The 144,179-nt window shown below is 40.8% G+C and overlaps 1 protein-coding gene across 5 annotated transcripts; it reads left to right on the forward strand.

Annotated features, from left to right (window-relative positions):
• Positions 1 to 6,153: 6,153 nt before the first annotated feature.
• LOC125451284 (ELAV-like protein 2) lies at positions 6,154 to 114,999 on the forward strand. Of its 5 annotated transcripts, none has more exons than XM_048528247.2 (8): positions 6,154 to 6,631; positions 29,338 to 29,428; positions 33,091 to 33,346; positions 50,924 to 51,027; positions 82,980 to 83,133; positions 95,266 to 95,491; positions 111,542 to 111,580; positions 112,334 to 114,999. In XM_048528247.2, the coding sequence occupies exons 2-8, from the start codon at positions 29,357 to 29,359 to the stop codon at positions 112,659 to 112,661; spliced, it is 1,179 nt and encodes a 392-aa protein (XP_048384204.1). In that variant the 5' UTR covers positions 6,154 to 6,631; positions 29,338 to 29,356; the 3' UTR covers positions 112,662 to 114,999. The 5 variants fall into 5 exon arrangements, with proteins under 5 accessions (XP_048384204.1, XP_048384207.1, XP_048384208.1 ...); XM_048528250.2 differs by having other exon boundaries at positions 33,094 to 33,346; XM_059642816.1 differs by lacking the exon at positions 6,154 to 6,631 and adding an exon at positions 7,098 to 7,116.
• The last annotated feature ends 29,180 nt before the right edge of the window (positions 115,000 to 144,179 follow it).

Consider the following 144,179-nt stretch of genomic DNA (forward strand, 5'->3'; position numbering starts at 1 on the left):
CTGGATGTTATAGCCAGGGTCAAGCAGCAGAGGCATAAAATCCCACTGATCCGCAAGTACAAGTGCTAAAGTGCCTATACTAAATCTCCAATGCAAGGCTTCTTAGCTATTGATCGTGGTCTTGAATACTAATCACATTTGAAAACCTACAAATTCTTCACAGCGCACGTCCCGAATGTGAGATTTATGTCTGAGCCTCTACGTTCTTTAGAAAAAACAGGTTCAGTACAGAAACATTAGTTAGAAAGTATGGTAATAGACTCAAGCATCTTCATGTGCTTTAACACAATACATAATAACTTACTTTTAAAACGCTCAGGTACCTTTTGGAAGAAACATCAATATTTTGATAATAACCAGAGAGGGGAAAAATATACAATGTTCTGTTAAGGCGGTACGTTAACTGAAATGACAGTCAATGGATCATATTAACGTTGCTAACTCTTGGCTAGTGTTTAGATAACAATCATTGTTATGACTGCAATGCACAGGGCCAGACTGGCTATCTATCCAAAATGAAATAGCTTGCCTTCCTATGCTGCCGCCATTTTGTACTTCAGCTGTAAGTGACTTGAAAAGAGATCACAAAAGCTGCACAGAACCAGCCAATTGAAAGCTATTGACCTTGACAATTCGTTGTACATTTAGTTCTCAGTTTCAGCTATTAGCTTGATCGTATTGAGAACAGGTGGTGAACATATTTTTTTCACTCGCAATGTGTATTTAAACTATTGCCTTGAAAAGAGACAAAAATTATAAAATACTAGACGTGCCTTAACATTTTCTCATAATAGCCACACGAACCTTGTTTAGTTCTGTAACTTCTAAAATCTCCCGCAATCGGTCAGCCTGATGCCAATTAAATCCGTAAATAAATTGCAAACTCCGATTTTTGAAAAAAATCGCTTACGAGCACAGCACGCAATAAATCGGATGATTAAAACCTTGTAATAAACCGAAATCTTTGTAAAGCGGGATAGAATAGTATAAAGAAGGAACTGCTCCCGTAAATGTAAGTACAACTTCTCTACATGCTTTTTTTGCTCAAAGTGAGACACAAATAATTTGTCAATGCTCTAATGAATACAGAATTAAATCGAAATCAATTGATAATGTTCAGTCAGCAAGGGGTCCACATGGTGCTCGTTAATCGTAAAGTGAATGCGATTTTAAGTTGTTGTGGTTAACATACTTGTTACGCTAATCTGTACCTTAAATCATTGGCACACACGGTAGACTGTTACCTTTTGCAGCTTATATGTTATGTCGTTCTACGCGTTTCCCCTATGTTCTTTAAGCTATACGACTTCCGCTTACTACCCAAAGTGAAACAAAACCACTTTATGAAGAGAAAAATGAATATGACATTAAAGGGAACAACAGCTAAAGAGTTTGCAAGGTTTGTGCCTAAGCTAATAATTTCAACCGCTTTTCTACATTTGATAAATAATAAAACGCTTTGGAAATCTCTCCTCGCTGCATAACTTGAATGTCTTCATATTAATTTTAAGAACTAACGCATTTTCCTGTGTTGCATTTGGCACGGGATTGAATTATAACAATAAAACAAGACGCATTTGTGCGTACATGTTAACTCCAGTACTGGACGCTTAACGTTGAACTGGGAAACGTAAACAATATTCTACAACTTCAGATACCCCACTAAAACGAATTTGTTTCACATACGCACTTCAAGTCGTTGCGCAGAATTGCTCAGCTTAGACGGCCTAGACACCACGAAAAGAGCAGTAATGTCAGAGGACCGAATAAAGATGAATAGTACAGAATGCATGTACCACGTGCTTAATCCTTATTGTAAAGGGGATGTGTGAAATTGAGTCCCTGCAACTAAATTAGAAAGAGCGTGTTTGCACTGAATTCATATTTGTGGAAGTAATCCAAGTTTCAGAGTTTCTACTTCAAACTAAGGGCAGAAACCTTCATTTGAGAAGAAACAACTGCTCTGAATGGGGTTAAGGGACTTGAACTGTTTTTTATTGTAGAGCTCTGGTTCGTCATGAGGTCTAGACATGAGATGTTGTATCCAATTATTGGTTGGTAAATGTCAGACAAAAGCGGGTTGCCCTCTATGAGGCTGCTTCAAAATGCACCCAACCTTTCCTGAAGTGGTTAGGTCTATTTAGCGTAAACATAGGTAGAAGTTCAAAAATTGAAATTCCTTAAAGAAATCGGTGTACTTAAATGAATTGAATTTGCACATTTGTTGATAAACCTTTCGTCCTTAATTTGGAGATCAGTTCCTACCAACATGGCACCTGCCAACACGTTAAAGGCGTTCTTGATGCTTTATGCGAACCATTGATAGTTTACGCAAAAATTGTTTAAAATTGGTGTTCCCAAGCAGAAAATACCAGAAACGATGAGCAAATGGTTTTCACTGATTTGAATCAATAGTGGATTGCAAATACTATGGAATTTTTTTTTTGTTCTGTTTCGTAAAGCCCTATTTGGATGTAAATTAGACATTTTCATCACCCTTATCCTGGACTTTGAGAATGTCATTTGTTCATTTCTCCAGCTCCTATACATACATAAATGAACACCCATTTGTTTAGAATGCTACTGTTCAACCCAAGATAAAATGAGCCGTTACAACTGTCCGTCTCCTTACGTGTATTGTTTCGTTCAAGCTGTTGTTAATCATAGTCTTACGTACTTTTCATCAACATTATTTCAATTATTGACAAAAGAGGTGGCCTAGAACAGTTTCCGAGCAGATGCAATACATTAGCGTTTTTGCTCAATGTCAGGTTTTGTTCGTTTCCTCATTACAGTATGATGTTATTCCGTCCTAATATTACAGGAATGGCCATATCCCCGCTGTGATATCACCAGCAGTTAACCAGAAGCCCTTTTCATACCTGTCATGATTTGATGGGATTTCTTTGAGATGATCTAACGTACCGTAAACGCAGCAGGCGAACGTTGCCGTGCACTATCAATTAAGAGGTGAAATTGTGCGCTGCCGCGGTCCAGCTTTAACACCAATGTTAATATAAATTGCCGCTTTTGTTTGCGGATTCGTAGGGGGAAAAAAACAGTTACGTGAATACATATTGAGCGTGCAATGTTGTCATCTTCAAAATGACAAATACGCTGTACATTTTGTATTTGAGACCGCTCCGACCAATGTCTCTTTCGCCTCTTAGAGAGACGAAGTGTTCCAAAATGTGATTTGTCACCCTCCGTGAAAGAACAACTGAGCCCAATGCTTTCTCGCGGCAAAGGGGATTCCAGTATTGAAAGATGACTCGGCAGATGGGGAAATTGGTGTTGATGGCAGGAAATAAACCAGCATCTCCCACCCACCCCCGCCAACCTTCTCGTTCTCATTGTTTCATTAAGAAAACAGGCGCTGTCCTCACCACACTGCTAACTACGTACAATACCCACACACAAGAAGAAAGAATCACGGTCTTAATCATTAAACAAACGCTTTGCACTTTTTTGTGGCTTTGTATATTGACCACAAGTCAACCGAAACAGAGCACTAGTGACCCTGGCAGGGTCAAAAATAACAGCAGTAACTTACCAACAGTAAATACAGTAAGGCATGTTCCATTACAAAGATTTAGCTGAAGCGTATGAAGTTAATATTTTGACGCAGCAAATTTTAAAATGATTGACTCGACTGGGTACTTAAAACAATAAAGCGGTCCTTCTGGGGGAGGGGATGTGTGGGAGCGACCGTAAATGCACAATTCATTCCCCCCCATATATCCGCTCTTGTGTATTCAATGAGAATGCAGTACGGGGTGGGGGGGAATTGGAGGAAGGGATGAGGATGAGGAGAATCTGCAGTCGTCTGCCAGCTCTCCCACCCCACCCTCTCCGGTCCTTCAAACCCCCCCGCCCTCCCCCCGCGCTTATTCAAAGAGAAACGCCAGGTTTCCGCTCGACCCCGGCAAACAGTCTGGAGAGAGTCGGGGGTCGGGGATCCTCCCGTGAGCTCGAGTCCCCTTCGCAACCCAGCCTGGCCTCTCTCTCTATGTGACAGGCTGGTTCCCCGTACACGGTGGGTATTGGAGTGGTGTGGGGTGGAACCGGGACAGTCACCGGAGAGACAGGCCCCCTTCCCTATACATCCCTGGTATCCACCACCCCTGCATTTCACCCTCTTTCCCCCCCCCCCCCCCCATACCTACCCACACTTCCTTCTTTACCGCTATCCCCTATAAATCTCCTTTCTTCTCACCGTATACCCCTTCATCTACGCACATCTCACTGGCCTCCCCTCCCCCAAAACATATCCACTCTCCCTTCAACCTCTCTCTCCCACAAAGCATATCCACCCATCCCACAACCCCTATCCACCCACACCGCAAAACCCCTCCCCAATCACATAGACACCCCCTGCAAAACTTCTCCCCAACACATATCCACCCACCCTGTGACACCTCCGCCAACACATATGCACTCACCCTGCAATCCCTCTTTCCCCCAAAGTGTATCCATACTCCGAAACCCCTCACTCCTCAACGTGTATCCACCCACCCTGCGACCCCTCTCCCCCAATGCGTATCCACCTACCCTACGACCCCGCTCCCCCAATGCGTATCCACCCACCCTATGACCCCTCTCCCCCTCAATGCGTATCCACCCACCCTACGACACCTCCGCCCTCAATGCGTATCCACCCACCCTGCGACCCCTCTCCCCCTCAATGCATATCCACTCACCCTACGACCCCGCTCCCCCAATGCATATCCACCCACCCTACGACCCTGCTCCCCCCAATGCGTATCCACCCACCCGGCGAACCCTCCTCCCCAATGCATACCCACCCACCCTGCAACCCCTCCCCCTCAATGCGTATCCACCCACCCTACGACTCCTCTCCCCAACACGTTTCCACACTCCCTGCGACACTTCTTCCTCCCCCAATGCGCATCCACCCACCTGAGACCCCTCTTCTCCTCTAACATGTATCCATGCTACCTGCTACCCCCTTCCTCCCCCCAATGTGTATCCACCCACCCTAAGAACCCTCTCGTCCCTATGCATGCCCATCCTCCCTGCGACCCTCTTCCTCCCCCAATGCGTATCCACCCACCCTGAGACCCCTCTCCTCCCAATGTGTATCCATCCTCCCTGTGATCCCCCTCCCCCCCATGCGTATCCGCACTCCCTGCGACCCCTCTCCCCCAACGCGTATCCACCCACGTGGCGACGCCTCTTCCCCCCCAATGCGTGCCCATGCTCCCTGTGATCCCCCTCCCCCAACGCGTGCCCACCCTCCCTGTGATCCCCCTTCCCCCAACGCGTGCCCACCCTCCCTGTGATCCCCCTCCTCCCAACGCGTGCCCACCCTCCCTGTGATTCCCCCTCCCCCCAACTCGTGCCCACCCTCCCTGTGATTCCCCCTCCCCCCAACTCGTGCCCACCCTCCCTGTGATTCCCCCTCCCCCCAACTCGTGCCCACCCTCCCTGTGATCCCCCTCCCCCAATGCGTATCCAACCTCCCTGCAACCCCGCTCCCCGAATGCGTATCCACATATGAGGCAATGCCTCTCCCCCCAACGCGTACCCACCCTCCCTCCCTCCCTGCGACCCCTCTTTCCCCCTCAACGCGTATCCACCCTCCCTGCGACCGCTTTCCCCCCCCAACGCGTGCCCACCCTCCCTGTGATCCACCTTCCCTGCGTTCTCCCCTCAATACATATTCATCCCCTCTGCGTTCCCCTCTCTCTCCCCAAAATCCCTCCACATGTATATCCCTGGTATAACTCCGTCTCCCCCATTCGTTTTGACACCCTCCCCATCCCCCACAAGCGCCGAGGCGGCCGCGCGCGTGCGGACACACGGTATCCGTCCGCCGCGCGTGTTTGTGTGTGTGTGTGTATGTGCGCGCGCGCGCGCGAGAGAGAGAAGCGGCCCGCGCGCTCCCTCCCTTCGCCTCGCCGCCGACCCACCCCCACCCGTGCGAATGTGCGCGTGTCCGCCTCCCGCGCTCCTTATTACGTGCGCGCGCGGGTTGGTGGGACCGGTCCTTTTGCCTCTCCCCGTGCGCGTGCGCGGTCGGCGGGGCGCTCGGTGAGTGGCGGATGTGGCGTGGCGCGGCGCGGAGGTGCGGTGTTGTTCGGCTCTATAAAAGAGTGCGCGAAGCCGCCTCCCAGTGACAGAAAAAGCGCCTTCTTTATTTGCCGCGTGCGTCAGAGCTCCTGAGCAGGGCGATGCTGTAGTCGCTCTTTCTGTTATAGAGGGGGGTACAAACCGCTCTCACAAGTCCCCTCTCCCTCTCTCTTTTTACATATAACACACATACACACATACATCATCTCGTCTTGTGTGTTTTCACTTAACCTCCCCCTTTTTTTTGTTTTAAACACCCATTGAATTAACTAGACCTTGTCTTCCCTACCCCACCCCAATTTCTTTTTATACATTAAAGTTTATTTTGTGCATTTTTCTTCACCCCCCACCCCACCCCGCTTTACTGTCTTGAGTGTATATAATTGTTTCTGCTCTACCCAGTATCAATCCAGACTGCTTTCACTTCAGGGGTCTGCTGTATTTTGAACTATTTAATATACCCTTTGCGCCACATCATCTTTCTTTGGTAGAAGGACTACACTTAACTTACCTGCTTTTTTAAAAAAAAAACCAAAAGGTAAGTGAATTCTCTGCTTGTCTTGCTTTGCATTTAACTGTATTTGCTTGCTTTCTCTCTCTCTCTCTCGTCGTTTAGTGCAGGGATTTGGTTTTGTAAGGAAGGACTATCTGAATGCAGTAGGAAAGTGGATTTTCAGCAATTAACTATAGGTTTTTTTCTTCAAAATGCGTCTCTTTGAAATAAGTCGGTATATGAACGTTGGCTGTTTCTCGAGTCATGCCTCTTTCAAACGCAGTAGCGGTTATAGAAATGGCTAGTTAAGGGATTGGGGAGACACTTGGAAGGTTTGGGATGTGAAGCCCACCTTCAAATACAGTTCTCTCAACAATCTTGGATGTTGCAGGTACATTAGCTGGTACACGATTGCATTAGCGGTAGGGTTTTGACAGTGCATTTCAGAGGTGTCTCATTCTTGGATGTGTTCGTATCTTCTGCTTGAGAGCTGAGAAATATCCATCACAAAGCAACTGATGTCTAGCTAGGTGAAGTCTTTTTTAAAACCCCTCTCTTTCTGCTTACCTCCTTTCGTATCAGATTGTTGTCTAAATGCAGTTGTTTGTACACCAGGCTTTCTCTTTTTTGTCTTTTTTTAAATACCCCTAGCCACTGAATCTTCTGATTTTAATTGGCTTTTTAAGAAAAATGTGGTTTTTAACGTTGGGAAATCCGCGATGGCTCGATAGTTCCTAAGGAATAAATGGAGTTTGGTGTACGTCTTTTCGGAAGTGTTTGCAAGGAAGGATCAAACAAAAAAAACGGTGAAACCCAGGATAAATTTTTAAAATTATAGTAACTTCACAGGCACAGCGATTGACACGGGTAACTTTGCATCGACAAAGGCATGCTTTGGAATTTCTCTCTTTTAAATACAAAAACCATCCTGATTGTGCTCTGGAACTTGGATCTGTCGACCTGCTAGTGGCCATTTGGTCGTAGTTTGGCACGTGCCGACGATAAGATTATTTTCCCCCAAATCCGTTCCTTCGAGGCCATGCTTAAAAATCAAAAGGGGGTAAACAAGTGTGTGTTGACTATAGTAGAAAGTAATGTCAATTCCCAATATCTCCTATCTTGGTGTAATATTTAGTCATCTGTGTTCAATTGGAGATTCATAACCTGTCCGTATCTGCTGTAGGAAGGCTTTGAAGAAATGCACACGCCGCATTTTATTTTCCAATCTTGCACTCACTTGAGAATGGATGTGCTAGCGGACGGACCAGTTCGTTCTTTTTGTTTAATCGCATGACCGAATTGTTGCAAATATTAAGATCTTCAAGGCTGGATCAAGGGGTTGCACGGTTTCTACCGTTTCTTCTTTCTTGCGCCCCCCCCCCCCCCGAAAAAAACAGGGTTCATACCAAATGCCGTAGCAACTCGATGCATTGAGATCCAGGTGCTGGAAAAGGCGAGGATTGTGGTGGGGATGAATTGGGTCTTGCACCCTCTTTGGGTTTTTTTAAAAAACCCAATGTGAGGTCCTCCAGCAGGTTGATGCTTGCACTTGCTTTTTGTTGATGAGCATTTTATGCATTTACGCGCAAGTTGCAATAATTAGACGCGAGCTGGATTTTATTCGCCCACTCCATTCGATTTTGAGTAACGAGCTTCCCACCTCCCCAGAAGAAAGCATTACCAGTGCAGCTTTGGGTTGGGGGCCCTAGGTAGGGTTTGCTCCCAAGTTGTCTATTTTGAAATCGGTGTAAGAGACGAATCTTTTGGTTCAGGTTGCATCGGGTGTTCTGCAGGGGCGCCGATTTTCAACACTGCGGAGATCAGGATATCTATTTTTGTTTTGTTTCCCGCCAAACTTGAAGGTCTGTGGATAATTGGTAACAAAACAAAAAAATATGAAACAGGGGGAGGGAAAGGGGGTTTCACTTTGCAGTGTGCGGCAGGGAAATTGAATTGAATGAAATTGGAACCGAACCATCTTCCCTGTGTGTGTGTGTGTGTGTGTGTTTGGTGGGGGGGGGGGAAAAGCTTGTATCTTTAACCATCTTCCCCCCCCCCCCCCCCCCCCGGTTGAAAGCTGGGTGGACTGGCAGATACGCGCTCATGTCTCCATCCTTCGCCCTGTGGCGCCAGAGGAGTCGGATCACCCCAGAATAGCATTTACTTCCCAGTTTGTAACAGTGCGGGGTATCTGTCTGTCTGTCTGCCTGCTGCAGTGGGACTCGTTTGGATGAACACGTGCAAGTTGTTAATAACAGATCATTTTAATACCGCACCGGTGTCTTAAGTTTTCGTCGATGGGTCAGGATTAGAAAGCTGCAGTCGCTCCTGACGTTACGAACGCAAGTGTTATTCTTTTATTCTTGTAAGTAGCTTAGACTTTCTAACCCGGGTCAGTATATTTCTGTTTTTTTCAAATGTGTGCAGACATTGTGATCTCACTGTAGCCTATTCGGTGCTTCGAAGTGAAGATCAAAACCGACTTTAATCTAAAACTTTGCATCATTTGTTGAGTTGTTTTCCTGAAGTATATTTTACTTTAATTTCGAAGAATCCTTTTACCTTTATGACTAAATCTTAGACAGATATCTGGACTCTGAGATGCAAGTCATTGTTCAGACAGACTTCCCTCTGTCAACAGGACTCAATACTACGGGCGACTATAGTTTAGAAAGTAGACTCAACATTTTTCTTTTGAAATGACAATTTGCACTCGTATACAGTTATGTTGGATTCTGCGTAGTAAGCATTTGTTCAAGGTGCACACCTGAGCAGAATTGGAGTGCACTCAGGTTAGAAAGCCCTTAAGAATCACATCTTTGTAGAATTGAGTCTGCACTTCTCCTTATCTGACAGTGTAGCTCCACTGAGGGACATAGTGGAATGAATTAGCATGCCTTTTATTTGTATGATGTATAAATAACCTTGAATGAAATAATTGGAATTAACCAGATTAAGGATGGTGAAAACAAATGAGGCTGAGAGACTTGTATTATGTTTCATCTTAGTTAATTACACACGGAAATGTGACTTTCATTCAGTGGTGTCATGTCTTGGTTAATATTTGAGTTACTTGTGAGTACTTGCTACTGTATAAAATAGTGCAGACAGACTATCATGTTGAGAGAAGCTCTCTTTCAAAAATCTATCTTCTGGTAGAGAAGAATCTCAAATTGATCTTTGTGTGGAGTCTATAATAGTGTGTGTTGTATGTTTAACATTAAATACCCTATATCATGGCATCAAAATTTAGTTTGTACTTCTAGGATGTATTGAGGTGGTATAATTTTAACATGAGCATTCAGTTGTTTGTGATGAAGATGTTAACTTATTTTCATGCTTTGGAAGGGATTGTGAAATACGCTACTAGGGCTGTACTCCATGAAATGTGTCTCATGGATCCAAATACATGAAATATTGAGATTGCATATCTATTCCATTTGTTCTTTTGCCTGAATGCAGAAAAACATGTTTTATATAACCAACTGTGCATATCGCCAAGTTGCTGAAACGTGGAATAAAATGTTTTCCTAGAACTCTTTGGTTACAGAAATTCAACATAAATACCATTTAAGATCTTAAACTGGCACTCCCTCTTGATTTGCTTGCTGAATATCTTAGTGTGGCTCTTAATTTGAGTGAGAATCTGCTTTTATGGGGAAGTACTTTGTATGATAATTCTGAAATTCTAGAACACAAATGTCAAATGCCAATAATTTGATATCATTACTTAATGACTTAGCAAAGATGAATCTTGTCACTTTTTTCCTAGATAAACTTGAGTCAAACAGGCTGCATAATTAATTGGTATTGTAACTTTAAGTTAGTCAACAAAATGAAAAAAGTTAACCCTGCATGATCAGCACTCCAAGCATTTGCATTATACAAAAGCTTCAGAAATAAATCTCAAATTGAATTTTGACGATTAACTGCAGATGCAGTTTCTTGCAATATATAAGAAAATAATCCAAATTATGCCCATTGGTATTTATAAAATTCAAAATGTTTAAGGCACAACTGTAGTTTAAGTATTCTTTGAGCTCTACAAATGCCTTTGACTGGAACTGCCCTGAGTATTTAGGGTGTAGTTTGACCTAGCAATGTACAGCTTAATTACTTGGTACACTACAGTGTTTAAGCTATATTAGCTCTTGGTTTACTTTGCTTTTCTGCAGTATTTGGATTCTAAACTGGAGTTTACTCTCCGTGGAATGTTCATGCATTATTAATATAGTTCAAAGAAAAAGTGAACTCTGTACACAGTTAGGATTGATATTAAATTTTCATGTGTGCTCTGGTAATCTAGCCCAGATTGTTGGTTGATTGAGTTGCATCTATCTTTCCGACTTTGTCTACTCACCCAGTCCCTAGTTCTTAGCCTGGGAGTTTAGTGGTTGGAATAAAACGTACGTTGTTGAACCTTGTGGGTTTGCAGTTGATGCAGTTTCTCTGGTTTTGCTGTAGTATGATAAGATGTACTGCCTTTAACATAACAGCAAAAGCCAAAAGAAATGGTTCGGTCAAATTTAACAAGGCACAGTTGCTTGGGACCACTTCTCCAATCTTTTTCCACATCCCTAAATGTTTTTCTAAACTGTTTTATCAAGTTGTCTTTTCTAAAGCCATCAAATCTACACTTGCCTTATTTGGGCAGTAAGTTCCCAATCCTTGTCGCTAATTTTAAGAACACACCCTGTTTCCTATAAAATCACTTGCAGTCTGTTCTCTTGTTAGTGAACTTCCATCCACCATTTGAAAATGGTTTAATTTTTATCTAAATGCTTGGTGATTTTTAAACGTTTTTTCAAATTTCCTTTTTCCCCTCTTTTTGCAGGGAAGCAACACTAGTTTCTTTTGTCTACGTAACAGGAATTTTTGTGCTGCTTCTCGTGAAGAGGCACCCTGGAATGTGTGTACATCTAATTTACCTGGTGCATCATTGTAAATTCAAATATCATAATTCAAATTATATTTAATGTGCTCTTGGAAAAATATGTATTTCAGCAGTCTGTCCAGAGGTAGTGCAGATGGGTTGGTTTAATTTGATTTGCTCCTACTTGCAGAGAGGGAGAGCACTGCATATTTTAATTTGTGCGACTAATCTAATTTGAATTATTAAAGGGAGTAATGAAGTCTTTTCAGCTCTGTATGGTGATCGCAGACGTAGACATTACACTGAAGGACTAAATCTTTCATTTCTATCTTTGCTTTATTTCTGTGTAGAATTAGAAGTAATACAGATCCTACTGGAGAGGTTTGTCGTTGGCCAGTATCTGATTTTAGCTAGGTTATTGATTTGATTTGAAAAGAAATTTGACTTGTAGAATATTTTATTCTGGAATTCAGGCAATTCGGCAAATATGGAAATATAACCTCTTGTTGCAATGTCGAACTTTGAGCAGATGTTCAAGTGTGGCACTTTCATTTTATATCATGACTATTCACATGAAGGAGAACCAGACATAATTTGTACATGTCTTTTGTTGTTGCTATCTCAAAGTTATTTGAATATTAAATAATTGGTCTCTTATTAGTTTGAAATAGCTGAGTAATGTTGAAATAACTTAATTTGTTTGTGACTTTTAAAATCCCTGTTTTTTTCTCAGACTTTTTAAAAAAGTCTTCGGAATAAAGCTGTGTAGAGTTGACAACTTCTGCATGATTGTAAGAAATGGTAATTAGGATTTGTGCAGGCAAAACTGTTTTAGTAAAATTTCAAGCCTAGTATACCTGTGTAGAAGCATAGTCTGTCCTCTAGTGCTATTATTTGACAATCTCTGTTTTGTGGTTTGCTTTTTTAATGATGCTTGTCACTTGGATTGTAATCTAACCACCAAGAAGTAATCATAATATAGAAGTACAATGGTTTAGATTCATTGCCATAATTCATCTGTTAACATTTTTATTTTTGGAAAGAAGCAAAACGCAAAATAGTTTGGAATGGAGTGATGGACAGGACAGTGGAATTGTGCACGTCTAAATGTTAGGTAGACTATTAATGTTGTGCAGGGTATTAGCAAGTAAATGGAAAGCGAGTTGCAGTTAATGTGTCGTCAAAGGAACAAAATGAGAAGTATGGTTTTCAGTAGCTATTTAAAACTGCTTGAGTCCTACCCCTCTTTATAATTTGAATCTTGTACATAGCTGTTTCATAGGGTTATTTACAACTTGCATTTATATGGTGCATTTGAGTTTAAACTATCAAAAGTGAAACTTGGGCTGATCAAAAGCTCAAACATCGGTTTGTGAGAGTATTTTGGGTGGAATGGAGATTAGTTCTTGCCATCATGGAGATGTGATTACAAGGAGATCAAAGCTTTGTCATAGATAGGGATTTGTGACAATTTAGGATTAGAAGGAATGGATGCTGGTGTAGCTTCGTTAGTCAGAAGGAATAAGTGTAATAGCAAAAAAAAGTTGGATCAAAAGATATAGAATCCATAAGGGTGGAGGTAAGAAACAACAAAGGGAGGTGAACACAATTGTCAGTAGCCTTTAGTCCTCCTAACAAATTCTGTCTTGTAGCTACTCCCATGAGATAGGGACTTTTATTTTCTTTGGAGGGGAGTTAAGGAAGTACATTACTCATGGGTGACTTAATCTTTTTGTTGACTTGGAACATCGAATTGATAGAGATAGCCAAGAGGAGAAAAGTTCTGGAGTGTATTTGGGACTGTTTCCTCAAACAGCGTTGTGGAGCCAATAGAGTAAAATGCCTCCTAGGTCACAGTGACTGCTATGTTAGAATCTAGCAGTTGATTTTGAGGTGGAGAAGCTTGGCCTGGAAGCAACCGTGTTAAGCTTAATGAGGGTAATCTGAGTTTAGGGCAGCCTTAGCTGGAGTGGACTGGGATAAGGTGTGATGAGCATTGGCAGACTTCTTTATAAAATAAATCATGACTCAAGATAAGTGTGGAGCTGGATGAACACAGCAGGCCACAGAATCCAGCTCCACACTCTAACCTTGGATTCTCCAGCATCTGCAATTCCCATTATCTCATGACTCAAGATATATCTAATGAAGGGGTGGGGGGGGGAGGGAGGGGAAACTAACCATGGTTAACCCAAGGAAGTTGATTTCAAATTTTGAGAAGAAAAACACAGCAGTGATTAGCGGTAGGACAGAGGATTGGAAAAATTTTTAATATCAACAAAAATTTCTTAACAGATTGAAAGTGGAGAAATAAAGCATTTTGAGCTGAACTGGCAGCTGATGTCAAAACAGGCAGGAGGATTAAATTTAAACAAAATGTGGCTCAAGTGAGTGTAAACCCCTTTTGTAGCTGGTGATTTTTTTTTAAAAAGAGAAACCAGGTATTCGCAGAGGAATTGTTGAATACTTTGCCTTGTCTTAGTGATAAAACACTCTCATAGTGTGCCAAAAATCCCAAGTCCAGGGGCAAGAGTGGAGACAAATGTAACTAATAACGAGTTTTTCTCCAATGAAATTTAAAACCTGACAAGTCCCCAGAAATGAGTTTCACTTTTGGATATGAAAAGAAGTAGCTGCAGAGTGTATAGATGCACTGATTATTTTCTTTTAAGAGAAAAGTGACAGTTTTCCTGTCTCCTGGCAATGTAACACCTTAAAGGAAAGAGACGAAAGGTTAACAATCAGCTGTTTTTTGCTTAACATTGGAGAATGTTGAGTTCATTGTGAAGGATGTAATAGAGCATTTAGACATAGCTAGTGTAATCGAGCAGAGTCAGCATGGTTTCATGAAGGGGACTCATGCCTAACACGTATATCAGAATCCATTTTTGAGGGGATGCCAAGAAGAATGATAATAGGAAAGCTGTAGTTATAATATATTTGGATTTCCAAGAGGAGTTTGGTAAGCTACTTCAGGTTACTTGGGTGTTAAGGTAGTGTTTTGGCTAACTAATAGACATTTGGAATGGGGTTGCGTTTTTTAGGGTGGTAACATGTAACTATTGTATCCCTGCTGGAGATGCAGTTAACTAAGATATATGTTAATGATTTGAATGATGGAAGTGAATATGCTGTTCTCAAGTTTGCAGATGAGATGCAGTGGTGAGGAAGCCAGAGGGAGATACAGTGACTTGGCAAAAAAAAACTTGGTAGATGGTACACTATATATGAAGAAATGAGATTCTGCATTTTGGTAGGAAGAACAAGGGAGCTAAATATTTAAAGGTTACATCAGAGTTTGGGAGAGTTTGGGAGTCTTTGTGCATGGGTTACAAGCTTGCACCCAAATTCAGTGGGGGATAGGAAAGGCAAAGGGAATTTTTTTTAAAAAGTCTTGCTGAAACTATACGAGGCACTGGCCAGATCACAGCTGGAATATTGTGAACAGTTTTGGACCCTTAGCTAATAAAAGATGATATATACTAACATTGGGGACAATAGAGAAAGTTTGAAGTTGATCCTGAGTACAGAAATATTGCCCTATAAGGAGAAGTTGAGTTAGCTTTGCTTGAACTCGATGGAATTAAGCTTGGGGTAATCTTCTTGAACCATACAAGATTATTGAGGGCCTGACAAGATAGGTGTAGAGATGATATTTGCCCTTGTGGGAGTGTCTCAGATTAGGAAACAATCTCTGAATAAGACACTTAAAACAGATCTGGATTTTTTTTCTAGGTTGTGACTCTGAGGTTCTCTACCTGACACAGCTGTCAAAACTGGATGTATTAAAAACCTCAGCCCTGAATATATTTAAATTGTTAGGGTCTTTTAGGATACGGGGAAGAGGCTGGAAAGTAGAGTTGCAAATTCTTGGATAACAAGGTGAAGAGCTGGATGAACGCAGCATCAGAGGAGCAAGAAAGCTGGCATTGTGGGCCTAGACCCTCCTTCAGATTTGCAAATTCTCAGATCAGTTGTTATCTCATTGAATTGCAGTGTGGTTTGGATAATGAGATCTGAAATTTAGGACCTCAGCAGCTGATAATTCAGTTGTGAATAAAAGGCAAGATTAGAGAAGCCAGAAGTGGAGAAATGCAAACATGTGAAAATGTTATTGGCTGTGAGGCAGCTATGCAGACAGGAATGGATGAGATGAATGAAGAGTATGCAAATAAAAGGGAGTAAATAAAAGTGAGCATTAAATGGTGGTGCTGTACCATTCCAAGATGAAATCAGATTTTGTTCATTCATTTTTGTGGCATTCATTAGTGTGGGATTTAGAGATAACACAATTGCAGATTAAGGGGCAGTGGTTAGATGGTCTCTTATTAGTGATGGTCACAGCCTGGCATTTGTGACGTGGATGTTACTTCTCAGTCTTTCACACTGAATCAAGTCCTAAGATAACTTTAGCAGGAACTGATTTGACAAATTTTTTCCCTTGATGCTATCAGGCTGAATTTGTGTTGTGTACTTGGATTGAGGTATTCTGTCTGATAATATCATTTCAAACAAGCGAAGTAACTGTAAGAATGGCCCTGACCCAAAACGTCAGCTTTTCTGCTCCTCTGCTGCCTGTTCGTAGAGTCAACACTGTTATCCGACTCCAGAAACGACGCTACTTACAAATTTTACAGTTACTCTATTTAATTTTATCGAACCAAGTAAAGTCATCCTACTCAAGCTGACCAATTACAAATTAGATGTGAAGGTTGGTGCTTGTCTAATGACCCTCTTGTCCCCTTAAAGCAAGGTTAAAGGTAGCATTCCAACTTTGCCATTCTGTTGAGAATTATAATGTCTTACTGATCTCACTAGCACAGTACTAATTTTTGTACATTTCATTAGTCGCCTTCTACTTTGAAGACTCTATTCTGCTGATTCAGTGACTTATTTGCTAGAAGACTGAGTTTGAATTTCTTTAGAAAGACAATATATAGGATTGTGGTGCAGCTTGGTTGACCTAAACTTTTTTTGCATTCATAATTGCTCTCAATGAGAAATTGGTATGCTGTATCCAGGGACAGTTGATACTTCAGGTATGGATTTTTTGTGCTGATTGTGGAAACACTGGCAAATGCCTGTTGTACCTGTCACTTGAACTATAACTTTTTAAGTGCTTTTCAGGAATTTTGATGTTTCAAAGTATTAATGTTTTGATCGTGATGAAAACAACTTAATTTAGAATTTCAATTACTTTTTGCACTACTAAGTTTTTAAGACTTTTCACAGGTCACTTCACTCCCAGCCTGATGTGAAATGAGGCTATTCCATCCCTTGAGACTGCTTCCTTTTCAGTAAGGTTGAGATCAATCTTCTGCCCACTGTCCCCATGGCTGCACTATGCCCATGTTTTCTTAATTTTGTTTTTTATATCTCATCTATGGACCCTTCTCCTCCCTCTTGTATGTACTCCATAAAGGTAAGTGCTGGGTTTTGTGGCATGATAGCATTCTTTACTTATAAACAGCACAAGGGGTTCAAGCCCAGGCTACTCTCTAGGGAGGGAATTCTAAGCAACTTGAGCTATCTGGTGAATGGAATTTTGAAAGCTCTCAATGCTTTTGAGTGAAGAAATTATTTCTCCTCTTGAACCTTCTTAAATTGTGATCTTTCCTGGTTTTAACCTCCCCAGTCAGGGAGATGTTCTTGCAACATCAAGCTGGCCAAATAGCCAATGATACAGCATGGAAACAGAACTTGGTCCAACCAATGTCTTAATTTTCTTGGAATAAGATAACACCTAAATTAAGAATGGACATTGAATGTTGGCCTAGCCCGCCACACCTGCATCGTGTGTAGAATTTTTAAAAATTAAGAAGCATAATTTACTCTATCTAACCACTCGTTTCTTGCTTTCTCTGAATTTTAAAATCCATCCTGTCCTTGGGCTTGCCTCCCTTTCGTGATGTCATCATCTTTCTTTGGCTTTTAACTTTTGTTGGTGAATATGGCCTTTCCATCGCTGTTTTACTTTTATTGTAATATAATCAATGATTTTGAGGGGCAGTGTGTCAATGAAATTTCACCATCTTAGCTCTCATAACTCCTGTAGTTTGCTTTGTTCAAATGAGATGTTAAAATCAGATTGCTGTATTACCCTTGTAATGAGCACCTTTTAAGTTTCCTGGTATTAGAGCTACTGTTAGATGAGAAACTTACAGGGTTCCCTGTGTTGTGCTCTTTTGGTTCTCGGCTCCAGTCCAATTAGTGTAATTTATTCATGGAATGAAAGTAGTGTTGGTTAGGCCAGCATATATTACCCATTCCTTAACTGTCAGAAGTTAACAGTGAACAAAAGTTCTGTGGGTCTGGAGTCACTGGAGGAGAGACCAGGTAAGGATGGCAATTTCCTTTCCCAAAGGGCCTTAGTGAGCTAAACAATGGCTAATTCACCTATAAGATTTTGCAGCTTTGTTTCTTTGTCATTCTTCTTTATTGTAGCATCCTTTTATAGTAAGACCTTAACACCACTTACCTCCCTCAAATTTATTCCTGTAAGTGCATTATCCTGGAATACTTAATTCCCAACTTCTTCCCTGTAACATGCCTGCAGTGACTAATGCGTCAAACACGTTGTTCGGTAAAATAGCTTATTCTGCTACAGGTATGTCAATTTAGTGTTTAGATTTTTGGATATTTATCTCAACCTCTTCGACTTGGGTTAATGAGTTTTTAAACATAGTTTCATCTGCGTTGGAATATACAAAGTATTCATCTAATGTGGATGACTGCCATTTTACTAGCAGCTGACCAGTTTGACCAACTATTTGCTTGTGGTAGTAATTGGTTTAAAACTAATTTTTTTGTGTAGAATTGAGTTCTGACTACTTAATTTGTTTCAGAGCAGGTTAATCAGTCAGCCTCGTTACTTGAAGTATAGCCCCAGATAGTGGTGTTAATTGTTCAACACCAGTAACATTCTACTTTCAGGTTTTTAGTTGGAGTTAAAGAACATTGTGAGTGATAAAGAATCATTTGAACTTCAGTTCACTTTTGGGATGTGAGCATCATTCTCAAAGCTGCTGTAGTTGGAGAATTTGGTGGTGTAATGTCACTGAATGGGTTAGGGAGATGGTTAGATTTATTGAAATGGTCAGTCCCACTTAACCTGAGCACCATTCTTTGCCTGCAAGCACAGAAGTGCTTAATCATCTGGGAAATTTTGTGCTGGGGTTAATACCTTAATAGTTATCTCACCTGACCTAATGTGATGGGTGGTCATTAGAGCAGCTGAAATTCATTAAACCTAGGATGCTGCTTGAGGGCTATTGTAGCCAGGCCACAGTTGAGGCATATCTCTAAGTATGACTATCTTGTATGATTACAGGTACTTGAAGGGTTTCCTTCCTGTTCTCCATATTAACTGCTGTTTCACTGGATTAAAAATTGAATTGACTATCTTTAAATCAAGAGCAGCAACTCTTGAAGCCTGAAATACAACATTACGTGTTTAGACCAAGGTGAGACTGGAATTGTGGCCCTGTCATAAACTAGAAAGAAAGTCACCAGTACAAGTGACAGTTGAAGAACACTACTTAGGACTACTCTGTTACTTGCTGATGCAGTGTGTGGTAAAGTGCTGAGATTTGCCAGGATAGATTTGTCCTGTTTGTCATCAGGATGTGCTGGGCAATTTTCCAAACTTGTGTAAATTTCAGTTTAATGGAACAATTAGACTCAGCTGTTCTAGTGTATAATTACTCCTGGCAATTGTTGGGATGTCTAGCTTTCATGGCCAATGTGTGGTATATTTCCTAATACTGTTATGTTGAGGTTGTTTGAAATATGGTAAAGAATCGAAGTACAGCATCCCAGTGAAGGGCGACTGGGGTCAGTGCAATGGTAGTGGATTCAGTTTGAGTCTTGTTTTTGGACTAGGAACACCTCATTAGATTAATGTACTGTTCACCTAAGGCAAGTTATTGAACTGACCGTCCTTGCTTCTGTGTTTTAAGTTGTTTTAAAAAATGTGGTGACTTGGGCGGTTACCATCTCGATTTTTGAAAGTACATTGATAGCAAAAAAAGACTAAAATTTAGCTTTCGTCTCTTTAAGGAAATTGGTTCCTTTTTGTTAGGCTTCCATACTATATGCACTGCATCAGAAGAATACATTTAATTTGGGCTTTGTAGGGTACTTTACTTTGACCAGCCACATTGCTATGGGGGGGTTTATTCTGTAGTTGCTGTCTTAAATCAGAACTGTGCTGGAGCAGTTCAATAGGAAGAAGCTGCTAACATAAACATCACGTTTTTTGTGTATTTCAATCATTCTGACATGGATAGTGGCTACAGAATCCTAGAAATGTCAAGAATATGCTGGACCCTTTAACAGACCTAAATGCTGGAGAAACCTCTGCCTAGTGACAGACAGAGTTAACAGTTTATGCGTTAGACTGTTTGTTTGTTTGTTTTCCAGTTTTTTAGATTTCCAACATGTAACTTCATTTTTTTTGTTATTTGACCAAAAACTTCTCTCCATTCAAGTAACTTGTCTAATCATCTTATCTATCTTGTGTCTCACGCCTGTCATTTTTCTGATATGACTGTGGGGCCAGATATGATTGTATTAAAATAGACTTTTTGTATTGAAAGCTTGTGCTAGACCAAATAAACATGGTTTGATACTGTAACATTTAAAATATTCCCTTAGTTTATTATCAATTTGACAGCTTTAACTGTGGGTTTACTGCACTTAGCATTTTGACTTTTTGCATTATCCGGCCCATTTGAGCAAACTTGCCTTGCATTGGTTTAATTCTTGAAATATGTTTAGTGTATTTTTGGATGCCTTATTATAACTGAAAGTAAGCAAAATTTGATTAGCATAAGCATGCATTTCCAATTTTATTTCAGTCATAGTAAACTGAACACTTAGAGATAATATCCATTTTCGTTTATTTGGAATTCTACTGTTTTTGCCTTAAGTTGAAAGCAAGGGTTGGTGCTCAATGTTGACTCAAGTTGTTTTTCTTTTGCTTTGCTTTTTCTTGACCATCTGCTGCTGTTGTGGCTCGGCTTCTAAATTTGAAGCTGGTCAAAAGAAGTTGCATTTCTCTCTTCCATCCTTTGCACTGCTCTAAGTGAAATACTTAGATCTGTATTCTTTGACAAAAGTAACTACAGTGAAGTTTCAAGATGGGGGTGATAAAAGTATTTACTTTTACATCAGTAAAATAACTGAGTAACGGATATATTATGACTAGTTATCATGGATATTTCTTTAGTAAAGATCAGTCCTGTTCTCGCCAGGATTTAAATTTTATGGCTGTAGGCACAATGCAATTGATGCCAAAGTTGAATTCAAATTTGCCTGAATGTGAGCCAGCTAGTGTCAAAAGCCAACGAAGTTGCTTGCTTTGAATAAAGTTGAATTTGTACAAATAAGAACCTTGTCCTTATTTAGATTACTGAATTGTCTTGCCAGACTTGCCAGATAATTTTGATTAACTGGCATAGATCGTGTGTAATCAAGTGCCACTTAATTTGTGGACGTATCTCCATTGTAAGCCTGTACACGTTCCGGTTTTAAGAGAAACTTGCATTGTTGAATCCAAGATTAGTGCCATCAGGGTATGGCATGATATGTTTTGTGGTGGAGGGTGGACTCTTGTCTGTCAAGGCCAGTACCTCCTTTCTCAACAAACTTGTATAGTGGCTTAATTTGTCTACGTGTATTGCATTGATTTTTTTTCAAGAAATTGGTGTTTTTTGTGCAACCTGTGTTGTATCAATCATTTTCCTTTTTTGAAGGAAATTTGAGAAGGTTTCTTGTTACTTCTAATCACTGTTTTTCAGTGTGAGTGCTTTGAAATTGTATGAGTTGTAAAGTTGCTTTTGTTAACATTTTAAATTGCATAATCTATACCTGAAGTATGGAATTTTTGGCATTATTGATTTAAATCTAGGCAGAACTGGCCGTTTTAGTTCTTGACACTGCGCAGCATCTGAACTAGAATGTTCTGCACAGTCTAAAATGAGTTATTGGTTATAGGCACAGTTTGTAGCTCTGGTTCAAAGTCCTCCACATTTTGACTTTTATTCATTGCAATTGATGCTGACGTTGCACTGAAATTATTCATTGCTAATATTATAGCGGTTTGTTTCCTTGGAGCCTTTATGTGCTAATTGAAAGGGTCACAACCGTCATACTGGTTTTGGAATAATGGGCATCCTTTTATACAGAATTGTGACTGAGGTATTCAGCTAAGACTGCATAGCTGTCCATAAAAGACTTGAGTTTGAGAAGGAGGGGAGTTGTGGCACATGGTACATTCAGAGCAAAGTACTTTTGTCTTGACAACCTTTTTTGGGTTGGTTGCAGCAGACTTCAAGAACATAACAGCACAGTACAGGCCCGTCGACCTGTCATACCGATCTCAAGCCCATCTAACCTACACTATATTCCATGTACGTCCATATGCTTATCCAATGACAACTTGAATGTACCTAAAGGTGGCAAATCTACTACTGTTGCAGGCAAAGTGTTCCATTCCCTTCTTACTGAGTAAAGATGATTTAGATGACTTGTTTTTTGTTTTCTTGAAATAAGGGAGTAGAAGTGTGGTTTCTGAAATTCTATTGCAACTGTAACAGTGCAAAACAGCTGCTTGCAGTCTTCTCCCTCTCCCCCCCCCCCCCCCCCCCTCTTGTGCAACATTACAGCTAAATGAGAGAGGTGGTTTTGGGGAGGAGAGAGCTGACATGGCTCAGTATGCTTTTTATAACGGGAGCAATCTCTCATTTCGGCTTTTAAAGGAGTGGAGCCAAGAAACTGCATTGGGTAGGAAGGAAGAGGTGTACGTGTCTGTGTGTGAGAGAGAGAGAGAGGTCTGAAGGACATCACAATATGTGGTGACCAGGAATAAGATTTCAGATGTTTATGGTGCCAAACACTGAAAATTGTCGTGACTAGAGGTGGATTAATTTGATCACAATAAGGGGAAAGTAAAACTCTTGAGTACAAGCATGTCTTCTACTATTTGAGATTCTGCAGTATTGTCCAGAAATCGCAAGCAAAGTACTCCAACAAATTACAGACAAGTCAATTGTTCCTAATTGCATTAATGATTACTTAATTGCATGGCAAGATGGTGAGACTAAAGCAGGATATGGGTGTAGTGGTGTGCTTCAAATTCACCAGTCAGGTGTTTAACACCTGCTGTACAATATTTTCTTTCTAATGTTGGGGCATGTAGTTAAAATAGTGTCTCTGTAGCTGTCTTAATGAGGAAATTGTTCTGGATGGGTAATTGGGAGATTGACAAGGATGTTATTTGGATTTTTCTACCCTATTCCTGAAGATCCTTAGATTCCTCAAGCCAAGTCTCCTTTTTTTCAGCTCTAGCCAGGAACATAAATGTTTAATGGACCCTGAGCAGCATTTTTAAGTGCATTTTCATGCATGCATTATTGTGAATGTAATGGACAAGAATTTTCTTAATTCACTAAATAATTCACTTCAGGGCTAGCAGTCTAACTTATCAATTGTGCATCAATATCATGGCCATTGAACAATTGTGAATTGCTAGAATTGATTAAACCCTGCAGGCAAATGTAATGCTGGTAACTTTTTAGGACTAATAACCCCTCAACTGAAATCAGTGGTTAGTGGAGCAAAAGCTGAATAACTCCTGTGCAGATCATGTGGAGAAAGGCTTCCTGCTGTGTGTGGAAAATAAATTGCATTACAAGTTTTTAGCTTTTGGAAATCCAGTGGTGCTGACATCTAATCAATAAAATTATCAACCTGTAGAATTTATTTACTGGCACTTCAGGATGGATAATTAAATCAAACTCTGAGTTGAATTAGCCTGGTGTTTGTTCTGTATGACTGTTGCATTCATGTCCACCTGTCCATCTGTGGCATTATTTAAAGTGTGGCAATGGTCATCATGGGTTATAAATCACTAATAAATTTGTAATTGTCAATTTTTAATATTGGCTGAATATTCCAATCCAAAATTCTCCCTCTTTAGGAGTTCTTATTGTCTTTTTCTCATTATTTTTCAAAATTGCTTTCTCACTCCATTTCTCTCTCCCCCCCCCCCCCCCCCCCCGGCCCAACCTAATAAAGTTTGTTTCCCTGACTTTGGTATCAAGATTTTCATCTGGCGTTTGTTCTCACCCCGCTCCCAAAAAAAGCTTGATGCATGCAATTGGGTGGGGCTCGTGATCATATTTCTCCTTGGTTGAATCTTCTGGAGTAGAACTTCATAGTCAAGAGTGCCAAAAGAATTTGAGATTCTCCTTAGCTGTGGGTGCAATGCTATAGTAGCTGTGTGGGTGGGAGTAGAGAGGGATTAAAACCTTGCTACTGATTTTATGCAATGCATGTAGCTGTTGATTCTCAGCTGGATGAATGTTATGAGCTGCACTGCAGTCAATCCAAAGTTTGTATTTTGTCCTATGGTAAGCTTTTCATGTAACTAACTTAGGAATAATTTAAATGGGCAGAAACAAATGGTTTACAAATTGTGCAGCTGGATGAACACAGGCCAAGCAGCATCTTAGGAGCACAAGTTGATGTTTCGGGCCTAGACCCTTCTTCAAAATTGATTTTGTTATGAGATTTAATCTGATCTAACAAATTGATCATCTGCAGATATGGGGTTTTAAACATGTTAATCTTTAAATAGATGGAATTAGTTCAAAAGTTCAGTTTAAATAAAATGTGTACTTTTGGAAGGTGAACTGGAATCGTACAAAATTATCATTTTGTAGGGGAATCAGTGTCCAGTTTGGAGATAGAAATAAGTTTGGCATCTTGAAATTATGGCAAAGTCAGGAGCTTTAATCTCCCATTTAATTCCCCGTTTCTGAAGAAGGGTCCTGACCCAAAACGTTAAGCTTTTTGGCTTGGCCTGTTGTGTTCATCCAGCTTCAGTGTTACTGCAGATTCTCCAGCATCAGCAGTTCCTACTATCTCTAACAGCTTTAATCTCTTATCAGATTGCATATTAATGTTTGACATTACTTGCGCAGGTTGCAAATTCCAATGAATGATCTTGATACAAGCAGTTATATAAAGGTAATTCAGCCCCTATACTAGGCTGTTTGGTCACTTGGCTAAGACGTTGTGATTGATCTGATTGTGGCCTCAACTTTACTTTCCTGCCCTTCTGGGCTATAACCCTTGATTCACTTAACAGAAATCTAACTCTGCTTTGAAACAGTGTAACTCTCCTTCCACTGTATTTGCAGAGTGAGGGTTTCCAAAGATTCAGGACCCCTGGGAAATTATCCAATTATCAGCTACAGATCTTCTATACTGAAACTGTTCCCTGTGTCTAGATTTCTTCAGTGTAGACTGTCAAGCTTGACAATCTTGTTTAAACAGTATAGCCTTTTCATTCCTGTAAACTCCAATGACCCAGTCTCTTCAGTTTTCTTAAGGTGACCCCTTTCATTTCAGGAATCAACATTCTCTGAACTGCTTCCTTGTATTGTCCTGAAGGAAGAAGACAACTATATTCGTGAATCTGCACAATATTCTCATTTCTTGTAGAGTCGTAGTAAGACTTTGCTCATACTCCACTTTTCACTTCCATTTGGCTTCCTCACTGCTTGCTGTACCTGCATGTTAACTTAATAATTGTACATGCAAGGACAGAGATCCCTCTGAACTGTAAAGTTCTCTTATCTGTTCTAAATCTATATTTATTCTTCCTGCTGAATTTTTTGACCACTCACTTGGGTTTGAAAACACACAGTATAATTTGGTTGCATCCAAGTCGGGTATCCTTTTTGTATTTTCATACTTCAATCCCTTTGCCAGATGAACTGAAGTTTGCTTTGAAATTTGTACTTTGTGGATGTTTCCAAAATTGGAATTTGCCAACTGCTCAAATGCTTTCTACATAACATCAGGTAAACCTTGAAATTTCCCTCCTTGGGCTAAACAGTCTGAAGTGAGTTTTTTTTGTCATAGAACATAGAACAGTACAGCACAGTGCCTGCCCTTTGGCCCACAATGTTGTGCTGACCTATATTCCGACTCTCTAAGATCAACCTACCCTGTGTACCCTACATTTTACTGTCCTCCATGTGCTTTTCCAATAGTCACGTGAATGTCCCTAAAGTATCTGACCCCCACTACCACTGTTGGCAGCAAATCCACACACCCGCAACTCTGTAAAGAGCCTACATTGTGACATTTCTATACCCCCCCCTCCTTAAAATTTGCCCACGTGTAAGATTCATTTCCCTCCTGGGGAGTAAAGTTTCTGACTAGCTGCTCTATCTATGCCTCTCTCATCTTGTAAACCTCTCACCCTTTTTGCTCTTAAAGAGAAATGTCCTAGCTTCCTCAACCTTTCTTCATGAGACCTGCCTTCCAGTCCAAGCAGCATCCTAGTAAATCTTCCTTGTACCCTTTCTAAAGCTTCCACATCTTTCCTGTAATGAGGTGATCAGAACTGACTACAATATTACAAGTTTATGGTCTAACCAGAGTATTTTAGAGCAGCAGCATAACCTCACTACTTGAACTCAATTCCTCTGTCAATGAAAGCCAACACACTCCTTTACAACCCTATTGACTTGGGTAGCAACTTTGAGGGATCTATGGACATGGACCCCAAGATCCTGCTGTTCCTCCACCACTGCCGAGAATCTGGCTATTAACTCTGTATTCTGCATTCAAATTTGACCTTCCAAAATGAACCACTACACACTTTTCTGGGTAGAATTCCATCTGCCATTCTGCATCCTATCAACATCCCGTTGCAACCTACAACAGCCCTCCACACAGTCCACAACTGCTCCAACCTTCGTGTCATTGTCCAACTTACTAATCTGCCCTTTTACTTCCTCATCCAAGCCATTTATCAAGATCACAAAGAGCAGAGCTCCCAGAACAGATCCCTGCAGGACTCCACTGGTCACCAAGCTTCAGGCTGAATACTTTCCATCTGCTACCACCCTCTGGTCTTCTAGTGACAGCCAAATTTCCCTGAATCCCATGCCTCATTCTTTTCTGAATGAGCCTACCATGTGGAACCTTATCAAATGCTTTGTTAAAGTCCATACACACCACATCCACTACTCTGCCTTCATGGATATGTTTTGTCACATCCCCAAAGAATTCAGTAAGGCTTGAGACATGACTTGCCCTTAAAGCCATGCTGACAATTTCGAATCAAACTGCCTTCCAAATAATCCTAAATACTATCTCTCAGAAGCCCCTCTAGTAATTTGCCCACCACAAGAAAGACTGACCAGTCTGTAATTTCCAGGATTATCCCTGTTTCTTTCTTTGAACAAGGAAATGGCGTGTGCCACCCTCTGATCATCTGGTACTACTACAGTGGACAGTGAGGATGCAAAGATCACTGAAAGGGGCAGTAATCTCTTCCCTCACTTCCCATAGCAACCTTGGGTATATACCATCTGACCCAGGGGACTTGTCTATCCTCATGTTTTCCAAAATTTCTAGCACATCCTCCTTAATATCAACCTGTTCAAGCATATCTGCTTGTTTCATGCTGTCCTCACAAACGTCAAGCTCTGTCTCACCAGTGAATACTGAAATAAAGTATTCATTTAAGGATATGAGCTACTTCAATAGCTCAATATTAAGGCTACCCTGACTCTGCGCACACGTTCCCTCCACTGTCTCTGATTGGCCCTACCCTCACTCTGGCCATCCTTTTATTCCTCACATAAGCATAGAGCCTTGAGGTTTTCCTTGATCCTACCTGCCAAGGTTTTCTCATCCCCCTTTGTAGCTTTCCAAAGTCCATTCTGCAATTCCTTCCTGGCTACTTTGTAGACCTCTGGAGCCCTGTCTGATCCTTGCTTCCTTAACCTTAAGCTTCCTTTTTCCTCTTGACTAGGTGTTCCACATGCCATCCAAGGCTCCTTCACTTTACCATGCTTTCCTTGCCTAAGTGGGACAAACTATCCAGTTTCTGTAGCAACTGCTCCCTAAACAACCTCCACACTTCTATTGTGCAATTCCCTGAGAACATCTGATCCCAACTGGTGCTCTAGTTCTTGCTGAATAGCATTGTAATTCCCCCTCCCCCAATTAGCTACTTTTCCATACCATCTGCTCCTCTCCCCCTCCATGACTATAGTAAAGGTCAGGGAGTTATGATCACTCTCACCGAAATGTGTTCCGACTTGAGAGTTCTGACACTTGGCCTGGTTCGTTGCCAAGCACCAAATCTAATATAGCCTCGCTTCTCGTCATTCTATCTATATTTTGAGTTGGAAATCCTACCTGGACACCTGATGACAAAATCTGCTCTGTCTAAACTATTTGCCCTTAGATTCCAGTCTATATTGTCCTTGGTTTGTCTTGAAGTTTTCAGAGCAACACTGAACTGTGCATGATGCAATCTGTTCTAAATTATACATCCTGGGATAAAATGATTATGGGTGAAAATAAGCTTTCAGTTGTTAGACAAGTGAAGCTTAAAGCCTGTAGAGCTGTTCAACCTCCCCCAAAAAAGCAGCTCTGTGGAAACTGTACGTTATTATGTCTTTAAGTTATTTTTACTTATTTCAGGAATGTGAGAAGCACGTGCTCATCTGGGTTTCTGAGCATTGACTTTGTTTCAGAAGAAACCCTTTCCTGTACATTATGCCTTAGTATTGAGCTACTTTGTAATCTTAAATGTTAGATAGTTTATTATCCTAAGCTAGGTTGTATGTGGGGAAAATGTGGGTTCTGCTCAGTTGTGTTGAATCAAGTAGACCAAACCATTGTAATTGACTATTTTTAGGCACCCATTGCTTGGTCTCTTGTAATTGAGTGTCCAAAATTGTTCGTTCATAACTTGTCCAGTAATCGTGTTTTCCTAAACTTGTTGGTAGATGAGCTGAACTCTGGAATGTTTGTTTGTGTTTTTGGAAAATACACCTGTGCTTTGTGAAAATGTTAAATCTTTTATTGCCTTTTCAATGCAGTGAAGAGTATGACCACTTATTTGGGATAATGCAAAGTTGCCTTTTAACTCTGAATTTCTAAAACAATTTGCGGTTTTATTGAAGTTAATGGGCTGTTTTGAACTATTGCTAATAGCACTCCGATGAATTTGAAATTCTGAACCAATTCGAAATGTTTAGTATGTTACACTGAACTGAACTCTTAGTTGTGAATTTCTGATGTTAAGGTGTAGTCTGGACTTTAAAGCAATGGTCTCTGAAATTTTCTGGAAGGTTATGAAAAGTAGTGGTTGGTATTTAATATGACAATGAAATGAGAATAGTTTGTACCACAAATTAGCTCAACTTTAATTTGGTCTTTGTCCCTCACATACGACAGCATATTTAGTGTCTAGTTGCTATGTGAGGAGAGCTCCTGCATTGTGGCTGAGTTCCAGTTTTTGATCCATGTGCATGTGAAACATCTCTAGATTCAAACAAAAATGGTCTTGTGCATGATTAAAAAGCTTGAGAGCCCTTTTATAATCTAGGGGGAAAAGTCTACTTGAGTTCAACTTGAACTAAAACTTTTTCAGCATGTGTAAAAATCTTTGCACTAAGACTTCTGATATAGAGATGGCTGAAATCTGCTGCTGCATTACTAAGCTGGTTTGTCTGAGTGGAAGTAGAATATTGGGCTTACTATTTTATATGTAGTTCTCAATATATCGATTTCAAAAATTGCAGAGCCTGTCTGCAATTTTTGTCAGTCCTCCACATCTGACAATACCCTTTACTTCCAATAGCCAAATCATGGCACTAACTTTTTTATGCATGGAAAATTGTCACCAATATCTATTTAGAACAAGATTAGATTGGAATTGCCTCATTGTTGAGCCCAAACTGCATGGACATGCTCTGAATATACATAAGGCATTGTAAACTGATTTGTTGCATTATATTGTTAATCTAACATACGGTACTCTTTTGTGTCCATATTGCAGACGGCAACTCCAAACTAACATGGCAGTCAGACTGTGTGATGTGGCTACTCTGCTTAGAAGTGGTTCGTGGGCTGCAGAGCCTTGGACTGGGGTCTGTGGGACTTTTCTTTAAATTCAGTAGTGACTTAAGTTTTCTCTTTGAGGCCATACCAAAAACACACTATATACATATTGTCATAGGTCCTGTACTCTAGTAAAAATGAAATTGGTTCGGAAATACTTAGTTCTTTTGGAACAGCAAGTCTTTTTATCTACAAAAACTAACTTAAAGTGAAGCCAATGCAATTATTTTTGGTATGGTCTAATAAAACTTGTATAATAGTATTTGCTGAAAGTGGATTTGTTGTATTATTTCTGCTGTAGTGGTGCACGTGTTTTAACCGCTATTAACCTTTGCAAATGGCGTCTGAGTGGAAATTTTCATCCTAACACCAATTGCTCCACCCTGTTGCCCCTCCTATCCACTAAATCTGAATTGTTTAAGATTCAGTGCATGTGGTGACTTGGTTGCAAATTTACTTGCATGAAGTGTAGTGATCCCCAGCATATTAAGAAAATAGCCTATTGGATAGAAAGTTATTGCTCTGCAAAGTGCATAAGTGAATGCAAGTGTTCACTGGAATTCTGACCTAATGTGCAAAGTAAGTTGTGTATAACCTGTCACTACAGATATCTTACAATTCTTGAACAAAAGCTAGGCATTTCCTGCAAAGTTGCTCCTTTCTTGCAAGTGCTGTACACTTGTCTTGACTGTTCGTTTTCTTTTTGTAATTCTGAGACAGCAAACATTTCGAATTATAATCGCTAAACCCAAAATAGCTGCTGGTTTTGCATTAATTTTGTTTTTCCAATTTGTTTGAATGCCACATCTCAAAACAGGTCTCTTGTGCAATATGGGAATACTCATTGAATGGAATTTTCATTATTTGCTCAAATACTAACTTGGCTGCTGTGCTGTGAACTTGGCATTTGTACTTGAATGGAATAAATTGACATAACTATTTCACATTGATAGTTCCAAGCAAGTAAATTTTTAGATTATTTCTCTGCCTGCTTCCCATAATCTTAGTTCCAGCATCATTTGTACCCTTACTAGGATTGACCTATTTTTTTTTTAAAAGACCAACTTTATTCTGAACTCAGTACTTTGACTACCATACCGCCACTCCTGTTTTTGTTTAGGGGTTTATTAGAACATGTAGCAGGTGCTCTGTTTTGGTCGTATATTTTGCTGTTTGCTTCAAGACTACCCTTAGTGTTCAGTATTGATCCTGCATTTTGCAGATCATTCCAGTGCAATGATACAACTGGCATAAACGCCTGTTCTTTTGAGAATAAATGGAAGAATGGTGAAGATTAGATGGTGTATGCATTTAGCATCTGAAATACACAACTTGATTTCTGAATGTTGGTTTGGAGTGCTGTTTAAAGACACCTTTCCACAGTGGATGGTAGCTCAGATGCAAGTTGGACAAATTTAAGCACTTGAAGTCGACAAGCTGCATTTATTAGAAAAGGCAAATAATCACTTCCAATTTTTGCAGTTGGGTGAATTATGCAATTATGTGCAGAGCTTGCTGTTCAAGTACAGACAGTTGGCTATTTCCCTGTAACTGAAACATTAAGTCTACGTCTAGCTAGTCGGAAAAGTATGAATTTGGATGGGAGGCAATGAGGGGTCAGTGATCCCGAACTTCCCATCTGTTTGTGTATTTAACAGAGTATTCCCACCAACCTGAACCACTGCTCCTCTGCTGCTTGGTCTGCAGTGTTCATCCAGCTCTACACCTTGTTATCTTGGTTTCTCCAGCATCTGCAGTTCCTATTATCTCCTATCCCCCTCTGTCTCATTCCACCTACATCCCCATCAATATAAAATTTCTTCAGTTAAAAAATATATAACACCCTGGTCTGTATCAAATGTGGAAGATGAGTTTACATTCATGTAACTTGTGTAGTGTGGCAGTAAGGATGGAGCATTTTAAGGATGTAGTCACAATCTGGCTCAAAATACCTCTGAGTGAGGCGAGGCTAGGTGCTGAAGGAGAGGGGGAAGAGATGTTGCCAGACCTGATGTAAACAGGTAAATTTACCATGTTTTCTGCTCAGACCAGAGTTAGACCACTAGATATGGTGGATGAGGATAACTACTAAAAGGTACCAAATGTAATGAATTTAGGTTTGTGCTTTGAGATGTTTCCAAATTGAAAGTGGGCTAATTGCTTTTGTTCCAATAAAAGGAAGGGGTGGGTGGAAATAAAGGGAAATTGAAATTATCTGGTTTACCTTAGAGCTCTGGTGCACATTAGAAGCAATTTTTTTTTTAGTTTAGCTTGTGTGCAGTATGCTGGATTAGTTATGACTTCAAAATATGACACATGACTTGCAAGTGGTATTATGACCAACATGCACATTCCAGTTAGTAACTATAGTTTTGCTGAAAACCAAGATATTTAAGTTATTTATGGCACAGTTTGTCATCAAAGTCCTATTTTATAGGCTGTAATAAAGCAAGCAGCAGTACTTCACCACCAGATGGCGCTGGTCTAGTAGCTGCGGATGTGCATGACGACTAGTTTGTGATCCTGCAGTGCAGTTGAAGAATCACTCAAAACTAATTTTCAATATCTGAAGATTTGAAGCTTCAGCTGGCAAGCTGTTTTGAACAGTGAAATAATAGCTGTAGGATACTGAAGTTTCTTCCTAGTCAACAAATTAGACTTGGTAACACCTGTAGTAAATTCCAGTTGGAATTGTGAAGTTAAATTGTTACATTCTTATGAATATGTAACTGAACATTTTGCTTGTTGCATTCTTGTATTGTGCGTATTGCTTTCAACATGTCACAAGTTCTAATTATAATAATGTTAAAGTTCCATACTGACTTACAGGTTAATTGATCATAAATGCATGCTTAAAGACCTGATTGCAAGACATTTGATGTAATTTGACATAACTATGTTAGAACTATTCATCAAGGAGCAATTTTTAAAAAATGAATTGGCTTATTCAGACCTGCAAACACTTTGTGCAGTGAGATGGCATATCTTGTTACCTTGAGATAAAGTTGTTTTTTTAATTTTTGGACTTTCAGTACCTGGTCACCAACTTTGCTTTTTCTTAGAATGGACATTCAAATATTTTGCTCCACATTAGTTATTTCTCACCAGTGACAAAATTCTGTTTTATGTAGAATGAGAAGCATTGATTCATGAAGTTGTTTTTTTGCCTTTCACTTTATTTGACTTGTTTCTTTTATAACTATTTGTACTTATCTGCACATTCAGCTTGTCGTCTTGCTTGGTCATCTGTATCCTGGATGTCCAAATGTGCATACTTAAGGCCCCAGTATAGATATTTGGAGAATACCATTCACTGAATCCCATCAGTTGTTATCACCTTTTTTCCTACTCTTGCTTGCAATGGTGATTGAAATTTAAGTATGAACTTCTGAAAGCCTATCTGTTTGTACACTGGTATAGTAAGGGAATGATTTGTCATCTATGGCTACAACCAATTTTCATATGTGCATCAGGTTGGAAATAAATGTCACCTCTCTGCCCTCTTCAGCAAAAGCTGTATATTAACCTGCAAGTCATAAAGATGGGGCTTAAATTGTAGCTTTCCTAAAACTCTTAAATGTCATATTGCCATTTCTGGGGTGTGGGGGGAGCTTAATTAAGTCTTGTGGCTGTGTTAAATGACTCTTAAATGAATTCAAAAAGGTAACACTTGATTTCTGTCTCTTCATAGCAGGTAATTGCTGCAATGGAAACACAACTGTCAAATGGTCCAACTTGTAATAATACTACAAATGGTCCTTCAAACACCAACACTGGTACAAACAACTGCTCATCTCCTGTTGACAGTAACACCATGCCAGAGGACAGCAAAACCAATTTGATAGTCAACTACTTGCCTCAAAACATGACACAAGAAGAACTCAAAAGCCTGTTTGGCAGCATTGGTGAAATAGAATCCTGCAAACTAGTACGGGACAAAATAACAGGTATCTTCGCACTTGAGTTGTATGTTCTGTTTGGTTTAGTGTTGTAGCCACTTGTTAACAACAATATAAGTATAGAATAATTGTGGGCAGTTTTCTGTATTTCCCTTATTTGGATGCTCTCTAGTCTGCAGCTCTTTTCTACTTGCCAATTGTATCAGAATTGCAGTACAGAAGAGATCCTTAGCCCGTGGAAATGGTTTTTCCATCTTAAAAACAAGTTTACTTTCATGTTGCTTGTTTTAAATTTATTCTAACAAGCTGAGTCCTACAGCAATGGGTACAATAAGAATCTGTTCAAAGGAGCTATCTAGTTAATTAATTCAACTATCCTTTCTGTAAAACCCTGAAATTGGCAAAATTAGTCCTTTTGGAAAACTACTTTCCTTTTTTTAAAAGTTCATTCTGGTTCCTATCTGCATGCAGCTTTTTTTCCTCATCTAGCAAGATATTTGGTTCTGGATGTAAGTTTGCTTGCTGAGCTGGAAGGTTCATTTTCAGACGTTTCATCACCATTCTAGGTAACATCGGTGAGCCTCCGGTGAAGCGCTGGTGTTAGTCCCGCTTTCTATTTATGTTTCCTTAAGTTGATGTCATTTCCTGTTCTTTTTCTGAGGAACAGGAAATGACATCACCAATGCAGGAAATGACATCACCAACCCAAGGAAACCTATTCAGATAAATAGAAAGCGGGACATAACACCAGCGCTTCACCAGAGGTTCACTGATGTTACTTAAAATGGTGACGAAATGCCTGAAAACGAACCTTCCAGCTCAGCAAGCAAATTTACGTCTGGAACCTCAACCCGAGCTACAGAGCTTCTCAATATTTGGTTGTTTTTGTCACTTAGCCTAATTTTTTTGGATCATTCAGCTACAGCCTGTATGCCACTAGAAAACATTTTTCCACTGGTCCCTGTCTAAACCCTCTAAGTTTGAGTCTCGTATTAAGTTTTCCTATTGCCATCTCTCCTCTGAAGAGAATATTGCTTTGCATAAAAAAAGCCACGTAGAAGTAGACCATCAGGTCTCTGGTGTTTTATGACATACGTGTGCTGCTTCCAGTATTTACTTGATTGCACTCCAGCACCCTGCCAGTATCATCCCCTCTCCCATTGTAAAGGAAGGAAAATAAAGACCTTACCAGTCTAATCACAGGTGGTTAATTTTGTGACAGCAAGTCCAATATTCTGGCAAATGTTTCCAATGCATTGATCATTTGATTTATTACTGATTGTTATATTTGTTGGTCAAAGTTTTGATCTTCAAATAGAAATTCATTCTTCATCTACATTATCAATCTTTTAATTTTAAAGGTTTCTAACAAGTATCCCTTCATTGTCTTTTGTGGCGATGACAGTGCAGCCGTTTCAAAAAATTTAAATTCTGTTGTTACTGGGAGAAAGGAATGGAAGTAATTCAGTTATGATACTCATTTTTGCCTGTCAGCAATTGTGAACAAGCTGTGGATATTAACATTAGGGCCATCTGGATTTGTAGATTATGCAGTGTCCCTTAAGCAAGAAAGCTGGGTGTTTAACAACAGAACAGTCCCATTTATTACAATCAGGGCTAATCTTTGTCTTCAACTTTCACTTTGATTAAAACTGACTTTTTACTGTTAAGATTTCCTCTCTTTCAGCATTTTCTCAACTGCTGCAAGTCTACTTCTCTTCCTTTCTTTAATATGATTTACATGCTTGCACACAGCTGGAACTATTCTCGAACACTAGTATAAAATACTAGAATTTAGGATATGGAGCTAAATGATTTTAGGCTATTCAGTTTCTCTAGTACTTCCCTTAATTGCATTAATTTGCACACTCATAGCCCCCAGGTTACGCACTCCAGTATTTAACTTCTGTTGTGAACAAATTGTTTGCCCTATGCCTCTGTCCGTCTGCCTCAAAAGGACCAATGTTTACCTTTTTTATGTGAGCAGGCTTTTGGGTTACAATTGTGGCACAGCAGTTTGAACCACTTGAGTGTTTTGGCTTCCTCAGTAAGTGAGAATATTGGGATGAAGATCTAGGGCCAAAAACTCAAATAGCTGAAATCTCTCATCCTTGGTACTAGTCTAGTAAAACTCCACTGCACCCTTTTTTCCAAAACCATGGAGCCTATATTTGAACGCATTATTCTAGCAGTTTTCTAACCAGTGAATTTTAAGACAAAATCTGATTTTTATACTCATTCAGACTTTGTCTTGTCAACGTAGTGATGTGGAACAAGTTCCTGCTAACTTGTAAGACCTTGCTGCTGTTACTGTTCGTTATTTGTCCCTGGAGGACTTAGAATACAAGTGGTCGCATCTCCAGGACCTGATTGAGGGTATCCCAAGACTTTGGGGTGTTTGAGTGCCCCTTACATAAATATTTGATTCATCTAAAATATGGATGGGTACTAAATGATAGGGTGTCTAATGTGCCTTTTTAAGAATGGATATAAGGAGAAGCCTGGGAACACTACACCCGAGTCTGACTTTGGGCAAGTTGTTGGAAGTGATTCTGAAAGATATGATTTACATGCGTTAGGAGAAGCACACATTTCAAGACAAGGGGACATGTCTTTAAATCTCTTCTCACCTTTTAAAAAAGGCGTTTTTAGTGGTTTGTACGTGGAATGAATTCAAGGAAGTGGTGGACGTGGCTACAGTTAGTGTTTAAAAGATGTTTAGATAAGTACCTGAATAGAAAATATTTGGAGTGATGTGAGCCAAGTTGCAGGTAGGTGGGACTAGCTCAGTTTGGGATTATGGTTGGCAATGATTAAGACTGAAATGCTTGTTTGTGTTGTATGACTCTAAAGAAAGGCATCATTTCATGCTGTTAAATTACACCTGCCAGATTCTGAGCTTTATCTGTTCCTGAAATCTTGGCATCCTTGATTTCTAAACCATAATTTATAATGCACAAAGACAATCTTAAAAAGTAAGTGTGCAAATTTGTGTTTGGATGACTCATTTAAATGTGGTTTCAGTCAGACCTACTGCAGAGAAAATGATCTTTGTGGTCCAACTTGTCCATGCCAACAAGGTAACCTAGATAAATCTCTAGCCCCACTTGCCAGCATTTGGCCTATATCCTTCTAAATCTTCCTATTCACGTACCTATCCAGATGCCTTTTTAAATGTTGTAATTGTACAAGCCGCCTCCACGTCCTCTGGCAGCTCATTCCATATGTAAACCACCCTCTGCATTTTAAAACATATAACCAAATTTCAATCCCTCTGGGTCCCTTTTTTAAATCTTTGCTTCTCAGCTTAAACTAATTGCCCGTAGTTAGGGACTCTGAAACCTGGGGGAAAAATACCTTGTCTGTTCACCCTGTCCATGCGCCTCATGATTTTATAAACCTCTATATAAGGTCACCCCTCAACCTCTGAAGCCCCAGGCTATTCAGCCTCTCCCGATAGCTGAAACCCTGATTTTTGGCAACATCCTCAAATCTATTGTGAAGCTAGAAAGGGTCCACAGCATCCTTCCTACAGCAGTGCACCCAGAATTGCATGCAATAGTGGCCTAACCAATGTCCTGTACAGCTGGAACATGACCTCCCAACCCCATACTCAATGCACTAACCAATAAAGACAAGTGTACCAAACCCTGCCTTCACTATCCTAGTCACCTGTGACTCCACTTCTGAAGGAACTATGCACCTGCACTCCAAGATCTCGACAAATGGAGGCAGCAGGCCTGATTGCTTTGAACTGTTAGTATGCTTGTGTTGCTCAATCTTTACAATGCTGACCATTTTAAGTGAATTTTAGATGACATACAGTTCAGATTTAAATTTAATCTGTGCTTCTTTGACATAAACCATCCTATACCTGACGGGTCTGCATTGTAACCCAGTATTATTTCTGTACAGCTGAAACAAGAATACCCCTATGATACAGTTTCCTGCCTCCATTATTTTGTCCTGCTTGTTTTCCCTGTGTATTTTTTCCATGGGGGGGGGGTCTTGGGGAAATCGTGTCATCTTCTAAAAGGCATTACTCGCAGAGAATTACCTCCAATTAACTATCCCTGATTGCTGCTATTCATGGCTCAATTTGCGCATTGCTTTTGCCGTATTTCATTCCCTTGCCTTTGGCAACATCTGGTAATCCATATCTGACACTGATTTCCTATTTTGTAATTGATTTTGCACCATTTGTCTACAAACATGACCACAAATGAGCCCATAGCTTCCATCACCTCTTCAGCTGAGTTGATACAGGCTGTGTTTGAACTTCCACAGTATTGATTGCATTCAAAGAATGTGTACATTCTAAGAGGAAGCAATTCACTACTTTGGAGCAATTCGGAATTGATCTCACTATTCATAATTTTTAAGTTTTACATAAACTTTCTCAGTTCCTCATTATAAAATTTGATATCTGCTGGATTCTGGTTAGTGACTACTCTTAGCTTCTGCCATTGAAACCGCAAAGATGTCACACTTTTGTACATGCATTGTGCAAATGTCTGGTTCTCTAGCTTCACAAGTAGAGGTTATTGGTGCCCTGGGCTTCCTTTTTTTTCATTTGCTGAAAAAGTTAGCTCCTTTTTTTGAGGAATATCTAAACTAAAAGTACGTTTTCTTTGAACTTTATGTACATGCTGCAAATTATGCTTTTCATGTAACTTTTCCTTCTAGGCTTGTGGAAGCAGGCCATTTATCCTTCTGAGCGACCCACCCAGAAGCACCCTATCCCTGTAACCCTCCGTTTCTCATCGCTAATCCATTTAGCCTGTGCATCCCTGGACGGTATGGGCAATTTAGCATGGCCAATCCACCTAACCTGCACATCTTTAGACTCTGGGAGGCAACCCACATGGACACAGGGAGAATGTCTGTTTGGAGTTTGCACTGTCACCTGAGGGTTGAATCGAATATGGGTCTATGGCACTGAAGCAATGACGAACAGTCACCGTGATGCCTAATAAGTGACATTGAATATTTGCTTGAAGCTGTGAAGGAGCAGGAGTGAGAATTTTCTTGATAAAGATTAAAATTTAATCAACCCCCTACAATGAATTGCTTGGAAACCAGATAATAGTTAACTCACTAGTAAGGCCTCAGAGTCTAAGGGTATTAGAACACTCAACTGTCCGATCTAGGGTTGGATGTGCTCCTGTCGTGTCCAAGCCCAACCATTTCTTCATTAGAACAACTAAAGCAGGTTAAAATTGATTTTGTTACTTGCGCTGCCCCCCCCCCCCCCCCCCCACCCCACCAATACCTTGAGTGAAGACATGGAGTTTTGGGGTTTAACGGTTAGGTTCACATTTAACAAACTGTATTGACTGATACCTAATGTTAAATGTTCATTTTGTAACAATTCCAAAACTGTGTATAAATGGAACAGTGCTGAGACCTCTAATTCTTGGCTTGGACAAAGAGACTGAATGTGGAGGTGAGTCAATAACGTCACTAAGATGGATTGGAAAGTCATAAGGAGGGCATAGCCTTAGTCTGAGCAATATGATTAGGTTGTGATTGCAGGTAAAAATTCTCCATTCCCAGAGGATTGGGAAAACTGCCAATGCAACATTCCTTAAATAACAAGGGAAGAAAAAGAATGGGCAACTATATAGAACTATAGCTTAAGGTTTGTGAAAAATCTATAAACTAGAAAAATGATGTGGGAGAACATCTAAAAGTAATATCAAGCAGAGTCAGTGTGGCTTCATGAAGGGGAAATTGTGCCTGATAAATCTCTATTAGAATTCTCTAGGTAGTTAACAAGCAGGATAGATGGAGGGGAAGAATTGAAAGAAATCTTGTTTGAATGTACCACACATTCAGTTACATGAGACCCCATGATGTTGGTGCTGGTACATAACATGGACAGAAGATTGAGTCAATAATAGACAGTAGGAATAAGGGGGTGTTTTCAGGATTGCTATCCATAAGGTGCCACAGGGATTGTTTTGGTGACAGTTTTAATTAAAAAATGATTTGGATGACAAATGTGAAATCAAGTTTGTAGATGACACAGTGGGAAGAAACTGCTGAGGGTGCTGGTTAGAAAAGGTTACAGACCAGTCAAGTGAGTGGGCAGAACCTTGGCAGATGGTGCATATAGGGTGGGGGTGTGGGGGGTGGCGGGGTGGTGGCAGGAAACCTGAAGTTGAACACTTCAGGAAGAAGAGACACTGCTGGCTTTCATATTTAAAGGGCTTGAGTATAACGTGGCAGACATTATGATGCAACTATACAAAACCCTAGTTAGACCTCATGTTACTACTTACTGAAAGCGGATCTGGGCACCACTCCTTAGAATATTTTGGCTAGCAGGAATTCAGCACTGGTTTACAAAGATGATAGCCAGATTATTTGCTAGAATTTAGCAGCTTAAGCAGCGATCTAGTTGAGGCCTTCATGGTATTAACAGGAAAAGGTAGGATAAGGACCAGCATTTTCCTCTGGTCAAGAAATTCTAAAATCTGCATATAGACTGAGAATTAGGGCCAGACCATTAGGGAGAGATGCCAGAAAACACTTCTCCATGTTAAGGGTAGTGGAGATTTTGAACACGCTTGAAATGGTGGTCAACACTGTCAATTGTTTAAATTTAAATTTGAAATAGATTGATAAACATGAATGGATATGTGCCTGAGGCAAGCATATGGAGTTAGGATCATGGCTGATCTGTAGCCTATCAAATAGTGGAGCAGGTTCAAGGGGTTGAATGGCTTGTACCTTTTTTCCTATGATCCTAGCTGAATTCTAATTAAATGAAGCAAAACTACAGAATGGCACAGGAGAGATTTGGGCACTCTGATATCAAAAAAAACTAGAATCCACAAAGTAAATGGAATGTTGGTCTTTATTTCAAAGTGAACAGAATACAAAAATTAGCAGGTCTTGCTGGAACTATACAAGCTGGACCACAACTAGAATATTGTGATCACAGCAAGAAAGAGATGACTACCTTCCTGAAATATATACAGTTCTTAGTGGATTTGACAGCGTGAAAAAGTAGTTTTTCCCCCTTTTGAGAAGGTATAAGACCAAAAGGCACACTCTCAGAATAATGGGTTGCATATTTCAGGCAGAGAATTTGAGGGTTGTGAATCTAATTCTTATACAGTGAATGTACTGAGGGTATTTAAAGGCTGAGATTTGTCAGTCAGGGAATTAAGGGCTATTGGGATAAGGCTGGGAAGTGAACGTAAGAATTATTCATATCATTTCAAATCTCATTGAATGTCAGAGGAGACTTGATAGTCTGAATCTTATGCCTTATACTCATGCTCCAGGACTCTGAATGTCCCCTGGTAGAAAAAAGAGCAAAGCAGCATAATTCAAGAACATTACAGTTTGCCTTTCATAGTACCTGGAAAGTATGTGGCCTGGTATGAGTCGTGAGCTCTTATGTTGGTACAGCAGCTGATTATGAAGGGAAATTGAATATTATTACTAATTTATGAAGTAAAGGGAAGTTTTTCTGTACTTTAGGCAAGACATTGAAACAACATTTGCAATACTGAGTTTTTACTTAATGAGATTTAATTGTATTAGAAGCAATGCAGAGAAAATGATTCATTACTGAGATGAAGGGCTCATCCTATGAGGAAAGGTTGCAGTTTAGATGTTAAATGGTGCATTCCTCCTCCTAACTTGTGTTTTGCCTGGGTAAGAAAATCTTTTGGTGGTGAAAAGTCAAATGCTTAGGTTTATCAGCCACTTCTAGCAGTTTTCGTATAACTAAAAAATAACCTGGTAAAGTGTGCTGTGACAAAGGATTAGGAATACTTGTTTCTGATAAGTTGTAGTAAATCACTTATCTTTTCCTTTAAGTAGTTTCAGCTTTGTCATTGTCCGTGGACATACTGAAAAGTTGAAAATTGTAGCAAGAGAGACTCCAATACACTTGTCAAATCTATGATTCTAAGTAGTAAGAGGATTTCATGATTGGCGGTGAGATTTATTTTTGGTAATTGTGTGGAATGAACTTCCAGAGGAGGTAATGGGTGCACATACAGTGATAACATTGAAGACATTTTTGGCTAAAACAAATGTTTGGCAGGGTCTGAGCCAAGCGCAGGCAGATGGGACTAGTTTAGTTTGGGATTATGGTTGGCATAATCCCATAAACTCTGGCCCTAGTAGTTCAAAAGATATAGTTTGAAATGTTCAAATGAGTAATTGTGGGGGGGGGGGGCAGAAACAATAAACCAGCATCCTAAACTGGGATACTCGGTAATAAAATAGTGCTGAATCTGGGGTGGTGTATGATTTGAAACTAAAATGGTGTTTAGTTGTGTCTAAAAATTGGCCCAGTTGAGCACATGCTGAAAGCATGCTTTTGTACAGACTTAACCAATGATCAAATCCATGAGAAACTTTTGTATACTTGGAATTGCTGCAAAATGGAAAGTATTGTCTCTATTTTTTAGGTTGGAACCTACAGGTATCCTGTGCAGAAGTAGTTTGTCTATTTTTTGGGGGGGAATGTAGGAGTGCATAGTTGGCAAGTTAGAAACAAATGGTATTTGTCCAATGTCTTTTACCTGCCTGGGATACAGTTTTGTATACTTTAGAAGTGGCAGTTACAAATAGTTCAACTACATAGCAAGGCCCCACAAACAGTTAATGGGGCTACTCCGTTCTAAATTGAAGAATTTTGTGCTTGCAGAACATTGTATTTAAGCAGGACACTGGAATGTGCCTTAGCACCTCATCCAAAAGACAGCATTTCAATGATGTAGTATTGTCTGAGTGTGAACATAAGAGCATAGAACATTACAGCACAGTACAGGCCCTTCGGCCCTCTGTGCCGACCTACCGTACCAATCTGAAGCCCATCTAACCTACACTATTCCGTGTACATCCATATGCTTGTCCAACGACGACTTAAATGTACTTAAAGTTGGCGAATCTACTACCGCTGCAGGCAAAGTGTTCCATTCTCTTACTACTGAGTAAAGAAACTACCTCTGACATCTGTCCTATATCTTTCATCCCTCAGTTTAAAGCTATGCCCCCTCGTGCTCGCCGTCACCATCCTAGGAAAAAGGCTCTCCCTATCTAACCCTCTGATTATATTATGTCTCAATTAAGTCACCACTCAACTTTCTTTCTAACAAAAACAGCCTCAAGTCCCTCAGCCTTTCCTCATTAGACCTTCCCTCCATACCAGGCAACATCCTAGTAAACCTCCTCTGCACCCTTTCCAAAGTTTCCATGTCCTCCTTATAATGCAGTGACCAGAACCGTACACAATACTCCAAGTGCGGCTGCACCAGAGTTTTGTACAGCTGCAGCATAACCTCTTGGTTCCGGAACTCGATCCCTCTATTAGTAAAAGCTAAAACACTGTATACTGCCTTAACAGCCCTGTCGACCTGGGTGGCAACTTTCAAGGATCTGTCTACATGGACACAGAGATCTCTCTGCTCATCTACACTACTAAGAATCTTACCATTAGCCCAGTACTTTGCATTCCGATTACTCCTACCAAAGTGCATCACCTCACACTTGTCCACATTAAACTCCATTTGCCACCTCTCAGCCCAGCTCTGCAGCTTATCTATGTCTCTCTGTAACCTACAGCATCCTTTGTCACTATCCACAACTCCACTGACCTTGGTGTTGTCTGCAAATTTACTAACCATCCTTCTATGCCCTCATCCAGGTCATTTATAAAAACGACAAACAGCAGTGGACCCAACACCGACCCTTGCGGTACACCACTAGTAACTGGTCTCCAGGATGAACATGTCCCATCAACTACCACCTTCTGTCGTCTTTCAGCAAGCCAATTTATGATCCAAACTGCTACATCTCCCACAATTCCATCCCTCCGCATTTTGTGCAATAGCCTTCTGTGGGGAACCTTATCGAACGCCTTGCTGAAATCCATATACACTACATCAACCGGTTTACTCTCATCTACCTGTTTGGTCACCTTCTCAAAGAACTCAAGGTTTGTGAGGCACGACCTACCCTTCACAAATCCGTGCTGACTGTCCCTAATCAAATTATTCTCTTTTCTATATGATTTTAAATCCTATCTCTCATAACCTTTTCCAACACTTTTACCAACAACTGAAGTAAGGCTCACTGGTCAATAATTACCAGGGTTGTCTCTACTCCCCTTCTTGAACAGGGGAACCACATTTGCTATCGTCCAGTCATCTGGCACTATTCCTGTAGACAATGACGAGTTCAAGATCAACGCCAAAGGCTTGGCATGCACTAATATCATTTAATCTGTGAATTGATAACTATCATGTGGCTATCAATTCAGCCAAACTGGAAAGGGTTTAAGAAGCAAAGACTAAGGAGAATGGGCAATACCAGCTTAATTCATTTTAATTTGGCATCAGTATTGTAATTCACTCCTCAACTGACTGGTTTTGCACCTTGAGGAAAAACTGCTTCTTGTAGTCTCTGCAATTTTCTTTGGGTAAAATGCTTGAAACTGCAAGCTGTTTGGAGTGACTTACCGCTCTTCTAATAACTCCAGGAAGCTGGATGAAGTAAATGAAATAACAAGGTGTAGAGCTCGATGAACACAGCAGGTCGAGGAGCAGGAGCTGACATTTCTGGTCTAGATCCTTTTTTTCCTGAAGAAGGGTCTAGACCTGAAAAGTCAGTTTTCCTGCTGTGTTCAGCCAGCTCTACACCTTGTTATCTCCGATTCTCCAGCATCTGCAGTTCCTACTATCTCTCTGAAGTAAGTGAAAGCTTTGAAGGTCTTAGCAAAAGTTTGTAGCTTGCGTCGTGGATGCAGTTGCTTGTTAGCTTGCCAAGCTGGCGGTTCTGTGATGTGCAGATGTTTCGTTAGCTTCTAGATAACATAATTAGTGTGACCTCTGAATCATGTGGTGTTCTTCTTCCTTCCAGATTTGGGATTCTCTGGTGTGATGGTCTTGCTTCTGGTTCTGTTTCTTTAGCAGCGGTCTGTATATGGGGTCTTTTTTCTCTTTGTTAATGGAGTCTGGTGTTGAGAACCAGGCTTCCAGAAGTTCCCTTGCAAGCCTGGTGTTTGTTTGTCCCAGTAAAAAGTAAAAACTTGATACCAGTATTACACACAAACAGTGACCAGACTGGGACAAGTGAACATCAGACATGCAAGGGAATTTCTGGAAGCCTGGTTTTCAACACAGGACTCCATATAACAAACACATAGTAGCCTGCATCGTAATCCATAAGATCCCTACAGTGTGGAAACAGGCCCTTTTGGCCCAACAAGTCCACACCAACCCTCAAAGCATTCCACCGCCACCACCACCACACCCCCCCCCCCCCCCCCCCAATAATCCACGTAATCTACACACACCCAGACACTGCAGGCAATTTAGCATGGCTAATCCACCTAACCTGCACATCTTTGGACTGGGCACAAGATAATTATTTCTAAAACAAGAGAATCAGAAGTGACAAGATCATTTAAATCCAGAATGGAGCAGAGCACCAGTGCTTAGATTTGATGTTGCCTAAAAGCATAACGAAATGTCTGCACACCACAGATCAATTGGCTCAGCAAGCTTAAAAAAAATTGAAAGCTTATCCCAAAACACATTCTGAGCAGTGACCTGATCCCTTAATTTACTTGCTGAGGATGGGCTGTTTTGGGATTTCTTTGTTTCCAATCCATTTCTCCTTTTGAGTTTCATTTTAAGCTTGGTTTTGAGAAGTTCTAACTCAACTTGTGTTCATGTGCCCAGACTGCACGCTTGAGTTTTTGGTTTGATGTGGCTTGCAGTAACACTTCTCTCCAGTTGGGGTGAGAGTGGTTTTAAGGAAGGATCCTTGCTCTGAGCACTTTTTAGTCAAATGGTTTGCAGTTGCATAATCTTGACATAGTTTAGGTGTCCTCAATGTTAGTATATCTAATTTGAATTCTATGACGACTCCAACCTATGCCTTGAAAATAATTCAAATTTAAGTATCAAGTAGTGTTACTTTATAAATCAGGTCCGACACTGGAGAAAATAGGATTAGGTTTGGCTGCGTTTCACATCTAAAATATGCAAATTTGAAACTTTCAGCCAGAAGGATTACTGCTTCAAGTCAGTTTTGCTGTCGTACTCGTAGTGACATTTCTTTTTTTAAAGAACCTATATTGTTACACATGTATGCGATGCAAGGCATCTCTGTTTTAAGATGGAAAATCTTCAATATGAAGAGATGTTCTCTTGTCTTAACTTAAAAACATTCCTGCAATGAATAACCAGGTTAATTTCAGTCCAGCATGTTTTGAGGTCTGATTTTAACTAGATTCCAAACTAGCTGGGCATGTCAGCTATTGACATCAAGGAGCTTAGTTTTAACCATCCTGATGTTTGGGTTAGTTGGTGTTTCTCTGGAAATCCATATTTGGTGCCCAAGGTTTGTGGGAGAACTTTTTGTACAGGCAAGTTGCCTGTTTTAGCAATTGAGACACTAACCAAAAAAACTCTGCTGTAAAGTTAGTATTAAAAACAAAAAAAAAGAAATATTACTTGATGCAGTTGAACTCTGTTTGGTCACTACTGTTTGAAATTTGGCTTTTTCTGAATTAAGACCAGGATTGGCACTTCAGGCATCTGTTTCAAGATTTTAGTTTAGTTTTGGCCTTGTTTCTTCCAGAGGGTAGGAAGTTCAATGGCCCCTGTGTGTTGGCCCAAAGTAAACACGCACTATTACACTATATTTGCTTATGCCTTGCTGAAAGTACACATTTTCAGCATGCCTTACATGGTATTTTGAAATGGCTTTACCTCTAATTGAAAAACCATCTAAGCAAATCCTGTTATGAGATACAGAGACAACTTCAAATTTGAATTTTCAGTGCTAAAAGAACATTTTGCTACCATGTAGCAAATGACAAAAGCTCTTGACTTAAAACACAAGTGACCTAGAAAAGGAGAATTCCTAGAGAAAGGAACATTCCTTATTTGCTATATACCATGCTATGCACTGAATTACAGCCCTAAAAAAGACACTCAACCCCACAATAACTTCTGTAATCCTGCCCTGGTGAGCGGTGACTTTGACCATTGTAATTCATGTTTTCATTGAGTCCCCTCGGCTCCTGCACCAGCAGCGATGCCTGTTCTGATTGTGCTTACTCTGGCCATGCCAGAATAACTTTGCTGGAATCTGTAGAAGCCCACATGATATCACACTTCAGAGCTGTTATCTTTAACATCTGGCTTGTATCTTCCAAAACTAAATAGTTTTTCCTCTGCTGACTAATTGCTTTCCATTTGCGTTCATTGACTTTTTTAAAATGTCAAAATGACATTCTCTCCTTTCATGTTGTGTAGCATGTGCACCTTTTCACCTAGATTGAAATTCTGATCAGCTCTCCTTGATGCCCACACTCTTCTTTCCCTTTTGTGGCATGGTATGTCTGTTTATTCTGTTGATCTGGTACCTCCAACATCTTTTGTGACCTGGGGGTTTGTAACCTGCAAAATGAGTTTTTCTTGGTCTTTCTGTTGTGTCCATGCACACTGCTGCCTAACTGAAATAATCCAAGTCTTTCCCTTTGTCTGATAAACAAAACATCCCAGGCCTATAGTCAGACTGCAGAACAGATCACCTGACCTTTCATTTACCTGAACTTAACCTAGTGTTGAGGTTGTGATTTAATGTACCTTGCTGAATTGCCAGTATTTTGACAATTTTTAGCTTGGAACTAGAACAGAAACTGTTTCCATGCTGTTCCAATTTTGCTGTGCCACGAAATTATGTAGAAATTACAGCAAGAACAGCCTTGTTCATGCTTGTTTTGTGTCACAAGTGTTCTTCATTACTCCATGTACGAGTTCTTTCTGCTGTACCATCTCTCACTGTTTCACTGTTTTGCACTTTGGATAGTACTAAAGTAGAATAGTAATTCCAGCATTTGCTGTTTTTGAGGTGCAGAATTTTCCCTGCTTTAACTTTTTAATGGCATTCCCTGGTCAAGAACACATTGACCATTCCCAAATTTACCAATAAGTTCTTTTTGACACAGTAACATTGTGTGCACAATGGAATTTTTCAGCAGTTCAAAATCACGTTTCATGGTGTACTTGTATTTAACTACTATTTTCGGTTGTTACGGCTCTCTGTGGGATATAGCTGAAGTTGTATGGGCCTCTGGTATGCTTGGTTTTCTCCTCTGAACTGCTGTGCTGTATTAACAACATGTGGAGCTGGATGACCACAGCAGGCCAAGCAGCGTCTTAGCTCATAAAATGCTACTTGGTCTGCTGTGTTCATCCAGCTCCACACTTGGTTATCTCGGATTCTCCAGCATCCTCAATTCCCATAGTATCTGCTGTGCTGTGTCCTTGCTTTTCCTTATCTGTGTTTTTGCTGATCTGTGACTTTGCAAAAATACACACTAGACAAGAGTCTGCAATTTCATCTGTAAAGATCTGCATTCTAACGTTGATCCTAGCCTAGATTATCTGTTGGTACCAGGGTAACATTTTAAAATACGTGGGCTGCTAAATCCATGTCAAGCTTTTTACATCTGCTCTGAAGGAGGGCTAAATATTGTGATTTACTCCAAGTAATATAACTTTTTCATAAAAAACAAACTTAATTGAATTTTGGTGACATTTGACAAGTGTATGATTACGAGCAGTGCACTCAGAATATCGTACCCTTGGAAGTTCTGTTCTGCAAATTTACTAGGATGTCTGCAGGTTCACTGGTTTAGGTTAAATGTTTGCATAACCTAGACTTCTGTTATATGGCATATATATCAAGCCGTCCCTTAATATTGCATTTAAGATTTTAAAAATGACTGAGTAGATGATAACCTTTTCTGGGGTCCATTGTAATGGCTATTACAATTAAGCCATTGAGGAGGAAAACGTTGGGAAATATTCCTTCACAAAATGAAAGGCTACACCCCTCAGCCTCCGATGCTCCAAAAAAAAAATGGCCCGGCCTATTCAGCCTCTCCCTGTAGCTCAAACCCTCCAACCCTGGCAGCATCCTGAAATCTTTTCTGAACCCTCTTCAAGTAACACATTTTCTGTCTAGCTGAGACACCTGAAGTTACTGAATCAGCTTTATTGGAACAACTTCTCTGCCCATTGAAATTGTCTGGGAAATGTTGCCTTGGCCTTCCCTGTTGAGTTCCCTTTCAAATATGCACAGGAATTAAATACAAGAACAAGATGGCTTGTTATATTGGCACAGGACATTGGTGAGATTGCACCTCTAGTATTGTTTACACTTTGACAGACTGTCTGAGGAAGGATGACTTGGTTAATGGTGGCAGTGCCACAAAGCTTTACCAGACTAACTGCTGTGATGACAGGGCTGATTAATTCATGGGCTTAGAATGGAGATTTTTTAATGTATGTTTTTGGAGAGGACAGAGGGTGTGAAATCTCTCCAAATTTTATAGACTGCTAACAGAGCAGCAAGGACTAAATGCAGGAAGGTTGTTCAAGGGACCCCAGGATCAGATGTCCTATTTGGATAAAAATATCAGTGGTATGATGGTGAGGAAATGTTGTCAGAATAATCAGGATATAAATCAGTTGGAAAGCTAGGTGGAGAAATGGCAGATGGTGTTTGAGCCAAGCAAGAGAGGTAATGCAATTTAAAAGGCCAAATGCAAGAGCTAAGTATACAGTAAATGGAGGACTCTTAGCACTGATGTACAGAAGGGTCTTCAGGTGCAAGCCCATAGCACCCCTGAAAGTTGCAACCAAGTGGATAAGGTGGTAGAGAAAGTGCACAGCATGCTTGTTTTCTTCTGTCAGGGTGTTTGAATTGAAAAAGGATGGCAAGTCTTTGTGTAACAATAAATCACTTATAGTTAGGCCATGCTTAGAGTATTGTGCTGTTCTGGTTGAGTTTGATCAGCCATATCATATTGAAATGGTGGCACAGGCTTTCAGGGCTGAATGGCCTACTCCTGTTTTGTGTAGCACTGGGTGTGTCTGCCCTCTGCAGTGGCCCAAGATGGTACCTCAGCACCACCTTAGATTTGAGCTGGCTGTGCCAATGATGCTGACATCTCTGACAGGAGTTTAAAAATAAGTGCTTTTTTGTTTTGCCGTAATATTTTCTGTTTTCAGTATTCTAAATGCCAAATAGAGCTCAGGTTATCCCTTTTCAGTGTTTGATTGAGAACAAAATTGGCTTCTGAAAACCTGGCTCACTTCTGCCACATGGCTGCATGTTTAAGCCAGAAGGTGAATTGCAAGAATTCTACTTGTTCTAAGCATGTATGCTTTGACACTTCATGTAATTCAGGAAGGAGTACATTTAATTTGCTTTGGATAACTACTAAGGTTAGGGATGGTATTAATTTGTATTTATTTAAGAACTTGCTAGAGTCATTAATGCAGAGTGTGAATTGATGTTCAGTGATCTGTTATAACTGCAGCATTCTGCAATGCTTTTGAAGCTTAAATATCACATTTTGGTCTGTCTATCGTACCAAAGTTCACTCCAGTGAAGTGGTAGTGTCTCTAGCCCTGGACTGGGAGGCCCGATTCAAGTTCTACCTGCTCCAGAGGTGTGCGATCACATCTGAGCAGGTTGATTTAGAAAAATTGGATAAAATTGCAATGGGAAAAGGCTCAAATGAAAGACTGCAGGCTTTGTTTAGAATTGCACCTGGGAACTGTTATCATTAGACTTTTTGGTGGGGCGGGGGAGGAGGGAAGAGAGAGAGAGAGAAAGAATTTAGTGTGTAGTTGAAGAACATGCCTGTCCTTGGGGATAGGAGTGAACAGAAATAAATACTACAGTTGGACAAGTTCAAGATTTAATTGGGGTTGTGCATTGAGATTGCTGCTAAGTTCAGTGGTTAAGTCCTTTGTTCTCTCCAGCTTCTCTGAAGGTAGTGACAGCATGGAGTTTGTTTGTATCCCTCACTTTACTAAACCAGCAAGCTAAGGGATTAATCTAGCTCTGTGGGAATATGCTAGAAACCAGCATAGCTTAAAAATAAGTAGACCAGCTGTTGAAGCTGCAGTAAAGGGCCTATGGTACTCTAGCAGTGGGTGATACAACTATTCTGCAACCAACAGATCAGGTCCAAGCTCTCTCAGCCCTGAAGCATCTATTCGTGAAAGCGATTGAACATTTGACCAGTTCACCTGGAGGCATAGCCTCAATGAACGAATATCCCCATCAGTTCCAGTATTACCAAGTGAACTGCAGTGGTTCAGTGGCTCCTCGTCACCTTTCTCAGGAACATTTGAGGATGGACAATAAACGCTAGTCTAGCAAGTATAATTGACACCCCATGACTCTGATCTGCCCAGCTTTTCTTTGAATACAGCCACCTTCCTATAGGTCAGAAGCAGGACACAAGTCAGATTAGTGGAGGAATATCAGTTGTGTTTATAAATATCACTTGTTTTAACCTGTTCAATTTTTCTTACCATTCAACAATTTTAGAGTTGTTCATTAACCATGTTTCTTTGCATTTTGACCAATCAAGTTGTAAAACTGACTTCAGTTGAATGTACACAATTTGTATTGTGGTGGTGCCTTTGTTCTGTTGTAGAATTGAATTTAGTTTGAGAATTGCAGAATTGAGCAGTGATTTGACAGGCCACTTTCTATAGTATTAAGTGTTTCATACTCACTTGTATACTAAATATAGTCCTTTGCTTTGCTTTACTTCAGGTCAAAGCCTTGGTTATGGATTTGTAAACTATGTGGACCCGAAGGATGCTGAAAAAGCCATCAACACATTAAATGGTCTCAGACTTCAGACCAAGACAATAAAGGTAAACACAAGTTTGGCTGTGACATTTTATACTAGCACCCTGAATTTAATTTTTTTCACTTCCACTATAGGGTAGATTTGAGGTAATCATAGTACCTGATCTGTATGTTGTTGCAAATTGGTGGCCAAAATAGATTGCTAATAATCATACTATTTTTGATTCTGAAGCTGGGCACCAAGTTGAACAGTTTCAAACAACTTCTCAGCTGAAGGGCTGACTAATATCGGCCAGCTAATAAGTATGCATGACTACAGTTGTATGAGATCTGCACATTGGATCCAGTTTCCCACAATTTTAAATGTAGATTGGCAGTCTTGAGACTAAATACAAGTTCTCAAGTAAGGGATTTGTTTCCCCAAGTTGTTTTTGGCTTTGTCCAGAGAAGTTACTTGAATGTTACAGCTGTTCAACCAGGGATATCCTGGAAGTTGATTGCAAACCAGACATTGGCAGAATGTAAAGGGATGTCAACAGTTGGGTTTCAGTTCCCTCACTGGCTGAGATTGCCACTCATCAACCTCTTCCCCTCACCTGACGTGTGGTGTGCTTCCAGTTAAACCATCTTCAGAGTATGGTCTAGTTGGATTGTGGTGACTTCGCACTGCATAAGACAGAACAATTTTCCCCATGTCTCTTGCAATGAAGATACTGCACCCACTTGTTACTTTAAAGTAACTGCTTCTGTGCTCTGGGGATTCATATGTATCAGGGTGGTCTGTAAAATCCAGAATGCAAGATTTTTCTAACTTTGTCCAGGCAATTGTCCAGACGTGACCTCGGTGTGGTCTCTGGCCTGAGTGAACACTGTAATACAGTGGCCTTTGAACTCCTTAAATTTTTAGGGAGAAAGATAAGATAAAATGTTAGCTGTGATTTTGAGAATTTAATACTCTAGATACCTATTGAGAATTCTTTATTTTTGTTTCCCTCTTAACCTTCCCTGTCTGCACATCTAATGATCTAGCCCTGCACTACCTATGATTTTTTTTGGTGCATTGGGAAATTAAATAAAAGGAAATTTATCCTTTTCCAAAGAAAATTGTCTAAGCAGTGTTGCTTTTCCTGAAAACATCCTTTTTTCAGGAAAAGCCATTTGGCTTTGTATTTCTGAAAAACATGATCCAGAATAAATTAGTGATAATGGGAACTGCAGATGCTGGAGAATCCAAGATAACAGTGTAGAGCTGGATGAACACAGCAGTCCAAGCAGCATCTCGGGAGCACAAAAGCCAGCATTTTGGGCCTAGGGTCTAGGCCCGAAACGCCAGCTTTTGTGCTCCTGAGATGCTGCTTGGCCTGCTATGGTTATCCAGAATAAATTAGTTCCCCTAACCCCCAACCAGTGCTCCAAGAACAGGAAATTGCCTTGTCTCTAAACTCAGTTGGTTGGGTTTTATTCCTCCTGAAATTTTCCTTCTCCACTTTGTTCTTAGCTGTGCTCCTTTTCACTGAAATCTTAGGCACTTTTTTGCTTTTTATTTTCAAATCAATCTGTCCTGCAGTAAGGGATGTGATTGTAGCTTTCTTAAATAGTGATTATTTGACAGATTAAAATTTAAGATTTGTGCAGGGTGAAGCCTTTGTGCTGTTCATTTTAAACAATGACTAACTTTGAAAAACCAAACACATGGATGATCGTCTGGCTTGCTTGCTTTCATTTTTGGTGCCCTGTTTCCTGTCTAATCTCTGAATGTAGTTTCACCTGCAGTTAGTTTAGCAAATAAAGTAATCTGTCAAGTTAGAGGAGTCTTCAATTTCTTTGCCCAGTTTTTCCCTCATGATGGCATTTGAATGGATATTAAAAGCATTGTGTTCATGGCTTCATGCTTTATTGATTGGTCACCATTAAATGCCTAAATTTATGCCAAATCTAAGGCACCCAGTCCTCCTCTGGGAAAACATCTCAGCTCACCAAGTGAAACGTGATGGTCTGCTACCATTCTGCATTCCTTTTTACAAATTTTCAGATGTTGAAAGCTTGTAGTTTAGTTTTCTAATTGGTGTCACAATCCATCCGCACTAATGTTGACCCAGCTGGATCACACCAAGGGTCCCAACCCTCAACGAGCCATCATTTTGCATCAAAGCAAAAGTTAGCTATTGCACTTTTCGTGCACCAGAAGTAAATGTCCTCTTTCAGAAAGGACAATTATCTTTGGGTGAGGTCAGAAGTATCAGCTTTCGATGCAGAGAGTTGGAATATTTACCATCCACTGGCAATATGGTAGTTTTTAGCTCAATGTACTTGTATTATTTTGCCTCTAAATTGAACTGCATGTGAATGAGCTGAGGGCAATTTTAGATCTTAAATGCCTAAAGTATTGAAGTATTGTTTATTAGATATCTGCTTGTTGTCCCTGATGTATTTGCTGTATGAACAGTTTTTGCTGTACTTTTGAGTTTAAAAAAAGAACTGCAAGTGTAAATGATACATATCAGGAGAACCGAGGAATTGTGGCTTTTTGAATATTACCACCCATACAGCATGCACTGTAATGAAACAATCTAATTATTCAGTTCAATTACTACCTGCCACTTGTTTTAGAGTTGACCCTAAAACTTGTACCCATTTGAATAACATTTTTTATTTTGAAATTTTAAAAATCACTGAGCTGCTATTCCCACTACCGGGGGGAGTCCTTCTTTTAACCTGAGGACTTGTAATGACTTCTCTCAATTAAATGTGTGATAGTGTAGCATAATTGTTTCTGATCAACACTTTTCAAAGTAAAACACATCAGTATGCCCAGGAGAAGATGCTGTTTTTTCAGAAGCTTAAAATACAAGCTGTGACCCTCCAATACAATGTTTGCTTGAAATTTCATCAGTTATGCTGAAGACATGAAGATAGTAGGATGAAGGGTGTCTTTGGGATGGTGTATTTTCAGCAACCTTGATTACTTCACTGTAGCAATTACAGGAGAGAAATTACTTAAAGTACTAGGAATTCGAAAAGCAATGGCTGATTCTGTACAGCAAATGGTAATGTGGGTGTGCTTTTGGAAATGGAAGAATAGAAATTACACATCAAGCAGAAATCACATGTCCTGAGCATTGCTGTTGCATCTGTGGTTTCATATTGTAAGGAATGTAACTTGCATAGTCGCTTGTAGTAATGTACCTTTTTAATAGAATTATTTGGCTGAATTGTTACATTAAGGTCATAATCAGATTAGAGCCATTTCAAATGTTGTTTTGGTTCCCCGGTATTTCCTCCTTCAGGATAACTACTGAGTTTTTTCTTTTTAAAAACTTGGTGTTCCCCTTATAACAAAGTGTGAAGCTGGATGAACACAGCAGGCCAAGCAGTATCTTAGGAGCTAAGATGCTGCTTGACCTACTGTGTTCATCCAGCTCCACACTTTATCTTGGATTCTCCAGCACCTGCAGTTCCCATTGTCTGTGTTCCCTTTTTTTCTCAGTTTTAAATTAGCTTCAACGATCTGTGCATTTCTCCTGTTTAACTTGTTCGCCCTGTCCAATGCAATGTGCAGACATGGTTTACACTGAATTTTGTAACCCATGGTCTAAGGTTGGTAGGTTTGGCAGCACACTTTATTGAAAAACATGGCTGGGAGAAGTTGGGATTTTAAATTTTAAAAGCATCTATATAGAGATTTGCATCCAGGAGGCATGTGGGGCAAAGTGCAAACACCTCATGTATTGCTTGCTTATTCTGACTTTTTTGCCAGACTGGTAAATAATTGAACTTTGAAATTACTTTAGCCAATTTTCTCAACTTGAAGTTAAATGCATGTTTATCAATTCACAAGAGAATGAAGAAAGCGAGTTTTGAGAAGATTTGTAGCTCAGGTCAAGGTTCTGGATGTGAGTTTGCTCGCTGAGCTGGAAGGTTAGTTTTCAGACGTTTCGTCACCATTCTAGGTAACATCAGTGAGCCTCCGAAGCGCTGGTGTTACGTCCCGCTTTCTATTTATCTGGTTAGGTTTCCTTGGGTTGGTGATGTCACCGTGGCAGATGGAATTGGAGTTCAAAAAAGTCTGGAATTAAGAATCTACTGCTCATCATCATGAAATCATTGCCGATTGTTGGAAAAACGCATCTGGTTTGCTAATGCCCTTCAGGGGAGGAAATCTGTACACTCATCTGGTCTGTCCTACATGTGACTCCAAACCCACAGCAATGTGAATCTCAACTACGCTCAAATGTCCGAGCGAGCCACTTGATTGTACCAATTGGTACAAAGACTCAAATGAAACTGGATTGATCACCTGGCATCGACCTAGGCACCAGAGAAGACAACAGCAGAAGCAGCGCTGTTGACCTTGCAGAGTCCTCCTCTCCAAAATTGGGAGAGCTGTCTCTGACTAGACAAGCAACAGCCTGACATTTGTACTCACAATCGTACCTTACAAACAATGTCTCAGACACCGCCATCACTGGATATGTCCTGACTCACCTGCAGGGTGGCACTGTGTTAGACCATCAGGAGGGAGATGCTCTTGGTGTCCTCAACATTGACTCCAGACCCCATGAAGTCTCATAGCTTCATGTTAAACATTGGCAATGAAATCTCCTCCTGATTACCACATCCTGTCCTTGCTCATCTGATGAATCAGTACTCCCATGTTGAACAACACGAGGAGGAAGCACTGAAGATGTCAAGGGAACAAAATGTCCTGGGTGGGGGATTTCAGTGTCTACCAAGTGACTTGGCAGCAGTACTTAGATTGAGCTGGTTGGGTCCTACAGGACACAGCTGCTAGACTGGTTCTGCAGCAGGTGGTGAGGGAACCAACGAGGGGAAAAACATACAGGCCCTCATCCTTTTAGTTTGACAGGTGCAGTTGCATCTGTCCATAACAGTATTGGTAAAAGTGACAATAACAGTCTGCGCAGAGACAAACTCCTGCCTTCACACTGAGAACATCCTCCATGTGTTTTGTGGCACTCACTATGCTCGTAGGCCAGACTTCACAGATCCAGCAACTCAAGACTGAGCACCAAGGAGGTGCTACAGGCCATCAGCAGCAGAACTGTACTCCAACACAATCTGTAACCTCATGGTCCAGCATATTTCTCTTACACCACCGCTGCTGCCGTGCCCCCCCCCCAATTACGATCAAACCAGGGGATCAACTCTAGTTTAATGAGTGCAGGAGGACATGCCAGGAGCAGGATGACATTTCAACCTGGTGAAGCCACCAAACAGGATTACTTGCACACTGAACAGCGAGAGTAGCCAGTGATAAACAGGGCAAAGCAATCCCACACCTAATGGATCAGATCTGAGCGGTGCAGTCCTGCCACATCTAGTTGTGAATAATGGTGAACAATTAAACAACTCACTGGAGTAGGAGGTTCCACAAATATCCCATCCTCAATGATGGAAGAGCCCAGCACATCAATGCAAAAGATTAGGCTGAAGCATTTGCAGCAGTCTTCAGCTGGAAGTGCTGAGAGGCGGCCAAGATGGGTTGTCCTCCAGTGGTCCCCAGCATTACGGATTCTGGTCTTCACCCTATTTGATTTCATTCCATGTGATAGCAAGAAACGGTTGGAGACTGGATACTAAAAGGCTATTGACCCTGACAATTTCCGGCAATAGTACTGAAGACTTGTGCTCCAGAACTTGCTGCTCCCTAAATCAAGCTGTTCCAGTAGTTCCAAGATTGTTGGGTAGATGCCAATGTGGAAGATTGCCCAAGTATGGCTTGTACACAGCAGGACCAATCAAACCTGGCCAAATAATGCCCCATTAGTCTCCTCTTGATAATCAGTAAAGTGGTGTCATCAGCAGTGCTATCAAGCAGCAGCTGATCAATGATGTCCAGTTTGGGTTCTGCCAGGGCCAGTCAGCTCATTATCTTGCTATCGACTTGGTTTAAGCATGGACAAGTGAGTTGAATTCCAGAGGAGAGGAGTGACTGCCTTGCAGTGAGGCTGCATTTGACTGAGTGACATCAAGGACCTGTAGCAAAACCGGAATCAATGGGTATTGGGGGCAAATACTCTGGTGGTTGGAGTCATGCCTGACGCACAAGATGGCCATGGTTGTGGGATGTCAGTCATCTCAGTTCCAGGACATAACTACAGGAGATCCTGAGGGTAGTGTCCTAGGCCCAACCATCTTCAGCTGCTTCATCAATTACCTTCCCTCCATCATAGGGTCAGAAGTGGGGATGTTCATGATTTGATATCATGCGTGCGGGGTGTGGGGAGGAAGCGGGAAAGAGGGTGAACAGACAAGGTCTATCTGTGCCCCGAATGATTTTTGAAACCCCTAAAGTTACCCCCCTCAGTTTTTGATTCTCCATGGAGAATTACCCCAGCCTATGTAGCCTCTCCCATAGCTCAAGCCCTATAACCCTGGCAACATCCTTGTAAAACTTTTTCTGAACCCTTCCTAGTTTCGCAATAACCTTCCTATAGGAGGGAGACTTAGAATTGCACGCAGAATTCCAATGATTAGGCTACTAATGCCCTGTACAACTGCAACACGACTTCCCAACCCCTCTACTCAATACCCTGACCAATAAAGGCAAGCATAGCTAATGCTGCCTTCATTATCCTGTCTACTTGCAACTCTCCTTTCAAGGAACTATGAACTTGTGGTCCAAGATCACTTTGTACATTTAATCAGAAGCTGCATAGCATGTGGTCCATGCAATGCAAGTGGCCTTCGTGGAGCTGTATTCCTTCCCCATCAGATACATTCCAAAAACACCCCTTAAAGATAAATCCTTATGAACTGCAAAAGACCTGTAGGATATAATGCTGCATCCAGAATCCCAGTGTGACAGTACTTTCTGCTGGCAAAACAGAAGCTACCAGATTAATTAGAAATCTGTTTCAAATATAACATTTGTCCTATCACACTGATTTACTTTTTTTCCCTGTTGAAATGAAGTGTCTGGTTCAGTTCATAAAGTCCAGTTGAGTTCCAATAAGACAAGGCAGGTGAAATTTTGCATAGAAATACTTGCTTCTCATGCAGATGATGGACATGCAACTTGTCATGTGACGCAATCATGATTTAGCAGATTTTCCTCTTAAAATGCAGATTTTTTTTAACATAATCTGATTTCCAGTTCCTTCGAAGTCTGCTTTACTTCCAACACATGCTAAAGGATTAGTGATAACAAGGTGTAGAGCTGGATGAACACAGGCCAAGCAGCATCCGAGGAGCAGGAAAGCTGACGTTTCAGGCCTAGACCCTCCTTCCCCTCCCCCATTTCTGAAGGGGATTCTGAAATAAACAGGGATAGAGGGAGAAGCGGATAGAAGATGGATAAAGAAGATTGGTCAAGAGGACACAGATCAGAGGTGGGGGTGGAGCCAGTAGAGGTGTGTAGGTGGGGAGTTAGGAAGGTCAAGGGGGTAGGATGAGCCTAGTAGGTAGGTGAGGGTGGGGCGATAGGTGGGAGGAAGGACAGGTGAGGGAGGAGGGGACAAAGTGGGCTGGTTTTGGGATGCATTTGGAGGAGGGGAGATTTTGAAGCTTGTGAAGTCCACATCGATACCATTGGGCTGCAGGGTTCCCAAGTGGAATATGCATTGCTGTTCGTGCAACCTACAGGTGGCATCATTGTGGTACTGCAGGAAGCCCAGGATGGACATGTCATCGAAGCAATGGAAGGGGGAGTTGAAATGGATCACGACTGGGAGGTGCAGTTGTTTGTTGCGAACTGAGCGTAGGGGCTCTGCAAAGCAGACCCCAAGTCTCTGCTTGGTTTCCCCAATATGGAGGAGGCTACATCTGGAACAGCGCATTAGTGTTCCTTCAGAAGTCAAGTACAGAAACCATCCTAACAATGACTCAGTTGTTTACCAAAACATCCGTACCCTGGGTCAAGATCAAAATTTCAGTCTGTCTAGCAAACTTGTCTGCTGTGCTTGGTACTGCTAAAGCTTTGGTATCTTGAAGTTCCAGTCTTTAAAATGTTTCCAAATAGTTGAGCAAGTCATCTAGGGCTTCCCTGATTTTTTTTTTGTGATTAGAAACAGGCAACCCTTGGATGTATGAAAAAGCCATGGCACAAGCTGGGTGGCGATGGTATTGCTAGACTATTAATCCAGAGGACTGGGCTATGTTCTGGGATCTGGGTTCGAATCCTGCCATGGCAGATGGCAAAATTTGGAATCCAGAGTCTAATATGGTGAAATAATTCTTGATTTGTTGGAAAAACCCATCCAATTGTCTCTATTTTAAGAAAGGAAACTGCCTAGCCTGCATGTGTCTTTATCCCAGTCAATGATTAATCTTAAAACTACCAACTCCAATGCAGCTCTGCTCATGATGGCAGTCTAAAATTTCTGCACTGCACTGTGTAAGCAATAACTTAAGGGTTTGAATGTTACAGAAATTGATACATGGTTCCCAACCTACTATAAATTGCTGAAGCAACCAAACACGATAGCTTAAACACTCAACTGACTGAAAATTGCTGTTCGCTTAGCTGGAAGCTGTGCTTAAGAACTGTCAGTTAAATCCACAAGCTTTCCTTCCTATCGAACTGTGTTTTGGTTGTTTGGTGTTTTATCATTTGCTGTTGCAGTGTTAACATTCTGTTCAGTTTAGCAGCTTTCCTTTTTTAATGTTGCCCCTTGTCTCTGGTAAGGGGGTCCTGTTTTAGATTTGTCAATTCTGATTTTACTTTTGGAACATAGGCTAGTCAGTGGTACAAACAGTTTGTCTTAGTCTGAATTTTGGACACAAATCAACACCAACACCTTTTTTCTGTAGCGAATTCCGTTGGAATTCTTGTCAGTATTTATCAATGGAGGAAGAACCTTGATGTGCATTGTTTAAGTGCAGACCTCTGGCTAATGATGCCTCTTACCTAGATTGTTGGCCACTAGATGGTGCAAGTATGAAATGCAGGAATTTGTTTTTTCACCCCCGCCCCCACCAAAAAATCCCTCTGTATAATCTACAGTAGCTTTTCTGTGGGCCAAACTGCCTTGGTTTTTTTTAGGGTTTCTTGGAATCTACCTTTAAGGGAAAGAGTACAGCTTCAGTAAGGCCACCAATTCTTGCAGTATGTGTGCAGCATATGCTAGCATGCATCTGATTTTAAATTTATTGTGTAGGTCTGTCCTTTTTTGGGAATAACTCAGATCAAGTGTGTGATTTCTGCCTCGTCTTTGGCCTGAATAGATTTGTTCAGTACTGGGGAGAAAAAGAAATGAATCACTAATGGGTACTTGTTGCAAAACTGGTACGATTTACTTTAACTTTCACCACTATCCAACTATGAAAGCTCATTACCTAGGAGTTCTGTATCTTTGAATTATATTCTTGCATTTATAAGTCTACCAGTTTTTTTTGTACATGAGTGATTTTGGCATTCAGGCTCACTGGAATCAAGTTGGTGTTCTGTCTCTCCTTCCAATATTTGGCTTTCCAGTAACTGTATAGACTCTTAACAGCTTGTCCAACTTAAATGGCCCTTGGTTCCTTGGAACATGAAAAGAAACAAGTAGGCCTTACAGTTTAGAATCTAGTCACTCAATCAGAATGACCGCACTTGGTCTTCTGCTTCAACTGTTTTCTTTACATCAACCTGACTGTTCCTTTTACTGTCCAAAATGCTGTTATGTTTTAATGAGATTACCTCTGTACACAAATTTTAGACATCACCTTGATAGTCCCAAAGAGAATTTTCATTTAGTGAGCCTTCCTCTTCAACTTTGGGAATGTTGCACCAAAAGTACAATGAATACAACTAGCATGCTGCAATTGATCTCCCCTTCCCCCACCGCATCCCAAAACCAGCCCAGTTCGTCCCCTCCCCCACTGCACCACACAACCAGCCCAGCTGTTCCCCTCCACCGACTGCATCCCAAAACCAGCCCAGCCTGTCTCTGCCTCCCTAACCTGTTCTTCCTCTCACCCATCCCTTCCTCCCACCCCAAGCCGCACCTCCATCTCCTACCTACTAACCTCATCCCACCTCCTTGACCTGTCCATCTTCCCTGGACTGACCTATCCCCTCCCTACCTCCCCACCAATACTCTCCTCCACCTATCTTCTTTTCTTTCCATCTTCGGTCTGCCTCCCCGCTCTCCCTATTTATTCCAGAACCCTCTCCCCATCCCCATCTCTGAAGGGTCTAGGCCCGAAACGTCAGCTTTTGTGCTCCTGAGATGCTGCTGGGCCTGCTGTGTTCATCCAGCCCCACACTTTGTTAGCTATGCTGCAGTTGAACTCTTTTTTTTCTCCTTTTCCCTTAACTCTCTTTTGGCACCTTGCTTGCTCAAAATTTAATGAAACTTTTTTGACTTCATTTATTTGTCTGTCTTTAACATTTAATTTTGTATTACTGCAAGTAAGGGCATGTTTACTATCCTCCTTGTAAATTGCTGACACATTTGTAAACAGCTGAGACTGAAGTGCTGATCTCTTTTGTCCTCCAATCTATTCTTGCTCTTCTGTCCACTAATCAAATCTAATTACTCTTAGTCCCATGAGCCTTGTTCTTTTGACATTTATCTAAAGTTTTTAAGACCTGTTCACCCAGCTGGTTACACAATATCGACATTTTCCATTTGGTGCAGCTATGTTGACCTTGTGTGTCATGATGTCATGTCCCCCAGAGATTGTTTCCTGACTACAAAGGCAACTTAGCTCAGTGGTTTTTTTGTTTCCTCTCGCACTCCCTCTCCCCATAACCCCAACAGTTTAAGCAGAACATTTTCTGCCTCTGATCTAAAGGAGCCAACACCTTTTCAATATGATGTAGCGATGTTGCCATCACAAATCTGATTGGGGGGAAGGGTTGGACTGGCAACTTAACATTTTAGGCGATAGGATCTTTAGGTGAGACAAAGGGTGGTGGTGGTGTGATGCTGTTACAAAATCAATTACTGCAATAAGAACAGGTGACACCTTAGAAAGCTGTAACAAGATTTTGTGGGTAGAATGTAGTAATGCGAAGAGAGCACCTACTTTAATGGGAGTGACCCAAAGAGTCAGCAAGGAAGTAGTAAAGCAAATATGTAGACAGTTTAGAGGTGTGGAAGAGTAATAACCAGATAATTATGCTAGAGGATTTCAACTTTCCCAATTCACATTTGCGTAATCAGTGAGGGTTTAGCGAGGTAGATTTTTTTGAAACATCTGGGAGAGTCTTTTGATTCAAAATGGACATGGCCCAACAAAGACTAGCTGGTACTGAATCTCTGGGGCAAAAAAGCCAGCAAATGGTAGATATTGCCGTGTGGGAGCATTGTTGCGATCACTATCACTTAAGTGTATGGTTAAAATTCCTTCTGGACAATGGAAAAAGATGGCCTGAAAAATATGGTCTTGGATTGGGGGAAGGCAGGTTTTATTAGAATAAATTAGGATCTTGCCAAGTTGACTTAGATCAGCTCCTTGCAGATCGGTCTACAACAGAGCAGTGGGAAGTACTCTGGAGCTGGGGAGAATACAGGTCCAATATCTACCCTTTGCCAGGGAAATGTAGGAACAATAAGTTGAAAAACTATTGGATGTCTAGGACATTTCAGGGCTGGATGTGGAAGAGGAGTTGGGCTCTTAAAGTCCAAAGAGAGCACTTCAGCTACAGCCCTAGAGGAATATTAGTAGTACAAGGGGAAATTTTTAGCAGTTAGAGCAAAATGGGGTATGAAGAAGGACTTGTGAACAGAATAGTCTTTTTTTAAATACATTAGATGGCAGAGTAGGGGCCGAGGCGCAACCTGTGTTGTAGCATATTAAGGTGTTAAGTGAATACTTCTGTTTGGTTTTCACTCGGGGGAGGGGGGCAAAAAGAATAAAGATATGAAATTCAGGGAGAGGAACTGAGGAACTTGCATGGTTTGACAAAGGAAATGGGGAACTACTGGAGACTGTCAGGCTTTTTAAAAATACATCTCCTGGCCTAGATGAATTGCATCCCAGGCTGCTGTGGAAGTTGAGGCAGGAAATTGCAGGGGCTCTGTCACACACTTTCACTCTGGACACAAGAGCTGAAGGATGGCTGTGATTTCACTTAAAGATTAGTAATGATGATCCTGGAACTTACAGACCTGTGACTCAGTGGTAGGGAAAATATTAGAAAATTCTGAATGAACAAGTTAATACCCACTTGAAAAGGCATATAGGTTAATCAGGGATGGTCAAAAAAGGCTTTGTCAGAGGGTGGTCAGGCCTAAATTTGTTGGAAGTGTGATTGTGTGTGGATGACGGTAGTTCTATTTGATCCAGCTTACAGATCTTAGCAAAGCTTTTGACAGCCCTCTGTAGGGGACCAAGAAGGTTAAAGCATATGGAATTCAGGGAAACTTGGCACAATGGATCAGAAAATGGATTAGTAATAGGACACAAACTGTAGTGGTAGAAGGCTGTTTGTGACTGGAGGCCAGTGTCCAGCAGTGTATCTCAAGGATCAGTACTAGTTATCTACATCAATGATACTCAGATGTGGGGGGAGTTTTGTGAATGTGCAGGTGCTAGCAAGATTGGTGGAGTGGTCATAAGATCTAGATGGATTGATCAGATGGGCAGAGCTCTGGCAGATGCTATTTAATCTTGATTAAGTGCACTGTAGAGAAGAAGCAACAAAATCTATTTAAAGAATGACCTGACTGTAGCTTATCCAAAGAAGGATCCAGGGGTGGTAATTCAGAGATCCCTGAAGTCAGTATGTCAATAGGATAGTTGAGGCGTACAGACATGTTTGTCTGTCGTGGTATAGAGTATAAGAGCAGGGATGTTGTTGGAGTTAATGTGTTGGTCAGGCCACAGATGGAATAGTGTGCAGTTCTGGCCACCTTGCTACAGAAAGGATGTGACAGGACTATAGGAAGTACAAGAGATTCACCAGGAATGGCAACATTTGAGCTAGAAGGGGAGACTGGATGGGCTTGGATTGTTTTCTTTACAAAAGGCTGAGGTGGGCGGAAGGGGTTGTGCAGTACATGTTTGAGGGGGTTATAGTCAGTGTGATAAGAGTAGCTGTTACCCCTGGTTGAGAGATCAGTCATGAGAGGGCTAGTTTTAAGGGCCAGGGCCAGGGAATTTGGGGGGACATCTTTTTCACTTGGTGGAAATCTGGAATGCACTGCCTGGGAAGGTAGTGAAGGCCAGAAACCTTAAGCCTTTAAAATATCATAACATTGACTGGACAAGTGTAGGAAATTGAGATCAGTGCACTTGGGTTGATAGTTACTATTGGTGCAGACTTAATGGACCAAAGGGCCTTTTCTGCACTGTGTGAATCTGAACTTAGGAATCTTTTGCCATCCCGGCAACTACCTTTTTTTTCCAAACTTGGGGATGTAGAGCAGTAGATGCAAGTGAAGTTTTTCATTCCACTTACTTACTACTTTGATCCTTTGGTTTCCACATACGTTTTTTCTTTCTTTGACTGAAGGTGGTATTAATTTGTTTGACCTATTTGTCCTATCATAACTTTATTTCTGCTGTCTGTCTCCAAGGGACCCATTACTTTTGCTAATCTTTGCATATTTGCTCTTGCTAACTTTTTTAAGTTTGCTTTTCACAACTTTTCTTAGTACCAAATTCTTGATGGTTACCTGATTTCAAATAACCTTCCCAGCCCATCATTTATTTTTTTTGGGACTGTCAAATTTTCCTTTTCAAAGTTCTTAACCAGTTGGCTGCTATCTAGTCATTTTCTGTACAAATGTTTGTTCAGATCGGAGCTTTTTTGATCTAATTTTAAGCATGTTTTCCATGCCTTTGACTTTGACTTTAACATTGCTAAAGGGAGACAAGAAGTTGTAGATTTTGTTCTTGTAATCATCAGGACCAGTGCAAAAAACACTATGCAGGAAGACAGCAATTCATGTAGCATGTCTGCAGGTTAGCTTAGATTATCTGGAAACAGGCCCTTCGGCCCAACAAGTCCACACCGCCTCTTGAAGAATCCAGACCCATCCCCTTATAACCCACACACCCCGAACACTACAGACAATTTAGCACGGCCGATCCAGCTAGCCTGCACATCTTTACACTGGGAGGAAACCGGAGCACCCGGAGGAAACCCATGCAGACACTGGGAGAATGTGCAAACTCCACACAGTCGCCCGAGGCTGGAATCTAACCTGGGTCCCAGGAGCTGTGGGGCTGCAGTGTTAACCACTGAGACACTGTGCCACCCAATTAGCTTGGCAATTCAACATGAACAGTTAACTGGTAATCCTGGCACTCCAACTTTGCTCACAATGTTGCTGTGGAAATTCAATGGCGATGAAGTCTGACCACATTCCCCTCTTGCCCACATAAAACAGGAGCCCTGTGTTGTCTTTAAAGCTTTCAGCATTCGCAAATATATCGTGATTCTGAAATTGGTTTTGTGTAATTCTTCACACAGTATTGGGGTGTTTAATGTCCAGTAGCAGAATAGTATCTGAATATTAGATGTAGTGCTTTTGAGGCTTGTGTAAACAGGCTGGTTGAGTATGGTTAGCATACTGCTGTCTTCCAGATTAGATTGACAGATTGGACCCCACTTCGGTCCCAAATGTGGTGGAGATGCACCCTTTTGAGTTTGTACTGTATGCAATGAGTAATGATCTAAGTTTAGCTCACTGTCACCGTGGATTGATATGCCCTATCACAGCATCAAGCTTACATAGTAAATGACTGTTGTGAGGTTGTCACTAGGATTAATCTTACACTTTGTGGAATGCTAGTAGGATTTTCTAGCCTGTACACCGACCAGTGAACTTTTGCTTTTGAGAGATTTTTAATAGAGGTCTCATTGTCAGGTTTCTCGGAGCATGCTCACAGTAGGTGTTACGGGGTTGGGGAGCTTACATCAAATGGACCTGAATTGTTTAATGTGGCAGCCATCTATAAACTTGAGGACAGCTGATGGGCGAAAATGCTGTCCCAATGAAAGGATCGAGGAACTTGAATATTTTAAAAATAATTTTGAGGAAAGGGTTCTTATTTGCTCTACTTTGGTAAATTGAAGTGCAGCATGACATATAATCTACAGCTGTTTATGTATGTCACCTAGTGTTAAATGTAGATGGTTAGCAGCAACCTCCATAAACGAGCCCCAGTCATCTGTTCTACATGATAAGCCATATCAAAACTCAGTGTGAAATTCAAATTGTGCATTGTATACAACTTCAGTTTGTGAAAGGGCCTGTTTTCATAGACAGTCTTGCCCCTGATCAATGACCAATCTGCAGGATAGAGAATTTTGCAGCAAACCCATGAATAGTTTGCTCCGTGAACAGGATGCTGCTGTCAAATGAAAAATGCTTTGCCAGCCTTGCGAAGATGGAATTTTTCTTTTCATGCTGCTGTGATACCAGCTATTTCGGCTAATCAAATGGTCCATCTTGTTGACTGTTTGCATCAGGCAGCAGATCAATCACACTCGATTAGCCAGTGTCTTCAAGCCTCAGGGTACCTTGTCTAATATTGATGTGATTGTGCTATTGGACCAGTTGTTAAAAACCTAGATGTTTCTGCTATGTGAAGAGTTTCCATCTGAAATTGACAGCTTGCAGCATGATACATTTTTTTGTGCATGCCCCATTCTGTGTAGGAATTGCTTAGGAACAGCAACTCATATTCCACTTGGGAACCTTGCAGCCCAATGGTATCAATGTGGACTTCACCAGCTTCAAAATCTCCCCTTTCCCCACCGCATCCCCAAACCAGCCCAGTTTGTCCCCTCTCTTTTCCCCCCCCCCCCCCACCACTGCACCACACAACCAGCCCAGCTCTTCCCCTCCACCCACTGCATCCCAAAACCAGCCCAACCTGTCTCTGCCTCCCTAACCTGTTCTTCCTCTCACCCATCCCTTCCTCCCACCTCAAGCCGCACCTCCATCTCCTACCTACTAACCTCATCCCACCTCCTTGACCTGTCTGTCTTCCCTGGACTGACCTATCCCCCCTCCACCTATCATCTTTTCTCTCCATCTTCGATCCGCCTCCCCCCCTCTCCCTATTTATTCCAGAACCCTCACCCCATCCCCCTCTCTGATGAAGGGTCTAGGCCCGAAACGTCAGCTTTTGTGCTCCTGAGAGGCTGCTGGGCCTGCTGTGTTCATCCAGCTTCACACTTTATTATCTTGGATTCTCCAGCATCTGCAGTTCCCATTATCTGTGTAGAAATCGGATCTTTTTCATTTCAAAGAGTTGGGGGAAGGAGATGCAAGTTTAAAAAAAGCTACCAACCTCTGCATTTCCAGAGCAATGCTAACCAGTCAGAATCTGTCTCCTTGGTCTGAGAATTAAGATGGGCCGTTAACTGTTCCTACTGCATCTCAATGCTAGTGTTGGTCCAAGCAATGAGCGCCATCTTTGCATGCAGTTTTAAAATTCTCTCTTCCATCACCATTCTCCCCCTGTCAAAATGCCAGCTTCAATGCTAGTTCCGTGTATAAGATAAAGCTTCAACTGCTTATTTTGTTCCAGCAATTATTCCTAAGTAATTGGATCACTTTTCAAAAATAAATTTAGTAACTTTGTTTTGGGGATGTGGTTAAGCCAATCAACATGAAAAGAACCAGCAGGTTTAAATTCAAACCAAGAAGAGGTTGACCTGTATGCTGAATGGAAAAGTGGTAGCTGCCAGCTTTGCACCCTGTGGCGAATGTCATGTTGTAAGCCCCTTTTGTCTTTTCAAACACAGTTGTATTGTGCGGTGCTAGAAGTTTTTTGTATTGTTGTCTTGTTTCCCAGTTAGTGTGTAAAGAGGCTAACCACTGATTCATGTATAGGTTTTGTGGCTGAGAAAGGAGTTGACTTGTGATAATCTGAAAAAGTTAACCCTGTCACACAATGTAGTAATAGATTTTAAAGTAGTCTGTTTCCCCAGTTGATTTTTGATCTAGAAAACTGTTGCATGAGGAGTTGACCTGCAGCCTACTTTTGATTTTATTGTCACATTACTAAAATGAAAAGTTGTTTTGTGATCAATACAGGCAGATCATGCAAGGAAGTACAGATCAACGGGTGTTTAGAGAGGTATACACGGTTATGCCTGTGGAAGAGGTGCACAAAAACAAAATCTAAATTAGATTTGAAATCACAGGTCTGCTCAGCAGTTAAGAGCAGGGAAGAAGTTGTTAGTGTTTATTTAATCTCCATCTTTTTCCTGATGGAGGAGTATCACCTGGGTTTGAAGGGGCCTTTGCTGCAGAAGTGCTGAGAGTGAGAAGTGTGGTTGGAGTCCATAGAAGGGAGGTTGGGTAGTGTAATGGTCTGGGCTGCATACACCACTTTCAGCAGTTTTTTATGGTCCTGGGCAGAGCATTTGCCATTATGTACCCAGATAGAATGCTTTCTATGGTGAATCTGTAAAAGTTGGTGAGTGTCCTGTATGAACACGCTGAATTTCCTTAGCCTCCTGAGTATGAAGAGGTGGCATTGTGCCACCTTGATTGTTATGTCTGTGTGGGAGATCCACAACAGTGGCTGTCAGAGTCCTAGGAGCTAGAAGCTCCTAACCCCGTCCACCTCGTCCCCATTGAGGGACACTGGTTGTGTAGTTTACATGATCAAACCTTTTTGTGGATCCAGTTTACCAGTTAAACTGTATGGCCACTAATTATGCACTGGTGTTTTGGTCTTGCTGTTTCATTATTTGGCCCCTAATTATTCAGCTTTTTAAAATCTCCATATCTAATTTCTTGCTCTGTCTTATTTTATCTTTTTTTGTTTAGGACTACCTTCTCTTTTGCTGAGCTTCTTTTCAACAATGCAAATTCTGCAATGTTGAGGCCGAAGCCTTTTGTATCCATGTTCGTAAACATTTTATAGCTATATTACACTACTAGATCAAGCCCATTTTATGCCATTTAGTTTTTTAGTGTAAAATTTTCTCTTCAGTCAGGATTGACTGTTCTAACTTAAAACCATTCCTTCTATTGCATCCTCAAGTCTTGCTGTCACTGTGGGAAATGTACTTTGCTTAAAACCCAGATTTGTCTTTAGATATCTGGTCTGCCTTACCTCTTGGTAAAACTCTCAAATTTTCCAGATTGTCAATTCAGCAGACCACTGGTCCCAACCTAGTTAAGATCCATCTTGGTTAAGGATGATGAGAACTGCCAATGCTCGAGTCAGGTAAGTGCAGAGCTGGAGGAACACAGCAGGTCAAGCAGCATTAGAGGAGCAGGAAAGTTGACGTTTCGGGTTGGGACCCTTCCAAAATAGGGGAAGGGAGCTTGGAAATAGGAGGAGTGGGGCTTGGGAGGTTTGGTGGGATGGTGATAGGTGAGTGCAGGTAGGGAGTGGTAGGGAATGGTTGGTGAGATTGGAGGAGCAGATAAGATGGGAGAGACTGATGGACAAGTTGTCACGTCTGGGAGGCGGGGATGAGAGGGAAGTTTTGGTCAGAGGATGAGGCTGTGGGTGGGGAGATTTTGAAATTGGTAAAGACCACATTTAGGCCATTGGGTTGAAGGTCCCAAAGCAGCATGTCCCTTTTTTGTTCTTGCTTTCCCCTAAATCAAAACAGCTGCCTTGATTTTCAAGTCAGCGTATTTAATATTCAAATTGGAACACTTATTTTTAAACTGGGTACCTTGGTCTCATGGTAATTCTGATTAAACCTGAGATTATATTTTGATCCCAGCTCTTGTCTGTCTGCAGGACCTCACCACTAGTCACAGTTGTCGTTAATTTCTTTGCAAGCCAGAACAGTGGAACCTTGAACCATAAGGTGTCTTTAAAATATTGACCTGACTTCAGGTAGATTGCACTGCCATTAAGAATACACTGTTCGTGTATCTCCCCAAGTCTGCCGCATCCCTTCTTGCAATTGTCAATTTAAATGCCTTTCTTTTTCAGTGTGAAATTTAATTTACCCATCTTGGTCGTTACTTTGTCTGACAGGGAAGGTAATTGTTAAAATGGCAAACCATAGCTGGCTGTGGCTATGTGTAACTCCAGTCTCATACAAAATGTGGAAGTTCTTGAATGATCATTAAGCTTAAATTTTTGACCTGAATAATCTCTAAGGAATCCAGTGCAGATGGTACTTTGCCTGTGACTTTTCCAGCTGCTTAATTGAATTCTTAAGGCAAAAGAATGTTGTACTGGAGGTAGCCTCTACTTGACCAAGTAACATCCTGTTCTCCTGACTGGTAATCAAATTAAACCAAAACTTACCCTGAGGGGTATAGTGTTTCTGGGTTAGAGTATCCAAATTTTGCACCTCTGTATCCCAAGTATCTCAACTGAATTTTCTGGAGTCAGGGATGAGATCGCCTGGCCTCTTGCTGCGCCCTCAAACACTTGCATAACATTAGCTGTTCCTACACTTACCCCATCGAGCCCATTTGTTGAATAAACTAATTTGGGGCAGCACAGTGGCTCATTGGTTAGCACTCATGCCTCACAGCACTAGGGACTCCAGTTCAGTTCCAGCCTGTGCTGACTCTGCGTGGTGTTTGCACATTCTCCCTGTGTCTGCATGGGTTTCCTCCGGGTGCTCTGGTTTCTTCCTGCAGTCCAAAGATATGCAGTTTGGGTGGATTGGCCATGATAAATTGCCCATAGCGCCCAGAGATATACAGGCTAGGTAGATTAGCCATCGTAAATTCCAGGGTTCAGGGTGAGGGATGGGGTGCAATCCTGTTTGGAGGGTTGCTGTGGACTCACTGGGCCAAGTGGCCTAGTTCTGCATTTTAGGGATTTTTTTGATCTAGAATTTGGTTTCCAAACAGTTGTCTGAATTTAAGTCCTAGAGGTTTTGCACTATTGTGCAGTCTTGAAGTTCTGTTTTTGTAAGCAAGCCCCACTGTTCAGTAGATTCTCCAAGTCTGAACAGGTGGCTCACTGCAGGCATAGTAATCAGTGTGTTTTAAATTGCCTCTTTCAACATCTTTGATTTTCTCACATTTAAAGAATGGATCAGCAAAGGGGGATGACGTTTGACGTGTCAAATCTAAGCTGGCTCTCTAAAAGCAGTTTAGCTAGCTCCACATCCTTGTCCTTAACTGTGGCCTTACAAATTCTCTTGAAGGGCTTTACAAAATTTCATTTTTAAATCATTGATTCTGCCTTCGCCTCCTTAAGCTGACTTGTGTTGCCCTGCACACACTGATTTGTCGTAACAATTGTGGTACAGGATCATTTTCTCTGCAGGGTCTTAAAATTTTCATCCTATATTGTTCAAAGAATAATGGCTAATCTTGTGTAATTGAATATTTTTAACATTTAAAAATTGCAACTATGAAGGCAGGCATTTATTGGGGGCAGACCGTTGTAAGTGAATTGCTCTGGTTGCTAAAGCAGCTTCATTAAGTGCAAAAATAATTCAGATGGGAGGACAAAAGACTAATTGTAGCCTTGAAAATCAATACAGAATGTATTAGGGTCAGCTATCATCTTCTGGGATTGCGTAGGCTCTAAACTTATTGCAGTGTAGATTTCTGTCGTGACTTCCTTCCCACTGCAGGACCCATTTTAAAAGTTGGCTTCATTTGTGTGCTGGCATACAGCTGTCAAAGATCTCTTATGTTCTTGAACTTGGTCAGTTTAACTGAACTTTATTTAGCTGAACATAGTCCTCCTTCCTCTATCTCTATTTCCTTTTCCCCCCTGTTTAATGAGTAGTGACAATCACCACTTAATTTAAAATAAACCATAACTTCCCAAAGTGGCAGATTTCACAACTTGTGTAAATGCTTTCAAATTTGAAAGCTAACAGATCTTGTATTGAGCTCTACGTGGAAGAGGTGAAGATATTTCTTGATATACCTGACAATAAGGATGATACCAATTGACTTTAATGGCACATGGGCTAGCCAAAGGACTTGGTGGCTAGAGTTCATTATAAAAATGAGTATTTTGGTAAAAGAGATAATGTGGTAGACCACCTAGCAAAGTTGTAATGTTTGCAAGGATTTGATTCTTGGGGAAACGTGCAAAGTTCAGGTGCTGCAATCTTTTGAAGATAGAATGGTGCTTTGAGTAAACAGTGAGCACAATGCATGCAACTTTGGACTTCGTAAATAAATGACACTGCGTGCAGAAGGAAAATGATTGAACTATTGAAACTCTGGGTTACAACTATTGTGTATGCTTCTAGTTACTGTGCTTAAAGGATGTTGGGCACCTTAAGCTGTTGCCAAGGTGACTTGGCCTTCATGTAGGCATTTATTTTCTGCACCTTGCTAATTGCTGTCAATAGGTGATGAACTTCAGCCCATGTGTGGGGATTTCCAGCTGTTAAGTAAAGCAGTGATTATGGTTTCAGGTGAGGATGACGTATGGGTAGGAGAGTACTCTCTCGTTGCACTGTTCCAATGCATCTGCTGACCTTGTCCTTCTCGATGCTAGTGGTTGTGGTTTTGAAAGTTGCTGCAGTGCATCTTGTAAATGGTGCGCACTGTGCATTGCTGAGGGGTGTGATGGATGGTGTGCTTATCTAGCAGGCTACTCGACCCTGGCTCATGATGAACTGCTTGTGTTAGTTATATTCTGGCTGACTCTGCCTTGGTGAGCAAGTGTTTTTTGCCTATGCACCACAAAACACCTTGTACCACTTAACTCACTGAGATTGAAAAGCTGGGGCAGTTGATGGTTGGGTTGGATTTGTTCTGCTTTCTGTGGACAGTATCTACTCTGGTAATCGTCCACATTTTTGCTGGGTCGGATCCACTGTTTCTCCTTGAACAGTTTTGATTCATGGGCAAAGTTCTGGAGCATAGTTTTCAGTAGTATTACAAAAACCAACATTATTGCCCCAGTTTGTACTGTGTTCCTGCCTTCAGTTTTTTTTATTAGTGTAGTGAATGAAATTGTTGAAGACTGGTATCAAATGCTGGAGATCTAGAGAGGACTCTGAAATGAATCTATTCAACACATTGGCCTGAAGATAGTTATAAATGTTTCAGTCTTGTCATCAATGATCAATGAAAGAGACATGGCTATTTGTAGAGTCAACTTTTGTAGTTTTGTTAATTGAGCTCCACCATTCACAGTTGGCTGTTTCAAAAAGATTAAGGCAAATGTAGTTTAGTGACAAAATTAGTTTGCAGAAACTAAATTTCTTTTTGGTGCAAAGGAGATAGAGAAGATTTTAATGTGTGCGCGAATTTGACAGATGTCATTACGGGTAAATGAAAGCCTATTTATTTGGTACAAGAACTAGACCTTGCTGGGGGGGTTTTAAAAAGTTTGTGGCCGAGATAAAAGTTAAGTGAGAGGTAGGATTCAAGTGGAGTGGTAATGAACTGGAACTTCTTGATAATACGGTTGGAAGTGGAGATGGGAAATGATTTCACAGGAAAATTGGATGGGCACTTGAGGGGAAATAAGCTTGCAGAATGTCAGGGATGAAGTAGGAATACCTGGATTGCTGCTGGGAGCCGCATGGACTTGGACTGATTTGTTATGTTCCTTTTTCAGAGACCCTCACAGACTTGATGAAGAGCAAGCCACTGACCTGGTTACAAAAACAGTCCTTTATTATTAAGCAACTACAAGTTGCAGAGGATTGCTCTAAGCAACCCAGCACAGCGCTGAGTATCGTGAGCCATTCTCCCCGAAAAGGGGACACTCCCTGCTTTTGTACCCTTGTAATTGGCAGATACATAAACAATTATACACCTGAGAACAGGATACAGTTTTGATCATCACAAAGTGTATAATAACGACAGGATGCAATTTGAAGTGGTGACATCTGCCTGGCTTGATCAAAGGCCACTGACCTGACCTAGCCATCTCAGCAGAAACAGGGGTAGGCAGCAGTGTGGGTAGAGCCATTAACAAACTAAGAAACTTACAGCACAGGAACAGGCCTGTCGGTCCTCCAAGCCTGCGCCGATCGAGATCCACTGTCTAACCTGTCATCTATTTTCTAACGGTCTGTGTCCATTTGCTCCCTGCCCATCTATGTACCTGTCCAAATATATTTTAAAAGACGCTAACGTGTCTGCGTCTACCACCTCCACTGGCAATGCATTCCAGGCACCCACCACCTGCTAAGATTAGAGCTTAATGCCATTTGTTTTTACAGATGCTTCATACCCCTACATATGTTACACATCCAATCCTATTCAGGCAGGAAGTTGAGACTTGTTGACATGGCCCCATATGAGGAGAGAAGGAGCATAAAAATTCAGGGATGTTAACCCACTAACATCTCAATTGGCCTGTTCTGTTCTGGCTGTTAACTAATATTAAAGTTTGAAAAAAATGAAGTGAATAAAGTTGAGGCAAAATGAGCATGTGTGGAAGTTCTGGGAGGCTGGCTTAATGAAATATGAATTTTCACCAACATGGAAGTGAGGGTATAAACAAGAAGCAGAAATGGGATGTGGAAAATTTTATGGTGAGACTTTTGAACTGTAGAAACTAACTTCCGAGCATTGCATTACTGGTGTCGGATTCTTTCCACAAATTAGTTGCTTTGTGTTAACAACGGTTTTTTTGTGCTCCAAAATAAAAGGTGTCAATGCTTTGGAACAACAAAATAAAAGCTGTCACTTCAAACCGCTGTACTTCCTGGTTTTGTAGACAAAAGTTGTGAACGCCACCAGTGGTGGCAATGCTTCCAATTTGAATTCTCTACTCTTTTTTTTGACTTGGTACAGATCAGAAGTGGATTATGGTGGCCTTTTAAGCATGCTATTCTCAGATTTTTATGATGCAACTTCCTAAAGGGGGTATTATGGAGACTTTCAACAATTCCAATTTTAAAAATGTTCCTTCCGTCTTTCTTGTATAACCAGCAAATCCAAGAGATGGTGTTTGGGTACCTCAAGCATTGTGTAACTTTTTGGAACATTGAGTAAGTTTTTAGCCCTGGATAGCAAGCTGCTGCATGGCTCTATACTAAGTCCAGGCATTTCCTGATGCTGTAAATTTAAAAACTGGTTGCCTTGATCTTGGTTTTGCTGTATTCCTTCAAATTATAACTGTTTGAAATGAGAGATTGCTCGTTATCTTGATTCTGCTTCAGTGACATGCTGCGAGATTGCTCAAGACCTAAATGTTCAGCGTTTACTTGATTTTTCTATGAAAATATTAGTGGATAATTAAATAAATGTTAAAACAATTAGCCCATGTAAGTATACAGGTTTCAGGCAGGTTAAGGAGAGGAGCTGCCAATACACCCTTTTTGTATAGGAACCACTCTGCAACAGAGATTAGAGTCGTACAGCATGAAAACAGACTCTTCTGTCCAAAAAGTCCATACCATATATAATCCCAAACTAAACTAAGCCTACCAGCTTGCTGTTGGCCCATATCAGACTAAACCTTTCCTATTTGTGATCTTATCCAAATGTTGTAACAGTGCCTTCATCTATCATTCCTTAGGAAATTCATTCCACACGTGAACCATCCTCAGTGTACACAATTTGCCTCTTTATCTATTTTAAATCTTCTCATCTTTAAATGTGCCCCCTAATCTTGAAGTTCTCCCCCAGCCTAGGGAAAAGATATCTACTGTTAACCCTATCTATAATCCTTCTGACTTTATAAACCTGTGAAGTTACCTCTCAACCTCCTCTGCTCCAATGGAAAAAATCCCAGCCTTTCTTCAAACTCAAACCTTCCATATCCAGCAAGATCCTGGCAAATCTCTTGGACAGCCTCCTTGGTGACTGTTGCTGAATGTCTAATAAGGTGATCTTGGACTATTTATTTTGAATACCTGAAGAATATTTATTCTTCCTTTTTGTAGTCTTCTGCAGTATGTGAATCAACTTTTACCTTGACTTCAGACAGCTACTACACAAGTAATTTGTATTTCAAATATGAAGCCATAAACCGCTTCAGTTGAGAACACTGAATAAACTTAGCTGGCTTTTTCTTCTTTTAACTCCCAAGAAAATGTCTGCTACAACTTGCCCAACAAGTATTCTATGGATGCTGCAGGAGCTTCAGAATTATGAATTCTGGATCTGGTGGGAAAGGATTCTGTTCCATTCACTCGCTCAATTACTTCATAGTGTGTAATCTTTTTCTCCAAAAAAGTAACGATACTTGTGAACACCAGGCTTCCTTCCTTTTTTTTGCTGTTCCAACCAGTCTGGGGAGTTGCTGGTAATGTTGGAACCTGAGATACGCCTGAAGGTAGTTTAGTTGATTCAGGGCTAGTCACTTCAGTTTGAGAAGGTAGCTCACCACCACCTTGGGCAATTGATGACAGTAAGTGTTTTACCCCAGCGAGCGTATCCATGATTTGACTGAATTGGAGAAAGGAAATGTGCAACTGAGACTTGGTATCTAACCAATACCGATAGCTATTGAAGCTGATCTTTCAGAGAAAATTCTGGTTTGAATGTTCTCCAATTGTTCGCTGTCCCTAACTCTCTTGAAGTTTGAGTTCATGTTCCCTTGGATATTGCTTGACTGGCCTCCCAAAGCAGATCTGATGTTTAATTTTCTGTTATAACATCACCTTGAAGCTAACTGTATGTTACTTGAACTGGAAGCTATAGCCTTAGAGCACCATATGTAGTTCTTCAATCTTCCGAAGATTGGACTGATCACCTTCTAGTGAGAAGGATGAATGTAAATCATATTTGTTTGTTCACAATCTTTCATGCATCAGTTATGAATATTTTCAGTCTCAGATTTAATTCTGTTCCACATCTTGCATTGTAAATGCCACACAAAAAAAGGCTGACAACTTTTTCCTGAGGTAATGTTGGGCTGTCCCTTGGTAAATATTCCAAGTTTTCCAAGATACCTTCTAGACAGCTAACATCCAACCTTCCAATCTCACTGGATTGATGTGCCAAATAAAATAGTTTGCTTTTGATGCAGAACTCTTTTTCTTAGAAGTGGCATTGCAGCATCAAACGTACATTTGGTTGGTAGTATTATTCCATCACTGAACAGATATGGGAGTCACTAGCTGGGTCAGCATTTATCACCTGTTTTTAATTGCTCTTAAAAAAAACTGGTAGTGAGCTGCCAGCCTTGAGCTGCAGCAGCTTATTTGCTGTTATGGAGGGAGTTCCAGGATTTTGATGGTGACACTGTAGGACTGGTAATACATTTCCAAGTCAGATGGTGAGTGGCTTGGAGACCCCTTACAGGTGGTATTTCCAATTACATGCTGCCCTTGTCCTTGAAGGCAGTAGTTGTGGCTTTGGAGGGGGCTGTCTAAGGACTCTTGGCAAACTTATGCAGTGTTGTGTAAATAGTAGCAGCAGTGTGTACTGGTAGAGGGGAGTGGATTTCTGTGGATGAGGTGTTGATTGATTAAGCCGGCAGCATTGACCTGGATGGTATCCAGCTTCCTGAGTGGTGGTGGAGCTGCTCTCTAATACAGCTGGGCAGGAAGGTGAATGGAGGAAGATGTAGAGGTGTTGCCATGTGATTTGGACAAGTTGAGTGGGTAAACACATGGCACACAAGGTATATGGATAACTGTAAGGAAACATTGAGAATAGGATCCAGCTCTTTGAGCTGCCCCCACCATTGCACCTGCTCACATGCTCAACTAGAAGTTTAAAGTTCACCATATTGATTACAAAGACAGGAATGTAAAATAAGTTTATCTGAATTTGACTTTGTGCAAGTGGGAATAATGAGGCAAGACATGGATGATCTTAGAACATAGAACATAGAACAGTACAGCACAGAACAGGCCCTTCAGCCCACAATGTTGTGCCAACCATTGATCCTCATGTATGCACCCTCAAATTTCTGTGACCATATACATGTCCAGCAGTCTCTTAAATGACCCCAATGACCTTGCTTCCACAACTACTGCTGGCAACGCATTCCATGCTCTCAACTCTCTGCGTAAAGAACCTGCCTCTGGCATCCCCTCTATACTTTCCACCAACCAGCTTAAAACTATGACCCCTCGTGCTAGCCATTTCTGCCCTGGGAAATAGTCTCTGGCTATCAACTCTATCTATGCCTCTCATTATCTTGTATACCTCAATTAGGTCCTCTCTCCTCCTCCTTTTCTCCAATGAAAAGAGACCGAGCTCAGTCAACCTCTCTTCATAAGATAAGCCCTCCAGTCCAGGCAGCATCCTGGTAAACCTCCTCTGAACCCTCTCCAAAGCATCCACATCTTTCCTATAATAGGGCGCCCAGAACTGGACGCAGTATTCCAAGTACGGTCTAACCAAAGTTTTATAGAGCTGCAACAAGATCTCACGACTCTTAAACTCAATCCCCCTGTTAATGAAAGCCAAAACACCATATGCTTTCTTAACAACCCTGTCCACTTGGGTGGCCATTTTAAGGGATCTATGTATCTGCACACCAAGATCCCTCTGTTCCTCCACGCTGCCAAGAATCCTATCCTTAATCCTGTACTCAGCTTTCAAATTCGACCTTCCAAAATGCATCACCTCGCATTTATCCAGGTTGAACTCCATCTGCCACCTCTCAGCCCATCTCTGCATCCTGTCAATGTCCCGCTGCAGCCTACAACAGCCCTCTACACTGTCAACGACACCTCCGACCTTTGTGTCGTCTGCAAACTTGCTGACCCATCCTTCAATTCCCTCGTCCAAGTCATTAATAAAAATTACAAACAGTAGAGGCCCAAGGACAGAGCCCTGTGGAACTCCACTCACCACTGACTTTCAGGCAGAATATTTTCCTTCTACTACCACTCGCTGTCTTCTGTTGGCCAGCCAATTCTGTATCCAAGCAGCTAAGTTCCCCTGTATCCCATTCCTCCTGACCTTCTGAATGAGCCTACCATGGGGAACCTTATCAAATGCCTTACTGAAGTCCATATACACCACATCCACAGCTCGACCCTCATCAACTTTTCTAGTCACATCCTCAAAAAACTCTAAGGTTTGTAAGGCATGACCTACCCCTCACAAAGCCGTGTTGACTGTATTTGATCAAGCCATGCTCTTCCAGATGGTCATAAATCTTATCCCTCAGAATCCTTTCTAACACCTTGCAGACGACAGACGTGAGACTTACCGGTCTATAATTGCCGGGGATTTCCCTATTTCCTTTCTTGAAGAGAGGAATTACATTTGCCTCTCTCCAGTCCTCAGGTACGACTCCAGTAGAGAGCGAGGATGCAAAGATCTTCGCAAGTGGCGAAGCAGTTGCATTTCTCGCTTCCCAAAGCAGCCGAGGACAAATCTGGTCCGGGCCTGGCGACTTGTCAATCTTAATGTTTGACAAAATTTTCAGCACATCAGCTTCGTCTATCTCTATCCATTCCAGCATGCACACCTGCTCTTCAAAGGCTTCATTCACTACAAAGTTGGTTTCTTTCGTAAAGACAGAAGCAAAAAACTCATTTAGGGCTTCCCCTACCTCCTCAGGCTCCACACACAAGTTCCCTCTGCTATCCCTGATCGGCCCGACTCTTTCTTTGACCATTCTCTTATTCCTCACGTAAGTGTAAAATGCCTTTGTGTTTTCCCGGATTCCTTCTGCCAAGCCTTTCTCGTGCCCCCTCCTGGCTCTCCTCAGACCATTTTTGAGCTCCTTCCTTGCCTGCATGTAATCCTCTCTAGCTGAACTTGACCCTAGCTTCCTCCACCTTATGTAAGCTACCTTCTTCCTTTTCACTAGAAGCTCCACTGCTCTCGTCATCCAAGGTTCCTTAATCTTACCCCTTCTTGCCTGTCTCAGAGGGACATATTTACTCATCACTCCCAACAACTGTTCCTTAAACCGTCTCCACATGTCTATAGTTCCCTTACCATGGAACAACTGCTCCCAGTCCATGCTTCCTAACTCATGTCTAATCGCATCATAGTTTCCTCTTCCCCAATTAAATATCCTCTCCTTCTCCATAGCTATGTAGAATGTGAGGCAGTTATGGTCACTATCACCAAAATGCTCTCCCACCACAAGATCTGATACCTGCCCCGGCTCGTTTCCGAGCACCAAGTCTAGAATGGCCTCTCCCGTCGTCGGCCTGTCAACGTACTGCGTTAGGAAACCCTCCTGAACACACCTTACAAAAACAGCTCCATTCAAATCTTCTGCTCGAAGGAGGTTCCAATCAATATTAGGAAAGTTAAAGTCACCCATTACAACAACCCTACTGCGTCCACACTTTTCCAAAATCTGTCGACCTATGCTTTCTTCAATCTCCCTGCTGCTATTGGGGGGCCTGTAGTAAACCCCTAACGAGGTGACTACTCCCTTGCTGTTCCTAATTTCCACCCATACTGACTCAGTAGGCAGATCTTCCTCGACAAAGGAAGCTTCTGTAGCTGTGATACCCTCTCTGATTAGTAGTGCTACACCCCCTCCTCTTTTTTCCCCCCTCCCTATTCTTTTTAAATGTTCTAAACCCTGGAACATCCAGCAACCATTCCTGCCCATGAGAAACCCATGTCTCTGTTATGGCCACAACATCATAGCACCAGGTACTGATCCATGCTCTAAGTTCATCACTTTTATTCCGGATACTCCTTGCATTAAAGCAAACACACTTTAAACGATCCCTTGGTTCCTTCCCAGGAAAATCCTTCCCACTAGCTGGTCTACCTCTTGCTACTGCCTCACCTGCATCAACGCTCACCTCTGGTATACAGCTCAGGTTCCCACCCCCCTGCCATACTAGTTTAAACCCTCTCGAACTACTCGAGCAAACCTTCCACCCAGGACATTGGTCCCCTTCCAGTTCAGATGCAACCCGTCCTTCTTGTACAGGTCCCACCTTCCCCAGAAGGCATCCCAATTATCAACATATCTGAAGCCCTCCCTCCTACACCAGCTGCGTAGCCACGTGTTCAGCTGCGCCCGCTCCCTGTTCCTCACCTCGCTATCTCGTGGCACCGGTATTAAACCAGAGAACACTACTCTGTTCGTCCTGCTCTGCAGCTTCCATCCTAACTCCCTGAAATCACTTTTTATACCCTCAAACCTATTTCTGGCTATATCGTTTGTGCCAATATGTAACACGATTTCTGGCTGTTTGCCCTCCCCTTTTAGAACCTTGTACACCAGTTGCTGGAATTATGCATGCAGGTGCATCAGATGGTGAAAAGGCAACTTCATGTTGGCCCTTGCAGTGACAGGATTCAAAAAGTGTCTTTTAAAAAACAAAACCCCAAAAAATTTGGATGCTGTAAATCAGGAACAAAAACAAAGTTGCTGGAGAAAGTCTGGCAGCATGTGAAGGAAAAATAGAGCTAATGTTTTGGGACCGGTGAACCTTCCTCAGAACAGTAGGAATGTCCAACTGCAGTCATGCATGGCCTTGCTGAGATCTCTCATGGAAGATTGTGTGCAGTTGTGGTCCCCTTTTTTAACCTGAGGAAGGATGATCTGACTGCGGAGGGAACTCTGTCTGTAAAGGTTTGCTAGCCTGATTCCTGAAATGGTAGGGACAGTGTATCAGTTTGGAGTATTCTTATTGGAGGTTAGAAAAATGAGGGGAATTTCCTGGAAACCTATGAAATTCTAACAACTAGTCAAGGCAAATGTGGGAATGATGTTTCCATCGTTCTGGACTCCTTGGTCACAGCCTAAGGGTGTGGGGTAAACTTCAGGACGAAGGTATAGCAAAGTTTTCTCACTTCTGTGGTGAGTCTGGAATGATCTGTCACAAAAAGCGGTTTAAGACAAAGCATTAGAATGTTTAAGAAGGAATTGGAAATGGTCTCTGGGACTAAAGGCCTTACAACTTGGCCCTGACCATAAGGTGCATTTTGATTTAAAATATCAAATGCTTTTGTATAGCCATACACTAAATCCTTGACTCCAAAGGCATTGTGCCTAATTCAGCCTGTCATTAAGTGACCCTCTAATGAGGTGTAACTGTAGTGTTAATCCTGGGTGTGCTTAAACTGTTCAAGGAGAATGATAATTATTTTTAACTGCGTCATGGCACAAAAAAACACCCACTATCAACCATTTCTTTTGACTGCTGCTCTTTCTTTCTTTTGTAAAGTTTTTAAGAGTTTCTTTTTTGGTTGAAATATCTAAACGCCTGCTGAAGACCAACCAGTATCAATTTGACCTATGGGGTTTAGTTTATTCAGGTTGTCACCTGACATTTCCTCCATTTTCTTGGAGGTTTGGGTAGGTGATGGGCAAACAGTCAGAATCTGCAGTATTAGCCTTGTACAAAATTGGAAGAGCTACTGAAGGAAGTTTTGGCAGCTCAAAGAACCAGATTGTGGCTGGATGAGTAAATTTCTGACATGTAAAATGAATGCGTAGCTTCACAAATTGTTCGATCTTTAATCGCAGCTTTGGCTTGCATTTGCCACCCAGTGTACACAACCAATCCATTTTAAGCTAAGACGTTCTGATTATCCACATGAATGAGTTTAACCAATTGTTAGTTCACAGTTAAAAGGAAAGTAATTCACTGCCTCAGACAAGGGGTTCTTATTTGTGCTAGATATTCTGATTCTAATGCAGTGTTTGTATTGGGTCTTGATATTGAACTAATTCTATCACACCAGTGAAAATATTGATCACAATTCAGAAACATTGTGATGACAGTATAATTTGTCTTCAAATAATTGGCTTGCTAATGTTCTTCAGGGAAGGAAACTGCTATTCTTACCTGGTCTGACCTACATATGACTCCAGAACCTCAGTAATGTCATGGACTCTTAACTGCCCATCCTTAATTGCCCAGAGGGCAATAAATGCTAGCCTAGCCAGTGATGCCGTTGTCCTGTGAATGAATAACTTTTTCAAAAAGTTGGCACGTGATACTGGAAATACTCTGCAGGTCTGGCAGTGTCTCTGCAGAGGATTAGTGTTTCAAAGATCAACCAAAACATTCTAGTTCTGTAATTGCTGCTGGAATTGTGTATTCTCAGGATCGGCAGCATTTTTGCATTAACTGCTTTTAAATTGGTTTTTTAAAATCAAGCTGGGAAAGCCATTGAATCAACTAAAGCCATTTTAAGTTTTTGTCCTTGTGTTCTAACTGATCTTGTACTTGGTTACCCTGAGATGCCAACTATTCTTTCAGATGCATTTGACCCTTCCCTGTATTTCCAGTTTGTTGTTTTTGTTTTATATCATAATGAATCGTCTTTGTGAAATCTGCTTTGACATTCATACTATTTTCTTTTTGTAAGTTTTTATAAATAATGCTATCATTTCCCAGGTTTCCTATGCTCGTCCCAGCTCCGCTTCCATCAGAGATGCAAATTTGTATGTCAGCGGGCTCCCAAAAACTATGTCCCAAAAAGAACTGGAACAGCTTTTCACTCAGTATGGACGCATAATTACCTCAAGGATTCTTGTAGACCAGGTCACTGGTAAGTACATGACCACTGTTAAACATATCCTTCAAGAGTGGTTGTACAGTTCTTTCAGTTCTCACTATCTTGCCTGCAGGACTTGTTGAGGGCTGAGAGATGTGGGCCAGAAAATGTAATTTTCTGCTAGAATTGTTCATAAATATGCATGGGCAAAAATAGATTTAAGAGCTCACGCTGACTTGAGTCATTTCCCACCCTGGAGGTGCAGGTTTGAACTATGCTTTCATGGCTGGTGAAGTAATAAATTTAAAGCAGTTATAATCTTTATTTTAAACCTGCTATAGAGGATGATGTTCTAATCCTTATTGTGTTGCTAAGTGTTTTTAAATTAAGCAGGAATGTAAAGCAAACTTAAAAGGCTTAGAAATGGGGCATGTACTTATAACAACAATCATACTTTCAACATTGCAGATGTGCTCCTACTGCATAAAGCTTAGTATAGATAGGTACTACTGCGTGATTTGTTTGGAATTCTGTTTTAACGAATGAAAGTTTCTGTATTACTGCAATGCAGATGGAGGGAAATGTTCAAATTATGAATATCTTTTTTCGATGCTGAAAGCTCCATCTAGGAGAAAAATGGATTGAGCCATTGAAATCCTGATTTCTTTACGCTACGTATGCAGTTTGAGTGCTTTTATTGACATTTGAGCATCATAACTAAATGTATTCACACTATTGGATACTCTTGAGGCTGGCCTTGCTTTTGAACAGATTATTTTGAAGGTGTTAGTATTTTCTGCCTAGCTGTCTCAATAGGTTCATCTCTTTGAACAGATGTGATTTGGCTCTGCCTATGGCTTCTAGTTCTGGTTAATGGAAGCAACAGCACTCCTCGTGCTTCAGCCCAGATCTTTGGAAATCTTGTGTTAGGTGAAAGCTTGCAGATAAACTAGTGCTTTCCTACTACAAAGGGGGAAAAAAAATTGGCCTATTCCTGCCTGCAACGTACTACTCAGCCCCTTGAACTTCCAGTAGCAGTATCTGTGCGCTTTGGTTGCATATTCCCTCCTACTTTGGGCTAGGAAAGATCTGAATTTAAACTTTAAAAACTTTTAATTGAGCTGTCATCTACCAGTTTTGGATAAAAAGCTCCACACCTTGCATTTGGCAATATTTTGCCATTTAAGCTGTTTCCTCTCTATTATAATAGTGACATTTAGCTTTTTACAGAAGAAACGTTCCACACGATGCCTATGTATGACTCTAAGAGTTCGTAGCTACAAAGTGGAAGCCCATGGAATTGAAGGCAAATTACTTTCATGGATAGGAAATCAAGTGAGTGGCAGGCAACAGAGCTGGAGTAAGGACAAGTATTCAAATTGGCAGGATGTGACCAGTGGTATCTTGCAGGGATCTATGCTGGTGCCTCAATTATTCGCAATATTCATTGACATGCATAACAGCATTTCTAAAAACAAGTTAAATGTCAAAACTTGCTGATGACAAAATTGACAACACTGCCTTCAGTGCTGCCCAACAGCATAAAATTACAACAGGGTATTGATCAATTAACTGCATGGGAAAAGTGGTAGCAGACGGATTTTATTATAAGCAAGTGTGAAGCTATCATTTTTGGACTGGAAAAGGATAGATCAGGGCATATTTTTGTGCATTCTAAGTTAAATACAGTAGATGCCCATCGAACTTTGGGAGTTCAGGTGCTAGGTCTTCAAGAATGCCACTAACAGGTGTGGAAAATCGTCAAGGCAGTTAACGAGATGCTGTGCTTCATATCAAGAGCTGGAGCATAGAGATGCAGATGTTATGCTACAGTTATTCAATACCCTGTTTAGACCCTACTTTGAGTACTGAGAGAAGATCTGGGCATTGCATCGGAGAAAATTCAACACAGATTTACAATTATGATGCCTGGCCTTCAGAGGTTAAATTGTGAGGAGAGACTTGACTTCTAAATTCTAGAGAATAAAGACTTAAGTGGTGATCTAATCAAGGTCTTCAGTATTTTAAAAAGGGAAAGAACAGGACAGGTAAAGATATTTCCACCAGTTGAAAATTCTAGAGCCAGGGGCATTTCATTAAAATTAGGGCCAGGTCATTTTATAGAGATGTTGCAAAACTCCTCTACACAAGTATAGTGAAGATTTTCAAATTGCAATAGATGCTAATTTAACTTTTCAAAAAAAAAATCCATCTCAGAATTAAATTTATGAAGCAAGGCTATCAAGGGACATGGGCCCAAACAAGGCACGAGGAAACTGGGGCACTATGAGGGCTCAGTGGCTGGCACTGCTGCCTCACAGCGCCAGGGACACCGGGTTCGGTTCTGCTGTTGGGTGGCTGTCTGTGGGGAATTTGCATATTCTCCCCATGTCTGTGTGAGTTTCCTCCCACAGTCCAGATATGTGCGGGGTGGGTGGCCATACTAAATTGCCCATAGCGTGTTCAGGGATGTGTGGATTGGGTGGGTTATAGGCAGATGGGATGCTCTGTGGGTCAGTTTTTGGCTTGTTGGGCTGAAGGGCCTGTTTCCACACTGTAGGTAATCTAATCTAATCACTGAATACATGTGATTCAGTTAAGTGCTGGTCAGATGCATGATGTGTCCTGGATGAAATGTTTACAATGCTGAGTTGATGACAAGCAGAGAAAACAGATCCTGATTGCTATTTTTTAAAGTGCCTTCAGGGGAATCGGTCATTTTGGCTGAAAGTGGTCTTAGTCTGTGAAACATCAAGTTGATATTGTGCTGAGGAAAAATAACAACTAATCAGATTGACAAGTTTAGCTCCAGACTCTGAAAGAAAGAGAAAAATCTCAGCAGGCCAAGGAAAGGAATTGGATAGTGTCTGTTAACCAAAAAACTAAAGAGTGGAGATATTTCTAAATGGTATTTCTCTGGGACTAACTGTTTGTAAAACTTGCATGAAAGTTAAATTTAGAAAACACAGTCCTGTGTATTTTTCCTTTTGTGTAGTATACTTAGTGATCTATTGTAAAAAAAATTTGCAGTCTGGTGTATGCATATGTTCAGTGATTATACATGATAATAATCAACTTCAAAAATGAAGTGGTCCACCAAGCCAGATTTTATTCTGCAATTTGATTTATCAGCTGGTATAACCAACATATTTACATTGCAGCCATATTAAATGTTAACCTATTTAATACATGCTGCAAGACATTTAGAGTTTGATTAGCTATTTGACAACATAATGGGTCCTTCTGAGGCGTAAGAATTCAAAATCAAAGGAAACAGGAGACCGAATTACCACAGGAAATGTCATCCTCATTGGCTTTGTTTTCTTTTTGGAATAATGATTAATCAATGGTAGCATAGCAGCCATTTTAAGTTTTGGTCCTTCTAAGACAGGCGGCAAGATGGAAATACAACAACAACTTTGAGACACACCATTAGAGATAGTTGGATATTATAGAAGAAAGGTAATCCAGTTAAAAGAACTGTTAGGCTGAACGAGTCTATGATGGGCCACAACTTATAGTAAAGAAAACTTATAGAGCTTTCTACTTATTCAAATATCTCTATCTACTATGGTGTGATTCAAATCCATGTACCTAGATCTGCCTGGGATTCTGGAATGCTTGTCACATTTCACCATTGCCTCCCTACATAATTCATTTTGAAGTAAGAATTGATCAGCTGCAATTTTCAATGCTTTCACCTTAAAAAGAAAATTCTCAAGCGATCCACAGGCCTGCTATAACAGACTGGTGTTGTTTTAATGTTTATATCTGTACTATTTTAACCTTTCTATCTGTAGTTTACCAAATAGGTATATAATATAGGTGCAACGGTAGTAGATTCACCAACTTTAGGTACATTTAAGTCAACATTGGATTAGCATATGGACGTAAATGGAATAGTGTAGGTTAGATGGGTTTGAGATCAGTATGACAGGTCAGCACAACATCGAGGGCCGAAGGGCCTGTACTGTGCTGTTATGTTCTATCTATTAAACTCCAACCTGCCCGTTTTCCTATACCTTCAACTTTTGGTAGGTGGTAACGTAGATAGACATAATGTCACTGAAGTAGTAATAATTGACTACCAGTTTTGGTAAGTATCAAATCCTTCCACCCGTGGCAAATCTGAAAATTGGAATTCTGTAAAATTTACAATTAAACTCTCGTCTAAGGATGACAAGAGCATTATCGATTTATTGTAAATTATTTCAGAAATGATTTGCTAGTGTCACTTGGAGAAGGAATCCTGCCATCCTTACCTGGCCTAGTCTGCATGTGGCTTCAGACACTGTCAATATAGTTATTGGTCAACTAGCCAGCCAGTGCCCACATCCCATTGATTGCAAATGCCCATCGACCACAATTCTATATATTTTATCTACTGATCCTCTTTGTAATGTTATAACCCTGCCTACACTAATGTCGCCAATCTTTTATCAGCAAACTTTGTATATAACCCTCAACTGCCTTGGCTAAATTTGAGGCCCCAACAAGTGAAACAATGGAAGGTGGGGTGGGGGGGGCGCGGTGGTGTGCGGGGTGAGGATGCAAAGTTTAACAGCAATAGAGACCGACTAGCCCTAGGATCCACAAGATTTCTTTCCCAAAATAAATTTTAAAAGGAAGGTCAGGAAAACTGCAGTGGCTTCTGTCAAACCTGATTTTGAATTGTGAGGAGGTAACCATCTTACAGGATCTGAGAATGTCTTTGCCTTCTAGAAGTTCATTATCATCCTGAACTGTTCCTCTTCAATAAATTTTGAAGGCACAAATTATCCATCTTCCTGTTAGGTGGTGTGTGCTCACCTTGGAAGGGCTTTGGTAGTGACAAGAACTGATGTGGTTTTTATTTTAGAGAAGGGAGATGGGAGTGAAAATTGAGGGTTTGGGGAGGAATCTGGGGAGTCTTGTACCTTTTTTCCCGACATGGAGAAAAGGATGTGGAATGTCTTTGAGCATTGACTACACTAGTCCTTTGAAAAGATTTTCAGAGATTCTTGCCCTCCATGGCCAGATGCTTGCCAAATAGCCGCTCTCCTGTTTCTCGTCACTGTCCATGATTCAGTGCTACAGGAGCAATAGTCACTACTGTTTCTTCTGTACTTTCAAGGCTATTGAAAAGTGTTGTGTTTCATGCCTTCCTGCTGGCTTTGAAATATTAGGCTAACCATCCTCACCTTTCCATGGATTGCCACCTTGCTGCATTGGAGAAGGTGATGAGCCATTGATGCCAAGAGAAAGCTATTGGGAGCTCTCAGTTCCTGGCAGAGCCACATGACCGGTAAGGTCTGAGGATAGAAACCAGACAAAGCACAATCCAAAAGAAGTACTGAGTGATGGTCCAGGTGACAGAAAATTCAGTACCATTGATAGCTGTGACCGATGAAGGCTTTAACAGTAGAGACATCCCAGGTTATCAAGGTTTCCCTGCCACTGGAACCGGATCTACCTTCTGGGCTTATCAGTGATAGGCAACATGGTTTTGTACAGGGAAGGTCATGTCTTACCAACTTAATAGAATTCTTTGAGGACATGACAAAGTTGATTTGAAAAGGCTGTAGATGTCATATACATGGACTTCAGTAAGGCATTTGATAAGGTTCCCCATGGCAGGCTGATAAAGTTGCATGGGGTCCAGGGTGTGCTAGCTAGATGGATTAAAAAAAACTGGCTAGGCAACAGGAGACGGGGTAGTACTAGAAGGGAGTTTCTCAAATTGGAGACCTGTTACCAGTGGTGTTCCACAGGGATCTGTGCTGGGACCACTGTTTGTGATACATGTAACTGATGTGGAGGAAGGTGTAGGTGGCCTGATCAGCAAGTTTGATGACATGAAGATTGGTGGAGTAGCTGATAGTGAAGGGGACTGTCAGAAATTACAGCAGAATATAGACAGACTGGAGAGTTGGGCAGATAAATGGAAGATGGAGTTCAATCCAGGCAAATGTGAGGTGATGCATTTTGGAAGATCAAATTCAAGGGTGAACTATACAGTAAATGGAAAAGTCCTAGGGAAAATTGATGTTCAGAGAGATCTGGGTGTTTAGGTCCATTGTTCCCTGAAGGTGACAACGCAGGTCAATAGGGTGGTCAAGAAGGCATATGGCATGCTTGCCTTCATTTGGTCGAGGTATTGAGTACAAGAATTGGCAGGTCATGTTGCAGTTTTATAGGACTTCAGTTCGTCCACATTAGGAGTACTGTGTACAATTCTGGTCGCCACATTACCAAAAGGATGTGGATGCTTTGGAGATGATGCAGAGGAGGTTCACCAAGATGTTGCCTGGTATGGAGGGTGCTAGCTATGAAGAGAGGTTGAATAGATTAGGATTATTTTCATTAGAAAGACGGAGATTGAGGGGGGGACCTGATTGAGGTCTACAAAATCATGAGGGGTATAGACAGGGTGGATAGCAAAAAGCTTTTTCCCAGAGTGGGGGACTTGATATCTAGGGGTCATGAGTTCAAAGTGAGAGGAGCAAAGTTTAAGGGAGATATGCATGGAAAGTTCTTTACACAGAGGGTGCTGGGCTCCAGGAACGTGTTGCCAGCGAAGGTGGTAGACGCAGACATGTTAGCATCTCAAGATATATTTGGATGGGCAGCGAGCAAATGGACAGACCATTAGAAAATAGATTACAGGTTAGACAGTGGATCTTGATCGGCGCAGACTTGGAGGGCCGAAGGGCCTGTTCCTGTGCAGTAGGTTTCTTTTTTTGTCAGGGACTATATTTGCTCATGTGCCGGTCTTCCCACGTTGAGATGTCCTGTACAATGTGTCTACTGAGGAGAAGGAATCAAGAACAATTGGACTGAGAAAATTGAAGTTGCAATTCCTTGCTGATCAGCATGATACCCCAGTATTTCTTCAGTGCCACCAAGTCAATATATGGGCTCAACACCTTTTTTTGGTCTCAAGCTGGTGTAGACTAAGGATGGAACCCTTTTTGAGAGATGCAAAATGTCAGCCTCCAGTGGAGAGAATCCAAGCTGAGATAGTTTAGGGTGTGTTTGAGGAAGTACCCTGACTCCCCATTTGAAGATGATATTGGACTTACACCTAATTTGACAGAAGCTGAAGCCACCTTTCAAACGTGAAGAATGAAAAACTGCAAGAGTGAATGGGATTCCAGTAGAAATTTTCAGACTTGGAGGTGCAGAGCTTACTCGACTTCTCAACCATTTCTGAAAATCTGGAACAAGGAAATACCCTGTTGTGTGCTGCCATTGTCATGGCACATCTTATGTGAAAGACTGTGTGGTAACTAAAGAATCCCATTACTCTCCATCACCAGGAAGATCATTGCCTGAATCCTTGTTAGGCATGGTGTTTTCCATCGGAGAAAATGTTTCCTTGAAAGTCAGTGAGGTTCTTGCCTATCCATCTTACTATAGATGTGATTTTCTCTGCTTGGCACATGAGACATGCCTGGAACAACACCAGGAAGGAATCTTCGATTTGGTCTTACAACCTTCCTGGAATTGGGCTGAACTTTAGTTGGTCTCAACCTCGACTCCAATCCTTTACCAACCTGTCCGAGGGAAAGTTCTCTTCTATCCCTGCATGAAGATCAATGGAGAAATCCTCCAAATGCAGAGTTAGTTCTTGAAGATCGATAGTGGATTTCCACAACCTGCAGGCCCTGCCTTTGTACACCTAAAGATGACAGTTTTTGACCATGACATCCTGTGCTGATACCCAAGTCCTTGTAAAAGAGAGTCAGAAAGATGCCTGCCTTATACGTCTGAAGCTTGAGATGACCAGTGCTATTTGAGCCGGATTATCTCATCACCTATGAGGATAGGCAAAACTAACATGAAACATCCTTGAAGCAGCCATTAGCACTAGCTGCCATCATCTGAAACCAACTTCACTGGACCAACCACATTTTTACGATGGCTGAACTCTGCTAAAGCAGATCCTCTTTGTCCATCTTGAAGGCTCAATACAATGAAAAATCTCAATGCATTGGGAGATCCATGTTCAGAAGAAACTGACTGAGGAGCTTCCTGTATGAGGGGAAAATCTCTTGCTAACAGGTGTTCAAAAGGAGGTGAAGAGAAATCTGAGAAAGGAATGCCTGATAATTTAAGGTTGGAAGACTAACACCACCTCCCAGAAATGTGCCAAATTTTGGTTAAAGGTATGGCTCTTGGATCTAGTTCATGAGCCAGGCAAGCATTGTAGAAGCCGGACCATGGAAAATATTGAGTGCACATTCATACTCAGCTTGTGAGTTATCCTGTCTTCCCCCACCACCCCCCCGCCCCCCCCAAAAAAAATCAGGACAAGTGAAAACATGCTTTATGTAAGCAGAAAAATCAACCAAATTATGCACCAATGATAATGGGAACTGCAAATGCTGGAGAATCCAAGAGAAGAAACTGAAGCTGGATGAACACAGCAGGCCAAGCAGCATCTTAGGAGCACAAAAGCTGACGTTTTGGGCCTAGACCCTTCAGAGAAGGGGATGGGGAGGGTGCCCTGGAATAAATAAGGAGGGCAGGGGGTGGGGGGGGGCGGGGGGAAGGAAAGAGGCGGACTGAAGATGGAGAGGAGAGTATAGGTGGGGAGGAGGGGGGGGTAAGATAGGTCAGTCCAGGGAAGGCGGGCGGGATGAGGTAGTAGGTAGGAAATGGAGGTGCGGCTTGAGGTGGGATGAAGGGATGGGTGAGAGGAAGAACAAGTTAGGGAGGCGGAGACTGGCTGGGCTAGTTTAGGGATGCAGTTGATTGGGGGGGGGGGGGGGGGGGTCGTCATCTCAACACTCCTCCCCCCCGCTGCATCCCTAAATCAGCCCTGCCTGTCTCCGCCTCCTTAACCTGTTCTTCCTCTCACCCATCCCTTCATCCCACCTCAAGCCGCACCTCCATTTCCGACCTACTACCTCATCCCGCCCGTCTTCCCTGGACTGACCTATCTCCTCCTCCTCTTTCCCCCCCCTCCCCACCTATACTCTCCTCTCCATCTTCAGTCCGCCTCTCCCCCCCCCCGCCCTCCTTATTTATTCCAGGACCCCCTCTCTGAAGGGTCTAGGCCCGAAACGTCAGCTTTTGTGCTCCTAAGATGCTGCTTGGCCTGCTGTGTTCATCCAGCTTCACACCTTTTTTGTCTCAAATTATGCACCTACATTTAGCTCCCTAGCTTATTACATGTTGCCTCCTTTAACTTTATAGGCATGCCCTGGGTTGCAAACAGGTTCCCTTGAGCCTATCTGCAAGTCAATTTTGTATGAATGTCAGAACACAGTGCTGGACAAAAAAAACCATTAAATACAATGAAGCATTCAAATATTAAATCTTTAATGCATTCCTGTTTCAAGATTTTGTTCAACATCCCAAACAGGGATACATTAAAGACTCAGTATTTGTAACCTGAATGTGTTTAATTTGGGGACTGTCTATGAATATGTAACTTTAGTTTCTTCCCTTTTCTCAAAAACTTGACTCCAAATTTAGTGCTGTATTGGACTAGGTGATATAGCTGTTTGGTGCACATTCTTTAGGTCTTTGGAGCCCTGAGGTTTCCCATTATAGGGGCAAAACCATGAATTTTATTGAGCCCTTGCTCAAATCGGAAGATTGTTAAACTTCATTGCTTTTTGCATGGCTAAATAGTTGTTTTGTTCCAGAGTAGCATTGTAGTTCTGGTTTGAAAATAACTTGGTTGCTATCCAATTTCTGCAAAACTTAACATAAAGCTAGTTACTTACAAATTGTGGAGACTAAAAAGTATTTTTACAGATGCATTTGGTTAGTGTGCATGTCACTGTCTCTGTCAGCATTGTTGCCCCTTCCTAATTGATCTGCTCTGAAATGTGAGCTGCTGCGTAGGCCAGCTGCAGTCTGGAAGTGGTTAGGCATGTTTCTGGTGCTACTAAGGAATTTCCACAGTCATGACTAAAGTTGGTGTCGTCTTTTTTGGGCATGTCCAATTTTAACATCCTGTGACAGCTTTCAAACTGCTGACCTGATTTAGTTCAGGTTGTGAATTGTCTGAAACTGCATAGTAGATTTTAAAGTACAAAAAGTAATCTTTTTTAAACCACATTTTTTTTCTATGTAACCTTTTTAATATCAGTGCATGTTGGGGGAGCTGGGTGTCTGGTATGCCTACTGAACATTGTGAAGCTGATTTCAAATGAAAAATAAATGCATTCTGGAATTGTTGCAGTGTATCCTTTTGGCTAAGGGGGAAAATTTATTCAAATATAGTCTCTAGGTATTGGTACTTAAGGTCTGAATAAATGACCAGTCGAGCTTTCATACATAGTGAGCAGTGTATTCTGTGAGCTACTTTTATGTCTCTTTCTGCACGTTTATTCATCATTATACTATTTAGCTATATGCCTTTGATAGTAAATACATTCTAGGTGGTTTTAATCACTTGGGTAATATTCCTTCTGGCTCCTTTGCTGCCAATGAGGACCCTGTCAAAGCATAAAGCCAAATACTAATGTAGAACCAAATTTGGGCAGCATGGTGGCTCAGTGGTTAGCGCTGTTGCCTCAACGCCAGGGACCTAGTTTCGATTCCACCCTCGGGCAGCTGTGTGTAGATCTTGCACGTTCTCCCTGCGTCTGCATGGGTTTCCTCCCAGGTGCCCCAGTTTCCTCCCACCGTCCAAAGATGTGCAGGCTAGGTGGATAGGTCATACTAAGTGGCCCACGGCGTTCAGGGATGTGTAGATTAGCTGGGTCATAGAGGGGGATGGATTTGGATGGGATGTTCTGAGGTTTGGTGTGGACTTGCTGAGCCTGTTTCCACATTGTAAGCATTCGACAAAAAAAAATCTAAAGTTGTGAACCTGTTTTTAGATGGCATCTCAGGACTAAAATACATGAGGTATTGACCAGTATGAAAATGTTCTGTGCACTTGTATAAAAGTTTACAAAGTAATGTTTCAAGTTTTGGTTGCCACTAATAATTTAATCTTGCTGTTCAAGTGCAACATAAACGTACATTATGCATATGTAGAGGAAGAGGTCTTTAAATGCTACTTTTAACTGCAAAGCATAGTACAGCCTTAATGTACTTAGCATCAAAGTGCTTCAGATTTGCTCCTGCACTCCGATGATTGAAGTCCTGATATTCCCAAAGGATAGCTGCAAAAATTTATAACTTACTGTATAAACAGTGAACCAGATTGAAACCGGACCTTTTCTACCATCTTACTCTCTTGGGCTGACTTTGAAACCAGGTTCCAAGAGAGCAAGGACAGCAACTCTTTTTTACATCGACCTGATCTGGGGCAGGTGAGACTTGGAGTCAGACATTTTGGTGGCAGAGGGGCTGAGAAACCACCACTGCTGCAGAAGTGTTCTGAACTCTACATGATTGGGGTTTCTGAATGATTAGATCACTAAATGCAATTAACTATACTAAATCTGTAATGCACTCAGAATTTGCATCTATCTCTGAAGTACTGTGTACAATATTTTGTGTGGCTGCTAGTGTCAAAATGCTTTGGTGGGGAGGATTGGGTGAGTTGAATGCTAAATTTGATAGCCTTTTTCTTGTGACACTCGTACTAACCCTGTCAAGTCAAGGTAATGTTTATTGCATTTTCCTTTACCTAATTCAAATAGGCTGGATTTGTGGAATTCAGAGACTCAACTGAGGGTACTGCATCAAGGTTTCAAAATTAGGTGTATTGATGTAAACTGGCTAGAGAGTTAAGTGATGTAAAGGAACGTGACTAACTTACTGTAGCACTATGATGCAAGAAAACAAATGTTTTATGTGACTCAAAGCAAGCAATTTTGTTTTGAATATTGATTGGTCCAAAATTACCACTGATTATGCTACCATGTGACACATACTGTGCTGCAGAATTGACCACTTTTGGATTGAGACATTCTATTTGTCAGTAAATTTTCCAAATGCAGTCATCTACCCCGAGATGCATGTCCAAATTTTGCTAGATTTGAGGCTACTACAGAAAATTGCCATGCTTGGGCTTGATTCAGCAAATTTCCAACTTTATTTTGAGGTTTGGAATCTATAAATTCCAGCAAACCTTTTTATAGAGCTTTTTCTTTTATCCCTTTGTTATAGTTTGTTATTTAGTGCTTTGAGTAATTTTTAGCAGAAGATTTGATGATTAACAATTTACCAATTCTGTTTGGAATTGTAGGCTTTAAATGATAAAATTAAACATCATTAATTGATCCTGCTTTTTAGGTGTGTCCAGGGGTGTTGGATTCATTCGGTTTGACAAGAGGGTGGAAGCTGAGGAAGCAATCAAAGGTTTGAATGGACAAAAGCCGCCTGGTGCAACAGAGCCAATCACTGTCAAGTTTGCCAATAATCCAAGTCAAAAGACCAACCAGGCAATTCTCTCTCAGCTGTATCAGTCACCAAATAGACGATACCCTGGACCCCTCCACCATCAGGCGCAAAGGCTAAGGTATGTAACTACCACTCAAAGTTGAGCTCGTTGGACGCCTAGTAAAGACAAGGCTACTTGGAGATTACCAAGAGGCTGAATGAAGTAAAGGAGTATCAGAGATAATGGGAACTGCAGATGCGGAGGCTTGGGGACCGCTTTGCAGAACACCTCCGCTCAGTTCGCAACAAACAACTGCACCTCCAGTCGCAAACCATTTCCACTCCCCCTCCCATTCTCTTGATGACATGTCCATCATGGGCCTCCTGCACTGCCACAATGATGCCACCCGAAGGTTGCAGGAACAGCAACTCATATTCCGCCTGGGAACCCTGCAGCCATATGGTATCAATGTGGACTTCACCAGTTTCAAAATCTCCCCTTCCCCTACTGCATCCCTAAACCAGCCCAGTGCATCCCCTCCCCCCACTGCACCACACAACCAGCCCAGCTCTCTCCCCCCCCCCACCCACTGCATCCCAAAACCAGCCCAACCTGTCTCTGCCTCCCTAACCGGTTCTTCCTCTCACCCATCCCTTCCTCCCACCCCAAGCCGCACCCCCAGCTACCTACTAACCTCATCCCACCTCCTTGACCTGTCCGTCTTCCCTGGACTGACCTATCCCCTCCCTACCTCCCCACCTACACCCTCTCCACCTATCTTCTTTACTCTCCATCTTCGGTCCGCCTCCCCCTCTCTCCCTATTTATTCCAGTTCCCTCCCCCCATCCCCCTCTCTGATGAAGGGTCTAGGCCAGAAACGTCAGCTTTTGTGCTCCTGAGATGCTGCTTGGCCTGCTGTGTTCATCCAGCCTCACATTTTATTATCTTGAATGAAGTAAAAACTGTTTTAAGCGTGCTAACACCTGGATGTTGACTTGCATTACCCAGTTTAGTTTAAAATGTAATGTATGTTTGTGTAACATGAACTTTTGATGCCCTGCTGATTGGCTCACTGCTAATGTGCTTCAGTGTAGTATATCCATTTTATGACGGCCATATTTTGAATACACCCAGTACTTAGTACTATTGCTAATGATCTGTGGTATTTTTCTATCTGTTTTAGTATCTTCAACTGACTAATTGATATTCATTTTGCTTAGCCTCTGTATACAAGTCTTGACCATTATCCAGGAAAAGTATACATCTTGATATTGACAGCTTGTATGTTTGTTCCTTCTGCCCAGCTGTGTACCTCCAACAGCTCCTATCTGTCTATAATTCACACCATGAAATGTTGATTTACTCAGTTGATGCTCATGTTACCGTAGCATCCTTCATTTTTTTGTGAAATCCTGATTGCTGTTGAGACAACTTTCAACTTCCATCTGCTTCCTAAAAGTACATTTTAGTTTTTGCTTCCTAAGTTGATCAGGTGGGTGTGTAACATTGATTTAGTTAACTTTTTAAAGACTAGCTGAAGCAGAACTAAAGTCACCATCAGGAGCTAGAAACCCAGTTGCAATCTGAGGCGACTACCAGCAAGCAGTATTTCTATTCCAATTGTCCATTTTTTAAAAAACAACAAGATCGGGGGCCGGGCGCAAGGCAGTTGAGGACTTAACATTGCCTGAGGTTTTTGATTATCCAGCTTGAGTTTGTCCTACTTGAAATTCTGGGATTTGGTTTAGATCATCTCTAGAATGGATTTAGTACAGTGACATTAAGTTGAGATGTTGGTTACTAACTCTAGCCCTTTTGCAGCTATCAGCGTGTTTGCAGGTACAAGATCAAATCCAAGGACTATTTCATTGGCCTGATTTGTCACCTTGGGCCATTGCAGTTGGTGCTTGGCAACATGCAAGGCTCATGATACTGGAGCCTGGCCAAGAATTGATATTACCTTTTTTAAATTTCTTCAATAAACATGAATTACATTGTTAATGTAAGACTAACGATTGTGATGTAATTGAGTCAGAACTTTGAGACAGTGGCTAAAAGATGAAAAGGCAGAGATTTTAAGTTTCCGAGTTAAAGCTTTGTTTCTTGGGTTACCCTGACTTGCTTGAATCTGAATGTGGACTAGACAACTAATTTTAAAATTAATGTTTGAGAATTTGTCTAACTTTGTCTGGTTTTCTGATAGCTTGTTTGTTTTTGTGATCATTGTCTGTCCTCAATCTGCAAAATAAGTTGTTTGGGGAAAATTGGCTGTGTGACCAGCTGGTACAGGATGGGGACCAGTGGTTTTTGATGCCTGTTGGACCAGGAATTTTTTAAAATTCAGTTTGTATATTCAGGTATTTCTCCTTTTTCATGCAAGGGGAAAGTTAGTAATTGTCATCCAGCACTCCCTTTTCAAAAGAATATTGGGAAATTGCAGGTTACACACTACTGATAGTGTCAGCAGGAAGAATCATTCCTGTTTTTCTTAGTTAAATCCCATAAAGGTTGTAGTCTTGTTTATTTGCACATTAACTCCTGTTTAATGCTTCTAGATTTAAGCAACATGTCTGGAATTATAATCCTGAGTACGGAAATCTGGTGTGCTGACTGACAAAGCTGGTTATTGGAGGCATTGCGATCCTGAATATGTAATGCTGAAAGGACTTTAAAGACAAGATGAGACAACAAAGTCTAATCCTGTTGGTTTTAATCACAAAGACACCATTTCCCTGACAGGTTTTTTAAACCTGTTTTGCTTTCCTCTTAGCTGACCTTGATGACTATGATTTAACTTAAGTGCCTGCCTATAAGAACTTTGTTTTTGGACTTTCAACTTCAAAATCTTCCCTACTTTGATTTTTCTGTCAGATTTCAAGTTCTCTACAAGATGCAACTTCTAATGCTCAGTTTGAATGCACATAGTAGACATTATTTCATTTGGTCACTAAATTTACTGGGATGCAAAATAACACAATGTTCTGGATAACAAAGTGTGAAGCTGGATGAACACAGCAGGCCAAGCAGCATCTTAGGAGCACAAAAGCTGACGTTTCGGGCCTAGACCCTTCTTCAGAGAGGGGGCTGGTGAGAGGGTTCTGAAATAAATAGGGAGAGAGGGGGAGGCTGACCAAAGATGAATAGAGGAGAGTATAGGTGGGGATGGGATAGTTCAGTCCGGGGAGGACAGACAGGCCAAGGAGGTGGGATGAGGTTGGTAGATGGGAAATGGAGGTGCGGCTTGAGGTGGGAGGAGGGGATAGGTGAGAAGAACAACAGGTTAAGGAGGCAGGGACTAGCTGGGCTGGTTTAGGGATGCACTGGGGGAGGGGGAGATTTTGAAGCTTGTGAATTCCACATTGATACCACTGGGCTGCAGGGCTCCCAAGCGGAATATGAGTTGCTGTTCCTGTAACCTTCGGGTGGCATCATTGTGGCACTGCAGGAGGCCCATGATGGACATGTCATCTAAAGAATGGGAGGGGGAGTTAAAATGGTTCACGACAGGGAGGCACAGTTGTTTATTGTGAACCAAGCGGAGGTGTTCCGCAAGGTGGTCCCCAAGCCGCTGCTTGGTTTCCCCAATGTAGAGGAAGCCACGCCAGGTACAGTGGATACAGTATACTACATTGGCAGATGTGCAGGTGAACATGTGCTTAATTTGGAAAGTCATCTTGGGGCCTGGGGTGACGGTGAGGGAGGTAGTGTGGGGGCAAGTGTAGCGCTGTTCTGCAACTGCAGGAAATGTTCTGGATCTGTTTCATGTAGTAAAGATTTACTGACTTGTAAAAGAAGAATAATTTTCTGTACAACTGAGTATATACCTTTAAATTCCTCAATAAACGCGCTTGGTCTCAACATTCCTTTTCCTCAATTCAGCGAGAGTTTACTTCTTTGAGAATTAACCTTTGACTGTCCAGACAGAGAGAATTGAGGATCTAGGTTTTTTGCTTCACTGGCTGCCAGGAATGTAGCTCAGAATAGGTTGATTATATGAAACGGTTATTTTTGATGTTCTCCATGTATAATTTGTTAATCTGCTTTTTGTATGTACACGAGTATCTGAACCAACTTTAGGCAAAAATAGACGTCCCTGTTATTTTTTAAATCCAACTGCTGGAGTATAGGATTTTGGTTGCTTGAATAAAATAGATCTGCCCCTCGAGGCTGTAAAACTGCAAGAAATTGATTCTTATACTGTAGTATCCTATTCACCACATTCAAATCTTCAAGCACCACAAATAAAGCAGATGTCTGTCATGTTCCCTCCTCCTTCTCTCAGCCAGGTTGTAAACAACTGATCCTGCCCTGGCTGTTATGGTCTCTTCATTTTTATCATTATTATTCTGTCTATCCTACACTGTCAACTCCCAAGCCATTCATAAAACACTTAACGTTGTCTGTAGGAATTGTGTAAACTCAAGACACTAGACTCCATACATAATTGAAACCTGCTGACCTTTTAGTATGGAAGTAGCATTTAGCCCTTGAGCCTAACATCTGCTTTCTCACACTTCATAGTCTTGAGGATTTAAAATGCATGGCCAATCTACCAAACAGCTAATTTGTGATCCTGACCAAGACCCTCATGTTTTTATGACCTGGTTGGAAGCCCCTGACACTCTTTTTGAAGTAAGAGGTATGGAAATTCTGAATCCTTTTGAATAAAATTTGGCCACAAGATTTTGTTTTTTGAAGAAACAAAAAATCTTTGTTTGAAAGCAAGTTTATTTTCGGCTTTGCAAAATCTACCTTGCACTGTGCCAATTATAAAACCAAGTAAACAACACCTTGCATTCCCAGTGGTGGGTATAACGCTGTTGGTCCCATGCATTTGTCTGCAAACTGCCCAGAGAATCAAACAATCTTGTTACATTGTCTTCCTTCACTGCGCCCCCCCGCCACTAAAGGAAATCCCACTCTTTGCTGTCAGAGCAAGCTTTTGAATTCCCCTCCTTTGCCTTCACCCAACCAAATTGGTGTTGTGACTAGTGTCAGAACGTCTCAAATGCTCCAATCTCACGATACAAAACTAGTTTCTGACTGCAGCTCGTTCTGACCTCCCCAGGGCATGTCTCTGCCCTAGCTGCATGGGACCAGCTTTCAGCATTCCTTTTTTACCCCAAACCTCATTAGTTCCTTCACCAGCTCTGCATCTTCTGAATTCCAAGTTCTGTTTTTTCTTTTACTTGCTCACCAGTTTCCCGAGGTATTAGCCACCATTTTTTTAAAGGTAGAGCGCATTGGGTTCAGTGACTAGTTTTTTTTTTATGTCACGCTGCACTTCGAGTGGCTGGGCTCCAAGGATAAAAGAAAACAGGCTCAGAACAGAGCATGTCCAGCTGGAAATGCTGTCCCACACTGAGAATGGGCAGGGACAGATGGCCTGTTGAAGACTGGAGCCCACGAGAAACATGTAGGAGAATCAGGCATGTTAGTTTCAGAATGATCCAGATTCCTAGTGGTTGCTGGCCATAGTCCTGAAATCAGCAGGAAATAACTGCCCAAGCTACATCAGCACTTGATGATAAAATGTGAGGCTGGATGAACACAGCAGGCCCAGAATCATCTCAGGAGCATAAAAGCTGACGTTTCGGGCCTAGACACTTCAGAGAGGGGTATAGGGTGAGGGTTCTGGAATAAATAGGGAGAGGGGGGGAGGTGGACCGAAGATGGAGAGAAAAGAAGATATGTGGAGAGGAGAGTATAGGTAGGGAGGGGATAGGTCAGTCCAGGGAAGACGGACAGGTCAGGGAGGTGGGATAAGGTTAGTAGGTAGGAGATGGAGGTGCGGCTTGGGGTGGGAGGAAGGGATGGGTGAGAGGAAGAACAGGTTACGGAGGCAGAGACAGGCTGGACTGGTTTTGGGATACAGTGGGTGGAGGGGAAGAGCTGGGCTGGTTGTGTGGTGCAGTGGGGGGAGGGAACGAACTGGGCTGGTTTTGGGATGCGGTGGGGGAGGGGGGATTTTGAAGCTGCTGAAGTCCACGTTAATACCATTGGGATGCAGGGTTCCCAAGCGGAATATGAGTTGCTGTTCCTGCAACCTTTGGGTGGCATCATTGTGGCACTGCAGGAGGCCCACGATGGACATGTCATATAAGGAATGGAAGGGGGAGTGGAAATGGTTTGCGACTGGGAGGTGCAGTTGTTTATTGCGAACCGAGCGGAGGTGTTCTGCAAAGCAGTCCCCAAGCCTCCACTTGGTTTCCCCAATGTAGAGGAAGCCACACCGGGTACAGTGGATGCAGTATACCACATTGGCAGATGTGCAGGTGAACCTCTGCTTAATATGGAAAGTCATCGGACCTACATCAGCACTTGAGCTGCTTTAAATAAAGACTCCCTCCAGCACTAGGTATGTGTACCAGCTCGATTTCTAAGCCAGAATTTAAACATTGATTCTTGCACGATACTGAATATCATGAGTATACACAGTTGGTGTTTTGATAACTGTATGAAACATAGTTGCTGATATTGGTTCAAATAAAATTTGCTGAGTTAATGCATTGATCCTCTCCATCATCCTGTTTGTTTTAAAGCGGGAGGAATGAGCTCTCTCGCTGAATTCCACCCCCACAAATGGATCTAGTGATACCAGTACACTTAGAAATTGTAAATCTCCATTGTACTTATAGGCAGGTGTAATTTAACAAACAAGGACCTTATTTCCTGACTGATTTGGGATTAATGTTCAGTGAAGTTGCTGTTAGCAGTTGCCATTTTAACTACTGTAGCTAAATCACTGTAGGTGCAGCATCATGATGGCCACGTTTATCAGTAACCATTTTGGTTTCTACCTGTTTACTCTTGTAAAGAATTTTGCTACCAGTATTCAGACATCCGTCTACTTCAATTAAGCAATTTCTTGGGGTAAAAGATTAGTGGTTTGCAAAACTTCTCTCTATTATTTGAAATTAATGGAGAAAGATTTAGCTGTCCTTAGACATGTCTAACATGCAGCTGCAGTTACAAAAGACTAGCATCTTGGATTTCATTGCATGGGGGCTAGATTATGGATTTTGTTTTTGAAAAATGTCTTCCAGTTCTTTTGTCAATCGACATCTCGAGCGCTATGTGCAGTTTCAGTCAAATTGTCAAAGGAAGGATATACGTATGTTATAAAACTTGCTCGTCTGAATCTTTGGATGATTTTGATGGACAAGAACCATCTTTCACTTAGGGTTGTGTCTCTTGGTACTTCTCCCTTGTCACTTACAGGTGCTCAGTTGTCACGTATAATCACAACTGAGATTGATACATTTTGAAACATAGAAGGAGCCCTAAAGATTAGGGTAGGACTTTGAAGTGGCATTTTTTCAAAAAACCACAAGTCTTGTCTGGAGAATCAAAATGTATGGATTAAACTGGGTAGTTGCAGCATACATCAATGGGCTAAATGATAGTAAGTAAAAACAAATGGTACTTGCGTTGATGTGATAATGGGAACTGCAGATGCTGGAGAATTCAAGATAATAAAATGTGAGGCTGGATGAACACAGCAGGCCAAGCAGCATCTTGGGAGCACAAAAGCTGACGTTTTGGGCCTAGACCCTTCTTCACAGCCTGTCAGAATGATTGAGACCAAGGACTGACTGACTTTGTTCTGATGACCTAAACTTGGCTATGCAGGGCACAATTTCGAAAGTGGTTTTAGTTGGAAAATGTGGGCATGTTGTGAACTGAGGAAAGTGATGAATATCGAGTTGACGTGGTCTGACATTGATAAACATGTGACACTTTTAATGTGGAGAAGTGTGAAGTGATCACGTTTTTTTTCCAAAAACATGGAGATTGTGATACCAGAACTAGATGAGAAAGTGGCTAAAGGATCTTTGAGTACAAAAGCAAGAATGTTTATTTTAATGACCTGTCTGTTGTAAAGCATGACCTTGACCTCATGGTGTATTTTAATTCTGGGCACCATATTTGATAAATATGAAGGCATTTGAGAGGATGTAGAAACTATGTACACAAGTGGTATCAGACATGAGACTTCAGTTTTAAAGATGGATTGGAGAGATTAGGTTTCATTTTGGAGTAGAGATAGCTGAAAGACAACTTGACTGTCAATAACTCCATGTCTAAAATAGAGTAAATAGATTACATTACTTCAAATTTGGGGTCAATGTCTGAAGAGGGGTCTAGGCCTAAAATGTCAGCCTTCCTGCTCGTTGGCCTGCTGTGTTCATCCAGCTCTACACCTTGTTATCTTTGAAGTGATGGTGTCTAATTCTTCATGATTTAAGTTCTGGAATGTACAGGAGTGGAAGCAGATGTAGCCATGGCTTTCAAAAGGAATTGAATTTTTTTCTTTATTCATTAATGGGATGAGGGTGTTGCTGAATAGACAGCATTTATTGCCCAGCACAAAGGGCAGTTGAAAATCAACCACACTGTTGTGGGTCTGGAGTCTGATGTAGGCCAGGCCAGGTAAGGATGGCAATTTCCTTCCCTAAAGACATTAGTGAACCAGGATGGGTCTTTTGACAATTGATTCATGGTAATTAGATTTTCAATTCCAGATAGTTAATTAAAATCAAATTCTGATCTCTACCATGGTGGGATTTGAACCCAGGTCCCTGGAATGCTAGCTGGGTCGCTGGATTGACAATCCAGTGATAATACCACTCAGTCATTGCTTCCCCTGCTTTTTCCCGTCCAGTCCTAATTCTTCAGGTATTCAGAGGGAGTGGGATGACCCAGACTGCTCCCCAGCAGGGAACTCTCAGGGTATTGCAGTATACTTGCACTGTAACCATTCCATGATTTTGGTTATCTTGGAAATTAACCAATAGAAGCAAATCTAAAAATAGAGGGCAATTGAGTTAAGCTCCCATGCTTGTTTCTCTCTCCTCCTTCTGTTAGCCCAACTATTTAGTTGAGTATGTCATGAATCCTGAACGTTTTCTTCAAGAATTGAATTCAAGTTTTTATGTAATTAGGGGATTTAGCATTATGTGATGAACACCTGACCTAATTATTTGTCATGGCCTGACTCTGGTCATTGTAGTTAACTACATGATAGACTTGAATGAAAATGACCAGATTGCATTTGTGTGAAAGTAACAAGTGGTAACTAAAGTTGATGATTCTGCATTTGGGTGATATTTAGAGAAGTGAATTCGAAGATTAAGAATGGGTTTAGGTAAGATGTCCACTGCATTTAATATCAACCTGAATAGTTGAACTGTCAGGTAATATTTTGGATGTGATACACCATCTATCCAACAAAATCTGTTGTTAAAATGGTATGGTCTGGTGCCAGTTTGGATGAGTGTTCTCGTGAATTTATCACAGCTGTAAAATTAAGTAGGTACACAAGCATAAGTAGAAGTATTTAGTTTTTAACCTGAGCAAAATAGCTTTTTGCTAAAAATGATAGTCCTTATAATAAGACATAGGAGTGGAAGTAAGGCCATTCGGCCCATCAAGTTCACTGTCATTTAAATCATGGCTGATTTGGGCATTTCAATACCACTTACCTGCACTCTCCCAGTAGCCCTTGATTCCTTTTGAGATCAAGAATTTGTCGATCTCTGCCTTGAAGGCATCCAACATCCCGGCCTCCACTGCACTCTGCGACACTCTGGCTGAAGAAATGTTGTCTCGTTTCAGTTTTAAATTTACCCCCTCTAATTTTAAGGATGTGCCCATGGGTCCTAGTCTTCCCATCTAATGGAAACAACTTCCTAGCGTCCACCCCTTCTAAACCATATATTATCTTGTAAGTTTCTATTAGATCTCCCCTCAACCTTCTAAACTGAGTACAATCCCAGGATTAGGATTATCTCATGCATCACTCATGCTTTCTTGTTGCTCATCAGTGTTTTCTTTCTATGCTTTGTGTATCTATCAGGTATTGCAGTCCAAAACCTGTGGAGGATGCAGTTCTGTGACACTTCCAACATAATGTCTTTTTTTAGATCTGTTCTTTTTAACCAGTACTAGGGAATACCCCACCTCTTATTTCAGTGGAATGTACGGGGAGCACAAAAAATTGCCCTGGAAACATCCATCCTTTTTCCACTACTTTCAGTTTGAAAGTTGCACACCAACTTGGCAGATCTGGTGTGGAGAAGAGCTTGATTTAATTCCATTGCATAGTTGGTTATGAGGGATTCAACTTTTCTCCTCCCAATCTTGTGGCTTCATTTCTAACTTTGCCCTTGATGTTACTTTGTCACCCCTATCTGCCTTGTAGTTGATTAGCTAATTAACTGCAGTTTAAATGTCGAGAATCATTAAAGAATGTCTCTGTCTTGCCCATCAGCAGTGGGCAGTTTTGAACACTGCCTGTGCAAAATTTTCAGCTACCAAATTATTCCCATTGACTTTTATTGTGTAATCTTAAATTTTCTCCCAAATATTTATCAAATTCTCCTTTCTGTTGCCATTTCTTCAGGCAGTGTATTCCAACTCCAACTTGCTGCTTAATTCTGCTCCACCCCCCCCCCCAAAAAAAAAGGTTGCTGCTGGATCTTTCAAATTATCTTCAATCTAACTCTGCTGATTTCTGACCTATTTGCAGTGGCAAATTTCTTTTTTACACTTGACGACAAAACTGAATTTTGAGAACTTCTGACCTGCCATACTCTGAGAAAAGCAATCTTTCTCAGAAAATGCTCAGGATTAGTTATCATGCTTAAGGACAGGTGTTCCAATTCTTTTTCAGGTGAAATCTGATCACCTCTTGGATTTGTCATGTTCCAAAGAATCTGAAGTGCTGCTTTCTGTGCCAGTGCTACATTTGAATAGTGTGCACTTTTAAATGTTTCAGAGATAGGAATTGCAGATGCTGGAGAATCTGAGATAACAAGCTGTGGAGCTGGATGAACACACAGGCCGAGCAGCATCTCAGGAGCAGGAAGGCTGATGTTTTGGACCTAGAAGGGATACCTGCACAAGGTGGCCGTGTTAAACTTGAGCAGTCCTGTGACTAGTTTTCTCATTATGTTGGAGTATTTTCGTTTCAGTGGAGGAGAGGAACCAGAAATCGCAGAAAGAAACTGCAATGCATGAATGGCAGCGACATTAGGAAAACTCTGAAGATTCAGGAAAGAGACCCCATTTCTGAAGAGTCTAGGCCTGAAATGCCAGCTTTCCTGCTCTTCTGCTGCTTGGCCTGCTGTGTTCATCCGGCTCTCTACACCTTGTTGTCTCATGCACTTTTAAATGCTTTGACAGTTCACATAGCTTTGTTTTTTGAAGAGGCCTCGGTGACCCGAGAAGCAATGGAGTTGGACATGTTAGTCAGTAGCTGGGATTAACCCATACTTGATTTATATGGAGTTGGTATGTGAACTTGAATACTGACTAATCAAGGCTAGATGTGTTTCACTAATGGGAAATCTGCAGATAAGCCATTTTATGTTAAACATCTCAACTGCCTTCTTTGCATCTCTTGTCACGAAGTTGCTTTAAGCCTAACATTTTGTGTGGGACTTGACCTGTCCTAGGTAGGTTGTTTGATTAGTTTTTGCTTGAAAGCTTGTAATGTCAATTTCTGCATGTTGCTACACTGGATCATATGTTGAAGTGTTTAACAGTTGGAAGGTCATCTGACTTGCCAAAAATCTTGCGCCTTGCAATAGCTGGAACACTGAGGAGAATCGGTGATTTCCCAAGAGCTGTGACGCACTTTGGTTTCATTCCCAAAGAAGTAAAAGAAATATCCATCTTACAAAATACAAAATGCTCTTGGGTGAGAATAGAAATTTAATTGGGGGTTCAGAGTTTGGGGCTTAAAGAATGTGTTTATATTGCTTTACTTGACTACACAAGCTGTAGGAAGAGGCGGCATAGGCTGGGCCTGTGATCTGTGGAAAGTCAGAAGCTGAAGGTTCACCTTACAGGACTTTATAAAATCATGATGGGCATGGAAAAGTTGAATAGCCAAAGCCTTTTCCCCATGGTGGGGGAGCCCAAAACTAGAGGATATGGATTTAAGGTGAGAGGTAAGATTTAAGAGACTTACTGGATAATGTTGGCACACGGGGTGGTGCATGAATGGAATGAGCACTTAATGGAAGTGGTGGAGCCTGGTACAATTACAGCATTGAAGAGGCCTCTGGATGCATATATGAGCAGGAAAGGTTGAGCGGTATGAGCTTTATGCTGGCAAATGAGACTAGATATATTTAGGATATCTGGTTGGCATGTCTGAGGTGGACCGAAGAATCTGCTTTTGTCATACACCTCTGACTTGCTAAATGAAAGCAGGAGTAGACCGTGTGACCTCCATTTTAATATGATCATGGCTAATTTTGGGTTTCGACTCCTATTTTCCTGATCACTTCTAAATTCCCTAATTCTCTGAAACCAAAACATTTTGCCCATCCCAGCTTAAACCTCTTCAATGGTGACTCCACAACCTTCTGGGACAGAACATAGTTAGTTGAGGTAAGAAATCTCTGAATTGTAAACGATTAGCTCTGGTGCCTAACTTTTTAGATTATTGCTAGTAGAAAGAGTTACATAACATTAATCCGCACCCCTCCTCAACCTCGTGCCTTTTCAATGAGAGGATTTCAATTTTTCCACTAAATGGCACTTAAAAGCGCGCAACTAAAGTTGTATATCTTTTTAATAACTGGAGTTCTCTTTTTTTCGTCAAGCTTACTGGTTTCCATAACAATCTATTCCAGTAACTTTTTTTGTTTGGAAACAAGTGTCTAGTGCAGATGCTGAAAATGCCAGAAATAATTAAATCAGTCTGGGTGCATCTGAAGAACAAAAGTTTTTAACATTTCAGGTCAGTGATTTTTGTTTTTGTTTTAAGTTTTGGTCAGTTTTTTACTTCGAGTTGATGTTTGTGTAATGGCACTCTACACTTCACAATGGGCTCCTGTGGGTCCAAAAATAATGAATAATACAGTCTGTCATTTGCTAAATCTCCTCCAAGCACCTGAGGTAATGGTAGGGGATTGGGAAGCAAGGTTCACAGGTTTGCAACTGCATCCCCCATGAACACACATACCAAGGCGTGTGGAAAGTGTTGCTCCTAACTGAGGGTTGCTGTCTGTTATTTTTGCTCTAAGCAATAAAGGATAGCATATCAGTTGCACTGCATAAGTTCAAACTTTGCATTGTTTGCCAACTTGTGACCCTTACTTCCCTCCATACCAGGCAACATCCTAGTAAATCTCCTCTGCACCCTTTCCAAAGCTTCCACATCCTCCTTATAATGCGGTGACCAGAACTGTACGCAGTACTCAAAGTGTGGCCATGCCAGAGTTTTATACAGCTGCAGCATAACCTCTTGGTTCCAGAACTCGAACCCTCTAAGAGCTAAAACACTGTATGCTGCCTTAACAGCCCTGTCAACCTGGGTGGCAACTTTCAAGGATCTGTGTACATGGACACAGATCTCTCTACTCATCTACACTACCAAGAATCTTACCATTAGCCCTGTACTTTGCCTTCCGGTTACTTCTACCACAGTGCATCACCTCACACTTGTCTGCATTAAACTCCATTTGCCTCCCCTCAGCCCCGCTCTGCAGCTATCTATGTCTCTGTAACCTACAACATCCTTCATCACTATCCACAACTCCACCGACCTTAGTGTTGTCTGCAAATTTACTAACCCATCCTTCTACGCCCTCATTCAGGTCGTTTATAAAAATGACAAACAGCAGTGGACCCAACACCGACCCTTGCGGTACACCACTAGTAACTGGTCTCCAGGATGAACATTTCCCATCAACCACCACCCTCTGTCTTCTTTCAGCAAGCCAATTTCTCTGATCCAAACTGCTATATCTCCCACAATCGCATTCCTCTGCATTTTGTACAGTAGCTGACTGTGGGGAACCTTATCGAACGCCCTGCTGAAATCCATATACACCACATCCACCGGTTTACTCTCATCTACCTGTTTGGTCACCTTCTCAAAGAACTCAATAAGGTTTGTGAGGCATGACCTACCCTTCACAAAACTGTGCTGACTATCCCTAATCAATTTATTCTTTTCTAGATGATTCTCAATCCTATCTCTTATAAGCTTTTCCAACACTTTACCAACAACTGAGGTAAGGCTCACTGGTCTATAATTACCAGGGTTGTCTCTACTCGCGGCGCCCCCCCCCCCCCCCCCCCCCCCCCTTCTTGAACAGGGGAACCACATTTGCTATCCTCCAGTCGTCTGGCACTATTCCCCTCGACAATGACGAGTTGGTTTACAGCCTTCGCTGTCCTGTTTGCTGTCCTTGACTGGGAAATAGTGAAGATCAGGTTTTTCAATCATATAGTGCTTAAAATAGTTTGGTAGCCACCAGTAGTAAATTCTGACCACCTTTGAATATGTTTGCATTCACTTTTCTAAGCAAGTTATTCTTTGGATATACGCATGGTTTGACTTAGTTTCAATATATTGGGCCAAACGGTCCTGAATTTAGAAAAATGCATTTGGGGCTCATTGCAAGAACCTGTATTTGAGTAACAGTTAAATTGAAGAATATCTTCAGGGTCTCCTGGGAATGATGGATTCACTATATATTTACTACCACCATGCTGTTTTTGACCTAATGACTAGATAGGCCTCAGAGGTTGGTTGTCAGTGTATGCTCTTGTTTTAAACAAGCTGTATCTAATTGCTAACAACAATAAATTGAGCTGCATTGGTTTGATGGACATAGTTTTGCATGATACTTACTGCACCTCAACGCTAACCCTTTCAGATTCAAGAAGTCAATACAACAAGTTGCCTTTATTATTGAATAGAATAGAAATTTATTGTTACTGTACTTTGTGGAAAAGTGAACATGTTTTAAGTCACCCCAACATGGCGCCTGTGTCACTGACAGAAGTCATACATTTTAAAAAAAAAAGTAAAACTTAAACAGAATTCGTCACAGTTCAGTTAATGGCTTCTGCGCTGGGATGCCAATTTAAGGAACGATAGGATACCTGAGGATTCAACTGGAATGAGACAGACAGTATCCTTTTAATGGAGAAATTTAGCCATAGGCCTTTAATGTTTCACCACCCAGTTGCAGTGAAGTTTGCTCACTCAACACAATTTATTGTAATACACTAACCTATGAAGAAAAGGATCTATGCAAAACATTGTTAGCAAATTTGAAGCTGAAGATATCGATTGTATGGTTGTCCAGTGCAAGTATGTGCAAAAGTGCTGTGGCTGGACCTAATCAAGTTTTCTAGCCTGATCACTTGAACCATCTTTTAGGCATAACACGTGGCCTATTTTAAAAATCTAGGTAGTCACCATCATTCTTCTAGCAATAATCAGAACTGCTTTGCAGGATTAGGTTCTAGGCTCACTTGTGTGCTTTTCTACAAATCTCGCAGTTTTTTTTCTCCTCTACCCTTTCTTCCTCCTCCCTCCTCCCTCCTCCCTCCTCCCTCCTCCCTCCTCCCTCCTCCCTCCTCCCTCCTCCCTCCTCCCTCCTCCCTCCTCCCTCCTCCCTCCTCCCTCCTCCCTCCTCCCTTCCCCCCCCCCCCCCCCCCCCCCCCCCCCACTGTGTCTCAACTGTAAAGGATGGTTCTAAAAACAGTCCCATCTCTCTGAGATCCAACATTGGACCCCCATTGTTGAGCTGTTCAGGTCTGCAGATGTGTCTGTCAACAAGCTCATTGTATGAGATTCAGTATTGTCTTGAAATACAACCTAATTATTGACTGGTGTTTTGTTTGAATGCACATTTTTTTCTTCTCATCTGTAAATACACCAGGAAATTTGTGTGCTTAACCACTGGCATGAATATCAAATTATCCATAATCAGTAATATAAATGCTGTCAAGATTCAAGATAAATTCTTTCCAAACAAAGTTAAGCTTCCCTTGTACAAAGCTCTGCTCGAAGCCATTACTTGATTTACATGCATTGTCATTCATTGTGTGTAAAGTCTGAGTCAATTCAGTCAGTGCAAGGCTTTTTGTATATCCTCATGAGAAACCACTAGGCATAAGGGTAATCCTGTCTTAATGTTTCTGCTTTCCCAGTCCTTTTCTTCCCTCTCCCTGCTGCTATCATACCCTAACCCCCCCCCCCCCTCTAAATTTGATATTCTGTTTTAATGTTCACTTGACAATACACAACACTACAGTGCTTTCCCCATGTTTAATTGCAAACACAAATTCTTGTGCAATGAATATAAGTCTCATTTTTGGGCTGGGTGACTTTGTTCTTTTGTATGTCTGAACTACAAAATGTCTGTCTTGCAGGTTGGACAATCTTCTTAATATGGCTTATGGCGTCAAAAGGTAATTATCTCCATTTTTTCCATTCCTTTAGAATTTGGTGATGTTTCTGCTAATTTACTTTTGTATCTAGGAATTGTGATCCAAATTGTTTCAACATTGAAATGTTGAACTTGTTTGCTACAATTTGTCATTTAAGCACTTAATCAATCACATTACTTTCAACCCTAGGTTGAACTTGAAATGTAGACTAAGAAGCATTATTTGAATTTTTATTTGTAATCCCATTGCTTAGTTAAGTTCCAAGTGAAGAAAACTTTCTTAAAATACATTAGAGAAACACAAGAAAAACTCTGGATCCTACAAATCTGAAATAAAACAAAATGCTGGTAAGCTTTCAGCATCTGTGGAGAGTAAAATAGAGTTCAGACTTTTTTTTGTAAGAGGAGGAATATGCTTGAGCAATTGAACACTTGTGCATTCCTTCCCTAAGGGATTGTGGGCCCACTCGCTGCACATGAACTGCACTGGTTCAAGCAGACAGCTCATTCTCATCATCTCTGGGGCAAATAGGGATGGGTAATAAATGCTGGTCCACATTCCATGAGTAAATAAAAGTAACTGCTTTAATGTTAAACTGGAATGCTTAATTATGTCAGTCTCAATGGGAGGTTAATGTTATTATAATACACCAGTTAGTTTCTATGGTTTAAAAAATACAAACAGAACTCATGTATCCCAATGTAAAGTGGCAATATTTTTAAAGTCAGTTTGCAAATATGTATGAGGATACATTGTAGTTTTAATTTTTGGCAGGTTTTCACCAATGACCATTGATGGAATGACCAGTTTGGCAGGCATCAATATCCCTGGACATGCTGGAACAGGCTGGTGTATCTTTGTTTACAATTTAGCACCTGATGCAGATGAGAGTATTCTTTGGCAAATGTTTGGACCATTTGGTGCAGTGACCAATGTGAAAGTCATCCGTGACTTCAACACAAACAAGTGTAAAGGCTTTGGATTTGTGACTATGACCAACTATGATGAAGCAGCCATGGCAATAGCCAGTTTAAACGGATACCGCCTAGGGGACAGAGTACTGCAGGTGTCCTTCAAAACCAACAAAACGCACAAAGCCTAATATGTAACATAACTGTTATATAACTATTCAAAAAGACATGTTAAAGCAAAACTTTATATATTAGTGCAAAGACTTTGTAAGTCAGTGTTAAGACAGAAGTATGACTATTTAGCATCCTAAGAATATGAGAAGGTTTTATATTGCTGGTAACTTTGCATTAAATCTTCTTTCATAGCTTTTATGTTTTGAAAATTGACAAGAGGTGCAGGGTTTTTTACCTGTCACAAAACATTCTAGTAACCTCCTTTTGAAGGAGGTGGACCTTTTAAAAAAGAAACTGTTTCAGCTGAAGGAAGAAAGACTCCTAGATTTTTACACAACTGCCTTGAAACAGTACATAAAGTGAATTTGTGAGGCTTTGTTTCTTTTTTCTTTTTTAGAAGAAAATATATTTTGGTCAAGTATTTGATTTGCATTTAAATTCATTACATTTAAGTGATCAGTTTCAAAGAAGTGTTGGTTTACATTTGTTTTCTTTATTTACATGTTAAGTAAAGTTTTTATTTTGATAAGATTTTTGGATTGGGAAAAGGGTGGGCTGCAATTATACCTTATTGTAAGGTTCTTGGAAAATCCTTTTTTTTTCGTAACAGTACCTTGCCAAAGAGAGAGAGCCTCTTTGCTGAAGTGGGTTTAAAAAAAAGCATCTATTTTTATAAAAGAAATTTGGAGAAACTTTTTACAGGACCTGGAACAAATATTTTGACTTGGTTACTTTGAGAATCTCTTCATATGACATCTAGTGGGCTTTTGAAAAAATTAAAACCAGGAAATTTCCAGTGGCTGGCATTTATTGGAAAGACGTGATGTAGAGATTACCTTGAAGACCTTTGTATTACCAAGATGTAGAACCAGTGGGCACTGTGGGTTTCATTTGTATAATCAGTGGATCATCCTGGTTATTTGTGACAAAATGGCTCACGTTTAATTGTGATTTCAAGAATTAAAAAGAGGCTTAACATTGAGACAGTGCATGCAAATATATCAATTATTGAAAATTGGGGGAAATATGTTCTTCCTGAAAGTATTCCCTTCTGTTAAAGCTCAAGGTGTTTAGTGATGTACACTCTCCTGCTGTATTGTCTGTGCTGGAATTGGGTGGAAAAATGATTTGGATTTGCTTTGCAAAACAGATTACAAAGCAGTTGGAATAAATTTAGAAAATGCGAAAATATAATAGACTGCACCTGAGCATTGTGTAATGTAAATAAGTCCTTGTGTTATGGACCTTTTTCTGCTTTTTGTTTTTTGACTACATGCCAAGTGCTGTTTAAAGAACCTGAATGCTTTGTATGTTTTTTGTTTCTTGTAGACTGCATTAACATTACTTGAAGTTTACTTGTTTTGTTGTCCTAATGACCAGAATTGCAGTGCATCAAATTTGTTTGTTGTTGGTCTGTAGATAGTCTTGTTGCAGCTCTTTAAAACTATAGTGACACTGCTTTTGTTATATATGCATTTGTGGTACAATGGGTAAAGCCACAGTTTGAACAAATATGCTTACATTTTCATACTAAAAAGGAAGGTATCCTGTTGAAACGTTTAAAGTAAATTTGCAATTAATGCTTAAATCACTATGGGGAGATATAGCAGTTCTTTATCATAACAGGAATAAATTTGAAAAACTCTATTTTCAGAGAAGCATCTAGCTTAACTTATTCTTCTAAGAACAAATTGGTTGTGGAATTGCAGTCCTCGACCAGGTGCACTGATAACTGTAGTTAAATGTCCTGCTTTGTGTAAACTGAAATGCTCATGTGCTCTTCCCCTTAGAACAAGCAATGTGCTATGCATAACAGTTGTACATTTATCTTTGCTATTGCTTTTGAATACTGTAGTTATAAATTCTCAGCCTAGTTGAAGTACATATACTGTGAAGCACGTGAAAGTGTACACCGATGTTTTCATGCTAACCCACTCAATGCTGTCATCTAGGACTAATCTTTAGGCTTTGCACAGAAGGGGTTGCAAAAGAAACCATGTGCAGCTTTGAAAACAGACTTCTTTCAGTTAATTGTTAAAGCCAATAGTTAACATGAATGTTCTAGCCTATTTGTAGCTGAGTCAAATGCAGCAAAACTTAGTGGGAAAGCATGTGAATTGGTCTTCACTTTACGATGTTTATCATAGCACTTAATAAAATGCAAGTCTGTATTTATTTGAAGTTGTAAAGTATGACTAAATTTACATTGGTTGAATAGAATGTATGTTCTTTTGAGTATTTAAGAGGCTGTACATGTTTCTTTCCTTATATTGTGTTTGGATCATTTGTACTTTTTCATGTTCAGTACATCAATAAACAAAAGTTGAAGGGAATTAAAACTTGTTTTAAGGTTCAGTACGCCTATTCATTTGACTTTGAACTCGTTTTTTAAAAACTTTGTCTTCCGCGTGAAATTTAGCAAAGAAGATTTAGAATTGGGATGCCTTAAACAGATATCCTACAGAGCAAGATGTAGGAGCTGCAGATGCTGGAGAATCTGAGATAACAAGCTGTAGAGATGGATGAACACAGCAGGCCAAGTAGCATCAGAGTAGGAGGACGGGTCTAGGCCCAAAACGTCAGCTTCCCTGCTCTGCTGCTTGTCTTGCTGTGTTCATCCAGCTCTACACCTTGTTATCTGTTATCCTACAGAGCAAGGTTCCAATGTACTTGCTGCTCTGACTTAACCTGGCATTAGTACACAGATATCTTCTTGCAAACAATTTAAAATCAAATAAACAATTGTCTACCTGTGCTAAAGTAAGCTTGGCTGAACTATTGCCTATTTTTGTACAGATGAAACAACTGGATTTAGTTCAACATCAGTATAAAATACAGGAAGGGAAACTTAAGAAATTAGTGTCACATAGATGGGGCAAAGATAACTTATTGCAGTTGACTTCTTACAAAATGTCAGCTTTCATAGTGTTGTTTTGGCCAACCCTGAAAACACCATTACCCTAATGTGCTTCTTAATTTTTTTTGCTCCTCTTTGGAACCCCCTTTGCCCCTCCTATCATCTCACCCAACTTTTTCCCCATTTGTCTGATTTTTGTTTTCATCAAATGTTCTTGCGTTGAAAGTGCATTGGGAATCTGTGGTTGATACCATTACTCAGTCTAGAGTATGTACATAAGAGAAATCCAGAGGGGAGCCCATAGGCCCTATGAAATAGGTCAGTAGATTGAGCTTTCTGACTTCAGTAGATTTGATATTGGATTTGTTCAAAGATATGGTAAATCTGTAGTTTGGGAGATGCTGTTCAGCTGTGGCCATACCCACATACTTCAAGTTTACAAAGATTTTATCCGTAGATTTCCCCCTGTACTGACTGGTTTTAAATGCTTTGAGTGCTGCATGTTAAATTTTAAATGCTTTGAAAAAGTCTGAAAGAACTCCTGTGCATTCACTTAAGTTTTAGATGTTTAGTGCATAGTTTTGGTGAAAATGAACAGTATGACTCTTGGATTGTGCCTATTATCTCCACTTGGAAATGTCTGTCAACTCATCCAAGTGGGAAGAGTTAGTAACTAATGACAATTTTTGGTTATGATTTGTCAGTATTCATAAACAGTGCAAAGCCTGTATTTGCCTGCGTGAATGAATTTTACAGCAGTTAGCCTTCTGAATGTTGAACGTTTTCCAGTATGTGCTTGAATGCCCCAAGACAGTTGTTTTTCTGAAGATGGTGCACCATGTTCATTAAGTATCCAAAGCAAAGTTTTTAAAAGCTTTTTTCCACTTCGCATTTGTTCACTTGTGTAGAAAATGAAACTTTATGGTTCAGATTGTGGCTAGTTCGCTTGGGAACTTGTTAGAAAATTGTTTAAACCAAATTTATTTTAGACTGTTACTACAATACAAGCTAGATACCACCAATGAAATACTTTAAAAGATTGACCTTTGTTTGACTTCAGTAGGTTTGATATTGGATTTGTTCAGATATGGTAAATCTACAGTTCAGCTGTAGCCTTCTCCACCAGTTGTCCTTTTAAAAACAGAAGAACTCCTTTAGCACCACTTTTGTGCATGTGAGCTGTCAGCTTTGGTTCAGCATTAGCTCCTGGGTTCAGTTATCTACCAAGTGCCACAGTGTAGAGTAAGACTGAGGAAGGGCTCTGCTATCAGAGCTTCTGGCTATTTGAATGAGATCCCAAGGTTCCATCGGATCTGACGTGAATGTGAAAGATACCACTTAAAACTACTAGGAAAATTAGAAGATAAATGTGGAGCTGGAGGAACACAGGCCAGGCAGCATCAGGAGCAGGAAAGCTGCCAGAGAAAGGGTCCTGACCCACTCTGCTGCCTGGCCTGCTGTGTTCCTCCAGCTCAACACTTATCTCAGCATTGGTAGTTCTTAACTTCTGCTTTTCCTGGGGATAGTATCATTGCTTTCCTGATGTAATAATGTACAAACTCTTCACGATCTCATTTGCATAATGCCTCAAACAACTTGCTGGCCTCACAGAAGTCAAGTATTAAGCATTTTGGGACATCCAATGCTATATAGATCAATGCTTCACTTTTGTGTGGCTATTACATTTTCAAGTACAAGCAATATTTTAAGAATTTTAATGTGTTGAACATTTTAGCCTGAGTCTTTGGCCAGCAATAGACTGACAATCAGTCTCTGTCCACTGATATACTTGATTTCAACACTAATTTGCTTCTTGTGATAACTCCCCTTGTGGAGAGTTGCTTTAATTTTTTGGCATGTAGGCTTGTTTATTGGTGGCTTTTCTGAAATGCAGCACATCCTGGAACAGATTCCTCAAATTCTTGCTTTAGCTTCCTTACTTGTACTTTCGGACAAGAATTGAACATGCATTAATAATTAGAATGAAGTCTTTCCAAGGTTGGGAAGTGATTATTTAATTGTGTAAAATTAAAAGGAGCTCATCCTTAAGAGATCCTTTGACAAGTTTTTCAAAGGCATATTTTCAACTCCAATGCAATTTCATTTGGGTTCTCCATTTGGAACAGCGATTTTATCAGTTTTGTTAAATATGTAGATAGCATTAAATGAATGGCAAGTTCCTTACCTCGAAATTGGTCCTTCTGTGAATTTTCCACCATAGAGATGAGGATGGTAAACTAGCATATGTGTGTTTTGGGGCTGAAGGTTGTTTCTTGCATTACATGTTATCATATTGTGTCATGTTACATTTGATTATATATTGCAATAAAATGTAACTTGATACATTTTATATGGCCTATCAATTGGTCTGAATTATTCATATCATGGATCCTTTTAATGCCATCAGATCCACTCAAGATGGCAAATGTGTATATACTGCTGTACAACATGTATCAAAACCAACAGTGACTATTAATTCCCTGTTTGTACTTACTGCTAAATGTAGGTCGCTACCTACAGTAAAACTAACAAAAGCTAATTATATTGGAGGCTTGGTGTTTGGCTTTGCTCGCTGATCTGAAAGATTTAATAGGACAGGAGGATGCAGTAAAATAACTGATCAAGTTGCTGGAGGCAAAAAAAGTGAAATTAAATAGTTTTATCCAAGAGAAAAGCTTGATTGATCTGCTTTTTCTGTCACACTTAGATTTTCTTAACTCCTGCTTATTTTTTCCAGCAGAGCAAAAATCTTCTGATCCCACGTGTCACAAGTAGTAATGTTTGAGCATAAGAAATGGTAGCAGAAGTAGACCATTCAGCCCAGTGAGTCTGCTCTGCTGTTCGACAAGGCCATAGTGATCTGATGCTATGCCGTTCCGCTTCCCTGCCTTTTCTTTGTAATCCTGGCTTTCCTAACTGATTAAAAATCAATCTTTGCATTTGTAAGCAACTTACATGGATACAATGTTAAGTTGGGTTGAGCAATTACTTTCACAGATTTTGGTTTTGAATTTGTTCTAGGTGTGTCCAAACTAAATTCCTGTTCCTGTAAACCCCCTACTAAATTGTCCTTCGGGATAGCCTATACTATTGGAGTGCTGAATGATGCAAATGGAATACATTATATTTCTAAAGATGCACTTTTTTTTTTGAACAATCAGGAAAGTAGGTAATTGTCAGTGACACAGCAAATCCTCAACCATTCACTTTTGTGTTAATAGTAAAAAGACTTGACCACTATTGATCATCTTTCCCGCGAAAAGATTCATACTGGAGAAAGCTGAACCCATTGAGTATCAAACTCATTTCGAAGTGGACTTATGGAAGTTTTCGAGAATTCAATTTTTTCTAAATGTTGGAGATAATTTTGAAAGTGCCTTCATTTCAAAAGCACCAAGTATTTCTTTAAACCGAAAGGTATTTTCACTTAATGTGTCAAAGCTGTCCTGTACTTTATGTTGAGTTGCCTGTTTTCACATTGGGTCATTTCAAAGCTTGACAGTGTTAACCTCAACCTCACCACTTAATCATTCTTATTAAATTCTTCAAGTACAGTTGAAACCCTCATGAATGCACTTGATGGGAATATTCTCCGAAATATTCCAAATCTAGAATGTCAAAATAAAATAAATGTTGGCAAGTAGTTTGTGTATTTGATATTGAATCCTTCTTGATTCTTAACAGGATGCATAGACTGCTGTATGCAAAGGGAGGATAATCAACTTTAAGACTGTTCAAGTGTTTACTGCATATTTCGAATAGGATGTAACTTGCCAGGTGCATATACTACACAATGGTGCAAAAAAAATTGAATGCTATCACTTGTGAAGGCTATGTAATTGCCTGACAGGTGAACATTCTAGTCTTCAAAGTGAATTCAAGTGAGCAGTCTGTTCCTAAGGATTTTAATGTCCCTTTTTCTTAAAGCTACTTCTGCCTTCAACCACAAACCAGTCTAGCCTCTTGTTTAAAAGAATTTGGTATTCTGAGCCAACACACACACTAATTTTAAAAAAAATCCCACAAATTTTTAACCAGATTCTGGTGATGCATGGTTCCCAAATGATTTTAATTGAAGGTGTGCACATGCAACCTATTCCCCTCACCATTCAAGTAATCTCCAAATCTGCCCTTCTCTGAATGGAGTCCCAGCTTTTTAATTTTTCTGTAATAGAATATTTTCAATTGCATTTTAATCTTTATCCTGCATTTCTTTCCTGTCACTCATTGTATGAGACAATAAAAACATTCAAGTTGTTGCATATAGATCACTAATGAAGACAGTGCTAGCAATCCTACTCCTTTTGAGGGGCTGTCCTGGTGACTGGTCTCAGTACGTTTTTTGTTTTTCATTTCTCACTGCTATGGATAAATTTGAATCTGTTAATTGAAATTTCATAATTGTCATTTAAATGTTTTAACCTGTGCAGATTGAGACATTTCAGCAGTAGTATGAACAATCCAGTGGTCTTGATAGGTCACTTTTTTAATTCCTTGAATGGGGTGGAACAAATCACAGTTGCCTCTGGTATTTTAATATAACTGGAATAAAATTCATGCATACAAAATCACATTAAAAGGGTATGTTTTTAATTTTGACACTTAGTTATTAATCCTGAATTCTGCAAGTGGTGAAACATTTTTTTGAGTTTTAAGTATGCAATCCTTTTTGTGGTAAGATTGAAAACCCTGTTTAGTTTAATGAACATTTGCATCTTGTATGATTTATACAGCCATTGAACCCTGCAATTGTCATTGAACATGTAGCAAACACTACATTAGTTAATAGGATAGTGTATTGGTACACTAGTAGTTCATTATTCTGATACATAATCATAGTGGCATACAGCATGCAAACAGATCCCTCAGTCTAACCATCCATGCCAATCATATTTCCAAATTGAACTAGTCCTACCAACCTGGACTTGAACAATATCCCTCAAACTTTCCTGTTCATCTCAGCTGAAACGTATTTGAATATATATCCCTAAATGCCACATGAAGTGAGGAGACATGGAGATAAAGAATCACATGAATCCTATACGATGTGAATGGATATGTGGACAAGGTTGTGAAGAGTGAGCAGTTTACCTCCAAGTACTTGTTCTCTGGGTGCTGTTGTCAAGGACACTTGACATTGGCGTCCTGCCCTAATGGTCACTTATTTCCTCATGGTTACTCAATAATTCTTAATTGTTTGCTCCTGGTTTTGTTAGTGAAACCCAGTGCAACATCCCAAACTGACCCCAGATGAGGTCTACTATAAGCATAAATGATCAAAACTGGGACTTGCTCATGGTTGTAGTTGAGTGTTGAACTGAGGGGAGGACAGGCATCCTGAAAAGTAGGGAGATTTTTATTTTACATGCCATAATCTAGAGGGGTTTGTCTGTCACTAGCAGCTTTCAGAAGGAATTGGAAATATTCTTGGGGTGGCAGCAGGTGGTGGAGGAAAAGTGAGGAATAGGAAATTTTGTAGGAAAACAGACATGTAGGGCAAATGAGATGACATTCAAAGAGCTGTTACTGGTGTGATAGAACTATTCAAGGTCTCCTTAAGCCAGTTATGTTAAAGGGAAAAAAGTACCTGTTGTATTTTTAATACCTTTTTACTAGAACAGTAATGCTGCCTACATTCAAGTTTTCCAATATTCAGTACACTGGACCGAGCTGGTTTCCTGTTTTGATCCTTCAACTCCTCCATTTTATTTTTACTTCATTTTCATTGCTTTCATCATTTTCAGCCTTCAGCTGGATAGATCATCGGTTTGACTTTCATTGGAGACAGTCATCCTGGAATAAAAATGTCTTGGCCTGCTTCCATGAAGGCATCCCAGAAAGAGTCCTGACACCACCTTTGTTCAGGGAATATCACATTGATAAGAGAATTGAAAGCTTACTAAATGGGTGGATTGAGATGTCAAGCAACATTACTATGGTATAGTAGTCACTAGCCAAGCTGGTATTATCACCATTGTGGAATTGAGATAATCTCTTGGGAGCTTATTTTCTATTTACCCTATCAATCTCTTTGAACACAGATGTTTCAAATAACATGGTTAAGTGATCACTGCATATCTTAATATGTGGCTGATATTTCATCTCTTGACAGTGAATATAATGTGCATTTAAATGGGCAAGTTGCCAATGAGAGACATAGGACATCAATTTATTGGTGGTTTTCATCTCTTGAAAGGAAAATCTGTTTTAATTCCAGCAGACCACTATTACTCCTAGCTCCTTTCTGAATTATTTGGGAAATCTAGATACTACAAATGAAGAAGAAAGGGGTGGTCCCTGAAAGTTGGCATAATGCCTTCCTAAATGCCAACATAACTATTGGCAGAGACTGATTTACTCCTCATATCCTTTGTTAACTATGATTCCTGGCATCAAAATAGAAGAAATTCAGTTACTTGACTAGAGCTGTTTTTTTGGCTCATGTTATCCATGCTCTTGCAAATCCTGTCATCCTTGCTTTCCATGTCTCTGCTTACAAACACAGCAATGCCCTTCAAAAAGCTTCCTTCTGATTGTAATTCTGCAAAAAAAGACCTGGAAGTATTGTAATCTTTAGTGCAGTTTAAAAATACATTGACTAGCTGGAGAAGTGGGCAGACAGCTGTTAGGTTAAGTTCATTTTAGACAGACAAATCTGAGGCGATAACAAGAGCATCCCTTTTTAAGGACAGTAAGACCTGGATGTTGGCTTGTACAAGCCACTGTAGATGGTAGAACAGGTTGAGGAAGTGTATGACCTCATTAAGAGTGCAATAGCATGGTTATGCTGAACTTGTATAAGACACTAGGTTGGCTGCAGCTGGAGTATAACATTTGTTTCTGGCGATGACACTTTAGGAATGACATTAGTATGTTGGAGATATTGCAAAAGGATTGTTGAGAATACGTTCAAGCATTGGGAAGATTGATGTTCAGAGGCTTTCTATCCGTTGAGAGGAAAGGGTCAGAACAAAGTTTACAATGAACTGTTCTTGTGTGTTTAAAGGTTCAGAAATGAAGTATACATGGAAGGTAACTGGCCCAAAAAAAACACACCATGCAGTTAATGCCTGGAATGTATTTTGTGAATCTGGCTCCACCACACAATGACAATATCAAAAGGGAATTGAGCTGCTTTCTGAAAAGGAATATGCGGTGTTACAGGGAGGATAGCAGAAAGGGTACAGCTTATCCACAAAGATTGCAGATCTAAGCCAAATAGCTGCATGCTGTGACTCCATCTATTCACTCGCAGCCCTGACTTACCCTCCAGTGCACATTTTACTCTAAATTTTGCAGCCCTTTCCTTCAAAAACTTTCATACTAATGTTCTGTTGTCGTCTTGCAGGAGGAGCCTCTGGTGGAGGCAGTAATTGCTATTATGATCCTCTTCTATGATTAGTGAGACCTTGGAAGAAGTGATCTGCTTTGATGTTTGGTCATTTTTCTCTTGATTAGACTTTTCCTCGTGCTGTGGATGATAGTATTGAGCCTTCATGCTGCCACTCCTCTGCTTTCCTGTTTCCCTTTCTTGTCCAGATCCTTCTCATTCTGACATGAACTGTAGAACAAGAAAGGCTCAACGTGTATATGAGAGGACAGAAGCCATGACACCAGGTTAAAGCCCAATAGGTTTATTTCAGATCACAAGCTTTAGAAGTACTGCCCCTTCAGGTGAAGTGAAGAAAAACATACAAAATTTATAGGTGCAGAGATGTAAAATCATAAATGGTGAGTGAAGTGACTGCAGGCTGAATAATTAAGTGCAGATGGTCGTGTCAGTTTGAGTAAAGTGACAATTGCTGAATTGTACATGAGTTGACCTATTGAGGCAGATAATTACAAAAGTGGTGCTGGAAAACAAGTCATGTGTGGTGGGTCTAACCAAAGGAACAAATAATCCAAAATTGTACAAACTAATTAAGATAGCTACCAAGTTGGTGTTAAAACTGGACAGTAAGGAAGATTTTACAAGTACAGAACAGTGAAGAAGTTACATGTAGTGTGACATGTATGAGAGAATGCCTTAAAGACCTGCACCAAAGCTAACACTGCATGTTGTTTGCAGTAAAAGGTCTGAGTAATTTACTGCAATGAGCTGAAGTGAGGGTGGGCATGTGAATGGGCACATTCTCTTGTGGATGGTTAGCTCGAGATAATGGAAAGCAGGTACAGAATTTTTGTTTAAAAGTAGGCTGATGGGTGTGTATCGCTACTGATTTGGTGTAATGACTGAGCTGTCTGACAGTATCAAAACCATGATGGATAACACAATAAATTACTTAGTGTGGTATAAATGCATTCCATTCACCTGTGCAGTATTTAGTGACCTTGACAAATGAAACAGTGAAATGAATGGAGCTGCTGGTGACAGCTGAGGAACCACAAATTGCTGTCTTTTAGATGCTGTTTGACCATCAGATTTCAAAATTTTGTGCTAATAGGGGTGATAACAATATCAGAGCTGCCTTGAAGTCAGTTTTCATTACAATTCTAGTGTTCTCCCACATGCAACAGTGTAGAATAACTGGGGAAGCACATTACATTTTTTCAGAATGATGGTATAACTACACCCCCTGCCCCAAAACACTTCAATACATCCCAGTTCTGAACAAAGCACTGGCCTTTAAACTAAGAACACTGATCCTCTCTTCACAGAGGCTGCTAGACCTACTGAGTTTCTCTAGCACTTCTTTTGTTTCAGATTTTCAGCATCCTTCATATTTTTGCTTTTGAGTCCTTGTGCAGCAACTTTCTGCCAGGAACTTACCCTCTGTGGGAATACTGCTAATTCGCCACCCAAGTCTCCTTCCCACTATCTGTCTTCAGAGGTGATGTGTGATGGATCTCTTGGTATCCATGAAGTTAATGAAATTGTCATGTATAATTCTGACTGTGAAAGAAACAAAACTTAAATAGTGAAGGAGAACATTACAGGTCTATCTTGGGACAAGTTATGAATTTATTTTTCCCTTTTTAAGAATGGATGTCAGTTCAAAATAGTTAATGAAATAAAGTAAAATTTATTTTGCTGCACCAAAACTAGTTCTTGTACTAAATGCCTGTTTGCATGCAATACAGATTTCAACTCAAAGATTTATTTGCTTGAAACAGGCTATTTACATAGTACTCACCCATGTAGGCCATGCTAATATGCACCCACATCTATTTGTATTACATGCATTTCCTGTCATCTCCTCTCAACTCATCTCATGGTGCGGTGGCTCAGTGTTAGTACTGCTGCCTCAGCACCAGGAACCTGGGTTCGATTCTACCTCCGGCAACTGTCTGTGTGGACTTTGTACATTCTGCCCGTGACCGTGTGCGTTTCAAGGACGTGCGGGCTGAGTGGATTGGTCATACTAAATTACCCATAGTGTTCAGGAAAGAGTGGGTTATAGGGGGGATGGGTCTGGGTGGAATGCTTTGAGGGTTGGTGTGGACGTGTTTGGCCAAAGGGCCTGTTTCCACACTGTAGGGATTCTATGATCTAATAATTCTGAGATATTCCAACTTAGAGACTTATTGTATTAGTGTGTTTAGTTTAAGTACTAGTCTAAAAATAACTTTACCTTGAAGTGTACAACTGTTTTGGCATATTGCAAAGGTTAATTGAATTGACTTTTCCCCTTCCAATAAACTAATTGGATGTTTATGCTGCTATCTTCATACTGTTTGGAAATAAAGCAACAATCTAAACGTCCATATCTTCAAAGATATAACAAGCTACTGATGCTGGAGTCTGAGATAAGTGTGGAGCTGGAGGAGCAGAACAGGAAAGTTAGAAGAAGGGTCCTGACCCAAAAAATCAAATTTCCTGCTGCTGTGATCCTGCCTGGCCTAAGGCTCAGGACCCTTCTTTAGTCAACTTTCCTGCTCTGCTCCTCTAGCTCCAGTTATCTTCAATATCTACAGTGTCTATTTTAATATGACAATTTTTTTACAACATTGTGCTACTTGGAAAACTAGTTCATTTAAGTTTTACATTTTTGTGACTTTGCAGTGTTGCAGTCTACAGCCAGAATGACTTTGGTTTCTCTGTTAACCAGGAAGCCTATATATACTTTTTAGTGGTGGGTTTTATCTTTCTCAAAGAATAGCACAAAACTGAAATATTGAAAAGGTTTTCATGTTGAGGTGTATTTGCTAACTTCTGCAGTCTAGTTGTTGATTCTGTCTCTCTTGCATTTTAGAACCTGTTGTGAACGTCTAATTCATGGATTATACATTTTGGAACATGACTTAGTTTCTGGAATGTGACTTGTAAGTTGGGGATCTAGTGTTAAATGTAAGATGAGTGAACATCTGTTGAGAAAGCGATAACTCATATAACTTAAAGATTGGGTTAAATGCATTTGAAAGATGAATACAGGTCACACTTTTTTGATGTCAGTGTAAGATGAGATGGACTCCATGGAGTAATACAAGCTTGAAGGAAAGAGAAGCTACAAGAAAGAAAGGAACAAGCTGGTACAAAAGATGATTGGATGCTTGCTTACTGAGGAATCACCTCACACATATTTCTAAATATAAGTTCAGAAGTTTTTGTTATTAGCAGGCCAGGCAGTGTCAGAGGAACAAGAAAGTTGATGTTTCTGGAGAAGAGTCCCAACCCAAAACATCAACTTTCCTGCTCATCTGCCTGGCCTGCAGTGTTCCTCCAACTCCACACTATTATCTCTGAGCATCGGCAATTTTTACTGTCTCATTTACTGCTGCTTGTGGGAATGAATGATATTCAGAAATGGTTTGTGATGGTGAGAACACTTTCAGTCTAGGGGGATTTGGGGAAGGATCCAAGTTGTAGTAATCATACTTTCAAATTATATATTTGAAGTGAAATATGCATCAAGTTGATTATCTAGCTAAAAAATCTCATGATTAGTCTTCAGTCAGTGACCATTTTAGTCTATACTTCACACACCACTGCAAAGTGTAAACATGATTCACCATTCTCTCATTGCAAGTGTTTCAAAACTGCTCATTGATTAACTAGAGATAATGGGAACTGCAGATGCTGGAGAATCCAACATAAAGTGTGAAGCTGGATGAACACAACAGGCCAAGCAGCATCTCAGGAGCACAAAAGCTGGCTCTCTGAAGGGTCTCGGCTGGAAATGCCAGCTTTTGTGCTCCTGAGATGCTGCTTGGCCTGCTGTGTTCATCCAGCTTCACACTTTTATTTTGTTATCATTGATTAACTATCCATCTATTGTGCAGTTTGAGATTCAGTGATATGAACAAACAAGAATTTTGAATTCCTTTTATTTTGAAATAACAGCTCATGAGCCAGTCTTTAAAATAAACCTTGTCTTCCAAACTTTATCACCTTGCTCCCCGTAAGGCCATGTGTGCAAGACATCTAATTACATTCATTACTGGAGGCCATGGTCCCTTATTTGTTTGAATGCTGTTTTCCTTAATGATATTATGTAGAATTTGTTCAAAGATGATTAATATTTTTTTCAAATAACCACCTGCAACTCTGATTCTGGTAATGTCCAAAGCACTACAGTAGCCTGCAACATGTGACTTGGGCAGTTTGGAAATAAAACTAGTAAATTCCTCAAATTTTAGAGGTTTTGGTTTAAAAAAAAATCCCAAGTACCAAAATGAAAATTAAAATAGAGACTCCTCCAATTTTGTGATACTAACAAGTTAACATCTTTCATAAAATCAGACAAAGTGCAAAAACTTAGCCCAGAGCCTGGGAGCAATTAGCTCTAACTCTCTAAAGGCATTTAAAATAATTACCATCTTTCAAAGGATAATCCAGAATGGGCAATAAATATTCCAGCAAGGATGCCCAACCCCCCCCCCCCCCATGATTTTTTAAATCAAATTGAACCAATTAGGCTAAATGAAAAGGGTACTGTCACCAACAAAAAGTCATGAAAATTATAAATGGCGAAGTCAAATCAATTTGTCACTTTGAACAAGGCCCTCTAACCTTATATTATCCACAGAGGGTCTCCCACTTGAGAGTGGATGGTGCATACTCCCTTTACAAGGACACCCAGGCATAGACATAGAGCCTAGACCTGCTCATGGTCAGCATGGCCAGGCTTAGTAGTTTGGATTCAAGGGCCGGGCCCTGTGGAGATAATTTTCCTGCAGCTTTTTAAGTCTTTTTTGGCTAGGATCAGGTTCTGACTGGGTTAAGAGTAAGCAAAAACACTGAATTGTGGTGTAAGAGGACAGATCTTGTGTTTCTTAGGTCTCTGACACGTTCCTCATGGAACAAGTCATCCAGCAAAGAAATTTTCCCTTCACGGTTGGCGCTGCAAATAAATGGTGACAAGGCAGTGAGAACCAGTTGGGCTGGTCAAAGAAAAATCTAGCAAAAAGCACTTGTACGAACGTGTTAAATTTCTTACCTTATGCATGTAGATAAAATTCTGTAGGTCCTCATTTAACAAAGCCCACCGTTTGCAAAACTAGCTGATGCACTTAATCCACCAGAGGATCATCTCACACTTGTGTGTAATCTGACATTGCAACCAGAGCTTTGCCCAATATCCACATCTTCCACCTTCTCATATGTTGCTAGTTATTCAATTCTGTGGTGTGGTTGTCTGGTACTCCTAATGACATCACCTTTCCTGCAAGGCAGGGAGAAGAATGCAATTGATGAGGGTAGGTACTGCTGTGTGCAGTTACCATGATAGAACTTGTCCTTTCTGTCAACCAGGGGGACACTGGAGACTGTAGCCAGTTAGCTTGCTACCAGCCTGATCAGAGACGTTGTTACGTCCTCCTGGTGCAGATAGAATTTGAACCTAGACCTTGTGAATTTGGCATTACTGAAGCTATGGCATGCAAGTGTCATGCTTATCCCAAATTGTACAATTCCATGTAATTTAAAAGCTGCAGAGTGTAAGCATGCACCAGTAGTTTTTCTCAATATCCTTGTCGTAATCTTATCTACTTTCTAAGAGCAGCAGCACTGTGAAGAAGACACAATGTCACTCGCCCATCGCCACTACTGCAGAAGACAGCTTGAGGCAGCATAAGTAACTCAGTTAGAGTGAGGGATAATTGTAATGCAGATGGCTTCTCCCTAGTGGGAGAGGTCATTCACACATTGTGATGTGGAGGACTTGGATGAAGAATTTGATGGAGATAGCAAAGGGCTTTGCACAGACCTTGAGACTTATCCATTTCATTGGGCTAGGAGCCATCATGTCTTACATCGGCCTCTATTTCACTTTCATACCTACTGTCCATAACCCTTCAGCTGATTACTAATTAAGACTGTCGTCCTCCTTAAATTTACTCAATGTCCCAGTGTGCACCACAGGCTGGAATAGTAGATGTCAGATTGACAATGCTTTCAGAGAAATAATTTCTCCTCTATTTTAAATCTACTACCCCTTATCTTGAAACTATGCTGTCTCATTCTAGATTGTCCCACATGAGGAAGCATCCTTTCTACATCTACTTTGCCAATCTCCTCTTGCATCACTTAGATCTCATTTCATTCTTCTAAACTTTAAAGAGTAGAGGCCTAACTGCTCAATCTCTCTACACGAACCAAACCCCCTCATGTCTGGGATCAGTCGAGTGAACCTCCTCTAAACCAGCTCCAGTCCAACTACATTTGCACCCCACCCTTGAGTATGGGGAGAAAAGCTGTATACAATGTCTGAGTGCTGTCTCACTAATGACTTGTACAGTTGCAGTAACACTTCCCTACTTTTATGCTCTATTCCTGTAGCATATGTGCTAAATTCCATTTGCCTTCCTTATTACCGTTCTGAAACTGCATACCAGTTTCTTTGCAATTCATGTGGAGGGACACCCAGAACCCTCTGCACTGAAGCACCTTGGAGTTTGTCTCCATTTACACAATAAGTTGCTTTATTATTCTTGCAACCACTGTCAATAACTTTGCACTTATCCATGTTGACCATTGCCTGCCACATTTTAAACCAAATTATTTACCTAGCCTATCCATCTCCATTTATAAATTTTATATTTTTATTGCAACTTGCTTTCAAATTTCAGGGTGATCTGCAATGGCAGCTTTTCTTCCCTGAAAGACAAACTGTGCATATTTTTGAGAGTAGGACTTAATTAATGTGTCAATTACTTATGAGCCTCCCGCACTGATGATTTCCCATACCCCTTGTATCAGCAAGATTCCTTCTGCCATCAGTAAATCTGTTTAATCAGTTGTAGCATCTTCCATGATGCAGTACCCTCCTTTATGACAATAAATTAATAACTAGAGGTTTATCTTTCAAAACCAAAAACTGCTTCATCCGGAAACTCCCACTGTTTGGTAGTCAATTTATATCACTGCTTACAAATCTCAGTCTGTCATTCAAAACAGCGGGATTACGTCTGAAGAAAGCCTGGGTCGACTGGCCTCATACTTACTGGATTTTAGAAGGGAGAGTTGGGTGGGGATCTCCTAGAAACATATAAAACCCAAATGAGACTGGACAGGCCAGATGTGGAAGGAAAAATGTCCCTGATTATTGGTGGGGGGTGGGGGGAGTCCAGAACTAGGGGTCACGGCCTAAGAATAAGGGGTAGACTGTTCAGGGCTGAGATGAGGTAGAATTTCTTCACTCAGAGCTCTGAACCTATGATACTCTCTCCCACAGGAATGTGTTGGGGCCTATTTGTTAGGTATATTCAAGAGGGAGCTGGGCATGGCCCTTGAATCTAAAGGCATCAAGGGGCGTGGAGAGACAGCGTGAATGTGACAGTGAGATTGCATTATGAGCCATGAGCATATTGAATGGTGGTACAGGCTGAAAGTACCAATGACCTATTCCTGCACCTATTTTCAACGTTTCCACGTAAAGGAGGATTTAACCTGGATTTCTGTTCAAAAGCACAGCTGGAAACTTGGGAGTGGGTGGTTTGGGAATGCAGTCCATCTTCCTCGACTCATGGCACTGTCCATTGTGTCATAGCAGTTTTCCTTTTTCTAATCATTATTTTTATTTTAATCTCATGTTTTGCAACTTTCATTCCACAAAAATAACAAACCATTTGTCTCCTGAAGTTCATTTGCTCAGATCGGTCAATGCTATCAATGGAGAATTGACCATAATGTATTTAATGTGCTAGGAGCAAATTTGATCCATGAAACTGGTATTCACCGGTCTTCATTAATTTCCTGGGAGGAAATAATTTGTGCCTCACTGATACTACTTGTTCAAGGAAGCCAAACATAAAGTTTTGTAAGCTGACCACAATCTACCGTTGCGGGCATGGTTGGTATTGAGGCAGTGCTTATTGTGTCATTTTCTCAGATGACTTCTCCTGGTGTCATGGGGCATTTCCTACCTCTACCTGGGCAATGGTTGTTTGAGGTAGTTTACTGCAACTTGTCTTCCTGGGGTTTGTTTTATCTTGAGCTTATCTGGTGAGGTATAGGAGTAAGCAAGGGGAGCAAAGTAGCTCGCAATTCTCCAGGTACAGTTTCACTAATGCCTTGTAAAATTGCATCAATATTTCCCTACTTTTATACTCCATTCTTATTGAATATATGCCAAATTCTATTTGCCATCCTTATTACCTGCTGTACCTGCATACTAGATTTTTGCTATTCACATATAAGGGCACCCACATTGACATCTAGAGTAGCTGTAGAAGAGGCACGCTTGTTGGATAACAGGAACATTTATTGCAAAATAGTAATGACTGCAACTGTAATCATTCAAGCACAACAGTAAGACATTAAGCAGCTGCTACAGATGCATCTGCAAAAGCTACAGTTGAATTCCTTGTCTCCAATACTATAACTTCAGTAGAACGTGTGGTCTCAAATGTAACAATAGCATGACTCCCTTCAGAATTGTTAACTTGTACAAAGTTCCAGTCGTAAGGTTATCATGAAATTAAGAATACTCTTCGACTAAACATGAATGAAGACACTGAAAAAATAAAACAACATCTCAACGTATGTGTGACAAGTGGTACTTTATTTCAATTCGTAAGTCTTAAGAAGATTCCAATTGTTATTCAAAATCCCAGCAAACCCCACATTCATGAGTATCTTTTCAGCTTCAATGCAATAAAATTGTGCTTAACGGCAGATTATAAATACCTCATGATTTGTGTTGTGTTTATTTATATTGTGAACACCACCCAGTCCATCATGCTAGCCAATCTTCAATCTGTTGACTCCATCGATACCTCTCGCTGCCTCAGGAAGGCAGCCAACGTCATCAAAGACCCTTCGCACCCCAATTATAATCTCTTCCAACCTCTTCGGTTGGGCAGATGACATAAAAGCTTAAACATGCATACCAACAGATTCAAGAACAGCATATTCGCCACTGTTATTAGATTTCTAAATGGATCGCTGATTTTAAATTTAATGTTGACCTGCTGTTTGTGTACCTTCTCTGCAGCTGTACTATTGTATTCCTCATTCTGTTCTATTACACTAATGCACTTTATATAGTATGAACTGTCTGTACTGCAAAGAACTTTCACTGTACCCAGGTACACCTGACAATAATAAATCAATCTATAAGCTTAGTGGCTGATAATAAACACCTTATTATTTATATAATAACACAGAACTGCAGATTCTGGAGATCTGAAACAAAAACAGAAATTGCAGGAGAAACTGAGGAGATTTGACCATAAGACATAGGAGTGGATGTAAGGCCATTCGGCCCATCGAGTCCACTCCGCCATTTAATCATGGCTGATGGGCATTTCAACTCCACTTACCCGCATTCTCCCTGTAGCTCTTAATTCCCTGTGAGATCAAGAAATTATCAATCTCTGCCTTGAAGACATTTAACATGCCGGCCTCCACTGCACTCCGTGGCAATGAATTCCACAGGCCCACCACTCTCTGGCTGAAGAAATGTCTCGTCACTTCCGTTTTAAATTTACCCCCTCTAATTCTAAGGCTGTGTCCATGGGTCCTAGTCTCCCCGCCTAATGGAAACAACCTCCCAGCGTCCACCCTTTCTAAGCGATCTTAGCCTACCATTCGGTAGTGTCAGTGGAGAGAGAAACAAGAGTTAACCTTTCAGGTCCTGTAACCCTTCTTCAGAACTCATGATTTAATCTGATTTAACTTGTCTTTTTATTCATTTTATCTTTGGTGCCCTGCAGTTTAGATCTTGATCTTCAGATTTGGTTTTTAAAGTGCAGACATAAGGGGCCTTCCTTCTGCATCCTAACAATTATCCAATGCTGTGAAATAAGATTTTCAGTTTAATTTTTGTTGAGTTTTGCCTTCCAGTGTTTCTACTATCTCAAAAATAATGGAGCAATAACCTGAAAACCAGAAACTGTAAGTATCTGATTCTCATCATTATAGCACACGTGACAGCAACTATTAAAATAATGAACAAAAACAGAAGTTGCTGGAAAAGCTCAACAGGTCTGGCAGCAACTGTAACTCTGATTTCTCTCCACAGATGCTGCCAGACCTACTGAGCTTTTCCAGGAACTTCTGTTTTGTTCCAGATTTACAGAATCAGCAGTTCTTTAGGTTCTTCGTAAAAGAATGAACCTATACTTGATCAGTGCAGGAGAGTGACTGTGAGTCCTTATGGATTAAACATTGTTAGAATTTATAGGCCCGGGAAGATTGGAGAGTCTGGAGCGGGAGAAATTAGAAACAATCTATTTAACTGTTCTTTGGTGTTCTTGAATAATCACCTTTCCCAAAGCCTGGGGATGACTCTTAAAGTTTCTCTTCAATTTGAAGTTGAATTCATTCAGCCATTTGCTCAATCTGATACATTTTGCTTTGTTTGAAAATTTAGCAAACAATGGCAAAGCTTTTGAATTAGAAAACACGGTGTTGACAGATTAATCAAATTATGATCTCTACTCTAATATTAAATTGGACGCGGGAGAAGATTGTATTTTCATGCAATACATAGTGAATGGCACCTAAAAAAGTGAACAAATGGTCGATCAGCGCAGCAGCTGAGAGAGAAAACACTGGTAAAGATAAAGGCTCCCACCTCAAGCAATAGCCTCTCTGGAAAACGGCTGGGTAGTTTCTTTTCTAACATTTTAAAATTTGTCTTCTATTTATAGCATTTACAGCTTAATATTTTGATTCTTGGTGGAAAATGGCATTGATTATTTTATGTACAGGGAGAGAAACAGACTTTGATCAAGGTTAACTACCCTGCGATTTTCTGTGTTTCAACATCATCATAAATCTTTTAAGAGATGAAACGAACATATGGTAAAATATTAAATGGTGATGCCCCATGCACACGTACACATATACACACACTGTCATGCGCACGTACACATATGCACACACTCTTTCTTATGCACACATGCACATATACACGTACAAGCACACATGCAGTCTCACATACACACACACACGCACATGTAGACATATACGCACACACACTCTCCCTCTCTTTCTCACACACGTACACATATACGCACACTCATGCTCTCACGCACACATGCAAAAACACACACTCTCTCTCTCATGCACATGTAGATATATACGCACACACACTCTCTCTCTCACACATACACACACGTACACATATACGCTCACACATGCTCTCTCTCACGCACACATGCACATATACATGCATACACACTCTCTCGCACACATACGCATATACGCACACATGCACATGTACACATACACACATCACACACTCTGTCATGCACCTGTACGCACACACATTCTCTCTCTCTTGCACATATACACACACACTTGCACTCTCTCTCTCATACACATAAACACACACACACACTTACTCTCTCTCACACACGTACACATATACACACACACTTGCACTCTCTCTCTCATACACATACACACACACACACCCTGACACACTCTCTCACGCACATGTACACATACACACACACCCACACATTCTCCCACACGTGCAGACACGCACACATATTTATGTGTGCTGAATCACACTGGAGATTATATCGGTGAAAGTGTTAACTAGAAGTATACAGTTTAGACAGATCATGATGCCAATTAGCATTAATATGAATATTAAAAGTAATATTTTGGATCTCAATGTTCTAGCCAACACCCTCCCTTAAATATTACTAATGATTTATTCAGTAAATATCCCAAACAACTCCTTTACCAGTACTATTTAAAGGGATCATTAACTGTTTTGGGCCCAGTGGACCGGAAACATTATTTTACCCAGGTACTTTAGCATGTATCAGGAATGGTCTGCACAGCAGGTGTCTGCAGGCAATGAACCAGGTCACAATTTTATTTGAAGACAGCAAAGATTAAGAGATAATTTTACGCTTTTTCAACTCTATTGCTAACTATCCGATTCTTTAGAGACTTAAAATTCTTCACAGATCTTGTGATGTTGGTGGTCCATCGAGTTGTTCAATCTGCTCTTCTTTTCACAGGTTGATTCCCTCTCTTTGGTCAGAGCGTGGGCTGCTCTGGCCACTGCTGTATCCCATGTGCCTCTGGTTAGGAGAGTGGGGGTACTCCAAGCCCTGTTGCGCTGGGTTCTTATGCACTCCTGGTTACCTTCTCGAACTTTTCAAAGACTTGACCAATCAGAGGTATCAAATTAATTGCCTTCATCACTTGAAATGCTGCTAATGGCTCTGGGATGGTTTGCTTAACTTGACCCCCTTTGATGTGTCTGCTCTTGGGGCCTGGAAGTCTGGTTTTATCTCAGAATATACACTTGGCCTTTTGTTTTACTGAGGCATGTCCACCCCATGTGTCTAATGTTGCCCGGGAGGGTTGAATCGCCAATTCACAATGTTCTGGTGCCTCTCTGGCTTCAATCATTTGGGCTTAGATCTTGCAAGAACTTGTGCCCAGTCAGAACTGCTTCGTGTGTCTGTCTCGGCCGAGGCATTCCCAGTGTGTTTTGGCCAATTTTGATTCCTTGTATTTCAGTTGTTGTGCCTGCATTTGGGGTTTCCCTTCTTAAATGATTTTTATTCCACTTAAACAGTCACAGGCCACTACCGTTGGTTCCTCTTTAATTTCTTCAGGCTGTTGCTCTGATGTCACATGTGCTTGCTGTCTTCTATAGATCTTTCAAATTAAAAAATTCCGTAGTGAATGGTGTACTAGATGCTTCACTTTCTCTTGCTGATGTCTACACAGGTTACTCCCAGACAATTGTGCATTTAGCAGGCATTCCTTAGTCAAAGACAAGACTTGGAGAATGACAATAAGATGTCATATGGAGCAGCACAAGGAGTGCTCTCAATAGAAATCCATATCTACTCGTGGTGTTGGTCCTTAGTGAAACTCAATGGCCAAAAGAGTGCAAGATATATCGATGCGTCAGTAACTTCCCACTGAAAATTGCGACTCATTGTACTCACAAGGACAGTCTCAAAGCAGAGCAGGCACTGTATTGCTACTGGATGTGGAGGTGACTGTGCTGAATGGAATTTTGGAGCTGGAGATATTTGTAAATCTCTGTTTTCCTGACCATTATTGCGTTAGGGAATTAAAGCAAACTTCTCTTACCAGGTAGACTGATGACAATAGGACAGCGAGGATTTTAGACCTCCCGTAGTGTGGGGGTGCCATTGACAGTGTGCATATTCCTCTACAAGCCTCATATCAACTCCACTGTGTCCAGAACCAGAATGAATTAAACTCCTTGGAAGCCCAGTTGGTATGTGCCACTTTTCAGCAGCAAATCATACAAGCCTATATGTGGTAACCTGGTAATACTCTCTGGATGCATTAGTTCTGCAGCAGCTTTCTGTGCCATGTATATTTGTCACTCAAGTAAACCAAAGGATAGCTACTAGGTGACAACGACTCACTGCTGATGATATGAGTAACTCCTGTACACAACACACATATGCACACTATGCATACAATGAAAGCCAAGTTAACAAGGCAGACTTGCTGAAACAGTGCTTCTAGTTCCTCCAGTTTCCGGAGAAACTCTGCACTGTTTGGCTCAGCAGGTGTCAAGGTTGGGAGAGTAAGGTGCATAAACTCATCGGCATGAGGGAACAGACCTTGCAGACTGCTGTACATTGTGTTACTTTGAGTGAGTGACGGGGGATGAAGAGGAAGGGAGGAGGCAACATAACCAGTTTATTTTTGGCCAGGCCAGAGGTTTGTGATGATCTCCTCCATTTACAATGCTAATGATTGTAAGCCTCAATACCTCATTTACTCGGTGTTCAAACCTACCTTCCACTGTTACTGGGAGCAGGCAGGAAAGCGAAGGTGAGGTGGATCAGACATAATTGTATTCAATGAAAAAGCACACTGACAGGTATATGGTCCGCTGCTGCTTCTACGTACTTTCTTATGAGCTTCCACGTTCACTTAGCCAAAATGCAAAAATAAAAGCCACAACCAAATAAATATTCTAAACCACATTAGTATGTGAATAATAGTACATTTCATAAACTCAACAGAGTCAGGTGTCTAGAGACTTTAATGTCTTCATTTCATTTACACTTTTTTGATAAATTGTAAACATTGAACTTGCAAGTTTTCTGGCAATTATAGAGTTTGGAAAGATAGTGAAATCAGATTTGAATGCACAAACAAACCATATTTCAGTACCGGCTCAGCATAGCAGAAGACAAAGGGAAAAAGAATTGGGAACAGCAAAGGTTAGACGTCTACCTGTTTCCCTTTTCTTATAATCTTGAAAGACAGAACTGACAATCAAACAAATCAGAGAAACATCCATTCTCTGAGAAGGGAAGGGTGCTACGGTGTTTGCTATTGTTGAGGATACATGACATCAACTATACAAACATGGTCTGAAGTTTAACTATAACAACTCAAGGAAGTCAAAAACTTAAACTACAAATTTGTTACCTTTCTATTGTACTAGATATTCTCCCCTTTAAAAAATGCATCTGTGAGAGTGTGTGTTTTATGGATATCATGTTTTATCATTTTTCTCATGGTTGGTAAGTCATAAAATTCCTCTTTATTTCACTCAAGAACTGTGCCGTAGTCAGGATGCTGAGTGGCATGGAGGGCGTTGATGGAGGTGTTCCCGTGTGTCTGGTGTCCTTGTCCTTTTAGGTGGCAGTAGTCATGGGTTTGGAAAGTGCTCTGTAAAGGGACTTGGTGAATTTCTGCACTGCATCTTGTACACACACCTGCTATTGTGCATTAGACGTGGAGGAAATGAGTGTTAATGGATGTGTCACCAGTCAAGTGGACTGCTTTGTCCTGGATGACATGAAGCTTCTTGTTGTTATTGAAGCTGCACTCATCCAGGTAAGTGGGGAATAGTCCATTACGTTTCTGACGTGTTCCTTCCAGAGGATGGGCAGGCTTTAAGGAGCCAGCTGCCAGACTCCTAGGCTCTGCCCACTGCTGTAACCACTGTATATGGCCAGTCCAGTTCAGTTCCTGTTGATTGGTAACCACAGGATGTTTACCATGGGGCGTTCAGTGATGATAATGTCATTAAAAGTCAAAGAGCTAGTGTCAGATTCCTTCTTATTGGAAATGGTCATTTTCTGACACTTGTGTGGCACAAATGTTGCTTAGAACTTGTCTGTGTTTTGTTGCATTTGGACATGTCTGCATCACTGTGTGAAGAGTTACAGATGGTGCAACCATTGATCAACATCCACAAATCTGATATTATAGTGGGGTGATGGGTGGGGAAAGTGGGGAAGATCATTGTACAGCAGCTGAAGATGTTTGGATCTAGGATCCAAAGGAGCTGCTGTGCAGATGTTGTGGAAATGAAATAACTGACTATGAACATCTACAGCTATCTCCTTTTGTCCTTGTTTTGCCTCTAATCAATAGAATGTTTTCCCTTTATTCCCAATGACTATAGTTTTGCTGGGATTCCTTGATCTCCTACCTGGTCAAATACTGCTTCCTAGCTCCCAGTAGTTGTTCTTCTCCTATTTTTCACCTCCATCAAGGTTCTCAGAGCAGTTTCTGAAAATCTTGGAGATCACTCTCCCAAGTTGCGCCATTTGTCAATGTTTTCCAATTCAGAATCGGTGCAACATCGAGGGCCGAAGGGCCTGTTCTGCACTGTATTGTTCTATGTTCTAGAATCAGTTCTTGAGTAATTGAAGGCAGCTGCTTTAATTACAAAGCACTTCCTCCTTTTATAAGGTATACTCTAGCTTTAATTAATGCTAGTTACTCATGCTAACTAGTCATTACATTGACTCATTGTATTCCTGCATGCTAACTCATTCTTACTTAGGACTTCAAAGCTTCAGAATTCCTTCAGCCCCCTCCATCAACTTTCTTCATTCTACAATCAATACTCTTCTTTCAACCTTGCTGCCTTTGGAGCCCTTACTAGAGTTTATCAATAAAAAATAGCATTATATGCCTGGCTATTGTTTATAGCATTCTAGGTGATGTTGTGCCTCAATCTTAACATAATCATATTGTCAGGCTGGTAGTGAAAGATGGAAGAATAATATTCAGCTCCTGAATCTTGGAGGAGAAATAAATTCAGAAAATATTGGCCCTTATCAAGATTATTATGCCTCATCATGTACCATATTTCAGTACCGGCTCAGCATAGCAGAAGACAAAGGGAAAAAGAAATAGGAACAGCAAAGATTAGAAGTCTGCCTGTTTCCTTTTTCTTATCATCTTGAAAGTCAGAACTGATGATCAAACAAATCAGAGAAACATCCATTCCCTGAGAAGGGAAGGATGCTACAGTGTTTGCTATTGTTGAGGATACATGACATCAACAATACAAACATGGTCTGAAGTTTAACTATAACAACTCAAGGAAATCAAAAACTACAAATTTGTTACCTTTCTATTGTACTAGACATTCTCCCCTTTAAAAAATGCATGTGTGTGTGTGTGTGTGTGTGTGTGTGTGTGTGTGTGTGTGTGTGTGTGATGCTTCAGTTAGTCAGTAATACAGGAGGCTGTACATGGGTTGAGCAATGAAATAACAGAACAGGCAACATGAAGTTAACATTCATTCCAATAAACTTGGAATGGGTGAGTTGTATGTCACTTCATACCAGTTTTTGGGAGCAATTGAATTTAATTCCACTTTGTACTTTTCCTTTTTTGTAGACTTATTTTCTGTCAAATAATTGACTCATATAATTCTGTGAAGCTCTGCCCATTTGATTAACACCTCAACGATCACCTTAACTGTTCTCTTGCTCCGCCATGGATGTACAGTGACTGCATGTGACCAGCTACTGCAGCAACTCATCAAAACTCCTTCCATACCACTTTCCAAAACCTTTCATACTTATAAGATAAAGGGTAGCTGGGATTAGGGAACATCACCACTTCCAAGTTTCCTCTTAAGTCCTGATTTAGACTGTATCACTTTTCCTTCCTTATTGTCAAGTCAAAAGTTTGGGTTACCTACACCATGTAAACTCTAATGGTTCAAGAAGGTGCCTTGAATTTCTTATCATACATGATGAGGCATAATAATCTTGATAAGGGCCAATGTTTTATGAGTTTGTTTCTGCTCCAAGATTCAGGAGCTGAATATTATTCTTCCATCTTTCACTAACAGCCTGACAGATGTCAGGGTAATATGATTATGTTAAGATTGAGGCACAACATCACCTAGAATGCTATAAACAATAGCCAGGCATGAAATGCTATTTTTATTGATAAACTCTAGTAAGGTCTCCAAAGACAGCAAGGTTGGAAGAAGAGTATTGATTGTAGAATGAAGAATGTTGATAGAAAGGGCTAAAGGAATTCTGAAGCTTTGAAGCCCTAAGAAAGAATGAGTTAGCATGCAGGAATACAATGAGTCTTGTCCCCAGCACAGCAGAGGATTGTAGGTAATTTAAAGAAGCAGGAAAGTGCTGAAAGAGTAATAACTGTACCACTATCAATAAAACAGATGTCTCATTGCTGGATGCCAAATAATTTATTTGATTCAGCACAGGCCAAAGTAATACACTTATTTACAACACGATTTTGTGGTATAGCTGTACAGACTGACAGCATTTCCAACTCTCAGTAAGCTGCTCTTGTTTAATCCAGATACCTTCATTATTATGAAACTGACAAAAAATACATTTGGCATTCTGGCAAATTACTCCATAACATTTGGAGGAGAATTGGGCAGAGGCATGTTTTGTAACTTTGTTCTGAAGTTTAAGTAAACTGGATAGAAGCCATGGTAGGGTAGGTCGTTCTTGATCTATGAAAGCAGTGGATCATCATATCGAGAGAGGCTGAATAGGCTGAGGCTATTTTCCCTGCAGCATCAGAGGCTGACCGATGACCTTATAGGAGTTTATAAAATCATGAGGGACATGGATAGGGTGAGTACTCAACATATTTTCCCCAGGTTAGGGGAACCCAAAGCTAGAGGTTTAAGTTAAGAGGGGAATGATTTAAAAAGGGCAATATCCTCACACAGAGGGTGGTGCTTGTATGGAACGAGGTGCCAGAGGAAGTGGTGGAGTGGGGGCAGTTACAATATTTAAAAGGCATTTGGATGGGTGCATGAATAAGAAGGGTTTAGAAGGATATGGGTCAAATGCTGGCGAACAGGACTAGATTAATTTGGGATATCTGGTCGGCAGGGATGAGTTGGACCAATGTTTCCATGCTGTACAACTGTATGACCCTATGTACTCCATTATGACCTACGTAAATAACGACACATAAATTTAGAGATTTTATAATGGTGCACCAACGAAGTCTGGATAAAAAGAAAACCTTCAAGTTATGAGCTTAAATTGTGCGGCATCTCCCTCAATATCTCACTTTTACAGTAGTTAGTTTTGTTTCATTGCATCCCCACAGTTAAAACACATTTGAGTAAATGATTTCTAGCTCACATAACAGCCATTTAATTGCATTAGTGATATCAATAACTGCCTTTGGTCCCCAGATGATGATATACCACTTGTTATTGCTGACAAAATGAAAATGCCAACACTGAAGATACTTTTTAAATTGAAGAGACAGGTCATTGCTGCTGAGCAAATGCACAGTATTTTTCATTGCATTATTAGGAATACTGTGTTCGGTTTAAGAAGGAACAGGACTTATGCCAAGGGAGTGTCAAGTAGCAAATAATCATGAACTATTTGGGACAAAATGTTCCATTTCAACTTGCATTGGCTACCACTATAAATGTGGATAACAGACTCAGTGTATAATGGAGTCAGTCCCTAAATGAGGTTTGATTTGATTTGACTTATTATTGTCTCATGTGTCTACGTACATTGAAAAGTTTTGTTTTGCATGCTGTATGGGTAGACCATACCTTGAAACATCCCAGAGTGATTGAAAAGACCTAGGAATGCAATGTTACGTTGCAGAGCAGAGAGGTTGCACAAAAAGCAAGATCAACATTAAGTTGGAAATTTGAAAGGTTCATTCAGAAGTCTAATAACAGCAGGAAAAGAAGCTGTTCTTGAACCTGTTGGTACATGTATTTAAGCTTTCGTATCTTCAGTCCAAAGGAAGAGATTAGAAGAGAGTGTAATTGGGGAGGAGTCTTTGAATTGCATTGAATTGAATTAGTTTTGTGCATGATGTTGGTTGCATTTCTGAGGCAGTGAGGAGTGTAGATGGAGTCAATGGATGGAAGGTTGGCTTGCGTGATGGACTTCGTGACTTTGTACATCATTATTGAGACAAGAGAATGTTAAAATGTAGAATATGAATAACATATCAAAAATGTAATCTTTCTGAGTCAATGAGCACTCATTCACATTCAATGAGGGGGTTTGTATAGAGGGATGTGCCATGAAGAAACATCTTGTGAAAGGGTTTGTTGTGGAACAATTATGATATTTCATCAAAAAGGCAAATAGTTGAACACTGATGGTGGTGATTCTCCTGTAATAAACTCTCTAAAGCAATGGATGACTGCTAACCGCTGATGGAAATGCCTCAGGTTAAAACATAGCTTCTTGTGGTGCAGTGGTAGTGTCATTACCTCTGGGCCAAAAGGCCCAGATTCAAGTTCCACCTGGTTCAGACTTGCCATTATATGTCTGATCAAAAATATTTAAAACATGGGCTCATTGCAGCAGGAAAATAAATGCTTGTGACAGTTGTCTCAGAGAGGAGTATCCCAGTAAGCTGCTTAGAGTCTGACACTTCTTCCAAATGGATTTTCTGCTAATGTGAGAGTTTGTACCCAATCCATACTTCAAACTTGAAACTTGCAATCATCTAGCGACATCCAAAAATTGACGAGTTTCTTTTAGCATGTTTTGTTTTTATTTTGATAAATACTCCCGGCCAAATCCTACTTGTGAGACAGTAGAAGAAGGAACTGATACCTCTCCTCCTTCACTGAACTCCATTCAGTATGTTATATTTGAATCTTATCACGTTGGAAGTCATGGGAAGCTACAAATTCAGTAATAAATAGACATCATTTTGGTTATGACTTTGAGAAATTGTGTAATATGAAATTCAACTTGCCTTTAAACTGAGTTCAATAATGAAAATGCAGACTGTAGTTGCTAAGGGATATCTTCCAAATAGCCGGCATGAGCCCACATCTACATAGACACTAATCAAATAGCAGTTAATCAAGACAGTTTATGGTGGGTTATGGCTCTGAATACAGAATTTGCTTATCAAGTGACTGGTCTCACAAAGAAATGGCTTTGGTATAAGAACCCTGTCAGTACGTAACAGTAAAAGAGCTTCATAAATTCACTCTAATGCACACAGTTGCAGAAAAGCAGCACTGAAACAGGTATGTGTGGCCTGTGAGCACAGCTCTGTCCCATTTGTGTTTAATTACTTTGGTGTTTCGCATTAATTGGCAGAACTGAAAGGTAAATGTAAACTGACAGCAGTTCATAAGACTGACTGAAATGTTGGCCTCTGATACCATCAGGTTTCCAAACATTTAGAGAGCTATTGACAGTCGGAGAATCTCACATCTGCAGTTGATGGCACTGTCTCAATGTAACCGTGCCTATGAATCATGTACTCTGCAAGCCTCTGTTCTGTTATTTTTTGCAATTACTTTGTCAGGAACAGATAAAAAAAAAACATCATTGCGGCTATGACATTTTGGTTATTAACATCTTCAGGACATTTGTCCTTCAATTGGCTTCAACGTTAATGTTTTCAACAAAGCCCGGCTGTTGAAAAATTCATTAATATATTTGGCTGGCAAACAATTCGAAATGCATACTGAATGTGTTATTCCCATTGTGACTGGGAGCAATTAACCGTACCAATCACATCATAGTCACAGCTGGTCGGTATTATAAGCTTCGATGCAGAAAATAAAAGGGCTCATCTCCATATGTAAGATCAGTTTGCGCCAGGTCATCAATCTAATTTGAAAATTAAGTCAGTTTTATACTTCTTTTACCAACCACCCACAACCTATTATTACTTTAAGCATCTCTTTAGCATTATAATTGTGCATCGGTTTCTAGTCTTTAGCTTGGTGGTAAACGATTCACTAAGATTAATCACTCTGGGGCAAATCTGAATCTGAATTGCTGATGTGCATTTTGAATGCTATTTTTCAGTTGTCCCCATCCAAGGTTTTCTTCTGTTTTGAAGAAGCTCATTTATAAGAAGGTTTACAATGTATGTGCCACTTAACTATTCTCCAAGAGAGAATATTGGCATGTGTTCTCTAGTAAACAATGATGCTCGGTGCATTGCTGTTGTGTACAAAAGCTCCCCCACCTGAAGTTACTACCTAGTTCTAGAAAGAAATCCATTTAATCCAGGATTAAAAATTCATCTGCGTGTACTAAATGTGTAACACAGTTTCTTAGTCAC

This window comes from Stegostoma tigrinum, chromosome 3, assembly GCF_030684315.1.
Source record: "Stegostoma tigrinum isolate sSteTig4 chromosome 3, sSteTig4.hap1, whole genome shotgun sequence".
In the NCBI taxonomy this organism is placed as follows: Eukaryota; Metazoa; Chordata; class Chondrichthyes; order Orectolobiformes; family Stegostomatidae; genus Stegostoma; species Stegostoma tigrinum.

Excerpts from the sequence above, each read along its gene's own strand:
- LOC125451284 (XM_048528247.2), top strand. The coding sequence starts at position 29,357 with ATGGCAGTCAGACTGTGTGATGTGGCTACTCTGCTTAGAAGTGGTTCG. Across the intron at positions 29,429-33,090 it reads CTGCAGAGCCTTGGACTGGG|CAGGTAATTGCTGCAATGGA; the intron begins GTCTGTGGGACT and ends GTCTCTTCATAG. Across the intron at positions 83,134-95,265 it reads TCTTGTAGACCAGGTCACTG|GTGTGTCCAGGGGTGTTGGA; the intron begins GTAAGTACATGA and ends CCTGCTTTTTAG.